We start from the raw sequence: 144,179 nt of genomic DNA on the forward strand, positions 1-144,179 counted from the left end.
TCAAGATATATATGAAAATGTATTTGTTCTGATATTATAACACAGAATGGACTTGTGACTATATCTTTTGAAGCAGGGTCCTCAGTTTTTGGTTCTTATTGACAACACTCTGTTAGATATAGATCGAAGACAGAATATATATTTTCAAATGATCTACCATCTTCATGGAAGAGCTTTGTGTTTGACTATGTGCTGACGTTCCCCGCGGCAACTGTATCGCTAAACTAAACTTGGCTAAAGTTATTTTGAGCGTAGTCATGAATGGAAGAAAAAGAGTGGTCTATTCTTTAGAAATTATCAAAGCCGATAAGCCGAGCATATAAGCTAAAGCCCCCCGATCCAAACAATAATCGCCGCAATCAGATTGCTTCTACTAGCTCTCCCATTGACTGATGACTCTTTCAAGCCCTCATCCCAGCGATTTTACACAAATTAGTCATGTAGTGTTTCCTCGTAGACAGTCAACACCGAAGGAAGCACACACAAACACCGTACATAGCTAGTCTGAGTTTGTAAACACTTGTAGCTTGGTTGACGTGAAAGGAAAACATGGGCTTCATATTAAATGTTTTGCTTGATGAATGGAAATAGCACATACATACTTCAACAAGAGAATTTGATATTCAAAATAGAAAAAAGCCTACTACATTGTTTTAGACATAATTATTTTGATTTTATTATCAATATAGACAAGTTATATCTTCATAATTAGTTCTACATAGACACCCTTATCTAAATAATAATTTGCAAGTTTATCCTGGGTTATGTAATTAATTTAGCTGGCAAAAAAACACATCATGTTCCTTCTTCTTTTTAATCAAACGCTGCTCTACTCTACATATTAAACAGAGAGAAGTACGTGCACTGGAAAGCGGGAAATCGTAAACCATATATATTTAACGTCTGATTGGTAACGTCTAACATCTACGTCTCGCAAGACACCGAAGTGCTTTGTGCGAGAAAACCTTTGCGCATCGATGATCGTGTACTACCAGTCCATTCATAGCAGGTGCAACGAAGTCTCCATGGTGATGGAACTATGGGCAGCGCCCTCGCGCCGTAACGACAACACAAGCTCCGCCAGTTCGCTAGATTCGCCATTAGCAATCAACGAGGTCACAGAGACCTGACGTGCGAAAACTCCTCTCTGCAACAAAGAGCTTAGAAATTAACCGAAAATGTTCAAAAATACGTTTCAAAGTGGGTTCCTGTCGATTCTCTACAGCATCGGCAGCAAACCTCTCCAGATTGGGATAAGAAGGTGAGTTTTGTGGAATTTTAAGACGAATTTTGTGATGGCAGGGACTCCGGCATGCGCGCCTTTCTGGTTAACGTGTACACCCTCCGCTGGCAGTGGTAGTGGTATGCAATCCTATGCATGCACGGAGAGGGGTGTTGCTTAGCAGCACTGGAGCGGTCATGTGCCAAACAGTGCACTGTTGGTCCCGGTGCCTGTTATTGATGTTGTGCGCTCTTGTGATAGTTGCTCTGTTTGTGTTTATGTTTATGTATCATCATATCAATAAGATATATATATATATATATATATTTCCTCTCTTAAACTAAATTTGATATATTTTCATGTTATTTCTATATATCGTCGCCGTTTTCACGAACCGGCACAAGCCACCGAAATCCCTTCAAAATGTAGTTTTTATTTTTTGCATTTTTAGCATAAGTTATCAACAATCTTTCATCTCACCAAATTTCAGCATCCAAAACGCTTTAGTTTTTGAGATATCCATGGTTACACAAATGACAAAAACAACACACGAGCCAAAAAGCACGATTCATATTTTCACGAACCGGCACGCGCCGTATAAGTCAATGGGCTGTGCCGGTTCGTGAAAATATCTTTGCGCTTACAAGACCTAGACGACGCGACACAGGCGGTTGTGCCGGTTCGTGAAAATAAAATACGCGCTAAGACAGCGCGAGCGCTTTTGTCTTGCGCGTAAAGTTACATAGGAAAAACGACACAGTGGCTTGTGCCGGTTCGTGAAAATTTTTTTGCTACGTAAACAGCAAAATAATATTTTCACGAACCGGCACGAGAGTCCAAAGCTTCGTAATATTAATAGTAATTGTCATTATGCTTAACAAATGGAATGTATAGAAAATACAGAATATTTTCCTTTCATTGATATGTATTTGTGATATAAAATTTGACATAAGGCATGTTTCTGGCGAATTCAAAACGGGCTAAACGTAAAACGCGTTTTTCTCAGAATGTACTTATTTCGTTGCGCGTTGGGCTGTGCCGGTTCGTGAAAACGGCGACGATATGTGGATCGTCAGGACTGTAAAGTTCTTGTCTGTATTTGACTCGATTTGCTCATCAATTAACCGAAACTAAACATGAACAGAATTCTTTATTTTTCTTCTGAAACGGTATTTAATTGGTATGTCCCTTGACAATTACATTTAAACCACATTTTCTGCATTTTAGAAGTTAATTTTGAGGAGATATGAAGCTTAGGAATCATGATTTTTTTAATGATAAATGGCTAAGAATGTAAACCCACTTTGAATCGATTGTTGGCTGTATTTTTTATCTACATTTCATGATATATAAGATATTAATATTCAATAAATCTGTGAATAATATAATGCGATATATGATTTACTCTATACGCTTACCATTACTATATTTTGTATTATCCTTTAAGAGCATGAGAACTTCAAAGTTGACCCATTAACATTTGTTTGATATAATAGTATACAAATTACAATACAGGCTTGATACATATTCACAGAGAGGGATATACTTTTTTATTCTGATATATAGTTATGTCTTTTTTCCCCTTCTCACATGATGATTTTGATTATTATGTACCGGTAGCTTATACTATGATTTTGCATAATCAGATTCTTTTTCTTCTTAAATATGACTCTTCCTCACTGCAATAGATTGATTTTTTATATATATTTTTTTTTTTTTGGGGGGGGGGGGGGGGGTAAATTCATTTTCTTAATTATTCTATGCTAAATAAGAAAAAAACTTAGCTATGAATTAAGTGAATCAATATGTATCAAAAGTAATGGTTTTGATTTTTGATAACTTGTCATTAAATGAATCCATTTTCCTTATTTTCACAGGTCAGAAATGGACACATTAAAAGAATAACAGACAACGACATCCAATCTCTAGTTCTTGAAATTGTGGGTACAAATGTCAGCACAACGTTCATCACATGTCCTGGCGATGCAAACAAGACGCTCGGCATCAAGCTCCCATTTTTAGTCATGATCATCAAGAATCTAAAGAAGTACTTCACATTCGAGGTCCAGGTCCTCGACGACAAGAACATCAGGAGACGGTTCAGGGCGAGCAACTACCAGAGCACGACGCGAGTCAAACCTTTCATCTGTACCATGCCCATGAGGCTAGATGACGGCTGGAATCAAATTCAGGTATGTAGTTGTTTTATCATAGTTATATTGTAAATTATGCCTTTAGCATCATTTGGGATGGTCATATATATTTTAAATGTACCAATCCTAATTAATACTGCCCTTATCAGATGAATTAATAATCTACTTCAAATTTTTTTGAACTTCAGATTTGTAAACCTGAGGTTTGAAAATAAATATATGATTTTGAAAATTTCTTATTGTACTGATAATACATAAGCTGCAACAAGTTACTTTGAAGATAAAACTTGTTGATATTAAGTAATTTGTTACATATTTAGATGACTAGAGGATGGTGGTACATAACTACATGTAGATAGTGATAAATATATTTCTTATTTGTTCCATTACCAAAGGGGCTTCATGAAGCATCATATATTCAGATGCTTTCAGCTTTAAGCATTTTTCTTTGTCAACAATATATTTATTATTTCTGTTTTTTTTCTTTGACCACACAGTTCAATCTCTCAGATTTCACAAGGAGAGCGTACGGAACAAACTACATCGAGACATTGCGAGTTCAGGTATGTTTTGCCAATATTTTTAATTTTATGAATGTTTTTCATCTTCTCAAGTAGTGTTATGGTTCCCTGTATTCAATTGAAAGATGGAGATGACCTATTTATTCTTGAAGACTGCTGATTGGACTCTTTTATGCACCTTCTTTAAAGTGGAATTGGACCTATGCGACAGAAATGGCAGCTTGCCACCATTTGATAGTTGATAGTACCCAGTGCCCTCTTTAGTGTTAAACACCCTTGGTGCTAATGTCAAGCACATGGGATTGCAGGGGGGGGGGGGGGGGGGAGCAAGGGAAAATTCTTCACATCTTCAATGCATAATCTCAATTCTCAATCTGCAAAAAATCTTTGGTCCTCCAAAACCTCCATGGGATGCCCAAAAGCCATGCATATGTTGAGTTTACAGAATTTATTTGGTCCTCTTAAAGCCTGTCTGTACTAGTTTGGCCATGGGGAATTAGACCACCCTGCAAGGTCACTAATTGATGCTCCCTTTATAAGCCTACAGTGATTGGAAATTTGTAAGTCAACAAGTTAAATTGGATTTTAAATAGTATTAATATTTATGGTTTTTTTATTTTCATTTTACAGATCCATGCTAACTGCCGAATCCGACGAGTTTACTTCTCCGACAGACTGTACTCTGAAGATGAACTTCCCGCAGAATTCAAACTCTACTTGCCTGTTCAGCAGAAAGGTAACCCAGGAGTTAAACCCAACGGGACATGTAAATGTGAAAACAAAGACACTATGAAAACATGACAGCAATCTGGAAGGACATGTCTTTATTGCTGAGAAAGACTCACTTGACTTTTCAATCATGCGATGAAGTAGAACATTGGCGGTACGACTTCTGCGATTCCTGTATCGTCACAAGCAAATGGGATCTGGCATCCCTTCTGCCGTCGGCGCCAAGAGGATGTATTTTCAAAGTACCATGCCATCTTGCTTCAGTATTAGTGAGGCATGTCTTAACTCAAATGATATTTATAATTAAGAAATGTTGTCTATTTTGTCAGGAATGGGGGTAAGCTACAGCCTAGGAAATAGAAAAGTTGTGAAATGGTCTCTTTTACCTGGAAATGGGAAGTAAGCTGATGAACTATACCTGCTTATGGGGAAGAAAGAAGTTGGAATCTAAGTCAGCATTCATATTCATATGGCTCCTTTCTGCAGATACAGTGAGGACAGAAATAGAGTTGTGATAGAAATGGTTCATGCTTCTTGTTTACATCATGTTTTACCTTTTTTATGAGTGACATATGATTCACATACTCCTTCCTTTTTCCTCTTCAATTTAAGACTTCAATTTACCTAATTTCTTAATACATGCATGTTTATATTAAAAACATAAATTGAATTGGAAGAGGGGGAGAAAAAAGGCAACCATGATGACATGGTCATCGACCAGCGATTGATTTGAAATTCTTTCAATGGGTTATGTACAAGCAATGAACAAAGAATGTTGGTTACTTACAAGAGGCCTTGCTAAAGCTCACTCTTCTCTTTTACATGTCTTTGTTTTGTAATTATATATATTGTTCAAAGTATGCGTGGTACATTGTATCTGTGTCTGTGATATTCTGTGCAGTGTAGCACATTGTGCATCCAGGGTCAAAGGTCATTCATTCAGGCTTTTACTATTCACTCATTTGCATGCCTTGTCGAAACTATACTTTGGTAGGTACTCGCTTCATCTACTCACTATTCCTGTAGATAGTTGCTATGTCATATTAGTAGTCAACAGCACACTATTGGCTGCATGGTAACAGCTCATGAAATTGCATAGTTACCGATATGACTATGTCCATATCACTAAAAATTAGATTCAATAACTTCAATGAGGGAATTCTAACCCAATGCCTACATAAATTAGGTTGCTCCCATTTATAATTCCAATTTCTCTGTACAACTCTAGGAAAATACTGAATTTTATGAAAATTTAAAAGGTCACTTGCAAATGGTCTGCATGCTTGAGTTATAAATGCTAGTTTTGTGTATTAAAGATCCAGATATTAAGATAAAGGGGAACTGGATTATTGTCTCTCCTTCTTGGGAACTAGATATGGAATAGTTAAACCATTAGAAAAGATTCTTTCACTGCCATTGTGCTTCTTAAAGAGAAAGAAAGTGGGGGAGACAAAGTAAAGCTTTACAATTTATGACAATGCTAGACTGGAAATTAATTTATCCAAACTCTGTATGTAATCTTGATTAAACTTAATGTGTACATATCAATCTTGGAACAACATTTATAATGCTGTATATAGATATATGTTATGTAACTCTGTTACAGTACTCTAAAAGGTTTATTGCCTGGTATCCTTTCTCATGCTTTCTCCAATCAGGCCATGTTTTTGGCATGATCCCAAGTATTTTTCTTTTCTTTTCTTGAAACTGCTACTATACAGACCTAAAATCCAAACGTTAAACAATTCATAAAGCATGTTTACCTTATAAATGTACATGTTTTTGTATTTATGAACAATGTTTCTTAATGAGATGGTGCCCTATGACATCTAGAGTATCATTTATTTTTGTTTTATTATTAGGTTTTACCAACCTTATTTGCCTTAGGTTTTTGAAGATGTTGTATTCAAAATGCACCATCAAAAGTATTGTGCATATTATGAAAATTATTTATGTTTTACTCTTAGAATTATGTAAGTTATTAGACTTCTCAGATGAAGTGCATGATAACTTATTGGAAATCACTTAGAATCGTCAAATTATGTTCACGTAATCTGTTTACAATCGAAGTCTACTTTGTCTTTTTTATATAGTTCAAGACAAAAATACACTTTATAAAAATGAAATTACTTGTCTCATGTTGTTGTATTTGCTTATGGTCTAGTGTTTGTTGTAGTTGTATTTGCTTATGGTCTAGTGTTAATATTGATTCATGTGCTGAATGTGGGTATTCAAGATGAATGGATGAAAGTGATGGTGATGAGAATAATGATGATGAAGGTGATGATGATAATGACCAAGATGATGAATGAGGATGGTGATGATGATAATGATCAGGTGAAGTTGATGATGATCTGATTATAATCTAATATCATTTGGAGCATAACAAACTGCATTTTATTGTTTTTAGAGACATTATTATCAGAATGTATGTATGGATGTGTTTGTGTGAGTTTCAATTTTTCAATCTTTTGAAGGATTAGCCAAATTTTCACCAACATAATTCCCTTTGGTGGACAGCTTACCAGTCATTAAAGCCAAGTAAATCAAGTATTCTTAAGGAGTGCTAGGTTTTTTTCTATATTTTTAAATTACTCTATGTCCAGTCGCTTCCAATCAATATTACTCTGTCTTGTGTTATTATCTCCCCCCCCCCCTCTCTCTCTCTCTCTCTCAATTGTATTTCCACTCATTCTGACTCTATCCTCAGTCTGTCTATCTGTTTTATATTCTGTCTCTTCCCCTCTCTTCAACATTATTTTCATTTTTGGCTTTCACTCTCCTGGAGTTTTCTATCTGACCTCCCATTGAATATCTTCCCTATTTTCTCTCTCTTTCTCAGTTTCATATGTTGTATTCATCTTTGTACCATGCATCTTTTTCATACAATTTTCATCTTGTATTGAACTCCTCCTTTTGACTTTCATGTTTTACTCACTCTTTATATCTGACTCCCCCCCCCCCCCTTCTCTCTTTCTCTCTCCTTTCCTTCCCCTTATTTGTTTGTCTCTATTCCATATCATCAATTCTTTTCTTTGTTTCTCTCCCCTCTCACTCTCTACTCCAATACAACGTGGAAAATAATCTTAATGGATTGATGAAAAAAGGAATATGTTTCTTTTGATTTCAATGAATCAAAAATAAATATATTTGAACAGGAATTGTAACATCATAACAAGAGAGGCAACTTTGAGTCAACCAGCATTCAAAATTAATTTAAACAAATAAATTCAATATTAACATGGATATATTACTGACTCATAACATGTCAATTCTGTACATAACATTTGAATAAGAATAATATTTACAGTGTTTGAATATATGTACAAGTAAAACATAATAGAATCTATTTAACATTGAATTTCAGTTTTAAAAAAGAAAGAACAATAATAGATTCATCATAAATTTGCAATGAAAACAATTCCCCAATCGATTGCATTTGACACACACTGTCTCACACACAATTAAATTTGAATCATTGCTCATTACTACGAAGAAATGCCTAACTGCAATTTGGCGATGCAGCAGAAATCAATATACCAGAAACATTCTTAGGCGTTAAAAAAAAAAAGATGTTGTATTGCCCTCTTTTTTTCTTCTTTTTTTTAACCATTTTTTTAGAGAGAAAAAATCTTCAATGAATATAACAAAAAAATCTGTATTAAAGCATTAAAAACTGAGAAATATCAGCCCAAAGAGGGAGAATAAAATTATTATTATTTTTGTTTTTTTTAAAGATTTCCGACCGACCGACCAACCGATGTTTTGGCACCTAAAGGGCAATACAACATCTTTTCTTTTTAGGCCTCATCAAAAAAATTTCCAACATCTAAATAGCTTAACAGTAACAAAAACGATACACAACTTAATATTTGGTAATACTATGAGGTCAAATCATTAGTTTTTCAATCTGCTATTTATTTGAGATATCCTTAAGATATTTTCTGTAAAAATATTGAAACTTGATTCCAATGCCATGTAAAACATTCTGTTCCTCTGTTTTATTTCAGCCAGTATCTAATGTGTTTTTCTCCTAAGGGTCCTAGGCTTCACCCACTTAACTTGGTTAAATATTTTATGAAGCACAGGCTGTTCTCTTAAATAGGAGTCTCTGACACATTACATAAACATCCAAACCTTAGCCGTATAAATCGAGGGACTTTTTTATCTTCATCCTTTTGCCAAGGGACTCCAATATCTAAAAACAATGCTGAGTCAAATTGCACAGAACCATCTTTCTATCATTTCTATGGTTCCTTTTCATATAACAATTCAAGAACATTTTCTAAAACAAATTTCTCCTTTAAAATAGAAGAAGGTGCACCATGAGTTTGCGTGAAGCAAAAAATGTCTTCCAGCGACATTGTAAAGTTCTTCCACATCGTCCAAAACAGATTTGGTTTTAGTATTGCAAGTCTTTTGTATTTTCCAGGTTATCCCTTAGTTCTTGGTAGCCATACCCTTTTGAATGGGCAAGTAGAGTTTGAATTCTGCAGGTAGTTCGTCTTCGGAGTACAGTCTGTCGGAGAAGTAGACTCTTCGGATTCGGCAGTTTGCATGAATCTGGGAACAAAAAATTAAATAATAATAATAAAATAAATGAACCAGATGATTAGTGAAACCCTTTACTACCTTGCTAAATTTGAGAGACATCAATACATATCAAATTCATTAAACTAAATAAAGGAATTTAAAAGGGTAGATACACATGAATGACAAGTGTCCATTTCTATATCACTATCCAAGTTCAGCATTAGAGCTGTATGGTGCTATGTGCTACTTTATGCATAAAATACGATTTAAAAAAAAAAAAAAAAAAAATATCTTTTCTTTTTTTTTCCTCCCTATTAAACAAAAGCATAAAAAGATGGAGAAAAAAATGAAAAGTTGAAAATACTTACATTTACTCTAATGGTCTCAATGTAGTTGGTGCCGTATGCCCTCCTTGTGAAATCTGAGAGGTTGAACTGTTTGGAACAAAATGAAAAGAAATCATAAAATTAAATGTATAAAAGTTATGCTATGCGTGTTAGGATTGAAAATGGGCAATGGGTTGAATGTAAAAGTCAAAGATCAGTTTAGAGAATGATGGGGGGGGGGGGGGGGGGTCAACAACAAAGACTGTGTGACACTTATTTAAAGTTTTTCAAATGATCTGTTTCAGCAAAGAGTATAACATTGGCAATTGAGGATCATTCCTACTGATCTGTGAGTATGCATAAGCCATTGGAGCAAAAGAATTCCTACACCCCCACCCTCTGCTTTTCTTTGTGAACAGTGCAATTCACAGACACATTTACAGGTTTTATTCAACCGGAGGCGGTTTACCTCTCTCAGTGAGGAAGGAGCCCTAAAAATTCAGATCTTTCATAAATTTACAGTTTAAAAAAAAAGAAGTAACTACCTGAATTTGATTCCAGCCATCGTCTAGCCTCATGGGCATGGTACAGATGAAAGGTTTGACTCGCGTTGTGCTCTGGTAGTTGCTTGCTCTGAACCGTCTCCTCACATTCTTGTCGTCGAGGACCTGGACCTCGAATGTGAAGTACTTCTTTAGATTCTTGATGATCATGACTAAAAATGGGAGCTTGATGCCGAGTGTCTTCCTTGCATCAGCCGGACATTCAATCAATGTTGTGCTGTGGGTGAATAAGGAGGCAGGTCAAATTAGATAGGGTTATAAATTTGAAGATCTAAGTCAAAGTCCTTAAAATTTAATGACAAAGCACATTAGGACCTCTGCAGTTTATATATACTACATGTGTGTAACTCATTTTGTAAGTATTTGTTATTTACAAGGTCGTGGACCACAATTAGCTTCAGCAGCAAGAAAACAAAAGAGTTTTAAAAGTAAAGTACATTAAGCAAAATAGAATAGATGTTAGACCCTACCAGTAGAAGTCTAGTTTGAGTCAAACTCAATACATTCAACAACAAAAAATAAAAATATCCTCTATAAAGTACACAGTTTCACACTGAATTTCTTTGACAGCCAACTTTTGAGAATATTATAACTAAAGAATGCAAAAGTCTATTCACATTAAAAAGTTGAGCCCTGCTTCGAGAATATAATTGGAAAAAGTGACTGGACTTACCTGACATTTGTTCCAACAATTTCTAGTACTAGTGATTGGATGTCGTTGTCTGTGATTCTTTTGATATGGCCATTCCTCACCTAAAATAACAAAGTGAAAAGGAAATCATAAGAAATTAATTCACTTAATGTTGAATTATATCTAGTCTAGATCATTATAACAACATCAAAATAATTGACAAGTCTATGTATTAACACAACATAGTCTAGTAACTACCGGTAACAGCCAAGTTGGTAGCATGGGTAATACATTGAGAATCATGTTTAAAATAATGACTTTGTTGAGGCAGACTCTATCTGTCAATTGAAATTGATAGCTATTGTCAGTATTGACATGCCATTCATTCATCTGGCTATCCACTCAACTGTCCCCCACTATTCCTGACCTCACTCCTTACTTAGTGTCATACTCATCATTCATACTAACTGATCGTTTTCAGTCTCATCATTGATGAAGAACTCGCAATGCCAGGCGGAAATAATCTTTTCAGATTGGACAAATGAAGCACAGAACTGTCAAAAATTATGATCTAAAAAGTAACATGCAAGTGAAAATAGTATTATAATTATCCCCTTAAAACTTTGATATGAATATCCAACAATGTTGATGAATGAAAAAGGCTTGCATCTGTTGCTAGCTGCATCTGTATGTTATCCTCGGCCTTGTAAACATGTTGTGAGTGCTTCTATCAAAAGCTGCCCCGCTACTCCAGGCGTTGTTATGGACAGAAAATACGCTGAGCAAAATCATCAGCTGCTGAATCAAAACACATGTCAAATTTTACTTTACGATATTCAAACTTACCTTCTTATCCCATATCTGCAAAGGTTTACTGCCTATGCTGTATAATATTGACAAAAATCCACTCTGGAATGTGTTTTTGAACATTTTGGCGAGTTGAAGTAGTGAATGAGTTTGAAAATATGGAGAGTGCCGCGACGTTGACTTGCTCGGTGGCGTTCTTGTTGCTAACTGACATCCAGATTTGTGTAATTTGCGGTACACACAAACATTACACGTGTGTTTCGCACTAGTGACTTATTACAATAGCCCGGTGGTCGCTTAGTTACGTAGTGACTGGCAACGCGATCTCTCAACTGAGCTAGCTCTGTCTATGTTCAATACATTTCTTCAGCTATTCGCTCGAGTGAACATTACTCATCTGATCTTGGAGTTCATTTGCCTGCACCGGCCTTTGTTCTTGTAACTATGAGGAAGATGAAAATGAGGAAAGGATACCATTATGTCGCCGAGGAAAATTATCAAACGCATAGCTATCATGAAAACGATCTTTGTCTTCTTCCACCAGACATCACTGTCTAAATTTTCATTCACAGCCCTCCACAGAGTGGCTGATCAATGGTGCAGTTGGCCGAAAGTTTCTTTTTGACGAGCAAATTAATTATTACAATAATAATCATAATAATAACAATAATAAAAATAATAATGATAAAAATGATAATGATAAAAATAATAATAATATGATAAATTACTATAATAATACTATATTTTATGATATAAATAAAATAGTAGGCAGGTTAATGATAATACTAATGATAATTACAATGACAGTAATAACAACAACAACCATCAAAGACAATGATAACAAGGGTTATCCTATTTTCAGACACTTTTTTAATCAAACTTCTCTGAAGAGCAGGCAAGCATAAAATCCGGCCCCAAAATATTACTAAAGCTTTTGTCAACACCCCTGCCCCCTCCCCCGTTATCCCCAATGCTCAGCATCGTCGTATCATGCAGGACAATCACCCCCGGACAATTACCCCCCCCCCCCCACCGATGATCTCCCACCCCTGCAAATTACCCCCTAGCCATATTCCCCCGGAAAATTCTACCCCCCCCCAAACTCCCTGTTTAAAGGGGAAGTCCACCCTGATAAGTGCAATGATTTTAATAAATGCAGTATTTTTCCGAGGGTAATTGTCCTAGGGGTAATGTCCGGGGGGGGGGGGTTATTGTCTTCGTGGGGTGGTTGTCCTTTGGGGATAATTTTCCGGGGGGGTATTGTCTTTTGGGGGTAGTTTTCCAGGGGAAATTTCCCAGGGGGGTGATTGTCCAGGGGGTAATTGTCCTAAAACCCTTTACCGTATTCAGTGTTGTCTTATTGTGCTAAACATTCAATGCGTCTTACAATCGTCAGGGCAATGCTATATGTGGGCCCCTTCGCTTCCCCGGATCCGTCGCCTCTGATAAACCCTGTCTCCATCTTATGAATTGTTACAAAATTATATCATGGATTTTACTCGGAAAATCCATGCTATATAGCACCGAGAGCTTAAGATTAAAAGGGCGCTAGGGCCAACTTCGGGCTAGCGGTGCCAAGTGGCGTATATAAAAGAAAAGTTGCGCGTCCCTATTTTTTCCCTTTCTAATGAAAGATTAGACCATTTTTCCTCTATAATGTGCGATTTGTTGTTATGACGGAAGATTGAGCCCAATTAAATTAGTTTAACGATTGGTTTTCATGATGCCTTTTCTCATGAAATTCCAATTTTGCCACAATGAGATATATCTACCAAGCGGCTTAATGGGGCTGGATGAACGTGCCTCTCCAAAGAATGACGAAAATAAGAAGAAGAAGGAAAAACACTAAGAGTGAGAGAGAGAGAGACAGAGAGAGAGAGAGAGAGAGAGAGAGAGGGGGGGGGGGAGGAGAGGGGACCCAGGAGAGGGAAAGTGGGGGGGGGGGGAGAGCTTATTATCACTATAACATCTCGGGGGTGGGGGCTTTGGGGCGGCTGAAGCTCTTCTCCGCCTATAGCAAAAAAAAATAAGAATAAGAAAGATGAAAATGAATGCTCCTTTATTATATAGAGAGAACATCGAATAAATAAAATAAATGTTGGGTCGCGCATTTTTCTACCAGACACAATTGACCTTGTCGTTGCAGAATAAATGGTCTGAACACCCTACTTTTGAAATTCCGTGCGACACATTGGCCTAGATGTCAATGATAAATACAAATTATTTGAAGTTCCCCCCCCCCTCCCAAAGAGGGGAGATATATAAATGTCATTTCATATGAAATAAGACAGTATAACCAGGCGCGGACCCATGGGTCCCCTGCAGGGGACCGAGCGGGCCTTGCCCCCCCCCCCCTGGCGGGCCCGGCCCCCAAAAAAGACGACCTCCCCCTGGCAACAACAAAAAAGTTTTATTATTATTTTTTTGTGACCAGAAATTACCCTTTTCTTGCTCAAGGGGGGGGGGGGGTGTTGAGTAATATAAAAAAAAGCGCTCACTATGCCACCCCCCCCCCCCCCCCCCCCAACTGAGTGAAATATCAGCCGGCGCGATTTTCAAATTTTGGGGGTCAAAATAGAAAGAAAAAATGTAGTGCTTACTCTATTCTCTTTGAAACTACTAGACCGTAATGTGATGAGGGATGGAGGATTAAATGTTGTTGACTTCTCTGTGCACCAAATTCATTATCTTCACTGATCTGATGTCAAGATGTCAAAAAACTTTATCATTTCCGTGTTTAACGTTTTATAACATTTCCTAAATTAATTATGCAAGACAACGTCAACAAAACGGTGGAATCGGATGCGGAACAAGAAAGATTTCAGGGGTTCGACAGTATCATTAAAAAAATTCGGAATGAAAATAAAATGATTGTAATCATTGTATTAATGCTAGCATGTCATGCCTGTCGCAGCGAACTTCAAATATAACCATCACTATTTTGATATTGTATAGCCTGACAATAAATCATGTCGTGGTGCTCATGCACCATGTTGACAAGGAAAGTTAGAACTGGTGGGATTTGGTTTAAATTTAGGGTCATGCTGGGGGCACATTTTCGGCCATCTTTCTGACAATCAAGGATCCGACTATCGATTCACACATATTCTCTAAGCATATTTTTCAACGATAACAAAAAGAGGTAATTTGCTATACTACTACCCATCTCTACCAAATCTGAAAGGGCATTGAGGGGACCGGCGCGATTCCCGAGGGAAATAATTTTCGGGAAAGAGATTGCTAGCAGCTATACGCCCCCTCCCCCCCCCCCCAACCGCCAACTGAGAGAGAGAGAGAGAGAGAGAGAGAGAGAGAGAGAGAGATAGAGAGAGAGACCATGCATGCATACTATATTCCCGAGTTGAAGGCGAGGGAATATTATTTACCCCCGAGATCAGGCGCGCATCCAGGATTTCTTAGGGGGGAGGCCCAATTTGAAATCAATTTTGAAATTAAGTGTGCTGAAAGTAGTGAGCAGTATATTTTTCTTTTCTATTTTGACCCCGAAAATTTGAAAATCGCGCCGGCCGATATTTCAATCAGTGGGGAGGGGGATGGGGTGGCATAGTGAGCGCTTTTTATTTTTCTTTACTCAACACCCCCCCCCCCCCCCCCCATTTCTTTGATTAAAAAAAAGGTAAATTTCTGGTCACAATATTTTCTTTTTCCTTTTTTTTTGCCCGTCTTTTTCTTTTCAAGATTACCTCTTCGATGATTCCATTGACAGAGGAGTCATTAGCTATTTTTCCTATAATTTTAAAGCCTTAGCCCATTTTCTAAAAAAAATACAACCAAGGAAAAAAGACAATAATATTGTCATTAATTGGTGTGTAAAAAACTGCACGACTGCTCTTCAAAGCACGTTGAGTACAATTTGATGGATCCAGGGTGAGCCCACTCTGACATGTTTCAAGTACACACAAGAAACAAAATTTGCAAAAGTTACTTTAAGTTAGTATTTTATTTTAATAGCAAATACAGACCAAAGACTGCAACATTTTAGGACGTCAGTATGAAAATTATGAAGCAGCATTGGAAACGTGCAATCTATGTTCATTAGAAGCAAGACGTAAGCAGTTATGTATAGACTTTGCAAATGCACTTGTCAAACACCCACAATTTAAAGAATGTTTACCTCTTAGACAACAAAGCACTTATTCTCTAAGATCTCAATCAAAGTTTAAACAATACCAATGTAAAACAAAACGCTTCCAGTGCAGCTCTCTTCCTTACTTTATAAATCTTTTGAATAAAATGTAATATCAATATTTTAGAATTTCACAGTCCATGATTGAAATATGTGAATGAATTTTGATAGTTTTTATCTCAATTTTCTGCAATACTGAATATTTCTTGCCATCTCCCCTCATCTGTAATGATAAGGTACCCTTTGTCTGTCTCTTCCTCTCTTCAACCCTCTCTCTCTTTCCGTCTTTCTCTCCCGTCCCCTTTCTCTTTCTTTCTCTCCTTCTCTCTCTTTGTCATCACTCCAACTCTCCCTCTCCTACACCTCTCCCTATCTCTTTCTTTTTTTTAACAAAAATTTGAATCTGATCAATGAATGTTTATGAAATGTCTATGTTTGATTATTGATTTATGTCATATGTTGTGTTATTTCAATTTGAATTGCAATTGTATTGTATATAACCTTGTGAAATGGATCGCAATTCAGCCATTGGCTGCGATGATCTTTTTAATAAAAACCATTTCTATCTATTTCTATCTATCTAACACAGTCTTGTATAGGCTCTGGAGGAACCAAGAGTGCAGCGTTTAGACTAATAAAAATGCAAAAATCTTCTCGCTCGTTCGCTACGCTCCCTTGCATAATAACTTTCAAAATGTACAAGTAAATACTGTAGAAAAAGGGTAAACAAAATTTTAAAAAAACCTGCGAGGGGGTAGTCATTTCCGTCACCTTCGTTCCTCTCGTTTATTTTGCTCCCTCGTCCCTCGCATGCATTTCATCCCCCGGTCATGAAAAGAAATTGCCGCCCCTGGATGGGGCTATAATAGTGCCCCTTATTTCTTAATTCTATTTTTAGGGAAATTATAAAATGAATGATTTATTTTAAGAATCAAAAGGACGCTAGAAATGTCACTTAACAATAAAATCAATAGCTCTTAGGGGATACATGCCTAGTGTCATGACTGTGATGGATCAGGCTGTAAAACTATAGTATAAAGTTTAATAATTCCCCCTCCCCCCATTTCACTCGAAATATGTATTTTCTTGTGGTCCCTCGCTGCGAATGTCTTTGACTGTCAGTTATAGACCTATATCATGAGATGATGATTGAAATTGTATTACTATCACCAGGGGCGACGATTTCTTTTCATGACCGAGGGGGGGGGGGGGGGGCGAAATGCGAGGGACGGGGGAGCAGTGGCGTAAGAGTGTTTTTTTTTGGGGGGGGGGGGCGCAGACAAAACCGCATCACCCCCACCCTTACATGGTATACATGCAGGCACTGCGGATTTTTTTTTCCTTCAAAGTTGGGGAGGGGGGGCTAAAGTATTTTGATCAGGTAGAGCAAAGGAAGCGAAGCAAGTGGAGCGTAAAATGGCATGAGGTCCAGGGACAACGGGTCAAGGAGCATAGCCTCATGAAGCTCAGGGGTTTTAGGCATTTCATTACAGTCAGATGAGCAACCAGGGGCCCTCCAAAGGGCCCTCGGTAGTAGAGCCCCCGGAAGCCCAGGTAAAACCATGTCATTTCAGCAACAGTTGTGAATCACTGGTATCAAATTAAAAATAAACCACGTTAGAATCTTAATAGGGGCAACTGCCCCAAGCCCTCCCCCCACCATTACGCCATTGCGAGGGAGCATAGTGAACGAGAGGGATGAAGGTGACGGAAGTGATTACCTCTTCACAGGTTTTTGAAGTTTTGTGTATTATCAAATTAAATTCCTTAGCAAAACAATAGTATAAAAACAAGCAATATACCTTTTTCACACTTCATTTTCTACAATATTCACTTGTTCACTTTGAAGAATATTATGCGAGGGAGCGTTTATTTGTCTTAAAGGCCCACTGCACTACTAGTAGCTACTTGCGCCCTCTATATAACAAACAATGCCTAATCGGTGACCATTGGTCCCCCATGATCCTCTTTTTCTTATGTTAACTGAGACAGGCGCGTACGCAGGATTTTTTCAAGGGGGGGGTTTTAACATTCATAAATCGGTCCGAAAATTTCGCAACGACTCAGCCAGCCGCTGAATAAGCGGGGGGGGGGGGGGGGGGGGGGGGGGGGGGGGGGGGGGGGGGGGGGGGGGGGGGTAAGAGGACACATTTTTTTTTTTTTTGGTCCCAAAAAAATCGCAACGACTCAGCCGACCGCTGAATAAGCGGGGGGGGGGGGGGGGGGGGGGGGGGGGGGGGGGGGGGGGGGGGGGGGGGGTAAGAGGACACTTTTTTTTTTTTTTTTTGGTCTCGAAATTGGAAATTTGACATTTTGCTCCGTTGGGGGGGTAAGGTCACCTTTTTTAGGTCGGCCATGGGAATAATTTTTTTTTTTTTTTTTTTTTTTAATAATTAAAAAAAAAAAAAAAAAAAAAAACCAAAAAGGGGGGGGGGGGGGGGGGGTTTAGGTTTTTTTAGGGGGGTTTACACACAAAAAAATTCCAAAGGGGGGGGGTTTAACCCCCCAAACCCCCCCCCCCCCCCCCCCCCCCCTGCGTACGCGCCTGAACTGAGAGCTGAGTTGATGAGATAACCACCTGTCCAGTGACCTTGCAGGGCAGTCTAATCCCTCCTGTAAACTACGGCAGATAAGCTTTAACGCTGCTGCATTCTTGGGCCCTCCAGAGCCTAACAGTTTGTTGCAGTCTTTCTTTAGTCAGTATTTGCTATACACTTGTTTGGTGTGTGCACTTTTACAAATTTTCAGTGGGGACGACCCGGGATCGCCGCCCATGCTAATCACCATGACAGGCCATTTTGAATCCAGATCTTTCCGAATATCAACTTCCCAATTGTTCCTTCCCAAAAAATTATATAATATGGACTAGCCTTGACGGCGGGTAGATCATACCACATAATAGTCCATATGCAGATTCATAAGGGTTAGGCCAAAGGGGTTGCACCCCACCCACAGCTCAAGGCGTGAAAAGAAAAATATCCCGTCGAGGAGTAATTCTAAAATAGATGATGGAGGGGGAAGGGCGTCCAGACACTTAATAAAACATAAAACATTCTCTTTGGCCTTTGGATTTAACAAAAAATATTCATCAAATATCAATAACCCAGGGGCGGATCTAGCTTTTTGCTAAGGGGGGGGGGGTTTGACCAAAATAATGACGATGCGGAGCATCTTCCACGAGCCGCGAAGCGGCGATCCGATTTTTTTTGGGGGTGTTTATTTGAACTCCGTAAGTGATGTTTTCCTGGCATCTATTAACACAATGGAGACCATAAAAAGCAGTGCATGATAACGTCTTTTTAAATCAAGTAACAGTAAATACACAGTTATATCCAGAGTTATCATGTGTTTGGTTAAGTTACCAGATGAGTTGAATATCTTCTCACAATATTTGCACTTGAAAGGGTTTCTCTCCAGCGTGCGTTCTTTTTTCTTTCTTTTTTTTTTTTTTTTTTTTTTTTGGGGGGGGGGGGCCGCCCAAGGGGGGGGGGTTTTAAACCCCCTAACCCCCCCCCCGTAGATCCGCGCCTGCCCCTCCCCCCAAAAAGAAATTATAATAATAATAATAATAATAATAATAATAAATGAAATAAATACATAGAAATAGAATAAAATAAAATTACAAGTTTAAAAAAAAAGATAAGATTTAAAAAAATGGTCCCCGGATTTTTTTTTGGGGGGGGTTGCAACCCCCCAACCCCCCCTCTAGATCCGCTTCTGTAACCGTCATATTTGTCCTTTACAATATCGTCGAACAACGTAATGACTTATATGTACTTAATAACTTATTTCATCCTAATTGCAAGATAATGTGTCCTATCCATATACTTAAGTATATATCTCTATGGTCCTATCATATTACCTTACCATTACCCTTGAGGGAGACAGTCTAGTCGCGACGAAGTGGCGCTTACACACACACAGATGGATATCAGGCTGTGCGATGTAGTTAGAATATTATAGAGAGCCGAAAGGTATTGGTAGAGTCGCGCGCGGCGCCACAGTAAAATCGTCCGTACCGGTACTTAGCGCTATGCAGTCTGCATGCATGCCTCGCAGAAAAACGCGCGCGTGCGCACCGCAGCACAATATCTTTTGAGAGATTACAAATGGTGGTGCTCTACTGTGAGGTCAACTCTCGCCATCTTGCGAGAAGCTGGAAAACCCTGTGACAATATTGGGGAAACCTATTTGAAGATCAGTGGCTTGTCACGACATATTTTACGAGAAATAAACCCTTGAATACTGCAGTAATTCGATGTGGACGAGAAGCTGTTTGCATCATCGTATTTGACTCAAAAACTTGTAAAATGACGAGGCAGTAAAGGCGGGGTGTGAACAATTTTGCAGTTTTAAATAGTAAACTGTATATTGCATGGCTATGCAGCTGGATTGAGCTGAGTCTACAGCACGAGGCCGTAATGAGAGTGACAAGTTTTGTGAACAAAGTTTGATGTAAAGCCAGGATTGTTTCTGCATATTCAACGTTGATTTGGTCGAAATTTGGCGTAAACTGATACTTTGTGCTTCTCGAGGAGCTTGGAGGCTTCTCAGAAGGAGTACATCTGTGCCCATTTCAAGCTACTCACAATTTCTTGGGGATCCAACTCCAAGTCCAACTGGCCGAAGTGGTCGATTTAGTCCATTTTCATTTGTGCCAACTTTGTTTGGGCACAGTACTGTATGTTCCAGTCTGGCGAATTTTGTAGAAAACAAGCCAAACTCCAAGATGGCCAGCATGAGCAGGGCCCGAGTCTATGCTGATGTGAACTCTCACAGACCCAGAGAATACTGGGACTATGAATCACATGTTGTTGAATGGGGGTAAGAAACTTGAGTCGTTGGGGAAAATGAGTATGATCGGAAGCCTTATCATTTTTATGTAGTAAATAGTATAGAGTATGTATGCGCACTCCACATTCAAACACAATTAACATTGATTTTCTCGTACATTCCTGTGATGATTATAGACAATATCATTGCTTACAAGTTGCATGTACATTCCAAAGAGTACGGTAAGCGTACCAAAAGTCTCATCAAAATTTGAGCAAGAACAATGCAATGTCATTTTCACAAGAAAATTAGAAGTGCATGTAGATCTAGTCTACTTATGTATTGTATGCACACTTGTTCATTGGTTAGGGATTTTTATGTGAATGATTGATAGCATCATCAGATCATATGGCTACTCAATGAAATAGTAAAATCACACTCTTCTCCATGTTTTGGACTCATTTATGGCATGAATCTGTACTAGGCCTACCTAGATCTAGAGTCTAGATCTACTATAGTATAGTAGAGACAAAAAGTTGTAATTAGTATATTTGTTGTGCGTTTGAGAATTGTACGGCTCTGCACATGTGCAGAAAAGGGGCATTGTACAGACATGCTAGCAGCCCTTGCCGTACAATAAAAAATGTTAATGGACAAACAGAAAATTTGTTGGTTTTGTAGCTTGTCTTTTATCAAATTTGAAGTGCAATTTGTTTCCCCTTCCAAAATTGTTAATACACCTTTGGCATAGACAAGCTAATCTAGAGGTCTACATTGGGGGTTGGGTGTCTGGACACTTAAAGAAAATAAAGCCACCACTTTTGACTTTGGATTTAACAAAATGTATACATCAAATAACATTAATCATGATTCATCATTCATAGATACTTATCCTCTATAATTACTGTAACATAAGTCTTAAAATATGTGTGAAATATTGTTTGTAAACTTCTTCAAATTACAGTTTGAAATCAACTGTTCAGATACACAACCTCTCCGGACACAACATCTGGGTATACATGCCTTACATTTACCTGTACGGGCATGTGATGTAATCTCTTGATCTACATGTAGACTAGAAAATGTTGAAAATTAATTGGGATGGAATTAATTTAAATATAGATAATGTTTAACATTAATGTTGATATTTTGATATAGTTTGTCATGTTTGTCAGTCATGTTAATACTGGTACTAATATAGAATCATTTTTTTAATTTTTTAAAATGATCAATTCAAATGAAGTGGTGAAAAAGATTTTCAAGCAGACAAGATAAAGTTTGGACAAAGTTTCAATAAATATAACAAAATATATGAATATCAAGGCAGTCATTTGCTGACTTTCCCTAGGATACAACCTACATGTATATCATCAGGGTATGGTGTTGCCTTGATGGTTAACCTTGTTCCTCTGTTTCTGTCAACTTCTGTTTTGTTTTTGTTTTCCTCTTCCCCCTCCCCCCCTTCCATTAAATGTGTAATAAAGATAGTGACAGAACGTCAGACTACTCAACATGGTTTTTGTAGCCCTCCAAATAGACCTGCCCTGTAATTTGCAAGTGTAGGACATGTTATTTTTATTTTACATCTTGTTTTTTTAAATTTTTATTGGGAAATTTAAAGGAAGTTCTGAGAGAAAAGACATTGCATCGCAAACCGTTCTTTAATAAAAAACCACCCTGAATGACTAACTTATTGATTGGTGATATAATATTGACTGATCAAGTTAGTTTTGCGAAAGAAGAATTAATTTAATGGAAAATATTTGAAACATTCATGAAAGTTCATTAAAGTTGAGATGAACCAGACAAAATATAAGGTTTTAGAAATAGAATCTCTGAAAGCCTATTTTGTGAAATCTTACAATCTTACAATTATGATGCAGACAATTGTGATAATGGACAATTCGCAAACTGGAATATATTAGGTATATTATTTAGTTCAAAATCAAATACACTTGAACATCAATTTCCAGGGTGTGTAGTCCTAGTGTGTACACTACACTCTACATACCGGTAAGCGTTCCAAGACTGTCCAACATAATCATTAATGGGATCGGGATGTGTTGAAAGCTGAATCGAATTGACTTAACAAATTCCAAACTGTAATATGTATTTCAAACTGCCCATTTTGAACTTTGAAGGTGGTACATGTAATTGCCAAAGCTTTAACATGGCCTGAAAGCAAAAGCATGCCTGTTCTATACAGGTAACATGACCCTCCTACTTTGAATGAATTCACCTTTTCATAGCTTTTTCGTTTTCAATTATGATTTCTTGGTCAATATTTGAAACATCATTGTTCGAAATATTGTTATGGGATTATTCCCCAGTACTTTCTGTTTTAGTCAATTTCTGTAGTCAAAAGGCGGTATTTTAATTACTGGTAAATACTGGTATTTACCGGCCAACCCTGGGGCTGTACATGTAGAGCCCTGTCACATGACATTTAGATGTTATCAGTGAAAAAAAATACTTTAAACATTTCAGGGGTTACTTTTCAAGCTTGCTTGCATGAAATTAACACTCTTTTTTTTATTTTGCATTGAACTCTATGCAATTTGGGGGGGCTCTTTTATGACTTTCAGGGCTCTTTTTGGCATTTCGGGGGCTAATTCGCCCCGAGCCCCCATGTATTTTTCCCCAGGATGTTATGTTTCAGTTTTCAGATGAGGCATCTGCATGTTGGTATATGATACAACTATATTGCCATTCTTCCTGATACAAATGTATTCTTTTCGCCAGAGTAAAGTTTGAACATCCTGAAGAAAAATAGTTTTCTGGTAAGGGGATAATTTTAGTTTGTAATTTAGTATAGTCTCGACAAATTCCTATTTTATTTTCTACCCTGGTGGGCCTTGGCCCAAACATGATACTTACCCCCAACCTAAACCCTAACTGAAGTCCAATCATAACCAAAGCCCTAGCTTTTGACAAAGTAATGTCCAGAGCAAATGTTAGAATGAAGAATGTGGGATTTCATCTGAAAACAGGCTGCTTGACTGTCTATCGCAAGACTTTACCTTTCATCACAGCATTTTCATGCATTTTTAAATTTATTAACTGAAGACCAATATCTCTCCCCATTACCAAACTTCCAAGTCCTCTTTAACGAAGTAATATTAGAAGCCGATATTTTTAATTTATCGTATATGGTATACTGGCAATGGCATGGTACCAAAAATGTTCAGAGCAAAATACGTTTTGGTGATTGGTCCCCTCGTTAAGCAAATTTATGGATATACCTCATCTTTCTGATGTTGAATGTCTACATTTCACAAGCACGTGTTTCAGAGAAAGAAAAATTTGAACACAATAAAACTTGTTGTAAACAGTTGTATAGCTACACTTAGCATTGATGAGGAGTCCAACTTACACATTATTTTGGGTGGATTTCAAGAGTATTAAAAAAGGCAAAGGACCTCATGAAACACTTTTCTTAAACTATTAACAATTGTATTTTTTATATGATCCATTTTTTTGATAATCCAAAAGTAGAATTTTGCATGATTAGTCCACTATTTATTTTTAAACCCCTCTCCCCTAAGAAAAAAGGTATTCACAAACAAAAAAAGAAAAGAAAAAAACAACCTTTAAAGGTAGCTCTCAAAATTAGTGTCACATATTTTTTTTTTACAATGTACATGCACATCATTACGGTACATTACAGAATGTACACTGTACATGTAGAAAGACTACAATAACTGTATGGAGACATTGGCTGGTGGATGCCAGGTGCCCTTATCAGTGTAATTAAAAAATATGGCCTGTCAGCCTCCCAACTTGTCTGGTACGCACCAAGGGATAACACCATTCTCAAATCATATCCATGATAAAAGGATGATCAAAGAAAAAAAAATGGATTGGTTGTTGGCTATGCTCTGTTGATATGATGAGAGCCAGGTGATCCATTGTGTACTGTATGATGTTGCTAGGTTGTAGACTGACTGATGCTATTAATAGTGACAAAACTTATGATTACATTGTGTACATGACTTTTATGAGGAATAAGTGACATTTACATGTACATGTACATGTACATTCTATAATTCTATTTTTCAACAAAAAATTGTATATTAATTTTTACTATTTTAGAGGCATAAGATTATTGTCTTTCTATGAACAATTTTGATTTTAAATTTTTAATAGAAAATAGCAAATAAAGTGCTGTTGATGTATTTGCCAGTTTTGCCTATAGTTCCATGTTTATTAAAACAAATTCTGTAGAAGTATAAGTTAGCCTTAAAGTGGAGGACATATTGGATTATTTTTGCTAAGAATTTGAATAATTTTAAAGAAGATGACAGGGATGGTGTTTGAAAAGCTTTAAATTTACTTGTGCTAGATGCTTTTTTATGAGGAACTCCCAGATTCTGGCTTACTGTACATTACATGTACATGTAGATATGCAGATAGCAATTTTATCATTTCTGAGACAAAGAACTTGAATATTCTTTTTCTCAGCCATCAATGTACAATAGCCTATTGTAGATAGATGTGTCATGCCACAGTCATCGTTTTTGTATGATTCACTTGTATTGGCATATATTTCCCAGCCACTGTGTAGGCCTACATTTATATGATACACAGATGGGTCTATTATTTGTATAATATACTTTGCGTAAGCGTAATGTAAATTTCCTACATGTTTACTACATATGCATTTCCAGGAAACATTTAACCCTATCTTATATCGAGCAGCTGTTTTTATCTCTGGTCAGTTCAGTTGTTATTATGCCTCCACCAATGCCTGACTTGTAATGAACGATGCAGGGTGGGCATTATACTGTACATGTACTCAGTAGCCTCATATACTGTAAGGTCTTCCAGTGATATGCACCGTCAGAGCTATGTGCATGCCTTCGATATTAATCATGAGTAGATGACTTAAAGATCAAATGGCTTATCCGAGTCAAAGCAAGTCTCTAGGATCTGAGAGAAGGCAATAAGGCATTTATTACAATGCATGCATTGTATTCTGTAACAGGGCTCTACACTCATGTTAAAGGATCACTTGAAGGATATTTTAAAAGAAGGGATTTTGCAATTTGCATATTTTGAATTCTCTGAATTGTAGAGGTTTGCACTACGATGTTTGCTCTCAGATCAGTGTTAAAATCATTATCTTCACATGAGCTCTCTCTCTTGATTTTCTTTTTAAATTGGAAAAAAGGTGAGATTTATGTAGAAGTGTCTTTGTAATGTTTGGTATTCTGAAGAAAGCTGTCAATGGGTGCAAGAAAATAATACCGACCTAATGGAATGTCTATTATATTCAATGATGTACAAGTGTCTGCACACTTTTTTTAATTTATGCAAAACGCGTTGGTATGTACATATCATCAAATGATGTTGAATAGCAGCACCAAGTCCGTCCTTGAAGATACCCCTCCCCCCCCCCCCCCCCAAAAAAAAAAAAAAAAAAAATGTAATAGTAATAATAAAAATAATGATAATAGTAAAGAATTATAATAAATAAATAAATGAAATTATTGAAATAGATAAATGAATTTTACAAACAATCTGTAATAAGACATTTAATCAAATGTAACAGAAGGTTTAGACAATTTATACTACCGGTATTCATTATTTAATAGGGTGATTTGGGACACTTACATTTCTTGTAAATACCTTCAATGTACATGTAGTCAGGGACTTTATTGTATCTGAATGATGTCAAGTCAATGGGAGTACATTTGAGTTCATGTTTAGTACACATGTTCGTCTCACCTGTCACCCTACCCCTTGTTTACCCGACCTTTAAGAAAAGGGTTAGTCTCTTGGAAACTCCCTCACTGGCAGCAGGCCATTTATTGTTGACTTGGAAGCAGAAGGGCTCTAAATACACATGTGTAGTGTCTGTTGGTATAATTGCAGTACATTGTAGAACTGGTTTGAACCCCCACCCCAAAGGATGTGATTAAAGATTTCTAAATTGTACTTCCAAATGAAGAAATTAGGTTTGAAAAGCTCTGTTACATGATGTGGATAAAGACCCCCCAAATAAAGGGCATCTTTCAAAAGAATTTTTCATCTTTTATTTTGGATGCACTTGCCTGCCCCCCCCCCCCCCTCAACCACATATCCAGTCACCTACATGTACAAAAAAGGATGGAGACTAACAAATTAAGGGCATTTTAATATAACAAGAAATTTCTATCGTTTGTTTTGGACACTCAGATGCACGTGGCTGCCCCCCCCCCCCCATAACACATATCCAGTCACATACAAAGAAGGGGGGGGGGGAACAAGAAATAGAATGTTTTAACATCCATGATTGAAACAGAGAAAATTTATAACTTTTTAACTTCTAGGGGAGGGAGTCAAATTATGTGTGCAATGTATTATGTGCACGTGTAAAAAGCCTCTCTCCATGACAAGCCATAACGTTTCCATGTAAGAAAGAGGGTCATGACATCTCCTCATGTGGCATCCACATCTCAATATAATCTATAGTTCTATACTGAGAAAAATGTTTGTTTTTAGAATTCATTCGATAAATAGGGCATGTTAATGGAAGTCATACCTGAATTTCCAGGGACCATGTTGTAAGCTATAAGTAACTAAAGACTGTACTCCTATCTCTTGTTTATGTGTCTTAGCATTGTATTAGTAGCCTGTAATATATACCAGCTAACATTCTGGATGGTTCAGAGGTCAATGATCAATTAACCAGAGCTGAAATCCAGAGGCAAAACATGGCCCCATCCGATGATACTCCTTGTCTACCCTCATCACCCCGGGATGCAGATTCCTCAGATGCTACTAGATGCATGCACCCGACCTACCAGTCGTTAAAACACATACATGTGTAAATTGTACAGAGCGGCATGTACAGACACCAGCACTGTGCTGGTTCCAGGCTCTATATGAATGTCTATTCGATTAAGAGTTGACAAGTTGCCTTCGTGAAGCAGTCATAGACAACTCCTGCTCTCAACGACTCCTCTGTAGCACTGTAGTTCATCCTATTCATAGGTTGTGGATGTGGAATGAATGAACCATGTCCACTGCCATCAAGGGTTGCATCATCGCCTTAATGGCTGTTCTTTTCTTTTTCTTCCAATGCTGTTGCAGGCAACAGGATGACTACCAGATCGTTAGGAAGCTGGGAAGGGGCAAGTACAGTGAGGTCTTCGAGGCAGTCAATATCACCAGTAATGAAAAGTGTGTCATCAAAATCTTGAAGGTGAGTTGATTTTTTTTCTTTGGAGAAAAGAGGGATAAATTAACGCTAATACAATTGCTTTTCAAGAGGAACTGGCTTGAAGGAATTATAGAATTGTTTAGATGTGCTCAACAGTTGTTTGTGTCAAAACAAAATATTTAAAAATAAAGAAAATACAAGAAATCACAATATCTATACAGGCATAAGACCAAATGTTGTGCTCAAGGTAGGGACAGCTTGCTTGGTTTCCTTACCTTTATTTGCATATTGCTCTTTTTATCAAAAATATATGCCAGGTGTCATTTATCTTGTCTAAAACACTCTGTTAATGATTTTTTAGATTCAGTGATTACCGGTACTTATTTTTTGTTATGATCAGAACTCAAAGTTCACCATTAAAGCATACCATAACCATAAATGTTATGTTTTGCTAGGTTTTGAGACTGAGATAATACACAGATGGTTTCTTGTACATGGACATTGTGCACAAAGATTTCAGTAAAGCCTCGGTCACAAATGCCATTACGGACTGCTACGAACGCCGTACAAACGATTTTCAGACAATGGAAATTCAGGAAGACAATGGAAAAACGGAGATTCGTACAAAAAAAATCGTTCGTACAAATCTTTTGTGACCGTAGCTTAACATGAACAGGCGTGGTTATACCTGGGAAGGGGGCAGGGCTTCAGGATTCTCATTAATTTTCTACATTCACTGTACATGTATGTCTCACTTAAATTTATTTATAATTAATCATGGGGGGGGGGGGGAGAATAGTGGTTTGAGAAAGTTTTAGGGGGCTTAAAGGAAACCTAAACCCCCAAAATAAGTGTAGGTATTCTGAAAAATGAGATGTATTCCTTCCCTTTGATGTACAATATTCCTTACGAAAATATACAAGATATGTATAAATGAAGATATTCCTGGCATGATGTGATGTCTGTCAGCATGACATGGGCGCAGCCATTTTCTTAAAAATGTGACGTATCTGTTGAAGTTGTATCATGCACCAAGCTTTAGTTGGAAAGAATTGTTAAATCAATAACAAAACCTTTAGTTTTCAATGAAAAAAAATAACTGAGATGATAGAAATTATATTAGGTGAAAAATAAATAACAGGGGCACAATTGTAACAAATTCATTTATAAATACTACACTATAGCAGTTGACAAATCTATTTCATTTATGAGAAACCTTCAACCCAGAAGAGCACTAACTAATTTATGCAATTTGCATTCTGGCAATTATAGTACAAAGGATAATAGCAGGTGAATGAAATGCTTCATCACCACACACGTCTGGGAAAGAAGCATCCATAAATTTGAATACATTTACTTGATAAACGACTTCGCATAGTACGTCACATTATCAAGAAAATGGCGATGCCCATGTCGTGCTGAGAAACTGTACTTTATTTTTGCTCTATACCTCTCTCATACACTTTGGTGGGGAATCTTGTAGATGTATGGGTAATAAAATAATAAATCTCTCAGAATAAGTAAAGTTATTACTTGGGGTTCGGTTTCCTTTAAGGCTCTGAAGCCACTCTGTAGAACTGCAACTTTTGAAGCAGCTAAATGTAATACAGTTATAAGTTTTGAAGCTTGCCAGTTGCCAGTATCTAAAATGTCCATGTTTTGATGAGTTACAGCTGTATATGTGTAATTGTGTTCTTTTAGCAATCTCTTTTGCAAATGGTGGGCATAGGTAAACACAAATAATGTTTAGCTCTTAAAAGATTTAAAAGCTAAACCCACAGAAGCCAAACAAATTCTTAATTCTCTGGAGTTAGAGAAGGAGATCTGGGCCTGGGCAATTAACAGAGGAAAAACAGATGAGAGCATTTTCGTGTTCCCAGAGGCATTCTTATTTTCACAGTGCTACTCTACCCAAATCTGCAGCAGATATTTTTGGAAAACAGGAATAATAGTCAATGGTCATGTCAAGTTAATTTGTATACAGTGTTGAAAAAACATGGCATAAATGGGATACAGAAAAACTTATTATTTTTATCCAATTTATTTCAAACATTCATCATTTTGTTTGCCTTATTTTTCTGATTTCACACAAATGAACTTATTTCAAAGGTTGGATTTCCATCTCATTGTCTCAAAATTTGTTAGTCATTATTTGTTTTATACTAGAAACGAAATACATATATTGTCAAGGTGTCGCTTTCTTTCAATACATGTTCGTAGTTATCACTTCTCATTCTTATTTTTCAATGAACAACAATGCCTGTGTGTAGGTGGGTGTTTTAGACTTGTGAGTATGTGCCAAGTATCCATGTATCACACACATGCAGGCATTCAATTCTCAGCTCAATCTGTTTGGATTTGTTTGCACATTCACCTCATTACTTCCAGGATACATGCCGGTAACAATTAAAGAATGATAGCCTATTGGAGAAGTTAAACAGATCTTCCTACATGTACATGAACATGTATGTGTACAAAGCATGAGGCACAAAAGAGAGAGGGAGAGGGAGAGGGGGGGGGGGGGGAATATACCTGAAATTGAGAAGCTATAGGAAGTGGAGGGGGTTGGGGAGGTGTAGTGTATAAAAAAAACTGGAAAACTGTCCTAGATTAAATCTTACTTAATAAACACAACAAGAAGTTCACATGAAAAGTTTATCATGCAAAATGGTTACGGTAAATTTGAGGTTTAATATACAATGTGTTGAATGGGCACTGCTTTCACAAATTTGTTCAACACAACTACCACAGTATAAATAGTAATACCCGTAGCCAAGCTTGAAATAGCCTTTGTAAAAACACTGGAGTGTTTTCCAAGGTGAATAACAAAAACTAAAAAGAGCTCCTTTGATATTTTTTTTCCTAATCCTTGCGAGGCACTAGCCCCTGTTTTCTTTTCAGGTTGCATAGTAGATTGGCTCTCGAGCCTCTCATGCTTGCATTCCCCCTGTGCCAGGTAGAATGGTATTTTACTCTCTCAGACTGTCACTGTAACCCTATCTGTTCTCCTTTTTTTGTTACAGCCTGTGAAAAAGAAGAAGATTAAGAGAGAAATTAAGATCCTGGAAAATCTAAGAGGGGGTCCCAACATCATAGCACTACAAGCCATTGTTAAAGATCCTGTGGTGAGTAATTAAGTTTTAATTCTGTGATATCTCCCTTTAAAAGTATCATGTGTTGACTCCATATACATGTATTTTTCAGTGCTGTGCTGTATAAAGTGTAACTCGGTACTCGGTAGGTTACATGCCTGAAGGTGAGTTACAAAGTCCGAATTCACGCCTGCACTTTGTGGGAAGTAATTTTTCTGTGAGGAAATAGGCTGTAATATTCACAGCATCAAACAGAGAAGTGAAAAATTTATTTGGAGATTTGTTGCCCATGTTAAAAAATAAAATTAGTCATGGTAAAAATGTAAACTTCAAGTTCACTTGTTGGCAGGGTATTCAACATTTTCACTGTCCTCATTTACTGTACAATTGGCTACTATGCATATTTAATTGGGTCTTGGACTTCTTGCTATTTTTATGAAAATTTTAATGATACACAGACAGAGTCTACAAATCACATTTTTTTCTTTACATTTACCTTCTTTACATCTTTATTTTCATCTTTATTTTCATTTATATTTTGGGATACAGACAGTGTACTAGAGCTAAACACAAAATAAAACACACTGTTTAAAAATAGAATTCTGTAATCAATGGCTATTCTGATGAAATTTGATACAACTATCTGGTACTGTTGCGATTATTTTAGAAGAAAGAAAGAACTAGTAAGAAAACAGATTAGAATGAGAAAGGAATGTATTGACATACAATCCCAATGTTTCCATTCCTCGTACAAAAACATTGCTTAGTTTGACAGTCAAAACATAATATTTCACTGTCATTCACAAAGTTGACGAACCCTGCAATATTATACAATTTTGTTTACAATGCAATGAATGTACATATTGATAAATACAATTCTTTTTCTTTTTTGGGGGAGATTGTGAATTGTGTGATACATGTACTATTAGCTTTGTTATGAATGTAATGTTAATCTACTGCTCGTATTATTCAGTTAATATTTTAGCTACATGTGTATAATTTGCAAGTCTTGATAGACATGAATGCATTTTTATCGAGAGCAAAATCAAAATTTTCTCAGAATGACAGATTAGTGCAATATTTGGTTCTTAATTTCAATTCCAAAGCAAGTAATATAGAGAATATATTAGTAGAGATCTTGAAAAACGCTATGCACAACATAAACATCTCCTTGTGCACTCAGGCACACACATACACCCTCCCATACACACTACTACATGGTACAATGCATCGTCTCAGCGCACTGTTCCCCATTCCAGCACATGCCCACACACACACAGTCCACTGGCTACCCGCACTCACATTCCATACATGTCAGCTCAGACAAAAGGTATTCCCTCAATATCAAATTGCACTACAGTACCACAGGGAGTTAAATGCACAATGATTGCACTTCATGCTAACTGTTTTATTTGGTTTTATGTATGATTACCAGGAGGTGAACCAAACTCACAGTACTCATTACGCTGTGGCCCCAATATTACCCCCCCCCCCCTCACCTCCATGCTAGAGAAGTCCCAGAGAAATTATCTGAGAGAATTCATTCATTGTAGTATTGTTACAAGCAGTCAGACAGGACCCTTGACTATAAGGCTGTACATGTGAATGCGAATTGTGTTTTTCTTTCACACATTATAGAAGACTTGTCTGAGGCAATGCTTTGGCCTTGGGAGTGTTTGATGGGGCATATGGAAATATTTAGATATTTGTCTATTGTTAAAGGTTGAAAATCAACCATCTTTTTGTATTTTATAATTCTATTTTTAGTATTTTTATATATTATGGTGTTAAAATTGAAATTTAAGTGTGTACGTGTATAACAAGACAGGCTGATCATTGATGTTTGATAAAATGGTAATGTTAGATTAGAAATTCAGGTTTTTTGCAAGATTGAATAATTTTTTAAAATAAAGTTATAAATCTATGGGTTCAATCATGAATTAATCTAACGATCCTATGTACAGAGTATATACAGGGGTGTAGATAATGACATGAAGAAATATGAAAGTGTAGGTGAAAGGGTAACAATGTAGTCTGTATGTTATGGCAGTCAAAGTAGCAGTAAACATTTAATACAAATGTACATGACTTGTAGATTTTTAACTTTCAATTTCTTTTCTCTATCTTCACCTATCCAGTCCCGAACGCCAGCTCTTATATTTGAGTATGTCAACAATACAGATTTCAAGGTAAGAATACTTTCTACATCTAAACAACAAATCTTGAGAGAATTCCATTTTAATTGATTTCATTGTTTTTTTCCACCACTTCCCAAAGTTTATGTTCCACCTCAAAATTTGAGGGTTGATTGTGATATCTGCATCTATATTGTAATATTGGTTTTTACATTTTATTTTCTATTATAAATTATGTATGATACAAGTATGTCTCTTTTATGTGGGTGAATGTTTATATTTGGATGATCATACAACTTGATACTTACTCACAAATTGGTCAATGTACATGTACATATTACTATTAACATTTGGAAGGTCATGAAATGAGATATTCATGAGTTGGCAAATCAATACAATGTTCTCACCAATGTTCCTTTTTCTTTTCCACAAAGACATAAAGACCAATGAATTTGGGAGTTTATAAAAATGTGATGATACAGCTCCCTCCTTGTACTGCATGTAGCAAAAATGTATTTGAATACACAAAAATGGGAATTATACCATCTAGATCACTTTCGTCATGGCAATCACACTCATAACGTTTTAATGATTCTGTGATGGTATTGCCCTTGTCATTTTCAAAGCGGATAGTCCTAGTTTACCTTTTCAAATGATTTTTAACGGAAGTGAAGTGAATGGAATTATATTTATATTTTATTATTTTATTCTCACATTTTCCGCTGATAAAGTCACACATACTGGCAGGAGTTGCTATATTTTGTTATACACTTCTCTGGGAAAGATATGTTCTTAAGATTGCATCTCCTTTGCACCTCATTATACAAACCAATGGAACTATAGTTAGAGTTGACATTCAAATGTTTCTTTCTTCAAAAAAATACTTCAAATCATCCATCTATGACATCAAATATAATGAAAACAGTGTAGATGTATACATGAATATTTAAGTAGAATTCATAGTAGTGTATCTCATTTCATGACATGTTTTTACTGATCACTTCTGAGATTATAAGCACATGGAGGGAATTTTAGTTTCAAATGAAATGCATGTTTATGCCATAGAATTTGTATTTTTAATGAAAATCACTACGGTACTTGGAGCAGAATTAACCTACATACATATGTAAAAGACTTAGATTGGAAGGGCTCTGGTAATCTCAAAAGAGCTCTTATTAAAATTATAATGATGACCTAAAAATACACATAGTTAAAAAAGGAAATCTCTTTATATTCTATATGCCTGTAGCATATTGAAAAGAGCTGCAAATATTTTTTTTCTTCCCTTCTCTGGTCAGTGAAGAGAGGCAGATCGGTGTCATTTTCTATTGTAAAATCAAAATATTGGTCATGTGCAATGTATAATTATTATTATATTGCATTCTTTGAGTATCTTGGTCTTTAAATGCTTGTATTGATGAACATCTTTACATTTTTCTCTCTTTTCTTCTCTATCTCTTTCTCTCCACCATTCAGCAACTGTACCAAACATTAAAAGACTATGAAATCAGGTATTACCTGTTTGAACTACTAAAGGTAAGACATTTATTTTGTTTTCTTTCTATGCTTTCATCCAGGATTTTGTTAAATTCAACGCTTTCTCTAACCTTTCATAGTCAAATTCATAAAATCTCATGCTGACAAACAATCAATGTGTATTTATTTGCTTAAAGATTGGATGCATCATTCATACTTCATACATTAGTTGGTTCAGTCATACATCAGGTTTATCTTTTTTATCATCCCTTCTGGCATTTGAATGTATGATGTATTTCCATTGTGTGATTCTTTGAGTACCTTGGACGACATCCAATCTTCATCCACTTCAATTCTGTCTTGCATTTCTGATGAAGAAATTTCCATAGACAACACTATACATGTAGATGCTTTCTCTTTTCACACATTGCCTTGGCTTGTGTTGACATCTACACGATTCCAATGTACTTATTTGTGCTACCTTAAACAGAGCTATTTTACTCCTAACAGCTTACGAAATACTATTTTTTGTGCATAAGGAAGGTGTGTAAAGTCATGTAAAAAGATAATTTTCTCATGTACACATGTATGACACTTTCATGAATTGCACCGATGTATCAGTGTCAAGAGAAAGCTAATTGAATTACAGGAAATTCTTGTCACAAAAATAACCATTTGGTACTTACAAATTGTGGATATGTTTAAAACAGGTCACATAATTTTCTGAATTTATAGTTCGTGATGTAGGTCTTGAAAGCTCAGAAAGAGGTCGGAGCAAAAAAATATGAATGCCTTAGAGCCAATCTTACTTCTCTGTAGAAATATTTGACAATATTTTTCTTGAACAAAATATTATGACACTGTTGAAAGTCTGTATCTACTTGTTCATTATAATATTAAATGATGTCTGAAACTTCCAAGGACATCTTAAATTATGCTTTTCCTCTCTGAGATGTGAAATTTGTAGGAAAATATGGCTGCAATACTAGTTTCAATAATTTGAAAATACATTTAGATCTAAAAGAGATTTAAAAGAGGCAATTTTAAAATTTAAATTGTAATCATTGTGCATGAAGCGTTACAACATACATGCATACATTTTGAAATATTTCCAAGATTATGTTCAAAATGAAAGATTTTCCTCGCAACAGTTTATGAAAGATTTGTGCATGATTCAGTCACAAGTTCACTTTGATAAAATTAAGTACAGTACTAGTCATGTGATGACATTGTGGAGGGAAAAAAAGAAACTAGGAGCAATTTCAAAAGGTTGATTATGTAGCACTTTGATGTTTTGGAAATATGAAGTAAAATAAGTTAATTTAATCTTGCCGAAAATCATATGGACTGCACACAGAGACTGACTGGTACATGGGATTGGGATTACACTCGCATATGACATGAAGTTTGACCTTCAGCTATAGCTCATTATATTTTCAAATATGGGGTCATTTGAAGAGCAATCCCCTTACAAAGGATATTTCTACCATGTTATTCTAAGAAACTAATCTAAAAGAATGAGTCAACTCACAAATTAGCGGTATTCATCTTTTAACCCAAACTCAACCTTTGAAATTCAAGGGGGAAAGTCAGGGAAACTCAAATAGGAAGGCAGGCACCTACCCACACATTTTTTTCTCTGTTGAAATTGTCTCTAAACATTGTATAAATTGAGGGTTATACGTACAAAACTCAAACTATTCTTCAAAAAGTTCTTATTACAAAGAGGTTGTCGTTCATCTTTACTTATAAATTGGTTCATGAATTTGATTCTTTAAACCGTGATATTCTTTTTATTTCAAAGTAGTATTAAATGAAAGCATTATGTACTGTCACGTGAAATCTTAACGTGACATGTTTGTAAAGTTAGTTGCTACTGTAAAGGCTCGTTCAGATACAAAGCTGTAAACCGCAGCATTTTTTCTTCTTCTCATAACCTGTAAATAAATGGCAATTCAGTGCAGAAGGTCCTATGCATATTCACTGAGCTCTGTGTCGTAAAATACAGGATTGTAAAGCATATTACACTTTCGTCGTGGAAATAATAGGATTGAAATTTAAAAAAACACCACTGTTTACCACCTCATATTTGAGCAAGACTTAAGGGTGAATGTCTGCTTGGGCATTTTTTGTGGAAGCTGGAACTCCGATGAAATAGTTTATGGATGTGAGTAAGTTTTTAAATTGAAAGTCTGTAACTCATGAATGATGATCTTTAAAAAAATGTTTTTATTCTATGTTATCTTTTTCCAGGCTTTAGATTACAGTCACAGTATGGGTATCATGCATCGAGATGTGAAACCACACAACGTCATGATAGATCATGAAAACAGACGGGTGAGTATACTTGCAAGGCAGATCTTGGACTAAATGTACAAATCACCAAAACATGCTTTGCCCTTGATGTAAGGGCTTTCATATCACTTTACTATATTCAAATATGAGCTTCAGATTACAAAGAGATTATGTGTAATAATCATTACTTTCCTGTCAAAACACACTCACTTCTGGCCGAAGTACGCTTCCTGGCACGGTTTGCTCTCACACTGTTATTCACGTTTAAAAGCGGTCTGGAGCCGTCTAGGAAGCGAACCGGTTCATCGCGAAGTAGTCTCCTGGATTGATCCAGAGGTACACTTCCTGGCTTTCACACTGTATTCATGTACATGTAAGACCGCTCTAACGTAGACCGGTCCAGGAAATGAGTGAGAAAGGGGCCTAATATTATTATCTTATCTCTAATAGATGAAGGCCCACATGATACATGAAACATGAAAAATCAGGTTCTATTTCTTAAAATTTTAGGGTTTCTAGAATACCGGTAAAGAAATATTCAGAAAATATTCCAGAATTCTAAAGATTTTCTATATCAATAATAAATTCCAAAGTATAACAAAAATTGTGATGGTTTTTCAAATGTTTTTTAGGCTGTGTAAATGGTCCTTTAGACTTGGCACACAAATCATACTCTCGTTGTTATCTCTAATCATACAAATAACTGAACCCAAAATATTTCTATCACTTTCACTTTACATTTATATAAATGAGTAACCCTTGTGAGAGGCAAAGTGGTTTGGAGACAGTTTTGCTATTTTAGCATTATAGATATAAAGAGAATATTGGTAGTTTTCTCATTAGGGTATATTCAATGGTCATTTGAATGCTTTATTAGGGTCCTGAAAGTAACACTTTGCTATTTTTAGAACAAGTATGTAACATTATTCATTAATTACAGTCTTGATTATATGTTCAGAAATTCATGAAGTACAGAATTATAAACAGGATTTGTGTTTCAGATATCACTTTTCATCAATATTTGATTGTGCATCTCTTGAGTACATGCATGTTATTTATATCAGTTTGCTATTTATTCCTGAATGTATTTATGATTTGAGTCCGAATAATTTCTTGTTATGTACTGTCTGTTGAGAGCTGGAATGGTGTTGAATCAGTCTTGTTCAACATTAAATTAACACTGTTATGTAGAATAATATTTGAGCACCTCATTGCCAAAATACGGAGGTATTCATACCCTTGGCTGCCTGAAATAGTGAAATCATACTGTTTCAAAATGAAACGAGTGAGGAAAGAATACACTTTTTGAATCTATAATATACTATTCCTCATGAAATTACATGCTCAAGCAGTTTCTAATATGTGGTGTTTCATGAAATCAACATTAATCGAAAACAATTTTGTTCTCGTCCATTCAGCTGCGTTTGATAGACTGGGGTCTAGCAGAGTTCTACCATCCCGGGCAAGAGTATAACGTCAGAGTAGCATCAAGATACTTCAAAGGTCCTGAACTGCTAGTCGACTACCAGGTAATATAAATTATAAAGCATCTAATTCTTGAAGTATTATACCTCTAGAAAGTACTGGCAACTACCAAATACATGCTAACCTTCCTAAGGCAACATTAAAAATAAAGTCTACTTACTGTGACTTCCCAAACATTTGTTTTCATAAATAAGAAGAACCTTAGATATGTTATTATTTTCTGGATGTCACGGCATAGGATAAGAACTTTAATCCCAATAGAGGCACAGGCCATGTCCCGAGTTATGTTAGAGACACAGGCCATGTCCCGAGTTATGTTAGAGACAACATACATGTACTTAATGTTTGCGTAAGTCATGAATTATACGACTTGTGCACAACTTGAGTATTGCCCAAGTCAATGCATTTGACTCGGTCTTGTCCAAATTGACTTAAGCAAGGTTTACTGTATGTTTAATTACTAAGTGCTTTTTCATTGTTCCAATATGTGACAATGCTGCAACCAGCCTGCTGTAAAAGTGCTTTAATAATAAGAAACGATTATCATTAGCACATTCTGTTTTGTAGTGCTCTTCAAGTTTGGGCACCAATTGGCCAGAACAAACCATGGACCTCATTCTCTGTTTATATCTCCACAGCTGTACGACTACTCACTAGACATGTGGAGTTTGGGCTGCATGCTAGCAAGTATGATATTCCGCAAGGAACCCTTCTTCCACGGCCACGACAACTACGACCAACTAGTCAGGATTGCCAAAGTCCTGGGCACGGACGAGCTCTACGAGTACCTGGACAAGTATCAGATTGAACTGGATCCGAGGTTCAATGATATCTTAGGAAGGTAAAGTGAAAATTGAAGTTAAAATGATATCAACGAATACTGATAGTGGTAATAAGAGTGATAATGATCGTCAGGATTGTTCCTGGCTCTCAGTTGTCTAGTTTTACTAGCTCTATGAGTACCTGAACAAGTATCACATTGAAATGTATCCAAGGTTACATTATTTCTAAAGAAGGTGAAGTGGAAAGGAAAGCAGAATAATTATCGTAGTAGTAATAATGATACATGTAATAATAAAGATAATGGCGATTGGTAATGCTGATCTTCTAGTCAATGATGATGAATAAGTATGAATCAGAATGGAGTTTGTTGTCTGTATAATTCAAAACATTGTCCTTAGGTCTGTATAATAATAACAAAAAACAAAAATGAGCATTTGTAAAGTGCACTATTAATTTCGCAAATGCTTAAATGTAGAAAGAGGTGTGTAAGTTGATGTTTTCTAAATTAGATAGTGACATTTTATTTCCTCTACTTCACACGTGCCAGACTGACCAACTGTGTTATTGCCTGTTCACAAACTTTTGTTTTGTATCTTATAAAAAGAAGTTCATGAATGTTGATATAGTTTGGTTGCCCTATTGAGCTATTTTCAGTTGTTTGCACAGCAGCACATTTTGATTGGCTCTGATCTGGCAAGTGGGTCTTAGTATCCAGGACATCGTTTCACAAAACCTTCATAAGTTCAACGACATCCCATTGAATAATTTGTTCATTCAAATACGCTTGTTTCAATGGGTTCGTAGTGGACTTGTACTACACTGGTTTCGTGAAACACTGCCCAGGTACAGAAAAAAGACGTTAGATATACAGTTAACAACTAAATGATTCATTCCCCTTGTAAATTTGATGTTTGCTGTGTTTTTCATAACTCAAGAATAAGAGGTGGACCTGTTGAATTTGGGCCTTTTGTTTAATACGTCTAGATGTAAAAAAAAGTACAAAACTTTATAAGGGTATGAATAATTTGTTCCTATTTTCATGAAGTGACGGTAGTGAGGAAAATCCGCACGCAAATTGAATGCGATTTTCATTCGCTACCGTCACTTCGTATAAATAGGGACGAATTTAGTTAACTGTATATTGGATTGTTGATGGAGATCCCTCCAGTAGTCTCCCTGAAAATTTGATCTCAAAGGCATCGTTCACATTCTCTCCTTTCTCATGATCATTGCCTTCTCCTGCAGGCATTCGCGGAAACGATGGGAACGGTTCGTGCACAGTGAGAACCAGCATCTAGTCAGTCCAGAGGCCCTGGACTTCCTGGACAAACTATTACGCTACGACCACCAAGAGAGGGTCACCGCAAGGGAAGCCATGGAACACCCATACTTCTGTAAGGACCAGTGCTGTTTTCTAACATTTAACTGGGTTAAATACTAGTCGGTTATAAATTAATCAAATACAGTCAAAACTGTCTATAGCGACCGCCCAAAGGAAAGTTGTTTTTGTAGACAGGTTCCTTTAGCATATGTTTCAATGAAAAAACATTTTTCAAGGGAAACAAAATATCTGGTCTTTGTAGACAGGTGGTCACTAAAGCAGGTTTGACTGTATTTCATAAATGCAAGTGACCTTACATACGTATTTTAAGTGGTCCCATTTTAATGGTTATTTTATGGCCCTTATAAGATTTTTCTCTTTTTTTAAAATTTGTTATTGTAGGTATATTATTTAAAAATATTAATCATTCACCTTATATGTCTTTACCTTGCTTTATGTTGAAAGGTCTCTTCCCTATTTTGATTATTCTCCCCTACACTCTCTCTCTCCCACTCTCTCTTATCTCACTCTCCCTTTTAACTTTTAGTATTACTGTTCTAATATTTATTTTGGTCCCATTCACTGGGCTAAAAACTAGGCAGTCAAACAATGTGTATATTGTCAGTAAATTTCATCTTCTCTCTCCCTCCCTCCCTCTCTCTCTCATCAATAGACCCTGTGGTGAAGGAACAGAACAGATCGATGCCACCAGTCATGAGTACGCAACCCAACACCTCAACTAGCGCCACAAATTCAAGCAGCGCATGTAAGTCTAACGATGGGCTGTGAGTTAGTGGGAGGATGGCATATTTCGTGCCCGAGTTACAATCCATCATCTTAAAATAACCTGATGGATTGTGTTGGTTTCCTCCTGTTTTTACATAATTGTATTTTGCTGTGATTGCAAACAATAACATTCACTTCAATTGGAAATATCTCTTCAGCTTTTATGGTGATTTTATGATGGTGTTTTGTTTTTAAATGATATTCACAGCTTTATTAGTTTGCTCTAATACCATTTTTGATTCATGCCAATTATTTTTAATATGATGTACATAATTATCAGTGGGATAATTGACATTTTGAACCATTTAGGGAAATTATCAGTAGGATAAATTTGACCTTTTATGAAATTTAGAAGAACTGGGAATAACAAAATTTTGTTTCGATATGCAATATTGAAGGGATGTGAGGTCTACCATATCTGGTAGTAACAAAAAAGAAATCAATATTGTATCTTGTGGTGTATTTATGAGCATGGCTGAACTTAACCGCATCAGCGGTGTTATATGCATGCTGTAGCCGGGTAATCCTAGTCAGTGTATTTACTGTGGCTGCTTATCATATGAATGTATTATATGTCGTTTATATATATATATATATATATAGATGTTTCCCTTAAACATCCTCTTTAAAGGCTCCACATGCTTACAGTATAGACAGCACTCAGATATTGTAGTTTGCACTAATCGTATTGTCTGTTCAGGATCAGTTTTGAGGCTCTTAAAATTACTGTTATCTTCAACAACTTAACTTTAATTAGAATGGTGTCCAAAGATCTAAAGATAGTGTCATTAAATGACAGTTCAATCCCTTACAGAAAATATGTTACATATTAAAGATGATCTCCAATGCAGTTTGCAGAAATATAGTCTAGAATTTTATGAAGAAAAAGCATGATTTAATATGCTGAAACTTGATTTGAAATTGACATAATTATCTTAAAAGTACTGTTTTCTGGTTGCAATAACACGTTGCACTTGGCATATGAAATGTTAAACAGGATATGTTAGACAGTACCATAAGGCAGGTCTTTCTTAAAATGTGGTGTCCTTTTAAAGCACCTATGGTCCTAAACAGGCAATATGTTTGTGTGTGTGTGTGTATGTCTGTAGTAAATATTTAACCACCACCCAATTTCCCACTTTATTTCCCTCATCCAGCATCTACTCGTAAAGGTAAAGGAGAGGCCTTTATTCCATAAATGCCTCTATATGTATTTGGGAGCCAGTATACTTCATCCAACTCACACCCAGTAATTAGCAGAAATTCTAACTTTTGCCTGGGCATGACTGCATCAACAAATCTCACCAATTAACACATAAAAACAAAAGCAGATATGTTGCATTATTAAAGAAATTAAGAAAGGCCATTAAGTCATAATTATAAGCTATCAAGAAGCTTAAAATATGCATAAGAAATTATAAGAAGGATCCTTATTTGGGTTAATAAATAGATCTTGTCTGGACAGCAGCAAGAAGTAGCTCTATGCGAGTGCAAAATAAAAAAAAAGTGGCATTAGAAAAACATGATTATTATCCTGTTAATGATTTAAAAATCCTAAGAAGTATCTTCGTACGATGAAAAATGCCACAGTTGTATAATAAGGCCATGAGAATAAGGCCATTAAAAAAAATTATTCAAAAAGCAAAAGCATCACCATGCAAATTGTAGACATAATAGGCATTGCATTAGGGATCATGAGAGGAGGATCATTAATTTGCAGACTCTTGGAAGCAGAAATATTCATATTTCCACTTACGTAAAATGCATAAATATTGCGTTTGGAAAGGTGAGGGGGGGGGGGGTTAATTCATAGACCCTTTTAGAAACCAAAAATAAAATAATCTAAATGCAGATTACAAAAACAGAGAAGTTGTATTAGGTATGATAAGGAGGAAATATATCCTTAGAATTAGCTTAGATGGAATGCTGCTAGACTATATTAAAATTTAGGTAACTAATTAACTCTTTCAACTCTGGGAAGGAAAAGCAGACATGTTATCATAAATAAGTACATTTTTACAACATTTAGCAATGTTAGGGCCATTGAGCGGGATAAAAGGGGGCAAAATAAGTTGGAAAAGGCAGATATTTTTATATTTTCATTATCTGTCATATTCATCTTCTCTCACTAATCTCATTTAAATGCCAAATATTGATACCATTTCATTTTTTGTTCACATTCTTTTAACTTTTGATACACTTTTATGAAAACACAATTTATACGGCATCAATTATCACTTCTTCTTTTTTCATTCTAAGATTTCAAAATAAAAAACAAGATAATGAACTAAGCACATTTCCACTATGATTTATTTTAAAACACTGAGTCATTCCTAAATTTCTATTTCAATATTTTATCCTACCCTCCATTAACTCAGATCTGTATAGTCCATATAATTCTTGATTCTGTTCTTTCCTTATCCGGTTGAAAACAGGACCTTCTAGTATCAGTGCTTTCCCTTTGTTCTCTCGTACTGTATTTTTCATCTATTTCTTCCTTTCTATCTTCAGGATTTCTTTGCCTGTCTATTTCTTCATCTTCCATATCTTTGTTACAAGATTATGCATACACCATGCTCATTTATAGTCTTATATTAACAAAGAAAAATCCAAATAAAAAAAATCTATAAACGCTAAATATGCTAGATTTACGTTTACAGACTTCACACATTTCTTTTTATTTACGTTTCATTTCCCTTGTGTCATCAGTTGTTGACTTCCCTACAAATTTATTTTCCATTCACTTCTTTGCCTTAACTATTTCGTCCTAATTACTCACATCTCATTTTATTTTTGTCTCTACTTTCATTACTCACTATTCCTTCTTTAACAAAATTTGTATAAACTTTGGTCTGAATACAATATATTCCCCAAGTGCCTCTCATTACCCCCTCCCACCCCCCCCCCTTCAAACCGGCAAACTGACTCTAGTTAACCAATAACCAACAAAATCATAGCCATATGATTTTCCATTTGTTTTTTCTGTTGACCTGATATTATTCTCATCCATGTCATTGGGGTATCAAGCTAATATTTAGAAATGTTAATAGTGCACTGTTGTGATTGTTCAGTTATTAATTATTATCATGTTTTAACAAGCAACATTATAATATTTATGTTTATTTATTCAGCACTACTAACAAGCATTTATTACATGAAATTACTAATTTTATGCATGGTTCATCGTTCAATTAATGTCAAATGCATCACCTTGTTTATTGCTCAGGTTTGAGGCAGGAGCATTGATTTCAATGAAAGAATTACAAATCTACTTAGATTCAGGGTAATCTTGGGTAGTAGCCCACAATATCTCTGAGTGCTACAAAAGGAATGCTATCACCAAATCTAAAGTTAGATTAGAGTTTCTATACCTCCCTGTTTGGGGTTCATCAAATATATTATTCATAATAATATCAAAAACGAATTTATAGGAACTTCTATTCTGGAAAGCCTTTGTTAGATCATGCATCCACTTCTCAATACCAACTCTGAGCGAAACTAACAATAAAGGAATTTTTAAAAAACAAACATGAATTTAAATATTTGTCTGCATTTTTAGAATAATGAATTTCTTTAATTCATGGTTAGGCTTGGCTTTTTATCAATTTTACAATCACTTTTAACAAAATTTCAAATTTTTTTGAAAGTTGCCAACTCCAAACAACAGGCTAGAATTTTCTAAAATTATTTAATAGGGAATGAATTTCTGATGATGCTGATAAATCATTAAATCAATGCTCCTTTAAGCCTCATTTGATTACAGAAATACATGTATGTGCAATATATGATTTAATTGCTTTAGAAATCACATTTGATGCTATGTAGCATCCTCTAACATGAATATAAAGAAAATATGATACACATTCTATTGCCTGCTGATGTATGATGAAGAGCTGATATTGAACTTTATAATCTAATGTCTTGCTTAAATCATTTGTAACTTCAAGAAATATATAATTTATAAGACCTCAATGCATTTGATGAATAAACACATGTCACTTGAATTTTTAAAGAGCATGCAGTTCAATCTAGAAAGTTAATTTTGAAAGCAAATTCAGGGTAAAATGACAATACAAAAAAACATCATTAAAGTCGTAATTAGTATAGGGAATGTAAATCAACCTGGTTAAAAACAACTTGTTGAAATAAAATTCTAATAAACGTACAACACCTTCATTCCATCCTCTGTCTTTCTCTACCTCTAACAGCGATTGACACAAAAGCGCGGCCGTCCGGCACCATCCCTGGAGCCCCCCTGATACCGACGCCCACAGCCCAGACCGTCTCACCGATACCCAACCCCAGCCCAGCAGCAGCAGTAGCACCATAGGCACACTATCCTCTGGGGGCAGTGGTGTAGCCAGGAGGATGAAAGGATGGGGGGGGGGGGGGGGGGGAATGAGACATGAGGGTGCTAGGTTGTGGGTCAATACTGCTCGCGATACTTTTGTCTTCTTTGCAATTTGGAAGCTCTCATGATTGTTATGTATCTACCGGAGAATAAGGGGATGGCTTTTTTACCCCAACCCATTTTTATTTGGGGGAAGATCAGCATTACGGCTTGGAAGCGGAGGGGGAAGTAACATTCCCCTTTCATTTCCATAGATGACACCATCCCTTCCTTAGCCTGTGTTCTATACTGCAAAATGTCCATTCTTTTGGCTACATCACTACCCACTGTTCCTCAATTGTACAACCTTCCTTGCTTTTGCGAGGAAGAATCATTTTAAAATGCATTTACTATAGATTTTGTGTCCTTGAGCGTTGTTAGATCAGCCATGCCAATCAGCATGGCCTAGTCTTTATTCTGAGATTCCTGATTTTGACTCAAGAGGGCGGCATCCAATGACGAGGTCAGCACCTCATTCATTGATGCTCTAGAAGTTTTCACACGAGGGCATTACCGATTTCTTTTCTCGAAATCCGGTAGATTAGCGAGTGGGTTATATGCACCTGTAGCATTACAACAAAATCCAAGCAAGTCAACTTGGTACTTTGAATAAAATTGGTCTGTGTCGAGATTGGAATCCATTTTTCTCCCCTCCTTTTTCCATGTATGTGGTGTGTAAAAAATTAACAAGTTATATTTTAGAATGAAAAGGAAAGAAGGAGAAGTAATGTTGCAAATGTAGTTAGGAATTCATTGGTGAGAGTTGCATTGAAATCAGTGATGCCCATGACAAGCATTAATTGCTTTGTATAGTAGCATTTAAAATGGGCATGACTGATTTGATACCATTAACAGGCTGTGATGCCTTCGCTTTAACGTATGATTTTAAAGAAAGCTTTGAGGCAGGTTTTAAGTTATGATCTAAAGAATGGGTTATATTTTATCATGAATTTCTTAGTAAAGATAATTGAATTCAGTCCTGTTTTCTTTTTTATATGATGACTCGTATGTATGTATGTATGTATGTATGTAGTGGGTACTGACTTTAAACCATATATGAAGTACCCTACGGTGGAACTTTCAATGGTCAACCAAACCTGCAACAAATTAGTTACATGACCGCGTTCGAAGGTCCCTCCCAGCAACTGTTCAAACTATCTTGTCACAAGCCTGAAAATACTTGAAAAATCCTCTTTTCCAAGTATTTTGATTACATTTCACAAGCCAATTGCTACCAGTGGTGTTTATATAGACCAGGGCTGAAAATGGTATACTAATATTTGCACCACACTGGAATGTGTTACAAGTTGTTCATGGCATTCCATGTGGAAAGAAATGTATTCAGTTAAACATGGAAAATCCAAAAGTGGAAGGGTGTTCTCCCTTCAAAGACTTATTTTGTTTTTAATTAAATAAAGAAAGAAGCTCCGACTACAGTGACAAGCTATACTCTTCCCTTCAACAAAATTATTCACATATATTTTTCCCATTTATTCTGAAGCAATGTTATGGAAACTTATAAAATGACTCAAATTCAATTATTTTCACACACAAAAAAAATGAAATTCACCTCATTTGGTAAAGGCTATCAAAGCTCATAAATTCTTGAAAAAAATTATTTTTTGTTTTTGTTAAATAATTGATTATTTTTCATGTTTTGTTCAGGTTAGGTTGACCCACCAAAACAATACTTTTGTTTGATTTAAAAGTATGTACACTTTGTCATGTGGAGTAAAAGATTCTCCATTTGTTACACAGCCAGTCAGGTATTTGTATCATTATATGTAAGGTAATAACTATACTGTGTATTTATGAATCAGACCGTACTTTGGGGACGTGTACAAATGGACAGAATTTTGTAGAAATCTATGATTGTATATTTTGTACCACTTTTTCTTCTTTTTGTTGGATTTCTTTTAACCATGCCAGCTTTTGGATTAAACATTTCAGTATTTACTAAGCTACAGTTATCTATTCAAGCTGAACTCTAAAAATGTTCAGATCCATTTTACAGAGGAAATCTCAGTGAAAGTCTGCTGTTTGTGAGGTTAAATGTTTTTTATAATGCAGTTCAAAGCTTGAAGAATCCTCATTTGCGTTTCAAGAAACGTTAAAGGTGTCTACAAATCGTCAGGCTTTACTTTGCAATTTGTTGGTACCAAGTTCTCTCTTGCGTGTGACTGTGCAGTTAATGGTAATGGACAGTCTACTATCCATCATTCTTATGTGAACAATCCTTATTTTTGTAATGCATTTCCAACAGATGGGGAGAGAGCAATTCACACTGTTGCCAACTTGAAGAACTGCAGTAGTTGTACACACAGTTGTGTTCTACTTCTGAAAAAAAGCATTTGCTGCTAAATGTAAACTTGCCTTTCACACTGCAGATTACACAGGCTTTGTGCTTTGTTTGTGTATACTGCAATATCCAGTTTCAAATCAAAGGGATTATAACAAGATTTATGTTTTGTTTCTCCTGAGTAAGACTTTCTTTACTTTTTTTAAAATCTCCAATCGATATGTTCATTGTTAGTGATTTTACAAGGAACCATAGGATTTTAATGACAGTCTGTGAAGATCATTACATGATTGCTCCTGGAAATAGATACATGCACATACAGATGGTGTAAGCCAAAAAATTTCTATCAATCTTGAAGCACAACAAACCTGCCTTTCAGACAGTAACTTCATGGACATCATTACAAGTTTGCCAGATTTTGTAACACTCTGTAGCAAAGATTTTATAGATATCTCAAATGTATTCATTTTTCTTTTGGCGGGGATAGTTTTTATTTATTTATTTTATTCTTATTTTTTTCTGAAACCACGATCAAGTGGACTTCTGTTTTGTGCAGAAAAGAAGAAGGTGCCATTTCATATCAAAGGAATTTTGTAACATCATCTCTGTGTGCTTGACTTGTGACCTGTCTTTTTAATGTCAGCAATCACTGTTAAAGTTTCTCTCTGTACAGGTTCGAAAGGAAAGAAATAAGATGAAAAATCATTCAAAAGATTTAAACTTTTACTTCTTCCTAGCTACACAAACATAGACCACATTGTACAGATGCTTACCCAGATGAAAACAGCTGAAACTAGTCTGGATTTTTGTTTTCCACTACTTTTTCTTTTTAGTCAGATTCAAAAGGAAAAAAAAGAGATAACAATCCTTCAAAAGATTTAAACTTTTACTTCTTCCTAGCTAAACAAACATGGACCACATTGTATAGATGCTTACCCAGATGAAAACAGCTGAAACTAGTCTGGATTTTTGTTTTCCACTACTTTTTCTTTTTAGTCGGATTCAAATGGAAAGAAAAGAGATGAAAAATTAAGGGGAAAAAAAATGAATTTTTTTCTTCTTCCTAGCAAAACAAACATGGACCACATTGTATAGAAGCTTACCCAGATGAAAACAGACGAATGTACTCTAAATTTTTATTTTCCATGACTTTGGAACTCTGATTTTTATATTTGTGATACAGTACTGTGATTATCAGTGTGTCTCATATGTTTTCTTATGCAGAATTTCAGACAGTGCCCGCTGAGTGGGCCGAAAGAAGTATTTTGATTTTGTATTTAACATGAGATGAGAAGTAACTCATTAAGTGAAATACTTGTAGTATAGTTAATAGAGAGAATTCCCAAAGTAAATTTGATTTCATCCCTTCACTCTAAAGCACATGAGACAAAACAATACCTTGATTGTTAATATAATCACAAAGCAAGTTTTCATGTTGCGATAGTTTTCATCTTTATTTTTTCTTTGCATTGTTGGCCCAGTCCTCTCCATTTATAGGTTGTAATAAATGGGTGTGAGATGTGAAATTTAGATGGACGTTAAATGAGCGCAACACTGTGTTACACTGTGTGTAGCAAGGCTTTCTTAGTTTGATTTTTAGTGATGCTGCATTTTGTAGCACCGGTATATGCATTATATTTAACTGCTATCAATGCTAAACTAAAAGCAAGTGAGGGTGGGAGAGAGACTACCCTGCTATGATATGCATCAATGTAGTAATAGCTACATTAAAAAAAGTTGTCTGGGGAAAGTAGATTTTCCTCTTTTTTTCTGTGAATACCTTTTTGATTACTTGTAAATTTAACCCTTTTTGAAATCATCATGTAGAACACTTGTAAGCCTGACATGTAACATTTCTTTTTTTCATTTAATATTTGGAGGAAATAATTTCCTCTATATTCTTTTGTGAGTTGGTTAGTTTTGATAACACCAAATGTATTTATGTCCAATGTACGTGAGGTGTGCATATAGGAAAATGATTTTATTTCAGTATTTTTTATTGTTAAACACCGAGTGTCAAAATAAGTGTCACGTGGGTTGATTATGATACCTTCTTTTTCTTTCCCCTGCTCATTTGGTGGTACATAAACATGATAATGAATAATAAATATTGAAAATTATTGTTGTCAACACTACCAAGTAGTATGTTTGTATTTTTATTGGTGAAAATGAATAATTTGTTTAACCAGAAGCAGGTGTTTTGATAGACTAGAAAAGAACCATAATAAAATGAACAGAGAGAGAGAGAGGGAGAGAGAGAGAGAGAATTAAGGGAGAGGAGACAGACAGAGAGAGAGGGCCTAGGAGAGGGGGAGCCAGATAAGATCAAGATGTGACGAAATCCGAAGGGAATGCAGAAATGGGAAAATAAATGAGTGGATGCAAAGAGAAAAATACAATTGTCAGATGATGAGATGAAGAGGAAAAACAGAGGGAGAGAGAGAAAGTGAGAGGGGGATAATACTAAAGAATAGTAAGTGAGATTGAGAGGTAAGAGGAAAAGGACATGGGAGGATAGAGAAGGGAATACAAATATTGGAAGAGAAGAAAATATAAAGTGTAGGAAAATGAGAGTAGAAGATAGGACGAAAAGGTGAGATGGGAAAGGAAGAAGATACAGAATAAAAATAAGAGAAGATGAAAAGAATAGATACAATAAAGAAATATTTTGCTGCCGTTTATAGTTCACATATTTTACAATTCAATTCTGATTTACCATTTTCTTAACTAACTTGATGTAGAGACTAGATAGAAAAATATGCTATTTTACCATATCAATTTTCAATTTTGCAGCTCTTGGTACCGGTATACGTATTGGTATCTAAGGCACACGTTCATCATAGCAACGTACAGCGTGTTGACGAAATGGAGTACAGTAACGTACGCGTACGTGAGCGTCAAGTTTACTATTCACTTGTACATGGTGCGTGCGAAATATTTCCGGCCGTGCGCTATGCAACTTATGTACGTAAATTTGGTTCACTTTTCTACACGTAATACCGACGACGAACAATTTCTAGAAACCTGTTTTTTCACGATAGTTACATAAATTGACCTTTTAACAGCAACATTATATTAAAACAGAAATCATGGCAGACAACGAAAGTGTAACAACGTCATCGCAGGACCAGCAAGATGATCCTTTGTATAACCTTTCAGACGACGACCTGGCTCAGCTGTTGGAGGATCTCCAGTAAGTTACACGGGGTTGGCGCCGGGGCGACAGGGGTCAGCTTTCGATAGGCTGCGTCAGCTCCATGAAGATTGAAGCATTGAATCAGGGAAGCTTTTGCTCACGTCGTAGACCTAAATGTCAGATTAATAAACTATTAAACCTAACCTTTTAGGTTAGGTACTGAATGGAACAATAGACATTCATTTATTACAATTTATTTTCTGCCTTTTTAATTAAGTTACTTTCCTAGGCTGTAATTGGTAGTCAAGTCAAGTGTTGTGTTTTCCAGCAGAAAAAAAGATCAGGTGAAACCAAAGACCTGAATGGAATGAATAGACATGCCTTTGATGAAATGTATTTTCAGTCTTCTTGAATTAGTCTAACTAAGTTCTGGGACCTGGCCTGGTTTTATGCAGTTGGTACTATTTTTCTTTCCATTATCTATTTTAGAGTCTGCGGTGAATATCATAAATTGATTTTAGGTCTAGATCTAGACTCTAATCACAGTTTAAGTTGAATTTAGCTGGCATAAATGTGAAGCTAGCAACGTTTCACTTGCCTTTTCTCTCTACTCTTGTCTAACTATATTATATGAATCATTGAAATATTTGTGGTCTTTTTCCTCATTCCCTTTCCCAAGAATGGGCAACAAGGCATTGCTGAATGAAACCGAGATGTTTGACAAGTACCTCAAGCGTGTGGAGCCCAACATGGCTGCCATGGCGACTGTGGCCCCCACCCCGAGTCAGTCAACGCTTGATAATAGAGTGATGCGCAAACGCAGCAAGTCCAAAGGGAGCGGTATAGACAAGCACCTGAAACTCTCCTCTGAACAAAAGTGTGACATCTCTCAGAGAGAAATTGAAGAACTACGCGAGGAGATTGAGAAGTTGAAAGAGGAGTCAGAAAAGGTTCTTGATAATTACAAGGTATGATCACATTAAGAAAATCTCACATGAATTTGAGTCATTTCCCTCATGAATCCAGCCTTTTCCATAACTTGTTCAGACTTAAGAGTAGATCTAAATGACATATATGTTTAAATTAAGAATCAATTAGCTACATCTAAATAACTACAAAATTGTTTCTTTCTTGCTCATGCAACTGGACTTGTGGATCTTTACAGCATTTACCTACTTATAAAATTTAATTTGAATCAAGAATTTGAAAAAGAAAAAGAAATATTTGTGTAGATCTCCTTTTGGTATAAATGTGATTCTGATTGACTACTAGTTTTGTTTACTACTGGTTCAGTTATGTTAGTTTCTTTTTAAATTCACGTTTACACAAAAAGATATATATTCTACCAAAGTATGTTTTTGTGTTGTATTGCAGGCTGTAATGGAGGAAGCAGATACAAGGTGTGCTGAGCTGAAGAAATCTCGCTATGAATTTGAGCGCGACATCCTCAAGGGCTCCGTCAATGACAGAACCAAGAAGGTCGTTGCAGAGAAGGTCATCAGGTACTACGAGGACAAACATCGGTCCAGGGATGCTCTCATTGAAAAGCTAAGGTTGAAGAATTCCACATTGAAAGTCCAGAAGAAGAAACTACATCTTCAATTGAAGCAGGTAGGTGAATCGTTAAAAATGTGATGCATTAAGTCAAGACCAAGTGTATTTGATGCTTGAAGTTGTTGTGTGCAACTGAAGATGCCGGTGACAGAAATGTGCAATATCTTTTTATCTTGAAATACTGTAGCTGAGAGAAACATACTTCAAAAATTCAAGTTGATTATGGGTCAATGTGATAAAATAGACAGATGCTTAATCTTTCTTTGTTTTCCACACTTAAAAAGAATTACAACTTTACCTAGATGTATCATTGTTCATAAAGCTTCAATGAAGGATTTGCTTCACGGCCGAAAGTATTCAAATGCAACTTTAATTTTAATAAATGTCTCAGCAGTATCCCAAATGAATGGTGTTCATTGTATCACATAGTAATCATGAAAAATATAAGGCGATATAGAGAAGTTTCCAGTAAATTCATATGTCAGAGTGCTTTCCTTTACTTCTCTCCTCTGTAGAAAGAAGAGATGGGAGAGGTTCTCCATGAGGTGGACTTCCAACAGTTGAAGATAGAGAACAGTCAGTACCTGGAGAAGATTGATGAGAGGAACCAAGATCTGCTTCGACTCAAACTCATGGCTGGGAATACATTGCAGGTCCTCAACTCCTACAAGGTAATCATCCTGTAGAACTCAATTTATAGCCGATTGATTCGATTTCAACTTCAAGTGTGGATTTTCTTTCACTAAGCCAAATACATTTGTAACCATTGAGCTATAAGCTTCCTTTTCAGAAAATAACATCTGTAAATATGAGTCTTTGGAACATGATTTTACTCTTGGTGGTAATTTTATGGAATTTAAAAATATTTGCATAGACAGTTATTATTGATTATGATTTTTAAGTTACCGGTATGAGTACTGCACTCATTAGTCTCATCATTCTTCTTGAAAATGAACATGAACTTCTTTTCATACTGAGAATTGGTCAATTTATTGAAAGGCACAGGTTTTTTTCTTAGTATTTTCCCCTTTAATAGACAAAGTGATAAACTATCCAAGTCTTTTCACAGCCTTGTAAAATATGTAGTACCAAAAGTTAAAGAAATTTGCAATAGATTTGAAATTCAGTTTACGGAAATCATTTAGACTGCACTAATTTACCAAACTCATGAGCTTTTTAGTTTTAATCTTTTTCATTTTATCAAATGTATGTAATAAGTTTCACATTGCAATCTTTTCTTTTCCATCATTCTTCATTCTCTTTTGTTATTTGTATGTACTGCAGAAAAAGCTTCAGACTCTCACAATGGAATCAGACAGGTTAAGAAATGAAATTTCATCCAGAAATGAACTCCTTTCAAGAATTGATACTGAAACTGAAACAGTTGAGGAGGTGAGTCCAGTAGTACATGTATATTTATTTTGGATAATCAATTTGTTTTAGAAGCAAGCTTTACGGCAAATACTGCACATTTGTCTGAGAATTTAAATACCCGGTAAAAGAATGTTGATTATTAAGAGGCTTGAATATTTTGTTAGCTTTCTCCTGTTTTTATATTAAAATGTAGAATAACTGGCAATGACAGCAATAATGCTCTTGCAATGCTCTCACATTCAATGACTAGAAATGATGTATCACTTTGTTTTTGATGTAGTACCATATAAACAAACTCTTGTCAGCAGTCTCATTTCTTAAATAAACCTCTGTGAACAATTACAAGGATGTTCTGTTCTCTTTGAATTTTGTGTCTATTTAAAAACAAACATTATATAACAATGTTTTTGTATAGCATAAATAGTCAATTATGACTTACTTGCCTTAAAACGCAATCAAACAAACAAGCAGTAAAAATGAAGATTTAGGTGCTTTTTTTTTCCTGTGAAATATTCCATTCAGTCATCCCAATGCATTCGGTATCGCATTAGAGTTGGTTCAAATTACCATGCTTTCTCTCACTCTCCATGTTCACAATGTCTTACATTGTCTTTTTAAAGAAAATAATGTTCTAAAACTCCCAAAAATTTAGTGTCAATCTCGTCAATCTTGTATTTCTTTGTGTCTCCAGGAAAGGTCTTCAGCGGAAGAGTTGAACAGGAGGCTACGGCACCAGCTTGAAGACTACAAGGTTCCTGAGGTCGTCGAGTATGTCCAGGAGAAGGCTGATCTCTATGAGCTTCAGAAGACCGTCAAGAGCTGGGAGAGGAAAGTGGAGATCGCAGAGGTAAGAAAGAATTGCCCATCGCTTATTCTATCTAGGCTAGTACCTACTAATTTCTCTGTAGAGTTGTCTTCAATCTGGAAAGTGAATTTAAAATGTTGACAAATTGAAATATGAAGGTATAGAATGCAGAGATTTGATGTACATTGATTATCGAGTGTAACATGTTGACATAATGAAGTTTTAGACATTTTGCTTGGAGTGGTATTAAAATTTCACTTATCAATCTGGGCCCATGTTTATAAAATCGTACTTAGCTAGTTCTCAACTTATTGCATAGGATACAGTACAATGTTAGTTGAAAACTAGGCTTAGGAAGATTTTATTTATATTGTTCAACTCGATGGAACACAACATTGACAGGATTAATAAGCATCATTACAAAAACACTAAAATTATTTTGAGTTTAAGTACCTTGTTTTCTCTTTAAAGACAATACAATATTACACATACTAAACATTTAGAGCAAGAGAAAGCTTAATCATTTGAACCAACTCAAATGCAATACGAGTCCTGTAGTACTCAGCAGTTTACCACAGCAGGGATAAGCAAGTTTTTAATATTTGATTTTGGTATAGAATTGAAATGTATATTTCATTTCCAACAGGTTTATGCAGACCTTTCTTTAACTAACCAAGCAAGGTAAAAGTCGAACATTGAACTATGACATAATGACAAATAGAAAAAGAGAGAGGAAAAAAAGAGGAATTGAGCTGATTATCTTTTTAATAGAGGAGAAAGAAATTGAAACTACAAATTTGTTGTCCAATATTGCATCAATAAACAAGATGGAGTGATACAAGTTGAAAACTGACTCTGAAGGAACAAGAATATTTAAATGTCTAGCCGTTGCCTAATCTGTTATCCCTTTTCCTTTTTCATTTCTAGATGGCTTTGAAGACGCATCGTAAGACATGGCAACAGATGAGAATGTCAAGTGAACATCAGCAGTGGGGTGTCATGGCATAAACTTCTTCCTCTCCTTACCTTCTGAACTCTTGCTCGATTTATGACATGCCTCTGTATGAAATATGATGCTTGATGTTACTTGTGGAATAGATGATGTCTAGAAGAAGAAGTTATCATCTGAATCTTCCCTGTTCAGGTTGTAATGATTGTATTTAAATGGAGAATTGTGACCGACTTCTCGGACTTAATTGCCACTTTTCCGGTTTGATCTTATTTCTCGGTAGCATACAATCGGATCGCTATAAAGTGGAAAACATACTCTGTATAAGTGTTAAATGCTTATTGCTATCATAATCTCAATTATGAATCAGTGGCACCCCATGTGAGTGCCTTAGCTGTAAAAACACCTTTAGTTGGTGAAATAAGGGGTGACAATTTTTTTTTCATATAGTCCAAGGAGATTATGCTCTTATTTTATTTCTGAATATTTCCTCACTTCCCAATATTCATGTAGCGTATTATCTTGATTATTTATTCGTTAGAGCTATGGCCATTATTTATTCTCTCTCTGTAACATCTGATCTAGACCTTTCCACTAGGCCTTAATTTGTATTATCTTCTATGAATAGTGATACATTATTGTCTTCTGTAATCTGACAATTCATCAAGGAAGTAAGTTTGACATAAAAGAGTGCAAACTTTTAATTAAAAAGATAATGATTCACAAATATAAAATGGTGTTCTTTTACATAGAAGAGCCCCTATTAAGCTGTGGGCATGACAAGGTAGAACTCCTATGAATTTTTACCAGTTGTAATATGGAGGGGTAAATACATGTAATACATGCTGATGATAATAGATGTTGGTTCTTTACACAACTGTTACAAGATTATTCTAGATACTGTTAAACCAGAGAGTTTTGTATTATGACATGTTTTTGATTTGTAAAGAACATTTATGTTCTTTGCAATAAACTTTCGAAAATCACAAGTGTTCAATGTCGTGTGAGTTGTGATTCAGTTGTGTTGTGGCATGAAAATGTCCTGGGCCAGTATTCAATTTGATACTCTGATGTTAAAATGTATGGCTTAGTTAAGTAAAGTGTCTTAACTCGTATTCAGACCACTTTTAAGAAATTTACTTTTGCCAGCAGACTTCATGGCAAATACTTATCTTACTTAATCTTAGCCACTAGTGAAATGCTCAAACATTTTATGCATGCAAAAGTTTCTATTAAATAGTAACATCAATTGCTGTAAAGATTGTTATATTGAAAATTCAAATCTTGGAAATGTACAGCTGTAACTGACGAAGAGACTCATTTAGTTTCTTTGCATGAATATTAAAGTGTGTTCTTTTCAAACGTATTCAGTTAATTTCATTTTACTAAATATTAGACAAGAATGATATACTCCGTCCAACTTCAGTGTGTCTTTAAGAAATAAATTGCCTTGATTAGAAATTTATTCCCAAGAACATTGTAGGAATATGTTAATAACATTTTATATTCCAATTGGGTTCTCAGTGCAGACCACTTAGTCTATTCCATGTATGTGTATATATATATATATATATATATATAAAATGAGTATGGGAAAGTGATAATAATATTCTGTGTAAAAATGTGCTCAATTATTAACATAGACATGAATATATATTAAAGACATGTAAATAAATTAAAGAACAATAATGTACATAAGATGCAGTATTGTTTCACTTTTCAGTGTATGTTTTTTCTTTGTTTATGTAATTCAAATTCAATTCAATTCAAATTTATCACCACTCAAACTGTAAAACATAACTTAAAACAAAGTTGAATATAAAGATCAATATTTTCAAGCATAAAAATTGGTAACAGTGCAAGTGGAAATATATGTTGTATATTCACATTCTTTATCTTTCACTGTTTACTGAAAATAAAAAATATATCCATTGACTGACAAGAGAAAAGTGTCTGTTTTTGTTCAATGCCTCCACCATCCCCATTCTCTCAATTTCTCTATCTCTATCTCTCTCTTTCTCTATCTCTCTCTCTCCCTCTCCCCCTCTCTGTTTTTCTCTTGCTCCCTCTCTCTTACTCTCGCTCTCCCTCCCTCCCTGAGCTCCCTCCTTCCCCACCCCATCCCATCTCTCTCTTTCTCTCTAGTTATTTCTTTGTTGAAAATAATATCCACATATGACTTGGGAATGAGAGATCAGTCTAGTCAAAGTTGTTTAAGATTTGTTTGGGGCACTCACAAATAATCCACCCCCAATGTGCAGAGCTTCAAGACTTGTACATGGCAGTTTCACGAGGATTTTTTTTTAAAATATCACTTCAAACATGAAAAACTTAAGGTCAGAATTGTTATAATATGACTTTGACATATTTTTTTCTCATTTAGCTTTTAGTTTATGCCCCTGAATCTTTATAATTTATTTCATGAAAAGAAAGTTGTACGTACAATATAGCTTAAGTATACCAATAAGGGTATACACTTTGATGTATCGGTTGTTCTTTCCATCACAGTAATTTGCTTGATGCTTATGTTGCTTTAAAAAGTGTATTGATCATTGTTTCAAACTGAAAAAAAGAGTGTTTCAATATAAGCAATTGATCATTTCTAGTGAATTCGAAATAAATATACGGTATATTAAAGCCCCATGCCTAGCTAGCTACTTGCTCCCCCTATATATATATATATAGAAAACTTTTCCAATCGGTGCCTGTTGGTCCCCCATGATTTACTATTTCTTATGTTATTTGAGAGAGTTGATGAAATATAGTCACCACCTATCGGTGACCTCGCTGTGTTTTCTGATCCCTCCTAGCTGGCCAAACTAGTGCAGATAAGCTTAAATAAAATATAGAAAAAGTAATAATTTAATAATTATGATAAATCCTCTTCTTCCCTAATTTTCTCCTTTTCTCCTCCTTACTCCTCCTTTACTCGACAGGCTCAACTTGAGCGTTTCCTACTTAAATAACTTGTTGGGGTTAATCGTACCCTAATTCGCTGTCAGTAATGTAAGTTTGCAGTTTTGTATTTGTTTTTTTCTTCTCTGAACTAGCTCTTATAATTCTTTCGGGCTTTTCATCATCATACATTGCTATCTTTTTTCACAGTATGGCGCCATCCGCGTCATGATAAGTACATTGTTTTTGTACAGGCGCGTTGATTGAACGTCCAATTTTTATCGTCAGACGCTGATCGCAATCTGACATCATCATGAAGCTAGTTAGGTAATTATCATTTTTTACAAGTTTTATTGATCGAGTGATTTTCATTTTATCATATGTTTGACAAATTGTCTATGTCTAGGAAATTTCTATAGTTTAATTTCATTATTTAAACCTAGTTTGTATGACACCCATGAAAATAAACGTGTGGGACTGACTGACAAAATTCTGCTTCAATTTTTTTTGTTACCACTGCCGCGACGTTTGACCTTAATAGAGAAAGGTTTGCAGAAAATTGCAAGCCTTCTCGTGAAATATGCTTTTGGTCATTGAGTGTATACACTCACACTTGCCTTTAAAGACTAAAACGTAGACTATGACCGAGTTTGAGTAGGGCCTAGGTCTAGGGTCGTTGTGTAACTCCGGGAAGCTCCGACGCCGATGCCGAAGCCGTCGGGGCTTCGAGTTCGTGCATCAAAAAACATTGTAACAACGGGTTGGGTGACATTATCTCAAAATATGCAAAGGGAGCAATTACAATTTTGACTTAATAGGTTGTTCGACTCCTCTGGGCATCTAGCCGGCAACTTGAAATTATAATTTGAAGAAGTCTTCGATGGGAAAAAGGGGGTGATTCTTCGTCCTAGATCTAGATCTATATCCCAACGATTCTTCCATGTTGTTTCGTTGATTCAACCGGCGATGAGAAAGTATGCATGCGCAGTAGGGCGTACTTTCTCTTCGCCGGTTGAATCGACGAAACAACATGGGAGAATAGGTCTGGATAGGACGAAGAATCACCCCCTTTTCCCCATCGACGACTTCTTCAAAGTTCAAATTAATAACGTGTATTCACTTCCGGGTTTATCGCGCGATTGGCCAACCATAATTTCATTCACTATAATGTGTTATTGAATTTGGGGTTTCGTTCGTACGCGGAGATGTTACGCGATGTAACCATGGTTTGGACTGAGCGGAGCGCACGCCCCCTAATTAGCTGATCCACCAAATAGCGAGAAGGGTATTTTTAAACTGTTATCAGTTGTGATCCCTGGGGGCTAGCGAAAATATAAGCACATAGAATTGTTCCTTAGGACTGGGACTACTTATCGATCAGGGCATCATATCTCAAAAGTGACAAACCTCAGAGTTAGCCAGGACACAATGTTTAAATTGCTGTTTTGACTAGCCTTAAGGGCTCTCTCGAAATGTTTTTTTAATGATATTATTCGAGAGAGCCTTAAACGGCTCCCATACCCCTGCACGGAGAGGCATGTAAACAAAACTCAAAAGTGGTCCAAAATCACACTTTCGCGCACCCGACCAATATTGGACAGTGGCTTTGATAAATTTTGTCATAGTTTTGGTCTTAATTAGCGCTTTAATTTCAAAATCGGATCTAAAAATAACAAAATAAGAGCAATTTTCTTACCAGACCGATACAGCTCAGCTCCCTTTTCACGTGTACCGTGTGAATTCACGATGTCTACACAATGCATGGTGATGACCTCTGACTGGCACTTCCGTAATTGTGGGTAAATTGTGCTGCTTCCGTATAATGCGCTGTATGAGTGTTATTCAGCGCATTATACGGAAGCAGCACATTTACGAAGTGCTAGTCAGAGGTCATCACCATTGTGTAGACATCGTGAATTCACACGGTACACGTGAAAAGGGAGCTGAGCTGTATCGGTCTGGTAAGAAAATTGCTCTTATTTTGTTATTTTTAGATCCGATTTTGAAATTAAAGCGCTAATTAAGACCAAAACTACGACAAAATTTATCAAAGCCACTGTCCAATATTGGTCGGGTGCGCGAAAGTGTGATTTTGGACCACTTTTGAGTTTTGTTTACATGCCTCTCCGTGCAGGGGTATGGGAGCCGTTTAAGGCTCTCTCGAATAATATCATTAAAAAAACATTTCGAGAGAGCCCTTAAGGCTAGTTTTGACCAAGATATTTTTAGAATTTCGGGGGCTACGCCCCTTTGGAAATATTGGAATTCACCTGCTCTTTCATATGACACCTCATTTATTGATTATCACCTTCAGGATCACAACAGATAAAGGTTTGAATCTCGATTTGAAAAAAAAAATTGACTTTTTTTGCATGGTCGCGCAATGCACGTAGACTGCATAGGGATGTGTGTAATCTCTATGGGAAGAATTTTAGCACACAACATCGGGTGCGCGATCAGACACCCTATTACTTCATTCTCTGAATAAAAGGTCTTTGTATTGTGCCTTAATTTATATTTTCTTATTGAATATTGTTTCTTTTTCTTTCTCCCCAGATTTCTTATGAAGCTCAGTCATGAGACTGTCACTATTGAACTCAAGAATGGAACCCAAGTGCATGGGACAATCACAGGTATGTAAAGTGAATTAATAGGGAACTGTGCCTAGAAAAAGAAGAAGAAGAAATGCTTGAGCTATGGGAATTTATTTTTCTTTGGATGTTAAGTATGATGGGATCATTAGGACGTCTTGGTTGTAGAGATTTTGTTCATCAGGATGAGTAAAAACAACTTTCAAATCTTGCAAATAAACTTGACAAAGTGCAAAACTGATTATGCATTTCTCTTCATCGTTCGCTATCTTGTGATTCCAAGGAGGAAATTTACAGTCTAATTAAAATTAAAGATGACATGTCTATTCTTGATAAGCTAGTAAAATGATCTTTCGGGAGATATTGTTCCTTGTCCAATTTTACGTAATGCATCAGATTATAACAGAAGTTAAGTTAATATGTTTGCTAAAATATGGCCATTAAATTATATCTTTTTTGTATTGATTAAATATGACTGAATTTCATTGTTCATGCACTTTGTAATTTTTCACCAAATTATCACTGAATAGTGATATGTTGAATTCATATATACCGGTACACAATCCTGTTTGGTTGAAAATCAAGTTTGTGTTATGAGTTGCCTTTAAACGGAACAGAACACAGGTGATATGCTGTAAAATATATCATGCAGTGTACAAACAATGGTGGGTGCTACCTAATGAGGTAAATTGCAAGTTACGGTACATTGTCTGTTGATTTTGCGATACTTAAATTTGTACAGAAATATCAGTTCAAAAGTAACACTACAAGGACATGTTCTATTTGCATTCAATCATAATCTTACCCATCTTTTCTCTAGGTGTTGATGTTAGCATGAACACTCACTTAAAATCTGTCAAACTCACGCCAAAGAACAGAGAAACACAGCAGCTGGAATCACTCAGTATCCGTGGCAACAACATCCGGTACTACATCCTTCCCGACAGTCTTCCCCTTGATCAGCTCCTTGTAGACGACACACCCAAGGCCAGGATGAGGAAGAAGCAGCAATGTAAGTCACTGCTACAATGTCATCTTGTTCCATGGGGGTGGGATGGGGTGGGGAGGTGTGGTATTTAGTTTAGTTTTCATTTAGATTTTGGTATTTTCTATGAAGGACCAGCCAAAACAAATACCTGCCATGTGTGTGTGTATTGAGTTTTTACAGACGTGTATCAATCATATATGATCATTTATGTCTGGGGACCGACCTTTAAAGGTCACCATCCAAAAGACACGACTCAGTTTCGTACCTGCGTCCTCGGCTGAATCAGTTTGTAACTTCCATTGTTTGCTGGATTACAGGCGCACGCCACAACGCCTAGTTCTTCAGCTGACATCATTTTAGCGGGATTCACCACAGTTGAAATCAAAGTAAAACCCTCACATAGTGTATTTTTGTTTAAAACAAACAAAGAATTTGAAATTTTGAATGTGCTTTCTTGTGCCACCATGTCTAGGTATTTCAGACTTGTTTCTCCTTTCTGTCAGTAATCTCTATTTCGTTCCCAACAAAAAGTTGTATTGATTTCACCTCTAATTCTCATTTTTCAGCATCAATGGGAGGTCGAGGTCGTGGACGAGGAGGACGTGGAGGTCGAGGAGGTCGTGGGCGTGGTAGGGGTCGTGGTGGTGGTGGCGGTGGAGGAGAGAGAGGTGGAAGGAGATAAACCCAGCGCTTTTCATCTTGTCCGCATCTTTTGTGTAAAACTGTTGTATATGGTTCGTAGTGTTCTATCCCTACTGTTTCCAATCAAACACTGTTTATAAATATTTTCTGTACAGAATGTGAACCTGTGAAATCTCGACAGTGAAAAGTGAGGGGTAGAAATCAGTCATTATTGAAAAGCTGTTATGGAGCCTTTTCATTCATTCACCAGAGTTCAAAGGTTATTTAACTATTAAATCAATATGACGGAGAAACTTGCAGGAGTGAAAGATTTTCAGGATTGTGTAAACATATGGACTTCTTATTGCACATGACACGTGATCCTTCTTTGTGATTTGATTTGTTCTTGTAAAGAATGAGTCATAACAGTACTTATAAAACTGTGTTCTTACTCGTAAGGATGAGATATGACTGTAATTGTAAAGTTGATAAATGCCATACCTTTCTTTAGGATACCATGATGTCGCTGACGAAGAAATTCATGCCATTAAATAAGGCATTAAGGTTTCTGACATATTGATGTTGAATTGTCAACCAGGCAAACAAGACTGAGGTTTGGGCTAATATGTTGCAGATTGGGACTCGTCAGATGTTCTTTCTCATTCTTCTTTCTTTTTGTGCATATAAGTTGGTTTCATATTTCATAACCAGTAACTCATTATGTTGTCCTTGCATTAAATTACTGATGGCACTTGAAATCAAGTGCTTGCAAAGCTTAGCTGTTTGTACAGAAAAAAAAGTTTTAGCATGGCAAACTAAATCCCATTATGGTTGCTGATGCTGAAAATGCATTTCAACATTCTTCTTGACTCGCATACTCGGCACAAAGAAACATTTGGAAGAATTTCTGAGTGTTCTGACAAACGTAAGATAAAGTTGAGTTCTGGTCATGCGATTGCATTGTGAAAGAAACGTTGTGAAATCGATCAGAAAAGGTTGATCATCTAGCATATAAGTATTGGTGTGTACTGAAAGGTTCTGGAATCATCAAAATGATCAGAAATTTGGCCCAGTCTTTTTAAATTTTCAAGTACTGTACACAGGAGGATGTATATGACTACACGAACATGTGGCGTAAAAATCTGTCCAGATTTTTATGATGTTACATGCCGTATTTAGAATATTAAGGCATTTGGAGAGCCATGCTTTTCACAGAACATTTTTTATCTGATGTTCTTCCACACTTGCATAATACAATGATAACGCTCACAAATTATTTTTCACCTCTTCCCAGAACTCAACCTTCTCTTTAAGTAGGAGAACAGGTGGACATGCCATTGTAAATAGGTAGAGATGAGTCCTTGAATTCATTTTTTGTCCAATACCCACCCTAAGCATGGTGAACACAGCCATGTACAGAATCTTGGGGTTAAGAAAAATGTGAGGGTATTTTTGTTTTCAGCTGATAATCATGAAATTCTTTTGTACCATTTTCCCAGTAATTTGTGTAGTATTGCAACCTGATTAAAGATGTTGTTCATACATATTTTGAAGAAAAGAAATATTGACAAGTGTCTTTATTTTGATGATTGTTACAGTGTTATGACAGTTACTGATACCTAAGTCACACTGCTACATCGACTCCTAACCAACTAAAATTGGGCCATTTGGGGTATAGATATTTTTGTCCGGTATGTACTACGTAGTTGGTTAGGTGTCGAGGTTTTGGTTTTGTGACTGGAAAAGTAGAAAAAGAAAGGGAGTGTGAGGGCTAGTTGTTGTAGGTTGCATGTGATGTGTTCTTTGTTGAAGTCACTTTTGCTCTCTTCACTTTTCCATTCCAGGGGAGTGTTTCACAAAGACTAAGATCAACTATGACGGGCCATTCATGCCACCGGTTGCTCTCACTATTGGTCTCTCAATTATAATCTTTAGTGATATTTTTTCCTTCAATAATGAATTATCCAAAAATGGTAAATTCTGTAGATTTGTGACCATGATTTGTACATCCCTTGAGAGACCAATGCCAGTTAACGGTAAGAGCAAACCGTGGCATGAATGGTCTGTCATAGTTAAGTCCAACTTAAAGTCGATCTTAGTCTTAGTCTTATAGCGCTTAGAGACTTCGGTGGTAAGCGCTTTATAAGTAACGTTTTTATTATTATTATTATTATTAGTGAAACACTCCCCATGTCTCTTCTTCTCCCATTTGTTTCAAATTAATATCTTTTTCATTGCTTCGAGTGCAAATAGAGTAAAGAGTGTATTGTAAACCAGAATCTTTTGCATTAGACGGTTAACTAACAAGTAACATATTCAAATTTATGGATGATTCTTTCCTATAGAATTTAGTGACTAGTTATTTCATTAACCTGTTATTAATGAATGATCTACAATACTGGGAATCCAGTCTGCATACACTACTCGTTGCTATGTTGGACAAGCTGACAAGCTTTCAGGTTGTCAAGCACAACTTTTGTTTTAAAAAAATTTGAATAAATTATAGTAAACTGGTCTATTGGTCAATGATGACCATTTTCAATGCAAGAACATCCTGAAATATAACATTTTTGTGCTGATTTTGATTCAATTATCAGGTAAAGTTTGGATTAAGGTTTTTTGTTTGCAATAGTTTCTGGCAATCTGGCAGTAGTTTTGGTGCTGTGTTTGAAGGAGAGGTAATTCTTGTTATACAAAGTAGCCTTTAGTGAAACATTGCATAAACACGACTTACATGTATATGGAGAGGGGCAAGTCTTTAACAGAAAGCTTCAGTCTAATATTGATAGTTCCACTGAGACTGTCTTTCTCCACTCAACGCCTCTGTGAATTGGAAACGTTGACAAATGTAAATTTTATCACAAAATTACCCATACCAGATGGTTACTTCTGCCGGTTATTTATGTCTAGTCAAGTCCAAGCTATTTTGTACCATACGCAACCATCCAAATTTATAGGGAAATCCAACTCAAATAGACAACTACTCTTAAAATAAAGCAGAAAATCAAAGAGGCAAACTGATGAAAGTTTCATTCAACTAAATCTGACTGAATATAAGAAAGTTATGAATTTTTGGAAGTTGTAATCACTTCAAATTGGCTGAAGCGGTAAAGTCAATGTGATGTAGTGGTGGACTACTTTCCCATCTGTTTCAACATATAAAATTACTAAAAATTAAAATGTTTCAAAAAATCATGGCTCAGGAGGGTTTATTCTTTTTAGAGGACCTATAATAATATGCTATCTATAATACAGTTTGAGAAGTGCCCCAAGGGAGAATGGAACGTATGAGAAAAACAGGAATTGGGGATATTTTTGTAAACGGCAAATGGGAGAGTTATCCACGCCCTACGTCATAATCCACTGACCTAAATACCAATCTGAATTTTGCATATATAGAATTAGACTTGTGATCTCATAATTTAAACATTTATAACCGGTCCGATTCATTTCAAACTTTTGTCATTCTGTTTTCGTCATTTTTCTGCTTTCATACAAATCAACTTGTACAAGGGTTGGATTGCCCTTAGCGATTTTACTTTATCTGATAATTGTATCAAGCTGATGGCCTTACTACAGCTTGGATCAGAAAAATTAAGAAGTAAATTTATGCTTCTTTTTTTTTTAGTCGATGTTCTCGATTCCATAATACAATTCTACAATACTTGGTAATGTATGAAACATACTTTGGACTTGTTCAGACTTTAAACCTTTGTTTTGGTAAAGGGCTAAAGAGGATTCTTCTTCCTTGATTGTTTCAAATAATTTGTGTAAAAGCTTTTAATAGAGCCAAATAATCGGTCTTGAGCAATGCATTGGGGAGTTATCCATTTACCTCAATAGTAAAAGTTAAGAATCAAATAGAGACGATGACACTATCCTAACTCGAGATTCCGAAACTTCGTTGCCGAGTTTTGAATTATTACACGGCTTCTAGTTGGCGGCAGCTGGATATATTGATGTCTTGATTTGAACAGATGTTCCTAGTCGATAAAAACTGGCTAATCATTATTCAAACTTCCCAGTTTTGTGTTTACAGAGAATTCTATAGTCAATAGTCATATAACCAAACACCAATTATCTATTTTGATTACTTTTCGAGAAGTATTTCAGCAAATAAAATGCTCCATTATTTGAACGGAATAGCTTTAGAGAGATTAATTAAATTAATAGTCAAATAATTATGGATATTTGTTCACATCTGAAAGCAGATTTTCATTAAATTTCAAAAGGTTAAGAAACCTTCCAATAAATCTTGATTATCGACCTGAAAACAAAGTGTTCCATGACAGATCAAAAACCAATCTCAAGTCCCCCCCCCCTTCCCGGGAGAGAATTACCATGACTTTCTATGGAACCCTTTTAACTTAATAAATATGCACAAGGGAAAAAAGAAAACTATTAGAGATTGTGAAACTTGTATATAGAGCTACTGTACACATGAATGTAGCTTACAATAATAATTGATTACTAACGTATCCTTGGTCTAAGCTTTGCTGCCCTAAAATACTTTGGATGTCAAGAATAGCATTGTTTACATCCAAAGCATTCAAAGTTTTTGATGGGTAATGTAGAGTGTTATAGGTCATCTTACCCTGAAACCAAACGACATTGAGTGATTGATAAAGGAATTAGAAAAAAGTAATTACAGAGCATTGTTTTTAATTGAAACATTGTGGCTCGAATTCACAAAGAAGGTTTGTCGACAAACCGAGGTTTATGTACGTCATATGACGCACGAAAACCAAGGTTTGTCGACAAACCTCCTTTGTGAATTTCGGGCCTATGAGTTACAAACCTTCAACATTGCTAGACCTCGTTTGAAACTTTTTTTTAATGAAAAGGCATAACACTTTATATAGATTATGATGTGACGTATTTATTAGAATCAATGAAAAGCGAACATACATATCAATAATGAATAAACTTAGTATTAATCATAGTTTAATTTGGCACTCGTGTCCATCAGAGAGGTAAACTCTAGCCAATTCTAAAGAAAAATCAAGGGAATTTATGAAAAAGTATTTCATTAACCTCATTTGAATTCGTTTCAAGACATGGGAACCTATGCCCATGAAATGATCCAGAATTATCAGAAAGGGAGAGGGGTCGAATTGTGTGAAAATCATGAAAACTGTCCAAAAATAACAATAAATGCTAGAGAAAGAATGTCAAATGACAGAAATACAAGGTATAGATTTCTGATAGAAAAGAAACTAAAGATTGATTATTATGTAATTGGAAACATTATCTCGGTCATTGCCATGCTATATGCACCTTGACCGGCCATGACAGACTTGGCTGCCCGAACAACCTTATGGCAACAAGTTGCCATCTTCATCGGTCTCCGAAGCCTTGTTGCAATTTTCGCTGTTTGTGTTGACGTTCTTCGGGGTACCGCGGAAGCAACCGAGGATGTAGGGGAAGTCAGCAGTGGTGTGGTATTGGTAGACGCCACCACTATTGTAACGACCATGGCATTCGTCGAGGTCGTCTGATGTCAGCAGTACACCGTACTCATTGACGGGTCCGTAGATGGCAAAGCCGTCGAAGGCGACGCCAACGAGAGGGGATGGCTCTCCTTCAATAATGGTGAAGAGGCAGCTTGATGGCTGCTTGTGATAGTGGTACCTGATGCATGAATATAGTAATAGAAGGAAAAAAGGGGGTTGAAAGACACATCCCAGAAGAAGGAAAGCCCATGATACTGACGGCTTAAAGCCTGTCTGCACTAGTTTGGATAGGAGGGATTAGACCAGCTCCCTACATGGTCACTGACAGGTGGCTATCTCATCAGATCAGCTCTCAATTACTTAGAAAAGGGGGACCATGGGGGACCAACGGTCACATCTTAGGCATTGTTTGCTATAGAGGGCGCAAGTAGATAAAAGTAGTGCAGTGGGGCTTTAAAAGACAGACGGCCCACGTGACCTACAATGCTGGTCTGGTGAACACTCTTGGATCAAGAGTCCAGAGGCCATGCAACACGCCAGACGTGAAGGTCTCTTTGGCTGTTGGTCTCGTGGGCTGTAGCAGGTGATACAGATGGGATCATAGTTTTCTTCTTTTTGTTGGCTACCTCCAAAATTTTGATATCGGCGAAGCTTCCTTTAGTGATGATCTCCCGGGAGGATACTCAGATTTGGTTTGGACGGGGGTGTGCCACTCAAGCCTCGAAATCCCTACCCATTATTAGGGGACACTTTTCTCGAAAAAAGACACATTTCGGGTGTTTTTCGGTTGTTTATATGGCAAACACCAGAGTATTTTGAAAAAAGCGGACCCATTTTTAATGGTATTTTTGTTAAAAGTGGGACTCATGTTTAGGTACGTTTTGTAAAAAAAATCACCCATTAGAGCGGCACACCCCCGTATGTTATAATGTGTGAGTACCCCCCCCCCCCCCCCCCTTAGGCGATGCTATCGCATGCTCTTTCCTTTTATTACTTTCTGATAACCTCACCACACCAAGTCTCTCCATCACATCGATCCCCCTCTCTGGCACCCAGATCTGTTTTCCTTAAATGGTTACAAACAGAGAGCAGATACATGAATATACAAACCTTCCCAGGCCATCTGGATGCCCGTCGCACTCGTCAAACACCTCGGCGCCCTCGCCCTCCACCGCATTCTCGTCGTCAGTATCCCAGGGGTTGTACATGACTATACCATTGGTGGCAATAGCGATGGGTCCCAAAGGAAGGCAGGTAGACTCTTCGTTGACCACGGGATTCTTCGCTATCCGATAACTACACAACACAAAATGGAATTCATTTAAGTTTAAGATTTTTTTTCTTTCAGTAAAGTTTCAGTAAGAAAACGCTGGGATGAATCCATACTATATTCAGTGTGTCAAACTGCATCACATTCGGAAGAAAACAAAAATTGTGAACACAGTGTGTTTATAGTATCATGACTCCTAAAATGTTCAAAATCCTCTTTGTGTTCATGCCAGGTGTGAATACGATGTCTACACTTTGAACATGTTGCAAATCATTTTTTTGTTTTTGTCAAAACTGGGATGCATCATGCATGCATCCCCACAGACCACACTGTTAATTTGTCTGTGTGTCCACAGTGAATGTGCCACATTTCACAATGTGAAAAACAATGTCAACACGGTGTGTTCACAATCATTGTCAACAATTTGAAAATGTTGCAAAATCATCTTTTTAAATTGCCCTGCATCTTTGTAGTCAGGATAAAAGCTGGCTCTAATCACAATAATCCTCTATTATAATTATATCCCGTCAAGATGACATTTCAGATTCAGACATTTGACGGACATGCAAATATTTAGGGCTGTATGTAGGCTGTTGAAAGTAAAGTTCTGGTCAGGCGATTATCTACATTGTGAAATTAACGATCTGGAAACAATAAAGATTGATTCACCTGTGAAGCTTTGGAATCATCAAAATGGTTAGAAAATTACTCGGACTTGCTGAAAATCATTATGCACTGCATACAAAAAGTTGTATAGTACACAGTACGCATAATTAACAAGTTCGGTCCAAACTGTTCAGCTTTTTCTTGTCATATTTCGATAATGAGGGCATTTACAGAGCAATCCTTTTAATTTTCAGCGGACGTTTGTTTTCTTTTATATTCTTCCCGATTTACACAAAACGAATATGAAAGATCATTTTTACCTTTACCAGAACTTTACCTTCTCTTCGATCAAATTGTTGCAATTCAAGTCAATTCAAAGTAATAAATTCTTGCATTTCTTTGTTTTCTTCATATTAACAAATACGCCTACTTGATTTATAAGAGCACAGGAACCACAAAAAATACAAGGATTTATAAAAAATAATTATTAAACGATCCTGACCTGAAGTCTTGTTCTTCGATCTCGTTAGGGTTTTCCCCTCGGGTTGGGAAAACCCCGGTGTCATGGTCGGGAATGTCATTGGATTTGATGAGCCAGATATTTCGGTTGTAACTGGTGACGGACACCCATCCGACCAGGCCGGTGTTCATTTCCGTCTGCCCCGTGGTCACAAAGAGTTCGGCCTGCTCTTCGGAGAGACCGTGTACGAAAGCGATAACGCTGACGAGGATGATAGCGGCTATGGCTCGGAACATCTTGATGAAGCTTAATAATGTAACCGGTATTTGAATACATTATATCACATTCTTTATTATATTCACATGAATGCTTATATAAGTTTCATACGCATCGATCCAGGCGACCTGTAGGCCTATGGATTAGGCTAACCAGTTTTGGCTACCTTTGAGTTACACGATCACGATAACACGATCACGATAACAATACATATATTTGTACAGTAGGTAATATTGATGACAACATTTGATTATCATGGAACGAAAAAAGAAGCCACGATAACTTCCCTGAAGCGTAAACAGAGACTGCCCCCATCCTCCCCCGAAAAGAAAGAAGTTGAGTGATAGTCCTGGACAAACATAAAAGTATTATAATTTAATTCAATTCAAATCAAATTTTATTGGTTGTAAATCCAAACAAATAGGATCATTCTCATTTTTTATTTAAAACGAAAGATAACAAAAATCAAAGTAATAGTGTAACAATGATACTCGTGTGCCGATGTCAAAATTACAATAACCAGGAATGACACAAATTAACGTACTATATCACAAGCATCTTCCGGAATATAGTACAGAAATGAAAATAAATTACATTACTCGTATTATACTTTTTAAAATCTTTCTTTTTATCAGCGAGAATAAGAAAGAAAAAAGATATGAAAGTATATAACAACAAAAATATACATCTATATAATAATGTGTTCAAATTCAAGTTCGAAATCAGTTTTGTGTTAAGAACGGGAAGACAAAATCATGGAAAGATGATGTAGAGACAAATATGAAATAAAAGAAAACAAGCTTCCCGAATGAAGGTTAAATTTATGGAGAGAGGAATAACTAGCATACCTGTCGAGTAAACTTGGAAGTGATAACAGAACAATTTCCTGATGCTTGCCTGCTGACGTCTGCTGTAAAAATGATTAATTCTTTAGCAATCAAACTAGTTATACCCTTGAGTATATGACCGGTATATACAACCATGGCCCAGTGGCTTGTTTGTGCTGGTATAGCATCAACTGGGACGTCATTGATCTTGAGGGCGCGGGGTTCTATACTATTAGTATTATTCTATAAAGTAACTCTAACTATAGCATCAGAGCCATCTATACACAGAGTTTAGCCAACTTGGTTTCACTGGGTCACATGGCGTAACTATATTCTTTTGTTTTGTGCTTGCCTAACAAAACAGTAGGCGCCATATTGTGTCCAATTCGAACCGGGTTGGCCAAACTCTGTGTATAGATGGCTCTGACTAGTATATACACACTATTTAAAGTAATAAGGGTGCAGTTGGTAGATTTTCACCCACCTACGCGTATTTGGCAGAGCTAGGTTGCTACTATTGTAGCAGAATTGCACCCTTATTTATCAATGTGCAGGTGGATTAAATATGAATTTGCAACGTCACTGACTTGAGGGATGGTAGGAGATTCCTTTCCACTCTCCTTATACACCTTTCCCTTTCTTCCTCGCTTTTGCTCGTCATTTTTTAATTCTGCTATTGTAGCAGAATTATAACTTTATTTTCTTAGTGTGTAGGTGGATGAAATATGAATTTGCAATGTCACTAATTTGAGGGATGGGAGGAGATTCCTTTCCACTCTCATTTTACACCTTTCCCTTTCTTCCTCGATTTTGCTAGTCATTTTTTTAATTTGTTCTTTCCGTCGTTCGGTTGGGGCATCTGGCCCCGTGCTCCTATTTCTACGCCATAGTCTCAAGGTGAAAGTTCTTTAAAAAGTTCTATAGCGATACCACAGCCAAGACTATTAGTTTGATCGTGCTGGTATACCCGTTGCGTCAACAAAGTTATTTTAAAGGGCATTTGACGCCTAACCCCTTGGTCACCACCCGGCCCCCTCCCCCTCTGACCGAGTCTAAGATTTAAAAATTAGTAAGATTTTCAGTGTTTTGTATATATTATCACGTTCGTAAATTTCCTCTCCCGATTTTTTTTCCACCTCACCATGGAGGAAAAGAAGAAGATTTATCAGTGTATTTAAATTTCTGAGCACTTTTATCCAAAGAACATGATGATTTATTGTATTCACTTATTATGATCTTCATGAGTTATTGACTGTTTTGTTGCTATGTCAGTAAACTTTGGGGGCGCCAATTGCAACCGTTGTCGACTGATGTAAAGGGGCATGTATTGCGAGGTGGTCAATTAAAACATAAGTGTTTCATTATTTTAGAGTTGATAAGAACATTTTCACACGCGACCGGTCGACGACCAAACAACCGAAAAAGCCAGCAAGACCGAAATTAATTATTCTATCTCACTTTCCTTATAAGTTTTGAGATCTGTTGTTCGATCAACTCTCGTAAACGTTTCGGAATTTTCTATTTTTAATTAATTTGATTTGCCTCATATGAATTTCCTAGTATTTTGCCCATAGGTCTGATGGACTGTCAGTATATTTTGAATGCCTCTTTCCCTCTACTCCACCAACCCTCCCCCTTCAAGAGATATGCATCGACGGAAGACATTTCTAATGCTAGGCCTATTTATTCGCGGCCAGTATTTTCTACACAGGCAGAATTTTCTAGGCTCTTTCTCAAATAAATTGCAGACCACAGCTCTGTTCTATACTGAAGTTGGAATAAAATCTGGATGAAAAATAAAACCGAAGAGGAGGAACCGCAGAATATATCACGGACAAAATTACAAGGACTTTCAAAAATCAACGTAAGGGTAATCCGAATGCCCTATAGTGTATAACCTCTATGGAAGTTCTGATTATGTTTTACTTATACGACTCATTATCCTGCCACAATTATTGCTCCTCGGTCGATTCCCACTCTAACCGAATAGCTAATTTCAATTCTCAACCCAACACTATGCCAAATCCTAACCCTCAACCTAAACCTAACCTTAAACCCGATTATTAGTTACCTAACCCTAGCCCTAACCCCAAACTGTTGACGAAATAAAGCCCGGAGAAAGCACCGCCAGAGATTAATATGTGGGATAGACCTTTATAGTGTTTACCCAATAATGCATCGATTCATTAAAATTGTTCTTTATTGATCTTTTTGACAACAGACAATGACAATGACAATGAAAATGACAATGACAATGACAATGACAATGACAATGACGATGAAAATTTATTCTCATGTCACCCACATTGGGGTATTGGAGAAGTTTACAATCAGTTTGAATTTGTCAATTAAACACTGTGAAATATACAATACAAATAGAATTAATGTTAATCCATACAAAATAACACTATCGACAATAGTGAGAAAAATTATGATGATAATGATAATAACAATATTGATGATAATAATAATAATAATAATAATTAACAAAAAAAAACGATAATATTAATTAAAACGATAATTAATGACGAAATTAATGGAAGCAATTGAAAAAGAAATTTACTGGCACCGGTAAATTGATATCTGAATTAATGAATTACTGAAAATATTCTTGATATCAATTTAATAAACTGATATAAGACAAAAAAGAGAAACATAAAGTTAATATTGAACTCATAACATGTTTTTGCACATACTTAAATTCATGAAAACATTATGCATTATTTTTGGACAGAATTTTACTAAGTTTAAACGTGTTTAAACAGTCTTTTTGACCTTGTCCTCTGTTCATGATACCTATAGTTTCGGACTAAAGAAGTACTCAACCTTCGATATAGAGAATACTTCACATTCAATGAGCTCTACAAGAGGCTACAGAAGGTCTCCTTGTCTCTCACTCCCCCCTCTCTCTCTCTCTCTCTCTCTCTCTCTCTTTCTCTCTCTCTCCCAGGCTCCTTCTTTCTCTCTCTCTCTCTCTCTCTCTCACACACACACACATGAGCACACACACACACACACACACACGCACGCACAACACACAGACCCATATAGACACACGCACGCACACATACCCTCACACACCTTTTTTCCATAATTGTTCTTCTTTTGATTATTATCAATACTCAATGTTCATCATTTTGATATATCTTCATGTTTCAGTCTATCTCTCTACTCCCAACGAAACAAAAGCATAGGGACACATCTTGTACAAACTGATTTTAAAGTCCAAACTCTTTCTTTCGATCCCACCATGACACACCCTGTTGCTTCTATTTTCATGCCAAATATTTGAATTATCAAAATGCAAACGAAAACGTACACCGAACCAGGGAGTTTTATGTTTGTCTACTTCTTTTATTGCGTGCTTTATTTACTTCGGCCTACCTTCAAAGTCAAAGGGTTACATATAATTGGATATGAAAGTTACTGATAATCGTTTTTTATTCTTCTTTTTATCAAGTGTTTTATTGATTATAGCACAACATGTTTTAACAAAGTGTTATGGAACATTATGATTGATAAACAACTGACACTCACCTTTTTGTGAGCATGGTAAACATAGTAATACAAGGCTTGTGAACTTACAGTGTATATAATTACAAGTCTTATTTCTCTTATGTCTATATTACAGTCATTGTACTAATTAACACCTGTATACACAAGAAACACATGTCCTTCAAGCACAAAGAAAACGAAAGTTTCATAACGTACATACAAAACAAACAGAAAGACAAGACACTAACGGAAACGCAAAAACTACCAAAAGAGAAAAAGAAAACAAGAATAAAAAACAACCAACCAAGACAGAATAAAGTTTTATCGGATGATAGCTGATATAATTAAATGGAGTAAGAACAATGTTCGTCCTAAAAACTTAATCTTGAGGAACGCCACATCTCACTTCCTTTGTCCTTGGTACTATATGGACGTACTGATACCTGCCTTCTATATAAAAGTCTTCAAACCATTTTAGTGGAAGACCCCCTATAACATCGTGAATAATTGTATCAAACGCTTTTTATAATCGATACAAATCTCAAGTATAGCTCATCACTAGCTCTACCCGCATCTATTGATTCGGAAATAATGAGGACAAGTTTATCAACGATCATTTTGAACTGTATTTTTTTAAACACAAAATCCATATTGTTGTTGGTAATTTAAAAAAAATTTGATTCTAAAAACTGTATTAACCGGCAATTCGTTATTTTTTTCAAAGAATGTTAGTATAGCAAACACCGGCAAAATCGAAATGTGTCCTTATGTTCCACCAAGTAAGGTCTATATGTGACATACTTTCATTTCGCAATGTATCTGGTAATTATTTTGGACCAATATTTACATATTTGGGAAATATCAATAGTAGATGTCAGGAGTTCATTGTTTTCACTGACCTTTTTGATAAGCCTGCCCACTTTAGCAATTTGTAACATTTTATTCCTTTCCCACTTATAAACTCATTAATGATATCCCATGTCTTATACTAAAGTATTGCATCCGTTTTCATACGAAAATTACTGTAATATGTTCGTTTTGCATTATTTAACACCGTACTTATTTTTTTTCTCACAACATCGTCATTATGATTTGTTTTAAAGACCTACACTCAAAACTTTTGTTTTGCATATTCAATTGATTAATAGGAAAGTTCTGATAGGATCTTATAACAAAAGCTTCAATCACAACAGTCGAAGGATGAAAGAGGTGTTACTATGGTGACGATGTTAAGTGACTTAATGGTAATCTTCGAGGAAGTTGTAGGTAGTCTGTGTATTGAGAAAACCTCCAACATGTGAACAACAGCCAACACTACGTTTTATAGGTAATATATATGCTTTAGTAGATAAGCGTTCGTTTTGCATGATATCCATTGTAAATCTTTGTTGTCGATGGTCCAGCAGGAATTGCTAACTCTCGCAAAGTCCTATGCTGGGAACTAAAATATAATAAGGACACCTTTACTTTGTTTTGCAGTGGTAGTGGCTCTAGTGACAATTCGAGTGACATAGGCCTTGCCTTATTGGCCACTCTTGTATCAGTCCATCTGTGATCAGCGAATCGTCTTACTCCTACAAAGCCTTCTGTTGGGAACTAGGTAGTCGTTCTCATCTACCTCGTGAGAAGTAGGGACGATCTTGGTCTTCTTTTGGTGATCAGCTGTGGTTTCAGTACGCCCACCCTCGTCTGAAGTAGACATTTTTATCCGTTTATCCTTCCAAAGCCTGAAATTGGGAACTAGGTAGTCATCTTCATCTTTGTCGTCAACGATCGTGGCTCGATTTGCAGTTGGAACGATGTACCCTTCTCCTTCCTGATCGCCATAAGTGTGTGTATCCTTAGAGCTCATCGTCCTACCCTTGTAACATCTTACATTGGGGAAGAGGTAGTCGTTTTCATCTTTGATATCTATTGATGTGGTTTTAATGACTTTGTGGACCGTGACATTTGGAACGGTATGACCGTACGCATTGACATCATCTTTAAAGTTGGATACCATGCCAACGTAACCCTCAGTATCCTTGCCTCTTACGTTAGGAAAGGTGTAGTCGTCTGCATTTTTGTTCTCCTGCAGATTGTTGCCCACTTCTTCGTAAATCTGTGAAGTTGGTGAGGTGTCTGTTAGAGGCAAGAAGCTGCTCGGATAGGCCAGGGCGTTGTCTTCAACTTCGGTACTCATAGACGTTTGTGCCATGGGTATCGTGCTCTCGTACTCGTTATTTAGGTTGATGGCAAATGTGGAGAACTTCTAGTGTTTTTAAAGAAGATAAATAGGTGGACATTAAGTGGGATTAAGTTGGAGCTACGACATTACTTTGTTACTCGTTTGCCTAAAGAATCAAATGTCGTTTTCCTTACAAATGAATCATGATGGTGCATTAATAATAGTGGTAGTAATGCAGAGTATACTATCTATATAAACATTTGTTTATAATTTCTAAACCATTTTGTTGTATTGGATATATTGCAGATTTCCATGCTATCGAAATTAGTAAATGCGTATTTAATTAGCCGAACTCTACTAGAAAAATGATTTATCGGGGCTACTTGTGCAGTAAATTATTAAACTCACTTACTACGATAAACTACCTACCTCATCAGTGGAATCTGAACAGTCTTTAATTGTGTCCAAGTTCGCTCGACCACGTTTGGATTTAAACGCTTGTCTCCAAATTGATGCCACTGCGACAACTGTTATGATGAGAACCACGCCTAAGAGACTCGCAGCAAGTGCAATGAAAATCATTTTGCCCTGGGTACTATCATGATCACCATCCTTGATTGTTTTATCCCGTGTCCCAGTTGTAGATAACAGCAGCGATGATGCTGCTGAAATGGATGCCGTATATGTCTTTTCCGATGGTACTACAGACGATTGGACAGTTATTTTCGTCACCATTAAAGTAAAGGGAGGTGCAGTTTGTTGTGAAGGTGTAGGTCGCTGTTGTGCTTCCGTCATTGAAATGGACGTTCGTACCATTGACGTTGGTTGAGATGATGATGAACTAGAAGATGACGATGTAGCCTTTGACTCATTTACAGCCAGGGGAGATTTCGGTTCAGCACTTGTAGATGTTTTTATTGTCGTGGAATCTGTTTGTTCCTGCATTTTGGTCGATAAGGTCGCTTGGATTTTTACTTTCTCTGTGGTTCGTGGCGGCGAAGGGATCAGACTAGAGGGCGTTTCCAGTGGAACCATCTCTGAAGGAGAAGAAATGGACGGCTGTGAGAAAGATGGCGATACAGAAGAACGCAATGACCGTTGTGATCCTGATTGTGGACTCATGATTGTTGATTGCGTGTATTGTAAAGATGTTACCAGTGTGCTTAAGAATTCATGAGATGAAGATGGTTCCTTGGTGCGGTCAATGATCCTTGTCGTGCCTTGTCTGGATGACTGTCTAGGTTGGCTTGGCAAGACATTGGTCGTCGTCCTCTGTGTGGATGACGGGTTCGACTGGACGGGAAGAATGCATGTCGTAGGTAATGCTAAACACAAAAGAATAATCGTAGAGGCGTTAGGAAGTGCCATGTCAAAAGTAGAAATCTCCAACCAAATATGATTGACAAAAACCTGTATCGTAGCTTTCTGTCCTAGTCTGGCATGAAGTAAATTATGACGGGTGTTTGTTTATATATTAGTAATGATCTGATCAGCCGAACCAGTGGCAAACTGTATTTACGTTACAAAACATTCTTTTGTATTTTCGTTGCATTGATGCTTCTACGATGCATACAAGACATTGATTTGGTGACGAGCTCTTTAATGCGCAATCCTTGTGGTCACGTTGATTCGATGGCTGTTATAATAGTTATCTTTTTCCTCAATTAATTGTTGGATTTTTATAACTTGTACTATTCGATGGTCGCACGGTCAAGTTGAGATGTCAATCGAACATCCACAGTGATTCCAAAGTAAGACCAAAATCATGTAATTACCAGTATCAACAGTATTTGACGAAGACCATGAATTGTACGAACATGGAAAAGTATTTCTGAAGTTGTTCCACAATGTAACAAATTCTGTAACTAAAATGTCTTCTTAAAGAATTACAAGATGATTTTCTCGACGAGGTGCAAGCGAGGAGTAGTTTGCACGAAAACAATCATTGCTGATATGGATATCCTCACTACTCACTAAATCTGCTTGATTGGTTGCCTATTCATGTGGCAGATCCTTACAAATATGTCATTTGCTTTCATTTTCATTTTCTGTCTCTGATTGATAATTGTTTGAATGTTTTAATGAGAGGCGTATTGAAATTTTCAAGTGCATTCATTGGAGAAGCAAAAGACGAAGGTCTCAAACTCAATGGTTAATAGTTTCTTAAGGTGACAAAGGTTTTCATCACTTGATGACACCTGGAAGAGATTGAGCACCTCAATTATGAGACATGGAGATGTGTGAGAGAAACGTAAACACAATAAGATTGATTATCATTACAACCATTTAGGTCAATATTGAAAAGTATCTGTGACAAAAGAGAACCACCTTGAGATTTTTATAGAACCATCGCAGCTACTTTCACTTTCAAGGAATATGCCTACGCAATGACGTATCCAGAAATAGATAAACAGGGGGGGGGGGGGGTAAGTACCCTGGGCTGTCGAAGGTAGCCTTTAGACCCACTGTAAGTTTTTGTGGGTTTTTTCATGGCTTTCTAAGGGGATAGGGGCATACATTGTTGATGGATATGTTACTCATTAATGTCTAAAAAGACTAAAGATGTTATATTCAGGTGACAATGATATTTGGAACCACCTGATTTGGTTGTCAACGTACCATGGAAATATCAATCCTGCTCCAATCTCATTAGGAAGTGAGATTTTAGTTTTGTTAAATCCTTAGAATGGATGAAAATGGTGGGGGTTCGAGTACAAGCCGAGTCACTTATGCCTTTTGATGAGACACCACTCTACATTTGCCACTCTCAACCCAGGTGGCGATAATGAGAACATAATATGTCATGTGCACTCCCTGCAAGGAGCGGATGGATGCGTGGACAGTAACCGTCCGGGCAAAAGCATTCAAAGATTTCTTCAGTTATTTCACTGCATTAACAAACAACAACCTATAACAGTTTACATGTACGTCAGGATACATGTTCACTGTTAAGAAATAAATAATGAATTATGAGGGGAGGGGGGGACTCAGGTTCGGTTTGGACGGGATGTGCCGTTCAAGCCTCGAAAACCCTACCCATTTTTAAGGGTCATTCTGGGGGGGGGGGGGGTTTCTCGAAATAAAGTTCCATTCTAATTTTGAAAAAACGGATATTTTTGTTAAAAATGGAACCCATGTTTAGGGATTTTTGTGAAAACATATTTAGGCACATCCCCGTATGTCTTAATAGGTGAGTACCCCCCCCCCCCCCCCCCCTCAGGGCTTGGGCATCTAGAAATCTGTTTGTATCATGTAGTTGTTGTTCTTTTTATTAGGGTGGGGCGTTGATATTTCGAAGTATTTTGTCTCTCTTTATGAGACCGAGGTCAATGTATGTAGTGTATTTTGAAAAAGGTACTTAATTACTCTCTAGTCTCAAATCTCTCTATCTATCTCTCTCTTTCTCTCTCTATCTCTCTCTCTCTCTCTCTCTCTCTCAATTTTTCTATATCTTAATCTCTCTCTCTCTCTCTCTCTCTCTCTCGGCTTTCTCGCTTTCTGCATCTCTATTTTATCTCTTTTTCCCTTTCTCAGTTTCTCTTTCTTTCCCACTCTCTCTTTCCCTTTCGTACCATCTGATAGGGATAATGTGCCTCCTCGTGCCCCGTCGCTACGCTACAGTGTGGAGTGCTCGATCGAATCGATGGCAGTTCATGATTTTTGTGGTGATACCCTTCATTTTGAATTAATCTGGGTGACAGAGAGGCGTTACTTTTTTCTCTTTTTCCATTTCTTTATAATATGCTCTCTTAAGGTAGAGTCCACCTTTTTAACGAGCCATTAAGGATAACTATGTTTTTGGAGTTGAATCCACCCCAAATTATAGTGGATTCCACTCCTAGAAATGGTTTTAATTGCTTTTTAGAGAGTGATTTCCATTTAAACCTCGAAATTCCACCTCCGAAATGAAATGGTTCTAAAATAACTCATGGAAGGTTGGATTTCTACTGCTATACCTTTACGAACTAACAATGACGTTAATGTCTCCCTACAAATATATTTATTGTCCAAATAATGTGTTATGATCACCATCAATCAAATGTACAGATGGATATAATGTTTATTTACCCTCAGTATTTTTATTAAGAATTGCAAAAAAATATAGATTTCTCATATGAACAAACATGGCCGATCAAAACAATTACATTATTAGTATCATACAAAATACAAAAATGTCAGCTCACTTCAATAAAGTAGTATATTCTAAAAACTCGGACAGTCTATGGCCCTTATATTTCCCACGAAGGCAATCATAGCACTACGATAGATGCAAGTTCTCAACCTTATACGACCAAAAAATATATAACTAATTCTATTTATCTATTATTTATTTCAACAATATTCAAACATAGAGCTGGTATTACAAGAGGCCCTGTACGATAAAACGTCTTAACTTACATGTATTTGCATTCAAGAAACATATTTTTGCTAGAATGCATTTCGTTGTCATCTCAGGAAACCTACAAATCCTTAACCTTTAAAGGGACTTGGGAACATTGTGCTGATGAGAGAAAATGGTGCTACGATAATGACTTCAATGCTAGATGTACAATTAGAGATAATATGAAAGTTTGAGTGAAAACAGACCATTATTAATCATAAACATTTGCGAAAAACTGATCTGACCGATTTCTTTATTCTCCCAACTATATTATTACAATCTAATTACATTTTAGGTGAATGTAAGAAATAAAGGTATAATTCTGCTACAATACATAGAAGCACCCTCTGCCAAATACGCGAAGGTGGATGCAAACCTGCACCCCAATTGCACCCTTATTTCTTAGTGTGCATAGGACAAAAAATATTTTCTTCAACTAATTAAACTTCATTGGACCACCCTTAGGTCCCTTTTGTCAAATAAAGGCTTACAAAGCAAGCAAACAAATATTTATAATAAAATACATTTAACATGATATAGAATATAGAAATTACATTAACAACATTATTTACAAAGTTATATGTACATTTGTCACTTAGTTTGTGAAAACTTTTTTCTTTCGCGATTTATGACATAGCTACTTTCTCAATGTCTCTCGCCAGAGGGCGATAAACACAAACGACTTCGCAAAGGGTAGATAAGTGTACGGTAATGATTTTTTTTTGCTTAACTAATACATGAAACTACTTATTCAACGTAAACATCTGGGGGAGCAGAGGGCGTGTGCTACGGGCGGCACATGAAAGATTTGAGAACCCGAGCTTGTATGCTGCATTAGCCTACTGTTGACAATTTTGTATCGGTGTCCCAAAAGTCCGCCCTGACCGAAACCATTCTTCAGCGGAGGATCTGAAGGACAAATCTCATGGGAAAGTTTATTAGAGGAATTTAGTTTGACTTAGTGTCTTCTAGAACAAAATACAGTGTGGATTGATTTGTATTTGGTTCCACGGTTTCATTTACCGGTTCTTTTGGAATTCCCTTCGACGATTCTACAAGAACTTCTCCAGAGAGTTCCTGGTGGTTGGTTGTTGAGTCACGGTGGGATTCTTGCTTAGGGTAAATATCTACACAAGAATAAAATGGAATCGGATCAGGGAAACGGCGCGATGCATGGTCATTTTCAATTTCAAAATATAAACGGTCTTCAGGGACATCTTGTCCTGGAGTGCCTTTCAACTTTTTCTCTGAAATGGCGAAGCCGTCTTCGTTTGTCGCGTTTTCAGCAAGTTCTTTGCCAGAGAGAACCGACCTCGAATCAGATCTTTCAATATCACTTGAATTGATATTCGTAACTTTGGTTTCATCCGCGGGTGAAAGACCCGACTCCGTCGCAAGATCCAGCATGATTGGTGCGTAGTAGTGAGAGCTATCCACGTTCGATTCATTTCCCTGTAAATGACAAATATTTATTTCACTGTTGTGGAAGGTAAAGTCTGGGATAGTAGTGGATAGAGTTCGCATCTGTATTAGTTTAGGTTTACCCCGACCTTTCCGTAATTCTGTGTTTGCTTGAGGGATGCAGCATGTTTTTGTAACTTCTATCAGAACAACAAATATTAACAAAATGGCAACCCCTGCAACGAAACTCATGACTATGGACAACGCAATGGTTATCGTTCTGCTGGACCCACTTTGATAGGTTGTGTTACCGTGTTGTACCTTAGGGGTATACACCGACGCTGGTGTTGCTGTGCTCGGGTCGGATGTGCTATCGTCCCTTTGTGAACCTACAGCGGTTTGGGTTGAAGGCTGCCAGGAGGGTGGTGGTGTCGTACTGGGTAAAAGAGAAGTGCAATCTTCTGATGAGGTATCTGGTGATGGATCAGGCTGGGTAGAGAAGACCGTAGTCGTCTTCTGTGTGGACGACGGTTTAGGCTGGGTAGAGAAGACCGAAGTCGTCTTCTGTGTGGGTGACGAATTAGGCTGGGAGGGGACATCCTTAGTCGTCTTATGCGTGGATGACGGAACAGGCTGATAGGGGACGACCGAAGCCCTATTCTGTGTAGGTGACGATTTAGGCTGGGAGGGGATCGAAGACCGAAGTCGTCTTCTGTTTTGATGACAGGTTAGGCTGAGCTGGGAAGAACATTGTCCCAGTGTTCGTGGATGATGGTTGAGTTTTGGTGGGGAAGAACGTCGTCACTGCCTGTGTTGATGACTGGATAGACTCAATAGAAAGAGTGCAGGAAATACTTGATAGGAGGCCATCCGATAAAGATAGTTCAATAGAATGGTGTTGTGTTGATTCATCGAGAAGTCTTGATGAGAATTCGAAACGGCTATCGTTAAATATCTGTATTACAGTTATTCCATCAACCCTGAGATACCAAAAAAGCATCACTCGAATTTAACCCGACAATATCACATACCACATTTGATTCCAAAGAGCATATGCAATATGCACGAACATCATATGCATATGCACGAACATCATACGTAGACAATGTTTTGGGGTTGTATGATCCCTTTTCAACTGAAATACAAGTGTAGTTGGCTGAATGTTCCTCAATTATGTTGGATATGTAAATTTTAAGAGCAACTTTCATCTCACTCGAAGAAACGTTTTCGTAGCTGTACGAAAAACGCGAGTCATTTCGGAAACGTTGCAACATGTGCCCGTCCTCATCTTTGGGGCCAGCCGTTGCTATGTAACTGTCTCGTGAGGATCCTATCTTTCTCTGTAACCAGTGTAGAGTAATATTTGGATGCCAATTGGTTACACAATTCAGGGTTATGTCATCCCCGATGTCTAACACTTTCTTTACGGATAAAGCAGACCCAGCACAAAATATTGTAGAACAAGTCACGCATAACAGGAAAGTTGTGGATAGACTGAAAACCTTTTTTCTTCACTTTATCAGGATTTCTAAGAACTGAAACATTTCTTTCATGAAGTCGTGTTATTTACAACGATGATGTCAACTTGAAGGTAACCTTATCGCTCCTTCCATTCGTTTATAATATAAGAGTTATTTCTTCCGAGGTCCTTACATTATCTAAATCCATGTAGAAAGTGCAGAACTGACTCAGATGCCAATAATGATGATCATAAAGAAAGCTCCTTAGTCTGAATTATAAACTTCCTTGTGACGGAGAGATCAAGTTTGTATTTCGTCATGACCTTGCCGAAACAATCTGTCATGAAAAGGCTCCATTTAATTCTATACTGAACAAAATAGAACCAAGAAACAGGAAACTAGAGTCAACATCATAGGGAACAGTCTGCAAGGGAATCCCAAGACCTTCTGGTCCTATGTCAAGCAGTGTCGGACTGAGAATATGGAAATCCCATCGCTTAGATCTGACAAAGGCATCCACACGACCAACAAAGACAAGGCAGAGTGTCTCAACTCCTTCTTCCACTCGGTATTCACCAACCAACAGGTTTGTCATGCTCGTATGGAAGGTTCCTCACACTTTCCTGATATCGGCCATCTACACATTCATCGTCCTGGTGTGGCAAAGCAGCTGTCAAATCTCAACCCATCCAAAGCTTGTGGGCCAGACGAACTCATACATGCCAACTGTTCAGATTAAAGAGGAACATTCCTCTTTTTGGGAGAAGATAATTATCATTTTAATGCAGGTGTTCCTCTTCCTGTACAAATTTGTCTGTAGTATTGAATAGGAGAGTTAGGATTGTTCCTCTTTTTTTTTTAAATAGCATAATTTGTACAGATTTCTGATTTTTAAATGTTGGCATGTATGCGAACTTCCACCTAAACTCCCCAAGCTTGTAGCTGACGAGATTGCTCCTGCCTTAGGATTCCTTTTTCAGCAGAGCTACAACTCTTGCACTGTTCCAGCTGAATGGCAGCATGCATTGGTAACACCCATCAACAAGTCCGGTGATAAGTGTGATCCAGGAAATTACAGACCTATTTCCTTGGCCTGCATCTGCAGCAAGCTAATGGAACACATAGTGCTCAGCCATATCTCGAAACATGTAGCTGCCAACAACATCCTGGTAGATGACCAACATGGATTTCGGCAGAAACTTTCCACCACCACACAACTCATCTCTGCTACCCAGGATTGGGCACACACCTTACAATGCAGAGGCCAAACAGATGTCATCTTCCTTGACTTCCAGAAAGCTTTCGACCGAGTACCTCATCGCCACTTGCAGACCAAGCTCGAGCATTATGGCATAAGAGGAGACACATTACATTGGACTATGTTGCTACTTTCCAACAGGCAGCAAGCAGTTGTTGTCAAGGGCTCCCGGTCATCTTGGATGCCTGTTACCTCTGGGGTACCTCAAGGTTCAGTGATCGGACCAGCCCTCTTTTTGCTGTACATCAACGAGATCACTGCAAATATCCAGTCCAAGGTGCGCCTTTTTGCTGACGATAGTGTGATCTACAGAGAAATTCACACTAAGAATGACACCTCCATCCTTCAGCAAGACCTTCAAACCTTGTCTGACTGGTCAGCGAAATGGTTCATGGCTTTCAATGTCAAGAAGTGCGCCTCCCTTACCATCACGAGGAAAAGAACACCAATACAGCATGACTATCGGATTTCCAACGATAATACCCAGGATAGACAAGTACAAGTATCTCGGGGTAACTGTAACCGAGGACCTTCGCTGGAATACACACTGCCAACTCCTACTGAACAAGGCCAACAAAACCCTTGGGTTGCTGCGGAGAACCCTGTCACCATGCACCAAGGATGTGAAGTCAAGAGCATACACAGCCCTGGTTCGACCGCAGTTAGAGTATGGCGCTGAAGCCTGGAACCCCCACACTTCTGGTGCTGCCGAAGGTCTGGAAAGGGTACAGAAAACAGCTGCTCGTTTTGTCTTCCGCGACTACCGAAGATCCACGTCAGCTACAGGACTTGTTTCCCAGCTGGGATGGGATAAACTGCACACACGTCGTCTTCTAGCACAAAGCACCATGCTCTTTAAAATACACCACCAGCCAGTCAACATTTGTCTTCCTCACCTCATAACCAAAGCTACATACATCAGCAGAAGAGACCACACACTCAAGCTCTCTGTTCCTGAGGCAACAATCGACTCCTACAAGTACTCATTTTACCCCCGCACCATTCGCATCTGGAATCAACTACCATTCACTGCAGTTACTGCCCCAACAGTTGCTGCTTTCCAGATGACCGCCCTCCCTGTCATCAGAGGGTTGGAACCTCCTGTAGGTTCCAGAATGCTGTAAACCATATAGCAGCATGATTCTCTTTTACTTGCACGTCACTATTTTACTGTATAAAGCAACTGTACACCCTTTTGTTGTCTGCACCTTCCCCTGCTGTCACAACACATCCCATCCCAGTATAGCTTGGAAAAGCTGCTTCAGGGATTACCTCATCAAGTATCAAGTACTTGGTAAGTTGTTAATGAACAAAAAAAAAATTGTTAATGAGCGACGAAAGATCATTAACCTCTTTGTTTGCTCGAGTGTAAATTTCGCTTGAATTCAATTTTATCTTCGCTTAAAGTAGGTGTGGGTAAGGGTTCGGGTTACATTTCAAGTGACTCGGTAACACTGTTGAAGGTTGATGAAAAAACTGCGTAATTTTTGTATCAAATGTTACTTATTATATTCCTTCTACTAACCCTCTAACATGCAAACAATCCTGACAAAATTCTCTAACCACAAAGATATTTATGGTTTTCTTTGAAGGCGTCACTGTCATGGGAAATATAAGGGCCATAGACTGTCCGAGCTTTTAGAATGTTACTACTCTATTGAAGTGAGCTGACATTTTTGTATTTTTATAATAACAATAATATAATTGCTTGATCGTCCATGTTTGTTCATATTAGAAATCTTTTTTTTTTGTTTTTTTTTTTGCAATTCTTGATGAAAATAATTAGGGTAAATAAACATTATATCCATCTGTACATTTTGACTAATGGTGATCATAGTACATTATTTGGACAATAAATATATTTGTTGGGAGATATTAACGTCATTGTTAGTCCGTAAAGGTATGCAGTAGAAATCCACTCTTCCATACACTTTTCTAAGATCCCTTTATTTCGGAGTGGAATTTCTAGGTTTTTATGGATTTCGCTCTCTAAAAAGCAATTCAAACTATTTCTTGGAGTGGAATCCACTATAACTTGGGGTGGATTCAACTCCAAAAACAGAGTTATCCTCAATATGACTCATTAAAGAGTTCAGTACCCTTTCACTGCATTAAGAGAGTATAAAGAAATGGATCCAAAAAAAAACAAAAAAACTCACATATTAAGACATACGGGATTGTGCCCAAATATGTGTTCACAAAAATTCCAAAACATGGATCCGTTTTTTTCTTCAAAATTAAAATGTGCCTTTATTTTATTTCGAGAAATCCCCCCCCCCCTTCTTCTTCTTCTTCTTATCGAGTCACTACACAAGTCCCGTCCAGTGGTCCACACAGGCTTTAGCACGGCAATTAACGGCTTCCAGGTCATCTTGGGTGCATGGCTCTGGCAGGAGTGGGCAGACTAGCAGGTGTTCCATTGTCTGTTCCTGGCCGCATTCACATGCCGTTTTTTCGTCTCCTAGACCCCACCTCTGCATTTGGACTCTGCATCGACCGTAGCCAGTTCTTAGGCGGTTGAGGCTAAGCCAGGTAGGCCAAGTCTCACTGGAGCCGGTTGCGAGGGATTCCTTCGGGCTGAGGGAGAGTTTATGTGGAGTGGTCTGAAGGTGGTTAGACCACAAAGTCATCCTTTGGTTGTGAGGGCTAGTATTAAGAGGCTCTACCGAGTGCAGAAAGCTGTGTCTGGATTTGAGCCGCTTGCCCACTGGCTGTTGTTCGAAGAGTGGGTGGAGTGGATTGTTTTCTTGTTTGTCCTTTTCTTTCTGGGACAAGACCAACCTTCTGACGTGTGGAGGGGCAATACCGCAGAGCAGGTAGATGTCTTCTACTTTAGTTGGCCTTAGGCATCCAGTGATCGCTCTGCAAGATGAATTTAGAGCTGGGTCAATCTTGGGTGCATGGGCCGACCTACTCCATACTGGTGATGCATACTCCGCAGCAGAGAAGCAAAGCGCGAGGGCTGTCGTCCGGATTGTTCTGGCATCAGTCCCCCAGTTAGTGTTGGCTAGCTTCTTGAGGATGCTGTTGCGGGCTCCAACTTTTGCCTTTGTGTTGGCAATGTGGTTCTTGTAGGTAAGGGAGCGATCGAGTGTGACGCCTAAGTAGACTGGGTTGGGAGTGTGCTTCAGCCTTTTCCCATACCAGCTGATCCTTAGTTGATGGTTGGCATCCCTGTTCTTGAGGTGGAATGCGCTTATCTGAGTTTTATCAGGGTTAGCTCTCAGGTGGTTGGTCGCATAGTATGGGATGAGACCGGCCAGGGCATCACTGAGGGACTCCTCCAACTTCACAAAAGACTGGTTCTGAGTGGCGACGCAGAGATCATCGGCGTAGAGGAAGCTCCTGGTGTTTGGGTGGATCGGTTGGTCATTCGTGTACACGTTAAAGAGTAACGGTGCGAGCACACTTCCTTGTGGTAGGCCATTTTTCTGTCTGCGCCATCTGCTGCGATTCCCATTGAGAACCACAAAATATCGCCGATTGGACAGCAACGTCTGGATGAGTCCAGTCAGTCTCACGTCCTTTGTCAGCTCAAAGATCTTCCTTGTAAGGATTCTGTGGTTCACGGTGTCGTAGGCAGCAGAGAGATCAACGAAAGCAGCTCCGGTGATTAGCTTACTCTCATACCCGTCCTCGATGAACTGAGTGAGGTTTAGGAGTTGGCCAGTGCATGATTTTCCTGGCCTAAACCCTGCTTGTTCTGGAATGAGATGTTCATCCACGAATGGGGCGATGCGGTTAAGGATAAGCCGCTCGAACAGCTTATATGTATGGCACAGTAGGGAGATAGGCCTGTAGCTCTTTGGACTGGCTGCGTCTTTACCAGGCTTCAATAGGGCAATAACTTTGGATTTCCTCCAGAGCTTTGGGATGTTGTTGGTGTCCAAACATTCGTTGAACATTTTGAGAAGCCAGTTGAGGGCGCCTGGTCTAAGCTGTTTGATCTGCTCGCAGAGGATGTCATCAAGTCCAGCAGCTTTGTTGTTTTTCATTGCTTTGATGGCAGCAAGCAGGTCGTCCATGGTGAACGGTCTAGTGAAGCCTGGGTCATCTTGAGAGCTTAGAGCGTCTGGGACCTTAGGGAGTCTGGCTCTTCTGGGGTGATGGTCAGGGTTTCCCCGACCATTCAATAGGAGTTGATGGGCAACTTGGTCAGCAGTGACTTCAGATCTTGGTTGGGCCTTTGTATAGTCATTGCCCAGTATCCGGATCGTTTTCCATGCCTTCCTGCTGCTATGTCCCCCCCCCCCCCCCCACAGAATGATCCTTAAAAATTGGTAGGGGTTTCGAGGCTTGAGCGGCACATCCCGTCCAAACCGAATCTGAGTACCACCCCCCCCCCCCGGATGCCCGAGGCACCGACAAGTCGCAGCATGGTAAATTGGCTTTAGCTGAGCTCAGAGGCGGCGGAGCGACTTCCAAAGTGGGGGGGGGGGGGCACCAACACAAAATGGCACTTTCTGGACAAAAAAGGGCACCTTCAAAGGGAAATCTCAAAGCGAAAATATACAATTTTTTAGACATTGGTATATACCCCTATATTGTGATTGAATTATTAGGGATGTTTTTAATATTTGTTTCTCTTTATACATGATACAAGATGTTGCTTAACCATCATACTTTGCAGTTGGGTGTGATGGTCTGAAAATTCGTTTGCGAGCGAGGAAACAAAATTAAGATTTGTGAGGTCGCAGTGCGAAAATTACATCTTATAAAGAGGAAAAACCCAATCCTCATGGGGTTATAAGACAATTCTCATAAAGGAAGACTGAAAAGATCCAAAATTATAACATCTATAACTACGAGCGAGCGTAGCGAGCGAGCTTTGGGGTAAATTGGTCTTAGTCGCTTGACATTAGGGGCATGTTTAATGATGGGAGGAAAATGTGACACTTATCGAAAGAGATAAGAGTAGAAAAGAAAAGGAGCACGTGTCAAAGTACAAAGGCTAATTATCAGTGAAAATGGTGCACTTCTTATACCTAACAAAAGAGGCACACACCAGGGATGAAAAGGGAATTTATGAGAATGGGAAATAGGCATTTGTCGACGGAATAGAGGCACCCTCCAGATTTTGAACTATTTTCATAGATGAAAATGGGGCATTTATGAGAAGGGAAAGGGGCTCTTTTTTAAACAGGGACACTTATCATAAAGAAAAGGGGAACTTATTAAAAAGGAAAGGGGGCACATGTGAAAATATAAGGTGCGCTTATCCGAGTTAAAAAGGAGTAGTTATCAAAAGGGGAAGGGGCACTTTTTACAAAGGAAAAGGGGAACCTCTCAGATTTGAATAGGGCAATTATCAGAGGTGAAGGGGGCGCTTATCAAAAGTGTAAATGAGCGCTACTCGTACCTGAAAAGGGGAACTTACACTGTCGCTCATAAAGGTGGAATACATTTTTTTTAATCCCAATTTATGGAATTATTTTAAAAATAATTAAAAAATAATAGATCTAGATAATAGTATACATTCTCAGATTATATTGAATAATGATTTGCCAATGTGTGTTTTGCGTGACTGCTAAAGCATGTGTATGCTACTTTGCTTATCAACTAGGGGACCTATGCCCTTAAGTCATAAATGACAGTTATGAGGATTAATGCCACACAAAAGGGCAGTAATATAGCACATCGACACGGTTTTGATCCTTGGGCCTCAAAGTTACCAGGCCATTGCTTTGTCACTGAACCATGACTGTACGCAGCGGGGGCTAGGGTAGGGGCCGTTTCCATAAATAAAAAAAAATGAAGAAAAATGCAATAAATTTTCAATAATTTATTGCATTTTACTCCGGTTCCCAACATAAACAAATCTTCTGTGTGCCCATACCTTGAGCCATAATGCATGGCCGTCCAGAGGATTTTTTTCACAAGAAATAACAACAAAATGATAACATATACATAATTTGTCATAATATTACAAATGAAATATAAAATAATAACAAGTCGCAACTTTCCATTTTTACATCTCAAACTATTACAAATACATAACAAATCATATATAGTACGTTTAGGTATAATTATCACATAAACATATCTGAACTATATACAGATGTAAGTTATTACTCATTTATAACAATATAATATTTTGTGCACTGTGAATGAATAATATTTCCAAAAAAGAGCCTCACGCACAGACACACACACACGCACACGCACACACACACACGCACACACCCATTCGCGCACACACACACACACACACCCACACACACTCACACACATATACAACCGCACACAAGCGCGTGCTTTTAATTGATCTTTTTTTTCTATAACTTATTTTTGTCTTTTGATTATTATTACTACTCAATAGTAGCTATTCTCCACTCCTGACGACGGATAGTCAACCTGTTCGAAACGTCGAGCCACTCATCCTCTCCAAGCGCTATAGTTCTTCTGAGAACTATATGCTAAGAAAGATAACAAACAGTCCTTTTTAGGACCACACTCCTCCAAGAAAGATTACCGAGTCAGAGTCCTTTTCAGGACTCCTCAAACCTCTCTCTCTCTCACACACATGGTGCAACCGCAAACCTACTGTATATCAATATTTATCGTTTTAATCTATCTTTATATTTCAATCTATCTCCCTACTCCCAAATGAAACAAAGTCATAGGGACACATCTTGAACAAAATGGTTTTATACTCGCCTAAAACACAATTTTGCTGAAGTCTCTTTCTCCTCACCTTTACAGTCACACACACTTTTACTTCTATTTTCATGCCATATATTTGAATAATAAAAAGGGAAACGAAAAACGACTCCAAACCAGAAAGTTATATGTGTGTCTACTTCTTATATTGCGTGCTTTATTTACTTCCTACATTCTAAGTCAAAGTGTTGCATATGATTGATATGCAAGTTATTGTTGATCTTTTTTTCTTCTTTGTATCAAGTGTCGTTATTGGTCATAACATAACGTTTTTTAACAAACTATTACTTTTCTTTTACCATTAAAGTATTCGGAACATATTAAATGATAAAAAGACTGGTACATACTTTTTGTGTGAAGATAGTGAACATAGTAGTATATGACTTGTCAACTTACAGTGTATATAATTACAAATTGTGTTTCTCTTATGTGTTATTACGTGGTACGTTTAATTAACATCTGTATAAAGAAGAATCTCGTGTCATTCAAGTACAAAGAAAAATTAAACCATGTTTTATAATGTACATGCAAAACAAACAGAAAAACAAGACACTAACGGAACACGCAAAAAAAAAACAAGACAACATAAAGTTAAAAACAATATTTAAAAAAAATGAAACGGATGATAGCTGATATAATCAAATAGAGTAAGAACAATGTTCGTCCTATAACTTAGCCTTGAGGAACGCCACATCTCATTTTCTTTGTCCTACTTGATACTATTCTCCAATATGAACGTACTGATACCTGCGTTCTATATAATAGTCTTCAAACCATTTTAGTGGAAGACCCCCTATAACATCGTGAATAATTGTATCAAACGCTTTTTTATAATCGATACAAATCTCAAGTATAGCTCATCACTAGCTCTACCCTTATCTATTGATTTGGAAATAATGAGGACAAGTTTATCAACGATCATTTTGAACTGTATTTCTGTTACCGAATCCCTATTGGTTATGGTAATAAAATAAAAAAATTGATTCTAAAAACTGTATTATTCATGATTTTTGTTCTTCAAAGAGTGTTGCTAACCCTGACAAAACCGAAATGTGTCGGTATATGTTCCTCCGAGTAATGTCTATATGACATACTTTCATTTAGCAGTGTATCTGGTAATTTTGGACCAATAATTATATTTACCCCCAAATGATTGAATTAATTGACAATATCAATATTGCTTTGTCTGGAGTTCATTGTTTCCACTTTCCTTTTTGATAAGCCTGCCCACTTTAGCAACTTGTAACATTTTGTTTCTTTCCCATTCATGAACTCTTTAATGATATCTCATGTCTTACTAGTATTACACCCGTTTTCATACTAAAATGACTGTAATATGTTCGTTTTGCATTATTTAACACCGTACCTTTTTTCTCATAATATCGTCATTATGATTTGTCTTTAAGACCTACACATACAACTTTTGTTTTGCATATTCAAGTAATTCATGGAAAAGTTCTGATAGGATCTTTTAGAAAAAGTTTCAAGCACAACAGTCGAAGGATGAAAGAGGTGTTACTGTTGTGACGATGTTAAGTGACTAAATGGTAATCTTCGAGGAAGTTGTAGGTAGCCTGCGTATTAAAAAAAAACTCTTATATAGAATGTTATAGTTTTAAACAAATATATGCTTTAGTAGATAAGCGTTCGTTTTGCATGATATCCATTGTAAATCTTTGTTGTCGATGGTCCAGCAGGAATCAGAGGCGGCCCTCCCGGGGGGGCAGGGGGAGGGGCTCAGTGCCCCCACTTTTTCAGATACCCCCAAAATGCCCCTTTTTACATAGGAAAAGTGCCACTTTTATTTTGTAAGAAGTGCCCCTTTTACATGGGAAAGGTGCCCCTTTTACTTTGACAAGTGCCCCTATTACTTAGTAAAAGTGCCCCTTTCCCCTTTTCACCTCTGACGAGTGCCCTTTTTTTTTTGACACGTGCCCCTTTTCCTTCGACATGTTCCCATTTTCCTTTGCAATAAATGTTCATTTTCCATTCTCATGAATCTTGAAATTATCTTGAATAAGTGCCCTTTTTAATCTCTAGTAAGTGCCTCTTTTCAGGTACGAGAAGTGCCCCTTTTCACTTTTAATAAGTGCCCCCTTAACCTCTGATGATTGCCCTATTCAAAACTGAGAGGTGCTCTTTTTACTTTGACAACTTCCCCTTTTTTCCTTTGTAAAAAGTGCCCCTTCTCCTTTTAATAACTACCCCTTTTTTAAACTCGGATGAGCGCACCTTTCATTTTAACATGTGCCCCTCTTATTTTCTAATAAGTGCCCCTTTTCCTTATGATAAGTGCCCCCATTAAAAAGAGAGAGCTCCTTCCCCTTCTCATAACTTCCCCTTTCCCTTTCTAATAAGTGCCCCTTTTCCTTATGATAAGTGCCCCCATTAAAAAGAGAGAGCTCCTTCCCCTTCTCATAATTCCCCTTCCCCTTCTCATAACTGCCCCTTTTAAACATCTGAACGGTGCCCCCTTTTCATTCAACAAATGCACATTTTCCTTTATTATAAGTGCCCCTTTTACATTTTCATAAGTGCCCCTTTTCATATCTGGTCAGTGCCCCTTTGCAACTCTGATAATTCCCCTTTTAATAATGATACGTGCCCCTTTTCCTTTCTAATAAGGGACCTATCCCCTTTTCACCTCTTATAAATGACCCTATTAAAATCTGATGGGTGCCCCTTTTCCGTCAACAAATGCCTATTTCCCATTTTCGTAAACGCCTCCTTTTCATCGCTGGTGAGTGCCTCTTTTCAAGTGAAAAAATGCCTCATTTTCACCTCTTATAATTATCCTTTGTACTTATACACGTGCTCCTTTCCTTTTCTTTTATAATAAGTGTCTTATCCCTTTCGATAATTGTCCCCTTTTCATGTAATCATTAAACGTGCCCCTTATTTAAAGCGACTAAGAGCAGTTTCCCCCAGACTATATAATTATGTTACTTATCAAAGGTCTTTTCAGTCTTCCCTTATGAGAATGTGCTTATAATTCCATCACGATTGGCTTTTTTCCTCTTTATAAGATGTAATTTTTCGCACTGCGACCTCACAGATCTTTAAAAAATTTCTCGCTCGCTTCGCTCGCTCGTAAATGCATATTCAGACATCACACCCAACTGTAAAGTTTGATGCTTAAGCGATATCTTGTATGATGTATGAAGAGAAACAAATATTGAAATCATCCCTGATAATGTAATCACAATGTAGGGGTATATACCAATGTCTAAAAATTGTATATTTTCGCTTTGAGATTTCCCACTGTAGGTGCCCTTTTTTGTTGGTGCCCCCCACTTTGAAAGTCGCTCGGCCACCCCTGGCAGGAATTGCTAACTCTCGCAAAGTCTTATGCTGGGAACTAGGTATAACAAGAACATCTTTGCTTTGTTTGTTTACAGTTGCATATGGCAATTTGAACGACATCGGCCTTGCCTTATTCACCACTCTTTTATCAGTGCATCTGAGATCAGCGAATCGTTTTACTCCTACAAAGCCTTGTGTTGGGAACTAGGTAGTCGTTCTCATATACCTCGTGAGAAGTAGGGAAGATGATCTTGGTCTTCTTTTGATTATCAACAGTGGTTTCAGTACGCCCAACCTCGTCTGAAGTGGACACCATAACCTTATCCTTCCAAAGCCTAAAATTTGGAACTAGGTAGTCATCTTCATCTTTGTCGTCAACGATCGTGGCTCGATTTGCAGTTGGAACGATGTACCCTTCTTCTTCCTTATCGTCATAAGTGTGTGTATCCTTAGTAGAGCTCATCGTCCTACCCTTGCAACATCTTACATTGGGGACAAGATTTTCATCTTTGTTGTCTATAGATGTGGTTCGAATGACGTTGTGGAACGTGACATTTGGAAGGGTATAACCGTACGCATCCTCATCTTGAACTTTGGATACCATGATAACGTAACCCTCAGTATCATTACCTCTTACGTTAGGAAAGGTGTAGTCGTCTGCATCCGTGTCCTCTCGCAGATTGTTGCCCACTTCTTCGTAAACCTGTGAGGTTGGTGAGGTATCTGTTAGAGGAAATACGCTGCTGTCTTCAACTTCAGTATACATTGACGTTTTTGCTATGGGTATTGTGCTCTCGTACTCGTGGCTTAGGTGGATGGCGTGTGTTGATGAATTCTGATGTTTTTAAAAGAAAATAAATAGGTTGGAAATTAATGGGATTAAGTTGGAGCTATAAGATCACTTCTGTTACTCGTTCGGAATCGGTTTGTCTAAATAATAACATGTTATATTGGTTGTGATGCGAAGTATAATAACTATATTAACATTTGTTTCCAATTTTTAAACTATTTTGTTGTCTTAGATTTATAGCAGATTTCCAATGCTATCGTAAATTTAGTAAATGCGTATTTAATTAGCTGAACTCTACTAGAAAAATCGTTTATTGGGGCTGCGTGTGCAGTAAATTATTAAACTCACTTACTACGATAAACTTCCTACCTCATCAGTGGAATCTGAACAGTCTTTAATTGTGTCCAAGTTCGCTCGACCACGTTTGGATTTAAACGCTTGTCTCCAAATTGATGCCACCGCGACAACTGTTATGCTGATGAGAACCACAACCGAGACACTCACAGCGAGTGCAATGGTAAGCACCGTGGTTCGTGGTGCCGAAGAGATCATACTAGAGAAAAGAAAAGAAATGAACGGCCGTGAGAAAGATGGCGATGAAGGAGAACGCAATGACAGTTGCGCTCCTGATTGTGGACTCAATTCATAAAAATACAAATCAAAAGTTCATTTCAGAGATGTTCTAAGCATCCTATTTTCAAGAATACTCATTAAGATCTCTGGATTGTACTGAGAATGCTCAGTTCAACTTGGTTTTTCAATCCTTAACATTCAAACCGTGGCCCATAATAATTATGTTAGGAGGTCTGCAGCTAAGACTAGTTTTACAAACCTAGGTTTGAACAAATCTGGATTGTCTACAAACCTCCTTTGTGAATTCCAGCCAATGTTTATCGTTCTGCTGGACCCACTTTGATAGGTTGTGATACCGTGTTGTACCTTAGTGGTATACACCAACGCTGGTGTTGATGTGCTCGACTCGGATGTGCTATCTTCCCTTTGTGACCCTACAGTGGTTGGGGTTGAAGGCTGCCAAAAGGGTGGTGGTGTCGTATTTGGCAAAAGAGAAGTTTGATCTTCTGATGAGGTATCTGGTGATGGATCAGGCTGGGTAGAGAATTCTGTAGTCGTCTTCTGTGTGGATGACGGGCTAGTCAGAGTTGGGAAGACCGAAGTCGTCTTCTGTTTTGATGACGGGCTAGGCTGGGAGGAGAAGACCGAAGTCGTCTTCTGTGTGGGTGACGGGTCAGGCTGAGCTGGGAAGAACATTGTCCCAGTGTTCGTGGATGATGGTTGAGATTTGGCGGGGAAGAACGTCGTCACTGCCTGCGTGGATGACTGGCTATACTCAATGTGAAGAGCGCAGGATATACTTGATAGGATGCCATCCGATAACGACAGTTCAATGGAATGGTGTTGTGTTGATTCATCGAGAAGTCTTGATGAGAATTCGAAACGGCTGTCGTTAAATATCTGTATGACAGTTATTCCATCAACCCTGAGATATACCGTTAACGTATCACTCGAACTTAACCCCACAATATCACATACCACATTTGATTCCAAAAAACATATACAATCGATGGCACGAATATCATACGTATACAATGTTTTTGGTTCCAATGATCCATTTTCAACTGCAATACAAGTGTAGTTGGCTGAATCTTCCTCAGTTATGTTGGATATGTAAATTGTAAGAGCAATTTTCATCTCACTCGAAGAAATGTTTTTATAGCTGTACGAAAAATGCGAGTCTCGGAAACGTTGCAAGATGTACCCCTTCTCATTTTGAGGACCAGCCGTTGCTATGTAACTGTGTCGTGATGATCCTATCTTTCTCTGAAACCAGTGTAGAGTAATATTTGGATTCCAATTGGTTACACAATCCAGGGTTATGTCATCCCCGATGTTTAATGTTTTTTTCACGATTAAAGCAGACCCAGCAGAAAATATTGTAGACCAAGTCACGAATAACAGCAACGTTGTAGATAGACTGAAAATCCCCATGTCCGTAGTGTAAATCATAGCAAAAATGATAATAGTTCAAATCATTTCTCAAGGTATATAATATTGTCCAAAAAAAATTTTAATTTTTTTTTTTCTACACAAGTTGAGTTGTTTACGAAGATGTTAACTTGAAGGTAACTTTATAGCTCTTCTCCATTCGTTTAAAAGAATTATTTCTTCCGAGGTCGTTACATTATCTAAATAAAGGTGGACCATAACCTCACTGGGTGAGTGCATAACTGATGCCAATTAATCATCATGAAGAAGACTCCTTAGTCTGAATTAAAAACTTCCTTATGAAAGAGAGATCGAAGTTGTATGTCCTTGCCGAAACAATCTACTATCAAAAGGCTCGATTTAATGTAATAACAGTAAACTAGTGTCACTTGGTAAGTTGTTAATAAGCGAAAAAAAACATTAACATCATTGTTTGCTTGAGTGTAATTTTTCGCTTTTGTTTCAATTTATTTGTGCTTGAAGAGGTAGGGTGAGTTATGAAACCAAGAGCAGGTTTTCATAAGATGCAACTCGCTGATTGCATTCATCATTGTGTGATAATTGCGTTGGCGAGGCATTCTGATGCATACACATCGGTGGCGTATCCGGGTTTTGAGTTAGCATTTATTGAGCATTTAATAAGTTTTGAAAGTAATTACATCTTTCCTTTAGTTTACTGTGTTATGAAATTCTTATCTACTTTCAAGAAATTTACCAGGGCCAGGTATACAAGAGACGTGTTATTCCAAGTCATAGGCAATTTTATTCAGCAAACCATAGGCGTATCAAGAAATGAATTGGCACATAATGGAAACGTTGTGTCATCCGCTCAATCTGACTTACGTGCATAGAACAAATAAGCATTTTCCATGAAAAAGTGAAGTTTTCTAAAAATTTGCGTTTCTTTCTAGCATTGGGGCGCCCGGAAGTCACTCGGGTAAATCTAAATCATGTTGAATGTGCTTGGAAAGTATAACGAAACTTACGATATGACTTATATCTTGAATTGTTTCAACTCTCCTATTCCTTCTAAATTAAACACAGCTAAAACAAATGTTTCAAAAATTATTATACACTGAAACATAATGAAATAGTTCCAAAGTCTTTCCGATATAAACATTATCTGCATGAATGAATATAGAACTAGTGAAATGTCTTTTTACTCGCAGTTACAAGCATACTGCTTTCATTCTGTATATCAAATGCGTTTACGATGCGGTACAATGTTATCCTATTCGTTGTTGCACGACTTTGATAGACAGTGACGAAAAACACTGGCTACAGCGAAACAATCACTTGCACATGTTAGGCCGTACGTTGCACACTTCATGCTTAGTTTCCCAGGTCGAAATTCCAATAGGATCCGATAGCCTATTGAACCATCAAAACCATTAGAGCTATTGGCGTCTATTGATTTCAATAGGGAAAGTGAAATATTGGACCCACAGAAACCAATAGAACATATCTATTGGACCAACACCAACCCACAGAAAAAATGCTGATGGACCAACAGAAAGCTTCTATAATTGGACCAACATCCACCCACGTCTTCTATGGGTTTCTGTTGGTCCATTAGATATTTTCTTCTATGATGGGTTTCTGTTGGTCCATTAGATATTTTCTATGGGTTCCTGTTGGTCCATTAGATATTTCTATGCGTTTCTAATGGTCCCATATTCTGAATTCCCCATTGAAACAAATAGGCCTATTGGTGTTTAATGGTTCAATAGTTCATTGGCTTCTATTGACTTTAGCAACTGTCCGCCAAAAAGGTATATTGTAATCTCAATTGCTTTAACTCCATCACAAAGAACACTTGAAGTAAGTTTAAGAATATCCTTTAGTTAACTAAAGGATTGTACTATTCTATATAATAAACATACATGATGTTTCTTGGTTAGTAATCATTATAATCAATATATCTATTGCTAAAACGTGAATGTAATTATAACATGATCAGACAAATAATCTATTGGTCATTAATTGCTGAAAGAAAAAAAAAAACACTAAAATTGATGTGCATTGTCATAAGTTGTTTAACAAAATTATGATAAATGCATTTTTCTGTGAAGACGTGTAAAGTAAAATGAATATGCATGAGATAGATTTAGATGTTGGTTTCTATTGGACTTATTGGTTTCTATTTTCTTAATTATATTGGTCATATTGGTTTATATTGGTCCCATTGGGTTCTATTGGTTATCTGGTCAGAATACTTCAGTCACGTCGCCGCACAGTGGGTCAGGAAGGAACCAAAGTGCGCCCTAATGTCCTTTGGCAAGACGTTGATCTACATTTGCCACTCTCCACCCAGGTGCTAAATGGTTACCCGGTATAGGATGCGAAAGTTAATGTGGTTGGATGAGCAAGTGGCGTTTGTAAAATGACGACTGGCCGGAATGCTCCCCAGGGAGTGGAGAATGTGCATACATTGTGTGCGGGTAAGCCTGAATCCGATGACCGGGGTAATATGTACTGCGCCTATAGAAACAAAGTATTAGGCGCATTATAAATGTGAGCTATTATTATTATTATTATTATAAATGAAAAAGTCAAAGCATGTTAAAAATAGATTCCATAATTCATTAGTTTCAGGCTAGAAGGGCCATTACATAACTATATGTAGAATTGTGTGAGATAACGCTTTTCATGGCTCCTTAACTAAACATTAATGGCACACAATCAGTGAGGAGACAAGGAGACATAGGCGCCGGAAGTGGGGGGGCAGGGAGGGTGGGCAGTTGCCCCCCAGTCAAAAAAGTGGGGGCAAAACGCATTTTTGCCCCCCCCAAAAAAAACAACAAAAAAAAAAACAAACAAAAACAAAAACGCCCCCCCCCCCTTCCAAAAAAAAAAAAAAAACATGGTTTGTATTTTTAATCCAAAAGAACGTAACAATAATAAAAACCTGAATTAAATCGCAAATACAATTCCATTCAAAGAAAAAGGAAAGTTCACAGGAATCAAATTTCATAAACATTGCGTATGTCACCTATACGGTATTTATCAATAGAGGTCTCTATAATAGCGATACGCGCATATCGTGGACATATTGTGCGAGAATGGGAAAGGGTGTCCGTTTTTTGTTATAGGGGTGAGAAGACGTGAGCCCCTGAACGCTGGCGTACTGATGGGGGGGGGGTGTATTTCTTATTCGAACCAAGTGATTTACAAATGTTGATGTTGTGACATGATTTTCCGGCATTTTTCTCCATTTTTTAAGCGTTTGTTAGAAAAAAAGAAATTCCCAATTTACAGTCAGGCGAAAATACGCTTATTTAGAACCCTTTATGTCATGGTCTGCATGTATGCATGTTGTGCTTTGTAAAATTTAGCTGAAACTAAACTGTCTGCAGAATCAGTTCTTTTAATTATGTAAAATTCACTTTAAATAGACCTTATAGCCGATGTGGGATGACAGTAGCCCCGAGATCACCTCGGCGATGTTAGTTTGTACCGGCATTACCCTTGTAGTCGAGTAATATTTGCTTACTATTACTAGTGCCGTACCCAGCGTATAGTAGACCACGCCCTCTTTCCAGTTTAAAGGTCCATTAAACATCAATGAAATTGATCTAGCAGACACTCTGGGGCAATTCGTCACGCAAGGGTCCTCACCCCCTCAAATCACACTGGGAAGAACCCCAACCCCTGCTCGTTCATTTCCTGGTACGCCTATATGGTTTGCTGAATAAATTTCCAATGACTCTTGTTATCCGCGCCCCGGGTAAGTTTCTTGAAAGTAGATGTAATTAATTTCAAACTCTATAAATGCTCAATAAATGCTAACTCAAAACCTGGGTGCGCAAATGATGTGTATGCATCAGAATGCCTCGCCCACGCATTTATCATACAATAACCCATTTGAATGTGCTTGCATTCAGACGATGCAACCAATTGTTTCTGGAAAAAGTGCTTGTGAACTGTTAACAGCAGCGTGTCTATACAAACGCTTATTTATCTTGACCAATTTCACAACGGATAAACCATTCAATATCTAACGGTAAGAGAAAAATACTGTTAAAAACTTTGCTAACAAGCAGATAAACGGATTGTTCAACAATAAGTGCCTATTACCTGCGTTTTAAGTGTTTGAATACTAACACCTTAACATTTATGTGTAAGTGCATGTGTTTTGATTATTATTATTTTTTTTTTGGGGGGGGGGGGACATGTTAACCAAACACTAAAACCAGTTTGATATTTTAAGGTACAGTTGCTTCTTATGAAATATTGCTCTCGGTTTCATAACTGTCTGAACCTACTTTAAGCGAAGATAAAATTGAATTCAAGCGAAATTTACACTCAAGCAAACAAAGAGGTTAATGGTCTTTCGTCGCTCATTAACAACTTACCAAGTGACTTGAGCTTCCTGTTGCTTGGTTCTTCATGTATAGAATTAAATGTAGCCTTTTGACAGCAGATTGTTTCGGCAAGGTAATGACGAAATACACTTGTGATCTCTCCTTCATAAGGAAGTTTATAATTCAGACTAAGGAGCTTTCTTTATGATCATCATTATTGGCATCTGAGTCAGTTCTGCACTTTCTACATGGATTTAGATAATGTAAGGACCTCGGAAGAAATAACTCTTATATTATAAACGAATGGAGAAGAGCTATAAGGTTACCTTCAAGTTGACATCATCGTTGTAAACAACGCGACTTCATGAAAGAAATGTTTCCGTTCTTGGAAATACTGGCAAAGTAAAAAAAAAAAGTTGGACAATATTATACCTTGAGAAATGAATTGAATTATTTTCATTTTTGCTGTGATTGAAACTACGGACATGGGGATTTTCAGTCTATCTACAACTTTCCTGCTATGTGTAACTTGGTCTACAATATTTTCTGGTAGGTCTGCGTTATCCGTGAAGAAAACTGTAAACATCGGGGATGACATAACCCTGGATTGTGTTACCAATTGGAATCCAAATATTACTCTACACTGGTTTCAGAATAAGATAGGATCATCACGACACGGTTACATAGCAACGGCTGGTCCCCAAGATGAAAAGGGGCGCATCTTGCAACGTTTCCGAGATGACTCGCGTTTTTCGTACAGCTATGAAAACGTTTCTGCGAGTGAGATGAAAATTGCTTTTAAAATTTACATATCCAACATAACTGAGGAAGATTCAGCCAACTACACTTGTATTTCAGTTGAAAAGGGATCATTCAATCCAAAAACATTGTATACGTATGCTGTTCGTGCAACTCCGATGATCGATTGCATATGTTCTTTGGGATCAAATGTGGTATGTTATATTGTGGGGTTAAGTTCGAGTGATACGTTAACGGTATATCTCAGTGTTGATGGAATAACTGTCATACAGATATTTAACGATAGCCGTTTCGAATTCTCATCAAGACTTCTAGATGAATCAACACAACACCATTCTATTGAACTATCTACATCGGATGGCATCCTATCAAGAATTTCCTGCACTCTTCCCATTGAGTATAGCCAGTCATCCACACAGGCAGTGACGACGTTCTTCTCCACCAAAACTCAACCATCATCCACGAACACTGGGACAATGATCTTCCCAGCTGAGCCTAACCCTTCACCCACACAGAAGACGACTTCGGTCTCCCCCTTCCAGCCTAATTCGTCACCCACACAGAAGACGACTTCGGTCTTCTCCTCCCAGCCTAAATCGTCACCCACACAAAATAGGGCTTCGGTCGTCCCCTCTCAGCCTGTTCCGTCATCCACGCATAAGACGACTAAGGATGTCCCCTCCCAGCCTAATTCGTCACCCACACAGAAGACGACTTCGGTCTTCTCTACCCAGCCTAAACCGTCGTCCACACAGAAGACGACTACGGTCTTCTCTACCCAGCCTGATCCATCACCAGATACCTCATCAGAAGATTGCACTTCTCTTTTGCCCAGTACGACACCACCACCCTCCTGGCAGCCTTCAACCCAAACCGCTGTAGGTTCACAAAGGGAAGATAGCACATCCGACCCGAGCACAGTAACACCAGCGTCGGTGTGTACCACTAAGGTACTACACGATAATACAACCTATCAAAGTGGGTCCAGCAGAACGATAACCATTGCGTTGTCCATAGTCATAAGTTTCGTTGCAGGGGTTGCCATTTTGTTAATATTTGTTGTTCTGATAGAAGTTACAAAAACATGCTGCATCCCTCAAGCAAACACAGAATTACGGAAAGGTCGGGGTAAACCTAAACTAATACAGATGCGAACTCTATCCACTACTATCCCAGACTTTACCTTCCACAACAGTGAAATAAATATTTGTCATTTACAGGGAAATGAATCGAACGTGGATAGCTCTCACTACTACGCACCAATCATGCTGGATCTCGCGACGGAGCCGGGTCTTTCACCAGCGGACGAAACAAAAGTAATAAATATCAATTCAAGTGATATTGAAAGATCTGATTCGAGGTCGGTTCTCTCTGGTAAAGAACTTGCTAAAAAAGCGACGAACGAAGACGGCTTCGCCATTTCAGAGAAAAAGTTGAAAGGCACTCCAGGACAAGATGTCCCTGAAGACCGTGTATATTTTGAAATTGAAAATGACCATGCATCGCGCCGTTTCCCTGATCCGATTCCATTTTATTCTTGTGTAGACATTTACCCTAAGCAAGAATCCCACCGTGACTCAACAACCAACCACCAGGAACTCTCTGGAGAAGTTCTTGTGGAATCGTCGAAGGGGATTCCAAAAGAACCGGTGAATGAAACCGTGGAACCAAATACAAATCAATCCAGACTGTATTTTGTTCTAGAAGACACTAAGTCAAACTAAATTCCTCTAATAAACTTTCCCATGAGATTTGTCCTTCAGATCCTCCGCTGAAGAATGGTTTCGGTCAGGGCGGACTTCTGGGACACCGATACAAAATTATCAATACCATGTCAACAGTAGGCTAATGCAGCATACAAGTTCGGGTTCTCAAATCATTCATGTGCCGCCCGTAGCACACGCCCTCTGCTCCCCCAGATGTTTACGTTGAATAAGTAGTTTCATGTATTAGTTAAACAAAAAAATCATTACCGTACACTTATCTACCCTATGCGAAGTCGTTTGTGTTTATCGTCCTCTTGCGAGAGACATTGAGAAAGTAGCTATGTCATAAATCGCGAAAGAAAAAAGTTTTCACAAACTAAGTGACAAATGTACATATAACTTTGTAAATAATGTTGTTAATGTAATTTCTATATTCATATCATGTTAAATGTATTTTATTATAAATATTTGTTTGCTTGCTTTGTAAGCCTTTATTTGACACAAGGGACCTAAGGGTGGTCCAATGAAGTTCAATTAGTTGAAGAAAATATTTTTTGTCCTATGCACACTAAGAAATAAGGGTGCAATTGGGGTGCAGGTTTGCATCCACCTTCGCGTATTTGGCAGAGGGTGCTGCTATATATTGTAGAATTGTACCTTTATTTCTTACATTCACCTAAAATGTAATTAGATTGTAATAATATAGTTGAGAGAATAAAGAAATCGGTCAGATCAGTTTTTCGCAAATGTTTATGATTAATAATGGTCTGTTTTCACTCAAACTTTCATATTATCTCTAATTGTACATCTAGCATTGAAGTCATTATCGTAGCACCATTTTCTCTCATCAGCACAATGTTCCCAAGTCCCTTTAAAGGTTAAGAATTTGTAGGTTTCCTGAGATGACAACGAAATGCATTCTAGCAAAAATATGTTTCTTGAATGCAAATACATGTAAGTTAAGACGTTTTATCGTACAGGGCCTCTTGTAATACCAGCTCTATGTTTGAATATTGTTGAAATAAATAATAGATAATAGAATAAGTTATATATTGTTTGGTCGTATAAGGTTGAGAACTTGCATCTATCGTAGCGCTATGATTGCCTTCATGGGAAATATAAGGGCCATAGACTGTCCGAGTTTTTAGAATATACTACTTTATTGAAGTGAGCTGACATTTTTGTATTTTGTATGATACTAATAATGTAATTGTTTTGATCGGCCATGTTTGTTCATATGAGAAATCTATATTTTTTTGCAATTCTTAATAAAAATACTGAGGGTAAATAAATATTAAATCCATCATGATTAATGGTGTTCATAATACATTATTTGGACAATATTTGTAGGGAGATATGTAGCGTAATATTGTAGTACGTAAAGGTATAGCAGTAGAAATCCAACCTTCCATGAGTTATTTTAGAACCCTTTTATTTCGGGAGTGGAATTTCAAGGTTTAAATGGAATTCACCCTCTGAAAAGCAATTCAAACCATTTCGTGGAGTGGAATCCACTATAATTTGGGGTGGATTCAACTCCAAAAACAGAGTTATCCTTAATTTAAGAGAGTATAAAGAAATGGAAAAAGAGAAGAAAAAAGTGTCGTCTCCCCGTCACCCTAGATCAATTCAAAATGAAGGGTATCACAACAATAATTATGAACTGCACATGATCCCTATCATGATCAGACGGTACAAAGGGAAAGAGAGAGTGAGAAAGAAAGAGAAACTGAGAATGAGAAAAGAGATAAAATAGAGATGCAGAAAGCGAGAAAGCCGAAAGAGAGAGAGAGAGAGAGAGAGAGAGAGAGAGAGAAGCAGACGGTAATTACAGAAGTATGGTATACATCTTTCAAAAATACACTGCATTTATCAACCTCGCTCTCAAGAAAAGACACAAAATACTTCGTAATATCTACCCCCCCCCCCCACCCTAAAACAGAGAACAGCAGCTACATGATACAAATATTGTTTATATTATGTCTACATTGGCATGCTGGTGTGAGGCTTATTAAGAATTCACGATTGATTTTTATTTTCTACTAATGCGTTAAGTGCCCGGAAGCAGGGCGCGCGAACGCACATTTTTTTTTTTTTTTTTTTTTTTTTTTTTGGGGGGGGGGGGGGGTAAAAGTTCTGAATTAATGAGCTATTTTGTAAACAGTGGACATAGATCCCGACGTACACGTACATGTAAACTGTTATGGGTTGTTGCTGATGTAGTCAAATAACGGTAGAAATCTATGAATGCTTTTGCTCGGACGGTTGTCCACGCATCCATCCGCTCCTTTCAGGGAGTGCACATGACATATTATGTTCTCATTATCGCCACCTGGGTTGAGAGTGGCAAATGTAGAGTGGTGTCTCATCAAAAGGCATAAGTGCCTTGGCTTGTAACCTACTCGAATCCCCACCATTTCCATCCATTCTATGGATTTAAAAAAATCTAAAATCTCACTTCCTAATGAGATTGGAGCAGAATTAATATGTCCATGGTACGTTGACAGCCAAATCAGGTGGTTCCAAATATCATTGTCACCTGAATATGACATCTTTAGTCCTTTTAGATATTAATGAGTAACATATCCATCAACAATGTATGCCCCTACCTCTTGGAAATTAATCCATAAAAAAAAAACCTACTAAAACTTGCAGTGGGTCCAAAGGCTACCTTCGACAGCCCAGGGTACTTACCCCCCCCCCCCTGTTTATCTATTTCTGGATACGTCATTGCGTAGGCATATTCCTTGAAAGTGAAAGTGGCTGCGATGGTTCTATAACACCCTCAATGTGGTTTTCTTTTGTCACATATACTTTTCAATATTCACCTAAATGGTTGTAATGATAATCAATCTTTGTGTTTACGTTTCTCACACACATCTCATAATTGAGGTGCTCAATCTCTTCCAGGTGTCAAGGGACCGAAGCTAGGGTGTTCCAATGAAGTTCAATAAGGGTGCAATAGGGGTGCAGATTTGCATCCACCTACGCGTATTTGGCAGAGGGCGCTGCTATTGTAGCAGAATTGTACCTTTATTTCTTAGTTGGTAAAATAGCAAGTGAAGGTCTTAGATTAGATAAGCTTATGCAAACAATTGCCGACCACCTCGCTTTTAATAAATACACGTTATTAGATATCAACGTTGATCAGTAAACTATTGTGAGTAGACCTACACAAACACATAAATGTTAAGGTGTTAGTATTCAAACACTTAAAACGCAGGTAATAGGCACTTATTGTTGAACGATCCGTTTATCTGCTTGTTAGCAAAGTTTTTTAACAGTTTTTTTTTCTCTAACCGTTAGATATTGAATGGTTTATCCGTTGTGAAATTGGTCAAGATAAGTAAGCGTTTGTATAGACACGCTGCTGTTAACAGTTCACAAGCTCTTTTTCCAGAAACAATGGGTTGCATCGTTTGAATGCAAGCACATTCAAATGGGTCATTGTATGATAAATGCGTGGGCGAGGCATTCTGATGCATACACATCATTGCTCAACTACAAGGGTAATGCCTGTACAAACTAACATCGCTGAGGTGATCTCGGGGCTACTGTCATCCCACATCGGCAATAAGGTCTATTTAAAGTGAATTTTACATAATTAAAAGAACTGATTCTGCAGACAGTTTAGTTTCAGCTAGATTTTACAAAGCACAACATGCATACATGTAATAAAGTCGATGTGCGCTCATTTGACATTGTCATTGACATTGAAATTTCGCGTACCCTAATTTTGCTATGCTTATTCAATGGGCAAGTGGGGCAGCAGCAAAAAAAAATACTGTACAAAAGTCTTATCGCAGGGAGATAGTACTTATCTATCATTGATCATGTGACCTCGTTTAGACCAATCAAATTGCAAGATTCTTAGTATGCGGGATATAATATTAATTGTCACATCTCCTTGCAGGCGCGCCGGAAGCAGTTTGGGATTGGGGGGGGGGGGGCAAACATTCCAGGGGGCTCATCTTCCAGGGGCAGTGACGTAATGAGAAAAAAAAGTTCGGAAGGGGGGGGGGGGGGGGAGGGCAGACGAAAAATCTGCATCACCACCAGTCTTACACGTTACATGCAGGTCCCAGTTTTTTCAAAGTGGAGTAGTATCGATCAGGTAGAGCGTAAATTTGCGTGGGGTCCAGGGCATGAGGTCAAGAGGCTGAGCCCCCGGAAGCTCAGGGGTTTTAGGTATTTAATAACGGTTAGATGAGCATCCAGGGGCCCTCTTTAAGGCAATTGACGTCTTCCAAGGGGGGGGGGGGGGTAGAGCCCCCATAAGCTCAGAGGTTTTAATATTTAACTACGGTCAGAGGAGCATTCCAGGGGCCGTCTAAGGGCCCTTGGTGGGGTCCAGGGGGGAAGATCCCCCGGAAGCTCAGGGGTTTTAGGTATTTAATTACGGTCAGGTGAGGATCCAGGGGCACGCCTTAGGGCCCTTGGTGGGGTCCAGGGGGCAGAGCCCCCGGAAGCTCAGGGGTATTAGGTATTTAATTAAGATCAGATGAGCATCCAGGGGGCCGCCTTAGGGCCCTTGGTGGGGTCCAGGGGGCAGAGCCCCGGAAGCTCAGGGGTTTGAGGTATTTAATAACGGTCAGATGAGCATCCAGGGCCCGCCTTAGGGCCCTTGGTGGGGTTCCAGGGGACAGAGCTTCCGGAAGCTCAGGGGTTTTAGGTATTTAATTACGGTCAGATGAGCATCCAGGGGCCCGCCTTAGAGCCCTTGGTGGGGTCCAGGGGGCAGAGCCCCTGGATGCTCGGGGGTTGTAGGTATTTAATTACGGCCAGATGAGCATTTTTTATACCTTATTTGTGACATTGGCAGGTCACTCATTTTTTGCTCCGTCTTTCTTTCTTTTTCTCTTTAACATACTTTTTCAAAAAGGAGGGGGGGGGGGGTCGAGCCCAGCCACTTTGCAGACCATGACATAAAGGGTTCTAAATAAGCGTATTTTCGCCTGACTGTAAATTGGGTCTTTTTTTTTCTTCCAACAAACGCATAAAAAATGGAGAAAAATTCCGGAAAATCATGTCACAACATCAACATTTTTAAATCACTTGGTTCGAATAAGTAATACACCACCCCCCCCCACACCCACCATCAGTACGCCAGCGTTCAGGGGCTCACGTCTTCTCACCCCTATAACAAAAAACCGGACACCCTTTCCCATTCTCGCACAATATGTCCACGATATGCGCGTATCGCTATTATAGAGACCTCCATTGATAAATACCGTATAGGTTGCATACGCAATGTTTATGAAATTTGATTCCTGTTAACTTTCCTTTTTCTTTGAATGGAATTGTATTTGTGATTTAATTCAGGTTTTGATTATTGTTACGTTCTTTTGGATTAAAAATACAAACCATGTTTACTCCTTTACTGCCTTTTTTTTTTGGGGGGGGGAGGGGGGCAAAAATGCGTTTTGCCCCCCCCCCCCCCCCACTTTTTTGACTGGGGGGCAACTGCCCCCCCCCCCCCCACTTCCGGCGCCTATGTCTCCTTGTATCCTCACTGATTGTGTGCCATTAATGTTTAGTTAAGGAGCCATGAAAAGCGTTATCTCACACAATTCTACATATAGTTATGTAATGGCCCTTCTAGCCTGAAACTAATGAATTATGGAATCTATTTTTAACATGCTTTGACTTTTTCATTTATAATAATAATAATAATAATAGCTCACATTTATAATGCGCCTAATACTTTGTTTCTATAGGCGCAGTACATATTACCCCGGTCATCGGATTCAGGCTTACCCGCACACAATGTATGCACATTCTCCACTCCCTGGGGAGCATTCCGGCCAGTCGTCATTTTACAAACGCCACTTGCTCATCCAACCACATTAACTTTCGCATCCTATACCGGGTAACCATTTAGCACCTGGATGGAGAGTGGCAAATGTAGATCAACGTCTTGCCAAAGGACATTAGGGCGCACTTTGGTTCCTTCCTGACCCACTGTGCGGCGACGTGACTGAAGTATTCTGACCAGATAACCAATAGAACCCAATGGGACCAATATAAACCAATATGACCAATATAATTAAGAAAATAGAAACCAATAAGTCCAATAGAAACCAACATCTAAATCTATCTCATGCATATTCATTTTACTTTACACGTCTTCACAGAAAAATGCATTTATCATAATTTTGTTAAACAACTTATGACAATGCACATCAGGTTACGCGGTAACCATGCAGCCGCCGTGCTGTTTTGAGCGTTTTTTTCCCATCAAGTTCACCAAAAGACGTGCGTTTGCTGCACGATCATGCAGCAAACGCACGACTTTCGGTGAACGTTGGGGCTAAAAAAAAAAAAAACACTAAAAAATGACACAACGGCTGCACGGTCACCGCACCTTCTCCGTGCGGATGCTGGGGAGACTGCACGGCTACTACACGGATTTGCCCTGGCCTGCCCCCAAGGGACAACACAAGAAATGGCATGATGCTCGTAGATAATATAGAAAACCAATGAGACCAAATAGAACCCAATGGGACCAATATAAACCAATATGATCAATATAATTAAGAAAATAGAAACCAATAAGTCCAATAGAAACCAACAGCTAAATCTATCTCATGCATATTCATGTTACTTTAAACGTCTTCACAGAAAAATGCATTTATCATAATTTTGTTAAGCAACTTATGACAATGCACATCAATTTTAGTGATTATTTGTCTGATCATGTTACAATTACATTCACGTTTTAGCAATAGATATATTGATTATAATGATTACTAACCAAGAAACATCATGTATGTTTATTATATAGAATAGTACAATCCTTTAGTTAAAAGTATTACAAAGTTTTGGTATGGGGTCATGAATTTGGTTCAAATTAACATATTGGAAGCGTATGCGTTCCTACAATATTCATTGATCGTTGACGCGGTTGAAATCGAGTCTAAAATTATGAAATTGTAAATAATAATCTTTTTATGTCGTATAGCTCCCTCTCAAGGTCAAGATATTAATTAAGCTATTAAACAATGTTTTTTGACTAAGATCAACCGATAAGCTATTCCCATTTGGAAATTATATATCACAACTACATATTCTGAGATTTTCATGGTCGCAGCTACCATTGTACGGCCATACACGCTATTTAAAATTTATCAAAATTTACCGGGAGCACCGGTAAATCTTTATATTCAATTTTTCTCGAAAACAGAAGTGTTTTAGGGGCTAATTTTTTTAGTGCTTATAATACATCCACAGGGGCATCCGAATATATCAAAATTGTAAAGATTCACTATCCACCCAATTTCAAAATTTCCCAAAACTTTGTATTACCTTTAACTAAAGGATATTCTTAAACTTACTTCAAGTGATCTTTGTCTTCTTCTTATCGAGTCACTACACAAGTCCCGTCCAGTGGTCCACACAGGCTTTGGCACGGCAATTAACGGCTTCCAGGTCATCTTGGGTGCATGGCTCTGGCAGGAGTGGGCAGACTAGCAGGTGTTCCATTGTCTGTTCCTGGCCGCATTCACATGCCGTTTGTTCGTCTCCTAGACCCCACCTCTGCATTAGGACTCTGCATCGACCGTAGCCAGTTCTTAGGCGGTTGAGGCTAAGCCAGGTAGGCCAAGTCTCACTGGAGCCGGTTGCGAGGGATTCCTTCGGGCTGAGGGAGAGTTTATGTGGAGTTGTCTGAAGGTGGTTAGACCACAAAGTCATCCTTTGGTTGTGAGGGCTAGTATTAAGAGGCTCTACCGAGTGCAGAAAGCTGTGTCTGGATTTGAGCCGCTTGCCCACTGGCTGTTGTTCGAAGAGTGGGTGGAGTGGATTGTTTTCTTGTTTGTCCTTTTCTTTCTGGGACAAGACCAACCTTCTGACGTGTGGAGGGGCAATACCGCAGAGCAGGTAGATGTCTTCTACTTTAGTTGGCCTTAGGCATCCAGTGATCGCTCTGCAAGATGAATTTAGAGCTGGGTCAATCTTGGGTGCATGGGCCGACCTACTCCATACTGGTGATGCATACTCCGCAGCAGAGAAGCAAAGCGCGAGGGCTGTCGTCCGGATTGTTCTGGCATCAGTCCCCCAGTTGGTGTTGGCTAGCTTCTTGAGGATGCTGTTGCGGGCTCCAACTTTTGCCTTTGTTTTGGCAATGTGGTTCTTGTAGGTAAGGGAGCGATCGAGTGTGACGCCTAAGTAGACTGGGTTGGGAGTGTGCTTCAGCCTTTTCCCATACCAGCTGATCCTTAGTTGATGGTTGGCATCCCTGTTCTTGAGGTGGAATGCGCTTATCTGAGTTTTATCAGGGTTAGCTCTCAGGTGGTTGGTCGCATAGTATGGGATGAGACCGGCCAGGGCATCACTGAGGGACTCCTCCAACTTCACAAAAGACTGGTTCTGGGTGGCGATGCAGAGATCATCGGCGTAGACGAAGCTCCTGGTGTTTGGGTGGATCGGTTGGTCATTCGTGTACACGTTAAAGAGTAACGGTGCGAGCACACTTCCTTGTGGTAGGCCATTTTTCTGTCTGCGCCATCTGCTGCGATTCCCATTGAGAACCACAAAATATCGCCGATTGGACAGCAACGTCTGGATGAGTCCAGTCAGTCTCACGTCCTTTGTCAGCTCAAAGATCTTCCTGGTAAGGATTCTGTGATTCACGGTGTCGTAGGCAGCAGAGAGATCAACGAAAGCAGCTCCGGTGATTAGCTTACTCTCATACCCGTCCTCAATGAACTGAGTGAGGTTTAGGAGTTGGCCAGTGCATGATTTTCCTGGCCTAAACCCTGCTTGTTCTGGAATGAGATGTTCATCCACGAATGGGGCGATGCGGTTGAGGATAAGCCGCTCGAACAGCTTATATGTATGGCACAGTAGGGAGATAGGCCTGTAGCTCTTTGGACTGGCTGCGTCTTTACCAGGCTTCAATAGGGCAATAACTTTGGATTTCCTCCAGAGCTTTGGGATGTTGTTGGTGCCCAAACATTCGTTGAACATTTTGAGAAGCCAGTTGAGGGCGCCTGGTCTAAGCTGTTTGATCTGCTCGCAGAGGATGTCATCAAGTCCAGCAGCTTTGTTGTTTTTCATTGCTTTGATGGCAGCAAGCAGGTCGTTCATGGTGAACGGTCTAGTGAAGCCTGGGTCATCTTGAGAGCTTAGAGCGTCTGGGACCTTAGGGAGTCTGGCCCTTCTGGGGTGATGGTCAGGGTTTCCCCGACCATTCAATAGGAGTTGATGGGCAACTTGGTCAGCAGTGACTTCAGATCTTGGTTGGGCCTTTGTATAGTCATTGCCCAGTATCCGGATCGTTTTCCATGCCTTCCTGCTGCTATGTGTCATGTCAGTGGATTGAATGAATTCCTGCCACTTCCTCCTTCTAGATTCACCAATTTCCTTGGTCAGATTTTCTCCAGATTCCAGTGTCTCCTCACTAAAGGGGTCCATCTGGAAGTGTTCGATGTAGTCTTCATACATCACTTTGGAGTGGTCCGTCAAGCCTTGAATGTAGCTTGTGCGACATCCTCGGGGGATGTTACGCCTTGACGATTTCTTCATCAACTCTACAAAGGTGTCGTAGTTTTGGGGGTGGCAGGTAGGTCCTGGATATAGGAGTCAAAGTCCTTAGCAAACTTTTCCCAGTTTGCCTTCCTCAGGTTGATCTTTGTGATGGAGTTAATGCAATTGAGATTAGAATATACCTTTTTGGCGGACAGTTGCTAAAGTCAATAGAAGCCAATGAACTATTGAACCATTAAAAACCGATAGGTCTACTGGTTTCAATAGGGAATTCAGAATATGGGACCATTAGAAACCCATAGAAAGATCTCCAATGGACCAACAGGAACCCATAGAAAATATCTAATGGACCAACAGAAACCCATCATAGAAGAAAATATCCAATGGACCAACAGAAACCCATACATGACGTGGGTGGATGTTGGTCCAATAGAAGCTTTCTGTTGGTCCATCAGCATTTTTTCTGTGAGTTGGTGTTGGTCCAATAGATATTTTCTATTGGTTTCTGTGGATCCAATATTTTACTTTCCCTGTTGAAACCAATAGACACCAATAGCTCTAATGGTTTTGATGGTCCAATAGGCTATTGGATCCTATTGGAATTTTGACCTGGGAAACTAAGCATGAAGTGTCAACGGCCTAACATGTGCAAGTGATTGTTTCGCTGTAGCCAGTGTTTTTCGTCACTGTTTCTCAAAGTCGTGCAACAACAAATAGAATAACATTGTACCGCATCGTTTGTAACTGCGAGTAATGAGACATTTCACTTGTTCTATATTCATTCCTGCTGATAATGTATAATATATCGGAAAGACTTTGGAACTATGTCATTATGTTTCAGTGTATAATAATTTTTGAAACATTTTTGTTAGCTGCGTTTAATTTAAAAGGAATAGGAGAGTTGAAACAATTTAAGATATAAGTCATATCGTAAGTTCCGTTATACTTTCCAAGCACATTCAACATGATTTAGTTACATAAATGGAATACAATTCGTGTATAATAAAAAAATCAAAGGGGGCTAAAAATAGTTTTCATAATTCATTTGTCGGGGCCAGAAGGTCGATTATCTAGTATGTGTGTAGAATGGTGTGAGACAACGCCTTCCTCATTGGCTCCTTAAAATACGAATTATTGGCACATAATCAGTAATGAGACAAGAAGATGTGACAAAACAATGATACTCGTGCCATACCCAGCACAGAATTTAGGAGACCACGCCCTCTCTCACGTTCCAGCAAACATCAATAAAAGTGATCTGACTAGCAGATGCTCTGGGCCAAATCATCACCCCATGGACACCCCAGTGTCACCCCCTCATCTCACATTGGGAAGAACTTCACCCCCTGCCAATTCATTTCTTGACAGGCACGGATCCAGGGGGCACAGGGGGCACGTGCCCCCCGGCCAAAAAATAAAAAATAAAACAATTAGCCCCCCTTGAAAAAATCCTACGTACGCTACTGATTTCACCCTATGCCATTTTGTGCCCCCCCCCCCCCGGTAAGAAATTCCTGGATCCGCCACTGCTTGATACGCCGATGGTTTGCTGAATATTTGCCAATGACTTGGGATAAAGCGTCTCTTGTATTCCTGGCCCTGGTAAATTTCTTGAAAGTAGGTATGGAATTTCATAACACAGTAAACTAAAGGAAAGATGTAATTACTTTCAAAATTTATTAAATGCTCAATAAATGCTAACTCACAACCTGGATACGCCAATGATGTGTATGCATCAGAATGCCTCGCCCACGCAATTATCACACAATGATGAATGCAATCAGCTAGTTGCTTCTTATGAGAAACTGCTCTTGGTTTCATGACCTTACATACCACATCAAGCACAAATAAAATTGAATTCAAGCGAAATTTACACTCAGGCAAACAAAGAGGTTAATGGTCTTTCGTCGATCATTAACAACTTACCTAGTGACTCGAGCTCCTGTTTCTTGGTTCTTCATTTGTTCAGTATAGAATTAAATGGAGCCTTTTGACAGCAGATTGTTTCGGCAAGGTCATGACGAAATACGAATTTGATCTCTCTGTCATAAGGAAGTTTATAATTCAGACTAAGGAGCTTTCTTTATGATCATTAATTTGCATCAGTTCTACATTCACAGGAATAAATTTATCTATTGTGGGTATTTTCCACATTGATTTAGATAATGTAACGACCTCGGAAGAAATAATTCTTATATATACACGAATGTAGAAGAGCTATACAGACAACTTCGTAAACAGCTCGACTTGAATGAATTGAACTTTTATCATTTTTGCTGTGATTTACACTACGGACATGGGGATTTTCAATCTACAACGTTGCTGCTATGCGTGACTTGGTCTACAATATTTTCTGCTGGGTCTGCTTTATTCGTGAAGAAAGCATTAAACATCGGGGATGACATAACCCTGGATTGTGTAACCAATTGAAATCCAAATATTACTCTACACTTGTTTAGATTTTCCACATTGATTTAGATAGAGCAACGTCGATCTGGCGCCGCTCAGTGGCTGCCGGGCTTACGATCAATTGGGCAAAAAGAATTTCCGTTTCGGTTTAATAAAATTTAGAGTGGACTATTGGGCTATTATTGTTATTATTGTTGTTGTTATAATGTAACGACCTCGGAAGAAATAACTGTTTTATATCAACGAATGGAGAAGAGCTATAAAGTTACATTCAAGTTGACATCATCGTTGTAAACAACGCGACTTCATGAAAGAAATGTTTCAGTTCTTAGAAATCCTGATAAAGTGAAGAAAAAGGTTTGATAATATTATGCCTTGAGAAATGAATTAAACAATTATCAGTTTTGCTGTGATTTAAACTACGGACATGGGGATTTTCAGTCTATCCACAATTTTCCTGATATGCGTGACTTGGTCTACAATATTTTGTGCTGGGTCTGCTTTATTCGTGACGAAGGCTTTAAACGTCGGGGATGACATAACCCTGGATTGTGTAACCGATTGGAATCCAAATATTACTCTACTCTGGTTACAGAGAAAGATAGGATCATCACGAAACAGTTACATAGCAACGGCTGGTCCTCAAAATGAGAAGGGGCGCATCTTGCAAGGTTTCCGAGATGACTCGCGTTTTTCGTACAGCTACGAAATCGTTTCTAATGATATTCGTGCCATCGATTGCATATGTTCTTTGGAATCAAATGTGGTATGTTAACGGTATATCTCAGGGTTGATGGAATAACTGTAATACAGATATTTAACGATAGCCGTTTCGAATTCTCATCAAGACTTCTAGATGAATCAACACAACACCATTCTATTGAACTATCTTTATCGGATGGCATCCTATCAAGTATATCCTGCACTCTTCCCATTGAGTCTATCCAGTCATCCACGCTGGCAGAGCCGACGTTCTTCCCCACCAAAACTCACCCATCATCCACGAACACTGGCACAATGTTCTTCCCAGCTCAGCCTGACCCGTCACCCACACAGAAGACGACTTCGGTCTTCTCCTGGAATTCACAAAGGAGGTTTGTAGACAATCCAGATTTGTTCAAACCTAGGTTTGTAAAACTATTCTTAGCTGCAGACCTCCTAACATTATTATTATGGGCCACGGTTTAAATGTTAAGGGTGAAAAACCAAGTTGAATTGAGCATTCTCAGTACAATCCAGACATCTTAATGAGCATTCTTGAAAATAGGATGCTTAGAACATCTCTGAAATGAACTTTTGATTTGTATTTTTATGAATTGAGTCCACAATCAGGAGCGCAACTGTCATTGCGTTCTCCTTCATCGCCATCTTTCTCACAGCCGTTCATTTCTTTTCTTTTCTCTAGTATGATCTCTTCGGCACCACGAACCACAGAGAAAGTAGAAATCCAAGCGACTTCATCCATCAAAATAGATAAGATGATCAAAGATGGTGTTCATGATAGCATTCACAGCAAAATGCTCACCATTGCACTCGCTGTGAGTATCTCGGTTGTGGTTCTCATCCCGCTTCTCATCATAACAGTTGTCGCGGTGGCATCAATTTGGAGACGAGCGTTGAAATCCAGACGTGGTCGAACGAACTTGGACACAATTAAAGACTGTTCAGATTCCACTGATGAGGTAGGTAGTTTATTGTAGTAAGTGAGTTCAATAATTTACTGCACACGCAGCCCCGATAAATATTTTTTCTTGCAAAATTTAGCTAATCAAATACGCTTTAACTAATTTAGATAGTATTGGAAATCTGCTATAAATCCAAGACAACAAAATGGTTTAGAAATTGGAAACAAATGTTTATATAGATATTATACATTGCATCACTACCAATATTATTTGATAATACACCATTATTCATTTGCTGGAATAACGAAATTTTATTGTTTAGGCCAACTGATTCCGAACGATTAACAAAGTCATGTTATGGCTCCAACTTAATCCCACTTAATGTCCACCTATGTATCTTCTTTAAAAACATCAGAATTTATCAACACACGCCATCCACCTAAACCACGAGTACGAGAGCACCATAGCACAAACGTCTTTGTGTACTGAAGTTGAAGACAACGCCCTGGCCTATCCGAGCAGCGTCTTGCCTCTAACATATATTTCACCAACTTCACAGGATTACGAAGAAGTGGGCACCAATCTGAAGAAGGACATGGATCCAGACGACTACACCTTTCCTAACGTAAGGTATAGGTCTATAGGTAAGGATACTGAGGGTTACGTTATCATGGTATCCAACGTTAAAGATGAGGATGCGTACGGTTATACCCTTCCAAATGTCACGTTCCACAACGTCATTCGAACCACATCTATAGACAACAAAGATGAAAATCTTGTCCCCAATGTAAGATGCTGCAAGGGTAGGACGATGAGCTCTACTAAGGATACACACACTTATGACGATAAGGAAGAAGAAGGGTACAGCTATCGTTCCAACTGCAAATCGAGCCACGATCATTGACGACAAAGATGAAGATGACTACCTAGTTCCCAATTTCAGGCTTTGAAAGGATAAGGTTATGGTGTCCACTTCAGACGAGGGTGGGCGTACTGAAACCACTGTTGATAATCAAAAGAAGACCAAGTTCGTCCCTATTTCTCACGAGGTAGATGAGAACGACTACCTAGTTCCCAACACAAGGCTTTGTAGGAGTAAAACGATTCGCTGATCTCAGATGCACTGATAAAAGAGTGGTGAATAAGGCAAGGCCGATGTCGTTCAATTTGCCATATGCAACTGTAAACAAATAAAGTAAAGGTGTCCTTGTTATAACTATACAGTTCCCAGCATATGACTTTGCGAGAGTTAGCAATTCGTGCTGGACCATCGACAACAAAGATTTACAATGGATATCATGCAAAACGAACGCTTATCTACTAAAGCTTATATTTGTTTAAAACTATAACACTCTATATAAGAGTTTTTCTCAATACGCAGGCTACCTACAACTTCCTCGAAAATTACCATTTAGTCACTTAACATCGTCACAACAGTAACACCTCTTTCATCCTTCGACTGTTGTGCTTGAAACTTTTTCTAAAAGATCCTATCAGAACTTTTCCACGAATCACTTAAATATGCAAAACAAAAGTTGTATGTGTAGGTCTTAAAGACAAATCATAATGACGATATTATGAGAAAAAATAAGTACGGTGTTAAATAATGCAAAACGAACATATTACAGTCATTTTAGTATGAAAACGGGTGTAATACTAGTAAGTCATGAGATATCATTAATGAGTTCATAACTGGGAAAGAAACAAAATGTTACAAGTTGCTAAAGTGAGCAGGCTTATCAAAAAGGAAAGTGGAAACAATGAACTCCTGACAAAGTAATATTTATATCGTCAATGAATTCAATTATTTGGGGGTAAATATAATTATTGGTCCAAAATTACCAGATACACTGCTAAATGAAAGTATGTCATATAGACATTACTCGGAGGAACATATACCGACACATTTCGGTTTTGTCAGGGTTAGCAACACTCTTTGAAGAACAAAAATCATGAATAATACAGTTTTTAGAATCAATTTTTTTTTTTTTAACCATAACCAATAGGGATTCCGTAACAAAAATACAGTTCAAAATGATCGTTGATAAACTTGTCCTCATTATTTCCAAATCAATAGATGCGGGTAGAGCTAGGGATGAGCTATACTTGAGATTTGTATCGATTATAAAAAAGCGTTTGATACAATTATTCACGATGTTATAGGGGGTCTTCAACGAAAATGGATTGAAGACTATTACATAAAAGGCAGGTATCAGTGCGTTTATAGTGAAGAATAGTATCAAGGACAAAGAAAATGAGATGTGGCGTTCCTCAAGGCTAAGTCATAGGACGAACATTGTTCTTACTCTATTAGATTATATCAGCTATCATCCGTTTCAATTTTTTAAATATTGTTTTTAACTTTATGTTGTCTTGTTGTTGTTGTTTTTTTTTTTTTTGCGTGTTCCGTTAGTGTCTTGTTTTTCTGTTTGTTTTGTATGTACATTAAAAAACATGGTTTAATTTTTCTTTGTACTTGAATGACATGAGATTCTTCTTCATACAGATGTTAATTAAACGTACCACGTAAAAACACATAAGAGAAACACAATTAGTAATTATATACACTGTAAGTTGACAAGTCATGTACTACTATGTTCACTATGTTCACACAAAAAGTATGTACCAGTCTTTTTATCATATAACATGTTCCGAATACTTTAATGGTAAAAGAAAAAGAACAATTCGTTAAAAAACGTTATGTTATGACTAATAACAACACTTGATACAAAGAAGAAAAAAAGATCAACAATAACTTGCATAATTATCAATCATATGCAACACTTTGACTTAGAATGTAGGAAGTAAATAAAGCACGCAATATAAGAAGTAGACACACATATAACTTTCTGGTTTGGAGTCGTTTTTCGTTTCCCTTTTTATTATTTAAATATATGGCATGAAAATAGAATTAAAAGTGTGTGTGACTGTAAAGGTGAGGAGAAAGAGACTTCAGCGAAATTGTGTTTTAGGCGAGTATAAAACCATTTTGTTCAAGATGTGTCCCTATGACTTTGTTTCATTTGGGAGTAGAGAGATAGATTGAAATATAAAGATAGATTAAAACGATAAATATTGATATACAGTAGGTTTGCGGTTGCACCATGTGTGTGAGAGAGAGAGAGAGAGGTTTGAGGAGTCCTGAAAAGGACTCTGACTCAGTAATCTTTCTTGGAGGAGTGTAGCCCTAAAAAGGACTGTTTGTTATCTTTCTTAGCATGTAGTTCTCAGAAGAATTATAGCGCTTGGAGAGGATGAGTGGCTCGACGTTTCGAACAGGTTGACTATCCGTCGTCAGGAGTGGAGAATATTATATACCTCACTTAAGAAATCCAGCCATCTGATTGGTCGAATTGCATTCATAAACTTCAACTGTTCCTGTAAAATTCTCGGTAACCATGCATAAAAAATTTCAATATTTTTAATAACCATGGTTATTAAAAACAGTTGGTCAGCCTCCATGGTTACCCCATAGGTTTACATGTTAAAAAATGGTTTGAGCGATGGAGGATGCCGCATGTGTGCGAAGGATTGGTCGGTAATTTCAAATCAATACAATTGAATCTCGATCGATCTTACCGACAATTTTATCTTGCATTGTTGACATGAAGACGAAAATAAACTTCCAAAAACAAAAAAACAACATCTGCCGATAGATCTTGATCTAAGTTCGTGCCAATATGCATTGCAAAAGTAAAAGAAGAGTCCGTATATGGAGCTTTTGCGAAGCATTCATCACACGCGAAGCCGGTTTCAATCCATTTTAATGTATATATTGGAGAAAACTGCCAAACATGTTAACGGCGGGCTATAGCCGAGTGGTCTAAGCGTTGGTTTTTGGTACACCTCTTGTTGTACGCAAGGGTTCGAATCCCGTCTTCGACAAAATGATAAATATTTTTAATTTTTCATTTTTTAGTCTATTTTTTTTCGGCATATAAAAGTATTAATGACTGCTTTAATATTCGAGAAATAGTTGTTTTCATACGCTCTCGGGAAGGTTAGAATTGTGCTATTCCCCGAGCGTAATAAAACAACTATTTCTCTCAAAGCAGTCATTAATACTATACTATTGAGTAGTAATAATAATCAAAAGACAAAAATAAGTTATTTAAAAAAAGATCAATTAAAAGCACACGCGTGTGTGCGGTTGTATGCGTGTGTTCGTGTGTGTGGTGTGGTGGTGTGTGTGTGCGTATGCGTGTGTTCGTGTTTGTGTGTGCGTGTGCGTGTGTGTGTGTGTGTCTGTGCGTGAGGCTCTTTTTTTGGAAATAATATTCATTCACAGTGCACAAAATATTATATTGTTATAAATGAGTAATAACTTACATCTGTATAGAGTTCAGTTATGTTTATGTGATAATTATACCTAAACGTACTATATATGATTTGTAAGGCATTTGTAATAGTTTGAGATGTAAAAATGGAAAGTTGCGACTTGTTATTATTTTATATTTCATTTGTAATATTATGACAAATTATGTATATGTTATCATTTTGTTGTTATTTCTTGTGAAAAAATCCTCTGGACAGCCATGCATTATGGCTCAAGGTATGGGCACACAGAAGATTTTTTATGTTGGGAACCGGAGTAAAATGCAATAAATTATTGAAAATTTATTGCATTTTCTTCGTTTTTTTTTATTTATGGAAACTGCCCCCTACCCTAGCCCCCGCTGCGTACAGTCATGGTTCAGTGACAAAGCAATGGCCTCGTAACTGTGAGGCTCCAGGATCAAAACCGTGTCGATGTGCTATATTAGTGCCCTTTTGTGGGGCATTAATCCTCATAACTGTCCTTTATGACATAAGGGCATAGGTCCCCTAGTTGATAAGCAAAGTAGCATACACATGCTTTAGCAGTCACGCAAAACACACATTGGCAAATCATTATTCAATAAAATCTGAGAATGTATACTATTATCTAGATCTATTATTTTTTAATTATTTTTAAAATAATTCCATAAATTGGGATAAAAAAAAATTATTCCACCTTTATGAGCGACAGTGTAAGTTCCCCTTTTCAGGTACGCGTAGCGCTCATTTACACTTTTGATAAGCGCCCCCTTCACCTCTGATAATTGCCCTATTCAAATCTGAGAGGTTCCCCTTTTCCTTTGTAAAAAGTGCCCCTTCCCCTTGTAAAAAGTGCCCCTTCCCCTTTCGATAACTACTCCTTTTTAATTGGGTAAGTGCACCTTATATTTTCACATGAGCCCCTTTCCTTTTTAATAAGTTCCCCTTTTCTTATGATAAGTGTCCCTATTTAAAAAAGAGCTCCTTTCCCTTCTCATAAATGCCCCATTTTCATCTATGAAAATAGTTCAAAATCAGAAGGGTGCCTCTATTCCGTCGACAAATGCCCATTTCCCATTCTCATGAATTCCCTTTTCATCCCTGGTGTGTGCCTCTTTTGTTAGGTATAAGAAGTGCACCATTTTCACTGATAATTAGCCTTTGTACTTTGACACGTGCTCTTTTTCTTTTCTATTCTTAACCCTTTCGATAAGTGTCACATTTTCCTCCCATCATTAAACATGCCCCTAATGTCAAGCGACTAAGAGCAATTTACCCCAAAGCTCGCTCGTAGTTATAGATGTTATAATTTTGGATCTTTTCAGTCTTCCTTTATGAGAATTGTCTTATAACCCCATGAGGATTGGGTTTTTCCTCTTTATAAGATGTAATTTTCGCACTGCGACCTCACAAATCTTAATTTTGTTTCCTCGCTCGCTCGCAAACGAATTTTCAGACCATCACACCCAACTGCAAAGTATGATGGTTAAGCAATATCTTGTATCATGTATAAAGAGAAACAAATATTAAAAACATCCCTAATAATTCAATCACAATATAGGGGTATATACCAATGTCTAAAAAATTGAATATTTTCGCTTTGAGATTTCCCTTTGAAGGTGCCCTTTTTTGTCCAGAAAGTGCCATTTTGTGTTGGTGCCCCCCCTCCCACTTTGGAAGTCGCTCCGCCGCCTCTGAGCTCAGCTAAAGCCAATTTACCATGCTGCGACTTGTCGGTGCCTCGGGCATCCCGGGGGGGGGGGGGTGGTACTCAGATTCGGTTTGGACGGGATGTGCCGCTCAAGCCTCGAAACCCCTACCAATTTTTAAGGATCATTCTGTGGGGGGGGGGGGATTTTCTCGAAATAAAATAAAGGCACATTTTAATTTTGAAGAAAAAAACGGATCCATGTTTTGGAATTTTTGTGAACACAAATTTTGGGCACAATCCCGTATGTCTTAATATGTGAGTACCCCCCCCCCCCCCCCCCCCCCCCCCCCCCCAGGGCTCGGGCATGTAGAAATCTGTGTCTTTTTATGAGACCGAGGTCAATATATGCAGTGTATTTTTGAAAAATGTAGTGCTTCTCTCTCTCTCTCAATCTCTCTATATCTTAATCTCTCTCTCTCTCTCTCTCTCTCTCTCTCTCGGCTTTCTCGCTTTCTGCATCTCTATTTTTATGTCTTTTTCCCTTTCTCAGTTTCTCTTTCTTTCCCACTCTCTCTTTCCCTTTTGTACCATCTGATAGGGATCACGTGCCTTATCGGCCCCGTCGATACGCTACAGTGTAGAGTGCTCGATCGAATCATGATAATTGTGGTGATACCCTTCATTTTGAATTGATCTAGGCATTCTAGGGTGACGGGAAAACGACACTTTTTTTTGGATCCATTTCTTTATACTCTCTTAATGCAGTGAAAGGGTACTGAACTCTTTAATGAGTCATATTGAGGATAACTCTGTTTTTGGAGTTGAATCCACCCCAAGTTATAGTGGATTCCACTCCAAGAAATAGTTTGAATTGCTTTTTAGAGAGTGAAATCCATAAAAACCTACAAATTCCACTCCGAAATAAAGAGATCTTAGAAAAGTGTATGGAAGAGTGGATTTCTACTGCATACCTTTACGGACTAACAATGACGTTAATATCTCCCAACAAATATATTTATTGTCCAAATAATGTATTATGATCACCATTAATCAAAATGTACAGATGGATATAATGTTTATTTACCTTAATTATTTTCATCAAGAATTGCAACAAAAAAACAACAACAGATTTCTAATATGAACAAACATGGACGATCAAGCAATTATATTATTGGTATTATAAAAATACAAAAATGTCAGCTCACTTCAATAGAGTAGTAACATTCTAAAAGCTCGGACAGTCTATGGCCCTTATATTTCCCATGACAGTGACGCCTTCAAAGAAAACCATAAATATCTTTGTGGTTAGAGAATTTTTTCAGGATTGTTGCATGTTAGAGGGTTAGTAGAAGGAATATAATAAGTAACATTTGATACAAAAATTACGCAGTTTTTTCATCAACCTTCAACAGTGTTACCGAGTCACTTGAAATGTAACCCGAACCCTTACCCACATCCTAAATCACATGTGTAGGTCTACTTACAATAGTTTACTGATCAACGTTGATATCTAATAACGTGTATTTATTAAAAGCGAGGTGGTCGGCAATTGTTTGCATAAGCTTATCTAATCTAAGACCTTCACTTGCTATTTTACAAACTAAGAAATAAAGGTACAATTCTGCTACAATAGCAGCGCCCATGGCCAAATACGCGTAGGTGGATGCAAATCTGCACCCCTATTTCACCCTTATTGAACTTTATCGGAACACCCTAGCTTCGGTAATTGGGTCAAATAAGGCTTAAAAGAGCTAACAAAAATATATATTTATAATAAAATAATATAAGATGAATATAAAATCTACATTTACAACATATTTACAAAAGTATGTACAATTGTCACTTAGTTTGTGAAAACTTTTTTTCTTTCGCAATTGATGACATAGCTGCTTCCTCAATGTCTCTCGCCAGAGGGCGATAAACACAAACGACTTCGCATAGTGTTGGTAAGTGCCAGGGTAAGTGTATGGTAATGATTGATATTAATCCCCTTTTGTTTTAAAAACTACTTATTACATGAAACTACTTATTTAACGTAAACATCTGGGGGAGCGAAGGGCATGTGCTCCGGTCGGCACATGAATGGTTTGAGAACCCCTTCTCTACAAACGTGCATGTCATTAGAGTCCTGTTGACATGGTATTAATATTTTCGTATCGGTGTCCCGGAAGTCCGCCCTGATCGAAACCTTTCTTCAGCGGAGGATCTGAAGGACAAGTTAGAGGAATTTAGTTTAACTTAGGTGTTTTCCAGAACAAAATACAGTCTGGATTGATTTGTATTTGGTTCCACGGTTTCATTCACCGGTTCTTTTGGAACCCTCTTCGACGATTCCACAAGAACTTCTCCAGAGAGTTCCTGGTGATTGGTTGTTGAGTCACGGTGGGATTCTTGCTTAGGATAAATATCTACACAAGAATAAAATGGAATCGGATCAGGGAAACGGCGCGATCGCGTTGCATCGTCATTTTCAATTTCAAAATATAAACGGCCTTCAGGGACATCTTGTTCTGGAGTGCCTTTCAACTTTTTCTCTGAAATGGCGTAGCCGTCTTCATTCGTCACGTTTTCAGCAAGTCCTTTGCCTGCGAGAACCGACCTCGAATCAGATCTTTCAATATCACTTGAATTGATATTTATTACTTTTGTTTCGTCCGCTGGTGAAAGACCCGGCTCCGTCGCAAGATCCAGCATGATTGGTGCGTAGTAGTGAGAGCTATCCACGTTCGATTCATTTCCCTGTAAATGACAAATATTAATTTCACTGTTGTGGAAGGTAAAGTCTGGGATAGTAGTGGATAGAGTTCGCATCTGTATTAGTTTAGGTTTACCCCGACCTTTCCGTAATTCTGTGTTTGCTTGAGGGACGCAGCAAGTTTTTGGAACCTTTATCAGAACAGCAAATATTAACAAAATGGCAACCCCTGCAACGAAACTTATAACTATGGACAACGCAATGGTTATCGCACTGCTGGACCCATTTTCGTCGGTTGTGTAACCGTGTTGTACCTTAGTGGTATTCTTCAACGCTGGTGGTGTTGCGCTTGGCTCGGAAGTGCTATCTTCCCTTTGTGGACCTACAGCGGTTGGGGTTGAAGGCTGCCAAAAGGATGGTGGTGTCGTATTTGGCAAAAGTGATGTGCAATCTTCTGATGAGGTATCTGGTGATGGATCAGGCTGGGTAGAGAAGTTCGTAGCCATCTTCTGTGTGGATGACAGTTTAGGCTGAGAGGAGAATACCGTAGTCATCTTCTGTGTTGACGACGGTTTAGGCTGAGTTGGGAAGACCGAAGTCGTCTTCTGTGTGGGTGACGAATTAGGCTGGAAGGGGAAGACCGAAGTCGCCTTCTCTGTGAATGACGGATTGGGCTGGGAGGGGAAGACCGAAGTCGCCTTCTGGGTGGATGACGGGTTATGCTGGGAGGGAAAGACCGAAGTCGTTTTCTGTGTGGGTGACGAATTAGGCTGGAAGGGGAAGACCGAAGTCGTCTTCTGTGTGGGTGACGAATTAGGCTGGAAGGGGAAGACCGAAGTCGTCTTCTGTGTGGGTGACGAATTAGTCTGGAAGGGGAAGACCGAAGTCGTCTTCTGTGTGGGTGACGAATTAGTCTGGAAGGGGAAGACCGAAGTCGTCTTCTGTGTGGGTGACGGGTTAGGCTCAGCTGGGAAGAACATTGTGCCAGTGTTCGTGGATGAAGAGTGAGTTTTGGTGGGGAACAACGTCGTCACTGCCAGCGTGGATGACTGGATAGACTCAATGGGAAGAGTGCAGGAAACATTTGATAGGATGCCATCCGATGAAGATAGTTCAATAGAATGGTGTTTTGTTGATTCATCTAGAAGTCTTGATGAAAATTCTAAACGGCTATCGTTAACTATCTGTATTACAGTTATTCCATCAACCCTGAGATATACCAAAAAAGCATCACTCGAATTTAACCCGACAATATCACATACCACATTTGATTCCAAAGAACATATGCAATCGATGGCACGAACATCATACGTATACAATGTTTTTGGTTTGAATGATTCATTTTCAACTGAAATACAAGTGTAGTTGGCTGAATGTTCCTCAGTTATGTTGGATATGTAAATTGTAAGAGCAATTTTCATCTCACTCAAAGAAAGGTTTTCATAGCTGTACGAAAAACGCGAGTCATCTTGGAAACGTTGCAACATGTGCCCCTTCTCATTTTGGGGACCGGCCGTTGCTATGTAACTGTGTCGTGATGATCCTATCTTTCTCTGTAACCAGTGTAGAGTAATATTTGGATTCCAATCGGTTACACAATCCAGAGTTATGTCATCCCCGACCTTTAAAGTTTTCTTCACGGATAAAGCAGACCTAGCAGAAAATATTGCAGACCAAGTCACGCATAGCAGGAAAGTTGTAGATAGACTGAAAATCCCCATGTCCGTAGTTTCAATCACAGCAAAATTGAAAATAATTCAATCAATTTCTCAAGGTATAATATTGTCCAACTTTTTTTTTACTTTGCCAGTATTTCCAAGAACGGAAACATTTCTTTCTTGAAGTCGCGTTGTTTACAACGATGATGTCAACTTGAAGGTAACCTTATAGCTCTTCTCCATTCGTTTATAATATAAGAGTTACTTCTTCCAAGGTCGTTACATTATCTAAATCCATGTAGAAAGTGCAGAACTGACTCAGATGCCAATAATGATGATCATAAAGAAAGCTCCTTAGTCTGAATTATAAACTTCCTTATGAAAGAGAGATTAAATTTCTATTTCACCATGACCTTGCCGAAACAATCTGTCATGAAAAGGCTCCATTTAATTCTATACTGAACAAATGAATAACCAAGAAACAGGAAGCCAGAGCCACTTGGTAAGTTGTTAATGAGCGACGAAAGTCCATTAACCTCTTTGTTTACTTGAGTGTATCTTCGCTTAAAGTAGGTGAAGACAGTTATGAAACCGAGAGCAATATTTCATAAGAAGCAACTGTACTTTAAAATATCAAACTGGTTTTAGTGTTTGTTTAACATGTTTTGTCCCCCCAAAAATAAAAAAATAAAAAATAAATAAAAAACACATGCACTAACACATAAATGTTTTGGTGTTAGTATTCAAACACTTAAAACGCAGGTAATTAACACTTATTGTTGAAGTTAGTTTATCCGCCTGTTTTTTAACATTTTTTTTTCTCTTACTGTTAGATATTGAATGGTTTATCCATTGTGTAATTGGTCAAGATAAGTAAGCGTTTGTATAGACACGCTGCTGTTAACAGTTCACAAGCACTTTTTCCAGAAACAATTGGTTGAATCGTTTGAATGCAAGCACATTCAAATGGGTCATTGTATGATAAATGCGTTGGCGAGGCATTCTGATGCATACACATCATTGGCGTACCCAGGTTTTGAGTGAGCATTTATTGAGCATTTAACAAGTTTAAAATTAATTACATCTACTTTCAAGAAACTTACCAGGGGCGCGGATAACAAGAGTCATTGGCAATTTATTCAGCAAACCATATAGGCGTACCAGGAAATGAATGAGCAGGGGTTGGGGTTCTTCCCAGTGTGATTTGAGGGGGTGAGGACCCTTGCGTGACGAATTGCCCCAGAGTGTCAGCTAGATCAATTTCATTAGGGACTTTTAGATTGAGTGGACGAGAACACGACGAACGCCGACTGATCATGCGTGTCAACGTACTTAACTGCCCATGTTGACTACAATTAGAAATCTTTTAGATTGCACTCGACGATATACATGCATGCAGCAAGTAACACTACAAAGACTAGAGGACAAAATATACAGTTCCTAATTCTACCCTCAACAAAAGAACATCCATTCCCTTCACTGCTATTATGTAAAAATGTATAGAACAGGTGAATATGCATGTGACACCTGTTCTACACATTTTTACATAACAGCAGGGAGGGGATGTTCCTTTGTCTACCTGAGGAACTGTATATTTTATGCGCACGCGGCATACTAGTACCAGGAAGCTGTAATGAATGGAGATCCCGTCCAAGAGGCCCCTTTGAAGTCATCCGTGGCACCGCGCGTCTTTTGTTTCCCCTACCGTAATCCCCTTAATCCCCCTCCAAAACCTTACAGCTCCCTAGTAGCACTAAGTCCTCCCTTTCCACACACAGCCCAGCCCAGCGAGCACGGCGGCTTTTGCTTTGCCGGCCCGTACTTTGGGTGAATAGTGGTGCTAACTTGACAACTTCTAGCCCTAAATCAATAAATGCGCAAACATATAACACAATTTCATTTAGTTCTTTAGGAAGATAAACCTTTGGACTACCTTCCTAGCTATGTACAAATTTCGGAAATTTTCGGAAAATGTCAATAATTAGATGAGAAAATCATGATTATGAAAATCTTTCATTCGCTCTAACTCATGATTTCCCTGGTCGATTTCGCTGGTTAAAATGGCCATGTCTTCAGTAGAGCTATCCGAGAACGGAAAACGCATTTGATGACTAATAGAAAGTTGCATTGGTCATAATGTTGTGAATTCTGCATTTTATATGTTATAGCTAAATACATCTTTCATGAACATGACTTAATTTGTCGGTGCCACGCATGGCTTCAAAGCCCGATGCTTGCATATTTTTGCAAACGAGTGAATAGAGAACTTAGGGAAGCAGATGGCGTTGCGTAACATTTCGTACTATTTGGAATGCCAGAGAGGGACTGTGCATTGATATGGACAGCTGTAGATGGAAATGATGGCTGGAGAGGGTTACATTTCTTTTTGTTAAGCCAGGTTAATCTTGAATAATTTTCCCTCGGAAAATTCTTTCGAGACGGTATCTCCATTCATTACAGCTTCCTGCTAGTACCTTCAGCATGTATAAGGCGCTACATAAATATCAATAAGGGAGTTTACAGATACAATCTGCGGATGGGCAGATAAAGGTCATTTGTACCAAAAAGGTAAAACCCACAGAGATGAATACTGGATATGCGCTCATGAAAGTTATGTAACATTATTCATTTATGCACCAATGGTACATTCTATGATACGCAGATGGAAGTATTCTTTTCAAGAGGGCAAAAAAAGGTATTCATGAAGCACATCTAGGACTTTGGCAGTTATTATTCTAATATGCTCAAAGTGGAACTTCTCCATGTGTAAAAGATCTGTGGATATTTGGGGTCATTTGTACCATGGGCTATCTGTAAACTCCCTTATATGTATGTACTAGATTTAGGAAAATCAAGGTTGACGCATTCTCGATCGCCGACTGAGACGACGTAACGCATGCGCAGTGCCTTAAGATGACGTCACACGTTGCAGTCAAAGCTGTTGACGTGAAATATAAAAGTCCCTATTGATGTTTAATGGACCTTCAAACTGGAAAGAGGGCGTGGTCTACTAAATAGTTGAAATATAGTTGAAATATAGTTGAAATAGTTGAAATATTTATTGGTTACTGAATCATCATAGGTTATAACAATAATGTGACAATGTCTTTACATGAGTATAAAACATAAGTTAAATTACATTTCCACATTCAGTAAATCATAGATACATACGCTCGAAGAGGTGATGATACAGAAGGGCTACAGCCTAAGCGTGACAGCTTGATACGCTTGCAGCCCAGAAACATTTAAAATCATACTAAACGCTGGGTGCGGCACTAGTAATAGTAAGCAAATATTACTCGACTACAAGGGTAATGCCGGTACAAACTATCATCGCCGAGGTGATCTCGGGGCTACTGTCATCCCACATCGGCAATAAGGTCTATTTGAAGTGAATTTTACATAATTAAAAGAACTGATTCTGCAGACAGTTTAATTTCAGCTAGATTTTACAAAGCACAACATGCATACATGTAATAAAGTCGATGTGCGCTCATTTGACATTGAAATTGGCATTGAAATTTCGTGTACCCTAATTTTGCTATGCTTGTTCAATGGGCAAGTGGGGCAGCAGCAAAAAATTACTGTACAAAAGTCCTATCGCAGGGAGATAGTACTTATCTATCATTGATCATGTGACCTCGTTTAGACCAATCAAATTGCAAGATTCTTAGTATGCGGGATATAATATTAATTGTCACATCTCCTTGTCTCCTCACTAATTGTGTGCCATTAATGTTTAGTTAAGGAGCCATGAAAAGCGTTATCTCACATAATTCTACATATAGTTATGTAATGGCCCTTCTACCCTGAAACAAATGAATTATGGGATCTATTTTTAACATGCTTTGACTTTTTCATTTATAATAATAATAATAATAGCTCACATTTATAATGCGCCTAATACTTTTTTTCTATAGGCGCAGAACATATCACCCCGGTCAACGGATTCAGGCTTACCCGCACACAATGTACGCACATTCTCCACTCCCTGGGGAGCATTCCGGCCAGTAGTCATTTTACAAACGCCACTTGCTCATCCAACCACATTAACTTTCGCATCCTATACCGGGTAACCATTTAGCACCTGGGTGGAGAGTGGCAAATGTAGATCAACGTCTTGCCAAAGGACATATAGGGCGCACTTTGGTTCCTCCCTGGCCCACTGTGCGGCGACGTGACTGAAGTATTCTGACCAGATAACCAATCCGCATACAACGTCATTGGTAGTGAGCCATAACCATAAATATGAATAGATGCATTCACTCTTCGATTTTTACGTTAAAAAAAGCATCCGTTTGGTTATCGAAACTGAAAAGGTAATTAAGGTGCATACGACGTACGTTGGCCAATCAATGATTTTCAACTGTTACGTTACTGTGATGTAAAACTACAGACATAGGGATTTTCAGTTTATCTACAACTTTCTTGATATTTCATTTCATTTCGTTTATTTCCATTTTCAACAAAATAAATAAAGTACATGGAATTGCATTGTACATAGTAAAACAATGAAACTTAACAATATATTTGTAATTGGTCCTCAGTGTACAACAGGCATATAAAACAGGTTGGTCATGGAGGGGACTGCTGAAAAGCTGGGCTTGTAGATTGCAGCCCCCTATGATATGCGTGACTTGGTCAAATATTTTCTGCTAGCTCTTTCTTTGAGGAAAGCTCTAAACGTCCGTGTCACATGTTTTGCCTAGTAGAGGACAGTTGCACCATCAGCTAATTCGGCGCCGTAGGATAAATTGGTCTACTATTTTTCGTGCGATTTTGGGGGCATCGTAGGAGGCTACGGGCTACGATGTTTGTGTTTACATTATCTACGAGCATCGTGCCTTTTCTTGTATTGGCCCTCAGGGGCAGGCTGGGGCAAATCCGTACGAATGCTGCTCGGAGATTGTACGGAAATCGTGCAATGTCAGTACTGCAGCCTCCGTACGGAAATCGTAGGGAGCCCGTGCAGCGTCCGTGCATAGGTTGCGCGGTAACCATGCAGCCGCCGTGCTGTTTTGAGCGTTTTTTCCCATCAAGTTCACCAAAAGACGTGCGTTTGCTGCACGATCATGCAGCAAACGCACGACTTTCGGTGAATGTTGGGGCAAAAAAACAACACTAAAAAATGACACAACGGCTGCACGGTCACCGCACCTTCTCCGTGCGGATGCTGGGGAGACTGCACGGCTACTAGACGGATTTGCCCTGGCCTTCCCCCAAGGGACAACACAAGAAATGGCATGATGCTCGTAGATAATATAGAAAACCAATGAGACCAATAGAACCCAATAGGACCAATATAAACCAATATGACCAATATAATTAAGAAAATAGAAACCAATAAGTCCAATTAAAACCAACAGCTAAATCTATCTCATGCATATTCATGTTACTTTACACGTCTTCACAGAAAAATGCATTTATCATAATTTTGTTAAACAACTTATGACAATGCACATCAATTTTAGTGTTGTTTTTTTTCTTTCAGCAATTAATGACCAATAGATTATTTGTCTGATCATGTGACAATTACATTCACGTTTTAGCAATAGATATATTGATTATAATGATTACTAACCAAGAAACATCATGTATGTTTATTACATAGAATAGTACAATCCTTTAGTTAACTAAAGGATATTCCTAAACTTACTTCAAGTGATCTTTGTGATGGAGTTAATGCAATTGAGATTAGAATATACCTTTTTGGCGGACAGTTGCTAAAGTCAATAGAAGCCAATGAACTATTGAACCATTAAACACCAATAGGCCTATTAGTTTCAATGGGGAATTCATAATATGGGACCATTAGAAACGCATAGAAAGATCTAATGGACCAACAGGAACCCATAGAAAATATCTAATGGACCAACAGAAACCCATCATAGAAGAAAATATCTAATGGACCAACAGAAACCCATAGAAGACGTGGGTGGATGTTGGTACAATAGAAGCTTTCTGTTGGTCCATCAGCATTTTTTCTGTGGGTTGGTGTTGGTCCAATAGATATTTTCTAATGGTTTCTGTGGGTCCATAATTTCACTTTCCCCGTTGAAACCATTAGACACCAATAGCTCTAATGGTTTTGATGGTCCAATAGGCTATTGGATCCTATTGGAATTTCGACCTGGGAAACTAAGCATGAAGTGTGCAACGTACGGCCTAACATGTGCAAGTGATTGTTTCGCTGTAGCCAGTGTTTTTCGTCACTGTCTATCAAAGTCGTACAACAACGAATAGGATAACATTGTACCGCATCGTAAACGCATTTGATATACAGAATGAAAGCAGTATGCTTGTAACTGCGAGTAAAAAGACATTTCACTAGTTCTATATTCATTCATGCAGATAATGTTTATATCGGAAAGACTTTGGAACTATGTCATTATGTTTCAGTGTATAATAATTTTTGAAACATTTTTGTTAGCTGCGTTTAATTTAAAAGGAATAGGAGAGTTGAAACAATTTAAGATATAAGTCATATCGTATGTTCCGTTATACTTTCCAAGCACATTCAACATGATTTAGTTACATAAATGGAATACAATTCGTGTATAATAAAAAAAATCAAAGGGGGTTAAAAATAGTTTTCATAATTCATTTGTCGGGGCCAGAAGGTCGATTATCTAGTATGTGTGTAGAATGGTGTGAGACAACGCCTTCCTCATTGGCTCCTTAAAATACGAATTATTGGCACATAATCAGTAATGAGACAAGAAGATGTGACAAAACAATGATACTCGTGCCATACCCAGCACAGAATTTAGGAGACCACGCCCTCTCTCAAGTTCCAGCAAACATCAATAAAAGTGATCTGACTAGCAGATGCTCTGGGCCAAATCATCACCCCATGGACACCCCAGTGTCACCCCCTCATCTCACATTGGGAAGAACTTCACCCCCTGCCAATTCATTTCTTGACAGGCACGGATCCAGGGGGCACAGGGGGCACGTGCCCCCCGGCCAAAAAATAAAAAATAAAACAATTAGCCCCCCTTGAAAAAATCCTACGTACGCTACTGATTTCACCCTATGCCATTTTGTGCCCCCCCCCCCCGGTAAGAAATTCCTGGATCCGCCACTGCTTGATACGCCGATGGTTTGCTGAATATTTGCCAATGACTTGGGATAAAGCGTCTCTTGTGTTCCTGGCCCTGGTAAATTTCTTGAAAGTAGGTATGGAATTTCATAACACAGTAAACTAAAGGAAAGATGTAATTACTTTCAAAATTTATTAAATGCTCAATAAATGCTAACTCACAACCTGGATACGCCAATGATGTGTATGCATCAGAATGCCTCGCCCACGCAATTATCACATAATGATGAATGCAATCAGCTAGTTGCTTCTTATGAGAAACTGCTCTTGGTTTCATGACCTTACATATCACATCAAGCACAAATAAAATTGAATTCAAGCGAAATTTACACTCAGGCAAACAAAGAGGTTAATGGTCTTTCGTCGATCATTAACAACTTACCAAGTGACTCGAGCTCCTGTTTCTTGGTTCTTCATTTGTTCAGTATAGAATTAAATGGAGCCTTTTGACAGCAGATTGTTTCGGCAAGGTCATGACGAAATACGAATTTGATCTCTCTGAAAGGAAGTTTATAATTCAGACTAAGGAGCTTTCTTTATGATCATTAATTTGCATCAGTTTTACATTCACAGGAATAAATTTATCTATTGTGGGTATTTTCCACATTGATTTAGATAATGTAACGACCTCGGAAGAAATAATTCTTATATATACACGAATGTAGAAGAGCTATACAGACAACTTCGTAAACAGCTCGACTTGAATGAATTGAAATTTTATCATTTTTGCTGTGATTTACACTACGGACATGGGGATTTTCAGTCTATCTACAACGTTGCTGCTATGCGTGACTTGGTCTACAATATTTTCTGCTGGGTCTGCTTTATTCGTGAAGAAAGCATTAAACATCGGGGATGACATAACCCTGGATTGTGTAACCAATTGAAATCCAAATATTACTCTACACTGGTTTAGATTTTCCACATTGATTTAGATAGAGCAACGTCGATCTGGCGCCGCTCAGTGGCTGCCGGGCTTACGATAAATTGGGCAAAAAGAATTTCCGTTTCGGTTTAATAAAATTTGGAGTGGACTATTGGGCTATTATTGTTATTATTGTTGTTGTTATAATGTAACGACCTCGGAAGAAATAACTGTTTTATATCAACGAATGGAGAAGAGCTATAAAGTTACATTCAAGTTGACATCATCGTTGTAAACAACGCGACTTCATGAAAGAAATGTTTCAGTTCTTAAAAATCCTGATAAAGTGAAGAAAAAGGTTGGATAATATTATACCTTGAGAAATGAATTAAACAATTATCAGTTTTGCTGTGATTTAAACTACAGACATGGGGATTTTCAGTCTATCCACAATTTTCCTGATATGCGCGACTTGGTCTACAATATTTTGTGCTGGGTCTGCTTTATTCGTGAAGAAGGCTTTAAACGTCGGGGATGACATAACCCTGGATTGTGTAACCGATTGGAATCCAAATATTACTCTACTCTGGTTACAGAGAAAGATAGGATCATCACGACACAGTTACATAGCAACGGCTGGTCCCCAAAATGAGAAGGAGCGCATCTTGCAACGTTTCCGAGATGACTCGCGTCTTTTGTACAGCTACGAAATCATTTCTAATGATATTCGTGCCATCGATTGCATATGTTCTTTGGAATCAAATGTGGTATGTGATATAGTGGGGTTAAGTTCGAGTGATACGTTAACGGTATATCTCAGGGTTGATGGAATAACTGTAATACAGATATTTAACGATAGCCGTTTCGAATTCTCATCAAGACTTCTAGATGAATCAACACAACACCATTCTATTGAACTATCTTTATCGGATGGCATCCTATCAAGTATATCCTGCACTCTTCCCATTGAGCCTATCCAGTCATCCACGCTGGCAGAGCCGACGTTCTTCCCCACCAAAACTCACCCATCATCCACGAACACTGGCACAATGTTCTTCCCAGCTCAGCCTGACCCGTCACCCACACAGAAGACGACTTCGGTCTTCTCCTGGAATTCACAAAGGAGGTTTGTAGACAATCCAGATTTGTTCAAACCTAGGTTTGTAAAACTATTCTTAGCTGCAGACCTCCTAACATTATTATTATGGGCCACGGTTTAAATGTTAAGGATTGAAAAACCAAGTTGAACTGAGCATTCTCAGTACAATCCCGAGATCTTAATGAGCATTCTTGAAAATATGCTTAGAACATCTCTGAAATGAACTTTTGATATGTATTTTTATGAATTGAGTCCACAATCAGGAGCACAACTGTCATTGCGTTCTCCTTCATCGCCATCTTTCTCACAGCCGTTCATTTCTTTTCTTTTCTCTAGTATGATCTCTTCGGCACCACGAACCACAGATAATGTAGAAATCCAAGCGACTTTATCCACCAAAATAGATAAGACGATCAAGGATGGTGTTCATGATAGTATTCACAGCAAAATGCTCACAATTGCACTCGCTGTAAGTATCTCGGTTGTGGTTCTCATCCCGGTTCTCATCATAACAGTTGTCGCGGTGGCATCAATTTGGAGACGAGCGTTGAAATCCAGACGTGGTCGAACGAACTTGGACACAATTAAAGACTGTTCAGATTCCACTGATGAGGTAGGTAGTTTATCGTAGTTAGTGAGTTCAATAATTTACTGCACACGCAGCCCCGATAAATATTATTTCTTGCAAAATTTAGCTAATCAAATACGCTTTTACTAATTTAGATAGCATTGGAAATCTGCTATAAATCCAAGACAACAAAATGGTTTAGAAATTGGAAACAAATGTTTATATAGATATTATACATTGCATCACTACCAATATTATTTGATAATACACAATTATTGATTTGCTGGAATAACGACATTTTATTGTTTAGGCCAACTGATTCCGAACGATTAACAAAGTCATGTTATGGCTCCAACTTAATCCCACTTAATGTCCACCTATGTATCTTCTTTAAAAACATCAGAATTTATCAACACACGCCATCCACCTAAACCACGAGTACGAGAGCACCATAGCACAAACGTCTTTGTGTACTGAAGTTGAAGACAACGCCCTGGCCTATCCGAGCAGCGTCTTGCCTCTAACATATATTTCACCAACTTCACAGGATTACGAAGAAGTGGGCACCAATCTGAAGGAGGACATGGATCCAGACGACTACACCTTTCCTAACGTAAGGTATAGGTCTATAGGTAAGGATACTGAGGGTTACGTTATCATGGTATCCAACGTTAAAGATGAGGATGCGTACGGTTATACCCTTCCAAATGTCACGTTCCACAACGTCATTCGAACCACATCTATAGACAACAAAGATGAAAATCTTGTCCCCAATGTAAGATGTTGCAAGGGTAGGACGATGAGCTCTACTAAGGATACACACACTTATGACGATAAGGAAGAAGAAGGGTACATCGTTCCAACTGCAAATCGAGCCACGATCGTTGACGACAAAGATGAAGATGACTACCTAGTTCCCAATTTCAGGCTTTGGAAGGATAAGGTTATGGTGTCCACTTCAGACGAGGTTGGGCGTTCTGAAACCACTGTTGATAATCAAAAGAAGACCAAGATCGTCCCTTTTTCTCACGAGGTAGATGAGAACGACTACCTAGTTCCCAACACAAGGCTTTGTAGGAGTAAAACGATTCGCTGATCTCAGATGCACTGATAAAAGAGTGGTGAATAAGGCAAGGCCGATGTCGTTCAATTTGCCATATGCAACTGTAAACAAATAAAGTAAAGGTGTCCTTGTTAAAACTATATAGTTCCCAGCATAGGACATTGCGAGAGTTAGCAATTCGTGCTGTACCATCGACAACAAAGATTTACAATGGATATCATGCAAAACGAACGCTTATCTACTAAAGCTTGTATTTGTTTAAAACTATAACACTCTATATAAGAGTTTTTCTCAATACGCAGGCTACCTACTACAAAAGATCCTATCAGAATTTTTCCATGAATCACTTAAATATGCAAAACAAAAGTTGTATGTGTAGGTCTTAAAGACAAATTATAATGACGATATTATGAGAAAAAAATAAGTACGGTGTTAAATAATGCAAAACGAACATATTACAGTCATTTTAGTATGAAAACGGGTGTAATACTAGTAAGACATGAGATATCATTAATGAGTTCATAACTGGGAAAGAAACAAAATGTTACAAGTTGCTAAAGTGAGCAGGTTTATCAAAAAGGAAAGTGGAAACAATGAACTCCTGACAAAGTAATATTGATATTGTCAATGAATTCAATCATTTGGGGGTAAATATAATTATTGGTCCAAAATTACCAGATACACTGCTAAATGAATGTATGTCATATAGACATTACTCGGAGGAACATATACCGACACATTTCGGTTTTGTCAGGGTTAGCAACACTCTTTGAAGAACAAAAATCATGAATAATACAGTTTTTAGAATCTATGTTTTTTTTTACCTTAACCAATAGGGATTCCGTAACAAAAATACAGTTCAAAATGATCGTTGATAAACTTGTCCTCATTATTTCAAAATCAATAGATGCGGGTAGAGCTAGTGATGAGCTATACTTGAGATTTGTATCGATTATAAAAAAGCGTTTGATACAATTATTCACGATGTGATAGGGGGTCTTCAACTAAAATGGTTTGAAGACTATTACATAGAAGGCAGGTATCAGTGCGTTCATAGTGAAGAATAGTATCAAGGATAAAGAAAATGGGATGTGGCGTTCCTCAAGGCTAAGTTATAGGACGAAAATTGTTCTTACTCTATTTGATTATATCAGCTATCATCCGTTTCAACTTTTTAAATATTGTTTTTAACTTTATGTTGTCTTGTTTTTTTTTGTTTTTTTTGCGTGTCTTGTTTTTCTGTTTTTTGTGTATGTACATTATAAAACATGATTTAATTTTTTGTTTGTGCTTGAATGACATGAGATTCTTCTTTATACAAATTTTAATTAAACGTACTACGTAATAACACATAAGAGAAACACAATTTGTAATTATATACACTGTAAGTTGACAAGTCATGTACTACTATGTCCACTATGTTCACACAAAAAGTATGTACCAGTCTTTTTATCATATAATATGTTCCGAATACTTTAATGGTAAAAGAAAAAGGATGGTTTGTTAAAAAACGTTATGTTATGACCAATAACAACAATCGATACAAAGAAGGAAAAAAAGATCAACAATAACTTGCACAATTATCAATCATATGCAACACTTTGACTTAGAATGTAGGAAGTAAATAAAGCACGCAATATAAGAAGTAGACACACATATAACTTTCTGGTTTGGAGTCGTTTTCGTTTCCCTTTTTATTATTAAAATATATGGCATGACAATAGAAGTAAAAGTGTGTGTGACTGTAAAGGTGAGGAGACTTCAGCAAAATTGTGTTTTAGGCGAGTATAAAAAGATGTGTCCCTATGACTTTGTTTCATTTGGGAGTAGAGAGATAGATTGAAATATACAGATAGATTAAAACGATAAATATTGATATACAGTAGGTTTGCGGTTGCACCATGTGTGTGAAAGAGAGAGAGGTTTGAGGAGTCCTGAAAAGGACTCTGACTCGGTAATCTTTCTTGGAGGAGTGTAGTCCTAAAAAGGACTGTTTGTTATCTTTCTTAGCATTTGGTTCTCAGAAGAACTATAGCGCTTGGAGAGGATGAGTGGCTCGACGTTTCGAACAGGTTGACTATCCGTCGTCAGGAGTGGAGAATAGCTACTATTGAGTAGTAATAATAATCAAAAGACAAAAATAAGTTATGGAAAAAAAAGATCAATTAAAAGCACGCGCGTGTGTGCGGTTGTATGTGTGTGTTCGTGTGTGTGCGCGTGTGTGTATGTGTGTGTGTGCATATGCGTGTGTGTGTGTGTGTGTGTGTGCGTGTGTGTGTGTGTCTGTGCGTGAGGCTCTTTTTTTGAAATATTATTCATTCACAGTGCACAAAATATTGTATTGTTATAAATGAGTATTAACTTACATCTCCTTATAGTTTAGTTATGTTTATGTAATAATTATACCTAAACGTACTATATATGATTTGTTATGCATTTGTAATAGTTTGAGATGTAAAAATGGAAAGTTGCGACTTATTATTATTTTATATTTCATTTGTAATATTATGACAAATTATGTATATGTTATCATTTTGTTGTTATTTCTTGTGAAAAAATCCTCTGGACAGCCATGCATTATGGCTCCAGGTATGGGCACACAGAAGATTTTTTTATGTTGGGAACCGGAGTAAGATGCAATAAATTATTGAAAATTTATTGCATTTTCTTCGTTTTTGTTTATTTATGGAAACTGCCCAATACCCTAGCCCCCGCTGCGTACAGTCATGGTTCAGTGACAAAGCAATAGCCTCGTAACTGTGAGGCCCCAGGATCAAAACCGTGTCGATGTGCTATATTAGTGCCCTTTTGTGGGGCATTAATCCTCATAACTGTCATTTATGACTTAAGGGCATAGGTCCCCTAGTTGATAAGCAAAGTAGCATACACATGCTTTAGCTGTCACGCAAAACACACATTGGCAAATCATTATACAATAAAATCTGAGAATGTATACTATTATCTAGATCTATTTTTTTAAATATTATTTTTAAAATAATTCCATGAATTGGAATAAAAAAAAAATTATTCCACCTTTATGAGCGACAGTGTAAGTTCCCCTTTTCAGGTACGAGTAGCGCTCATTTACACTTTTGATAAGCGCCCCCTTCACCTCTGATAATTGCCCTATTCAAATCCGAGAGGTTCCCCTTTTCCTTTGTAAAAAGTGCCCCTTCCCCTTTTGATAACTACTCCTTTTTAACTCGGATAAGCGCACCTTATATTTTCACATGTGCCCCCTTTCCTTTTTAATAAGTTCCCCTTTTCTTTATGATAAGTGTCCCTATTTAAAAAGAGCCCCTTTTCCTTCTCATAAATGCCCCATTTTCATCTATGAAAATAGTTCAAAATCTGAAGGGTGCCTCTATTCCGTCGACAAATGCCCATTTCCCATTCTCATAAATTCCCTTTTCATCCCTGGTGTGTGCCTCTTTTGTTAGGTATAAGAAGTGCACCATTTTCACTGATAATTAGCCTTTGTACTTTGACACGTGCTCCTTTTCTTTTCTATTCTTAACCCTTTCGATAAGTTTCACATTTTCCTCCCATCATTAAACATGCCCCTAATGTCAAGCGACTAAGAGCAATTTACCCCAAAGCTCGCTCTTAGTTATAGATGTTATAATTTTGGATCTTTTCAGTCTTCCTTTATGAGAATTGTCTTATAACCCCATGAGGATTGGGTTTTTCCTCTTTATAAGATGTAATTTTCGCACTGCGACCTCACGAATCTTAATTTTGTTTCCTCGCTCGCAAACGAATTTTCAGACGATCACACCCAACTGCAAAGTATGATGATTGAGCAATATCTTGTATGATGTATAAAGAGAAACAAATATTAAAAACATCCCTAATAATTCAATCACAATATAGGGGTATATACCAATGTCCAAAAAATTGTATATTTTCGCTTTGAGATTTCCCTTTGAAGGTGCCCTGTTTTGTCCAGAAAGTGCCCTTTTGTGTTGGTGCCCCCCCCCCTCAACTTTGGAAGTCGCTCCGCCGCCTCTGAGCTCAGCTTAAGCCAATTTACCATGCTGCGACTTGTCGGTGCCTCAGGCATCCCGGGGGGGGGGGGGGGTACTCAGATTCAGTTTGGACGGGATGTGCCGCTCGAGCCTCGAAACCCCTACCAATTTTTAAGGATCATTCTGTGGGGGGGGGGGGGAATTTTCTCGAAATAAAATAAAGGCACATTTTAATTTTGAAGAAAAAAACGGATCCATGTTTTGGAGTTTTTGTGAACACATATTTGGGCACAATCCCGTATGTCTTAATATGTGAGTACCCCCCCCCCCCCCCCCCCAGGGCTCGGGCATGTAGAAATCTGTGTCTTTTTATGAGACCGAGGTCAATTATGCAGTGTATTTTTGAAAAATGTAGTGCTTCTCTCTCTCTCTCTCTCTCTCAATCTCTCTATATCTTAATCTTTCTCTCTCTCTCTCTCGGCTTTTTCGCTTTCTGCATCTCTATTTTTATCTCATTTTTCCTTCTCAGTTTCTCCTTCTTTCCCACTCTCTCTTTCCCTTTCGTACCATCTGATAGGGATAATGTGCCT

At 37.8% G+C, this 144,179-nt stretch overlaps 6 protein-coding genes and 1 pseudogene across 9 annotated transcripts; 4 read left to right on the forward strand and 3 right to left on the reverse strand.

The window, feature by feature from the left end:
• The first annotated feature begins 1,123 nt into the window (after positions 1 to 1,123).
• LOC115920167 lies at positions 1,124 to 6,751 on the forward strand (annotated as a pseudogene). Its single transcript, XR_004062218.1, has 4 exons — positions 1,124 to 1,261; positions 3,100 to 3,414; positions 3,873 to 3,938; positions 4,527 to 6,751. The product of XR_004062218.1 is annotated as a cilia- and flagella-associated protein 20-like (transcript).
• A 1,688-nt stretch (positions 6,752 to 8,439) lies between these two features.
• Positions 8,440 to 11,710, reverse strand: LOC592567 (cilia- and flagella-associated protein 20). The gene is made up of 5 exons (XM_792082.4): positions 11,525 to 11,710; positions 10,721 to 10,800; positions 10,030 to 10,264; positions 9,527 to 9,592; positions 8,440 to 9,188 (listed from the first exon to the last, which is right to left on the reverse strand). The coding sequence occupies exons 1-5, from the start codon at positions 11,606 to 11,608 to the stop codon at positions 9,066 to 9,068; spliced, it is 588 nt and encodes a 195-aa protein (XP_797175.1). The 5' UTR covers positions 11,609 to 11,710; the 3' UTR covers positions 8,440 to 9,065.
• Positions 11,711 to 19,718: 8,008 nt separating this feature from the next.
• On the forward strand, positions 19,719 to 49,743 carry LOC580315 (casein kinase II subunit alpha). Of its 3 annotated transcripts, none has more exons than XR_970459.2 (12): positions 19,719 to 20,456; positions 27,480 to 27,591; positions 30,573 to 30,674; positions 32,780 to 32,830; positions 34,253 to 34,312; positions 36,506 to 36,589; positions 37,966 to 38,076; positions 38,671 to 38,873; positions 40,061 to 40,209; positions 40,810 to 40,902; positions 42,080 to 42,171; positions 45,131 to 45,244. XR_970459.2 is itself a non-coding variant. In XM_780382.5 (12 exons), exons 1-12 carry the CDS (start codon positions 20,362 to 20,364, stop codon positions 45,250 to 45,252), a joined length of 1,197 nt encoding a protein of 398 aa, XP_785475.4. In that variant the 5' UTR covers positions 19,719 to 20,361; the 3' UTR covers positions 45,253 to 49,743. The 3 variants fall into 3 exon arrangements, 2 of the variants coding, with proteins under 2 accessions (XP_785475.4, XP_003728583.1); XM_780382.5 differs by having other exon boundaries at positions 42,080 to 42,094; positions 45,131 to 49,743; XM_003728535.3 differs by lacking the exon at positions 42,080 to 42,171 and having other exon boundaries at positions 45,131 to 49,743.
• A 463-nt stretch (positions 49,744 to 50,206) lies between these two features.
• LOC580374 (coiled-coil domain-containing protein 113) lies at positions 50,207 to 56,150 on the forward strand. The gene is made up of 7 exons (XM_780436.5): positions 50,207 to 50,804; positions 51,427 to 51,715; positions 52,122 to 52,358; positions 52,817 to 52,972; positions 53,586 to 53,693; positions 54,367 to 54,522; positions 55,408 to 56,150. Exons 1-7 carry the CDS (start codon positions 50,701 to 50,703, stop codon positions 55,486 to 55,488), a joined length of 1,131 nt encoding a protein of 376 aa, XP_785529.1. The 5' UTR covers positions 50,207 to 50,700; the 3' UTR covers positions 55,489 to 56,150.
• Positions 56,151 to 58,559: 2,409 nt separating this feature from the next.
• LOC580433 (small nuclear ribonucleoprotein Sm D1) lies at positions 58,560 to 64,082 on the forward strand. Its single transcript, XM_780491.5, has 4 exons — positions 58,560 to 58,651; positions 60,881 to 60,957; positions 61,736 to 61,927; positions 62,470 to 64,082. The coding sequence occupies exons 1-4, from the start codon at positions 58,638 to 58,640 to the stop codon at positions 62,583 to 62,585; spliced, it is 399 nt and encodes a 132-aa protein (XP_785584.1). The 5' UTR covers positions 58,560 to 58,637; the 3' UTR covers positions 62,586 to 64,082.
• A 3,285-nt stretch (positions 64,083 to 67,367) lies between these two features.
• On the reverse strand, positions 67,368 to 71,520 carry LOC755406. The gene is made up of 4 exons (XM_001189765.4): positions 71,438 to 71,520; positions 70,356 to 70,619; positions 69,088 to 69,273; positions 67,368 to 68,155 (listed from the first exon to the last, which is right to left on the reverse strand). Exons 2-4 carry the CDS (start codon positions 70,607 to 70,609, stop codon positions 67,840 to 67,842), a joined length of 756 nt encoding a protein of 251 aa, XP_001189765.2. The 5' UTR covers positions 70,610 to 70,619; positions 71,438 to 71,520; the 3' UTR covers positions 67,368 to 67,839.
• Positions 71,521 to 126,691: 55,171 nt separating this feature from the next.
• On the reverse strand, positions 126,692 to 128,246 carry LOC115920386 (proteoglycan 4-like). Its single transcript, XM_030976110.1, has 3 exons — positions 127,581 to 128,246; positions 127,064 to 127,310; positions 126,692 to 126,777 (listed from the first exon to the last, which is right to left on the reverse strand). The coding sequence occupies exons 1-3, from the start codon at positions 128,244 to 128,246 to the stop codon at positions 126,692 to 126,694; spliced, it is 999 nt and encodes a 332-aa protein (XP_030831970.1).
• Between the last annotated feature and the right edge of the window lie 15,933 nt (positions 128,247 to 144,179).

Source organism: Strongylocentrotus purpuratus, unplaced genomic scaffold (assembly GCF_000002235.5).
Source record: "Strongylocentrotus purpuratus isolate Spur 01 unplaced genomic scaffold, Spur_5.0 spur5_scaffold_8, whole genome shotgun sequence".
Taxonomy (NCBI): domain Eukaryota; kingdom Metazoa; phylum Echinodermata; class Echinoidea; order Camarodonta; family Strongylocentrotidae; genus Strongylocentrotus; species Strongylocentrotus purpuratus.

Bases quoted from the DNA above. Each gene is read 5' to 3' on its own strand.
- LOC580433 (XM_780491.5), top strand. The intron at 60,958-61,735 runs GTATGTAAAGTG...TCTTTTCTCTAG, and splicing joins AGTGCATGGGACAATCACAG to GTGTTGATGTTAGCATGAAC. The intron at 61,928-62,469 runs GTAAGTCACTGC...CTCATTTTTCAG, and splicing joins GATGAGGAAGAAGCAGCAAT to CATCAATGGGAGGTCGAGGT.
- LOC755406 (XM_001189765.4), bottom strand. From the start codon at position 70,609: ATGTTCCGAGCCATAGCCGCTATCATCCTCGTCAGCGTTATCGCTTTC. The intron at 69,274-70,355 runs GTCAGGATCGTT...TGTGTTGTGTAG, and splicing joins ATCGAAGAACAAGACTTCAG to TTATCGGATAGCGAAGAATC. The intron at 68,156-69,087 runs GTTTGTATATTC...TTCATGCATCAG, and splicing joins CATCCAGATGGCCTGGGAAG to GTACCACTATCACAAGCAGC.
- LOC580315 (XM_780382.5), top strand. From the start codon at position 20,362: ATGGCCAGCATGAGCAGGGCCCGAGTCTATGCTGATGTGAACTCTCAC. The intron at 36,590-37,965 runs GTGAGTATACTT...TCGTCCATTCAG, and splicing joins TAGATCATGAAAACAGACGG to CTGCGTTTGATAGACTGGGG. The intron at 38,077-38,670 runs GTAATATAAATT...ATATCTCCACAG, and splicing joins AACTGCTAGTCGACTACCAG to CTGTACGACTACTCACTAGA.
- LOC115920386 (XM_030976110.1), bottom strand. From the start codon at position 128,246: ATGTTCTTCCCAGCTGAGCCTAACCCGTCACCCACACAGAAGACGACT. The intron at 127,311-127,580 runs GTACAACACGGT...TGTCATTTACAG, and splicing joins CGTTGAAGAATACCACTAAG to GGAAATGAATCGAACGTGGA. The intron at 126,778-127,063 runs GCCGTTTATATT...CTTGTCCTTCAG, and splicing joins AGAACAAGATGTCCCTGAAG to ATCCTCCGCTGAAGAAAGGT.
- LOC592567 (XM_792082.4), bottom strand. From the start codon at position 11,608: ATGTTCAAAAACACATTCCAGAGTGGATTTTTGTCAATATTATACAGC. The intron at 10,265-10,720 runs GTAAGTCCAGTC...ATTCACCCACAG, and splicing joins ATTGTTGGAACAAATGTCAG to CACAACATTGATTGAATGTC. The intron at 9,189-9,526 runs GTAAGTATTTTC...TTTTGTTCCCAG, and splicing joins TTGAGACCATTAGAGTAAAT to ATTCATGCAAACTGCCGAAT.
- LOC580374 (XM_780436.5), top strand. From the start codon at position 50,701: ATGGCAGACAACGAAAGTGTAACAACGTCATCGCAGGACCAGCAAGAT. The intron at 50,805-51,426 runs GTAAGTTACACG...CCCTTTCCCAAG, and splicing joins CAGCTGTTGGAGGATCTCCA to AATGGGCAACAAGGCATTGC. The intron at 52,359-52,816 runs GTAGGTGAATCG...TCTCCTCTGTAG, and splicing joins TACATCTTCAATTGAAGCAG to AAAGAAGAGATGGGAGAGGT.